At 39.6% G+C, this 111,349-nt stretch overlaps 5 protein-coding genes and 1 long non-coding RNA gene across 10 annotated transcripts; 3 read left to right on the forward strand and 3 right to left on the reverse strand.

Moving 5' to 3' along the window:
- The first annotated feature begins 1,743 nt into the window (after positions 1-1,743).
- WDR26 (WD repeat domain 26) lies at positions 1,744-34,415 on the forward strand. 2 transcript variants are annotated; one of them, XM_085219154.1, is made up of 15 exons: positions 1,744-2,386; positions 3,609-3,708; positions 3,844-3,900; positions 10,431-10,567; positions 11,179-11,276; positions 12,045-12,201; positions 13,791-13,847; positions 17,345-17,483; positions 21,327-21,467; positions 22,854-22,973; positions 23,802-23,947; positions 24,475-24,553; positions 25,159-25,288; positions 27,724-27,909; positions 29,419-34,415. In XM_085219154.1, exons 1-15 carry the CDS (start codon positions 2,037-2,039, stop codon positions 29,442-29,444), a joined length of 1,923 nt encoding a protein of 640 aa, XP_085075280.1. In that variant the 5' UTR covers positions 1,744-2,036; the 3' UTR covers positions 29,445-34,415. The 2 variants fall into 2 exon arrangements, with proteins under 2 accessions (XP_085075280.1, XP_085075281.1); XM_085219155.1 differs by lacking the exon at positions 13,791-13,847 and having other exon boundaries at positions 1,889-2,386.
- Positions 34,416-38,359: 3,944 nt separating this feature from the next.
- CNIH4 (cornichon family member 4) lies at positions 38,360-45,121 on the reverse strand. Its single transcript, XM_085219157.1, has 5 exons — positions 44,987-45,121; positions 43,478-43,546; positions 42,294-42,406; positions 39,103-39,243; positions 38,360-38,561 (listed from the first exon to the last, which is right to left on the reverse strand). The coding sequence occupies exons 1-5, from the start codon at positions 45,053-45,055 to the stop codon at positions 38,534-38,536; spliced, it is 420 nt and encodes a 139-aa protein (XP_085075283.1). The 5' UTR covers positions 45,056-45,121; the 3' UTR covers positions 38,360-38,533.
- NVL (nuclear VCP like) lies at positions 45,096-75,107 on the forward strand. Of its 3 annotated transcripts, XM_085219153.1 has the most exons (23): positions 45,096-45,226; positions 45,818-45,891; positions 46,420-46,472; positions 46,559-46,658; positions 47,467-47,521; positions 48,010-48,276; positions 49,402-49,528; positions 49,823-49,899; positions 50,210-50,344; positions 50,874-50,975; positions 52,411-52,528; positions 52,978-53,122; positions 54,704-54,968; positions 57,104-57,322; positions 58,065-58,169; positions 58,484-58,546; positions 59,704-59,823; positions 61,528-61,627; positions 64,024-64,130; positions 68,657-68,733; positions 70,276-70,364; positions 73,423-73,493; positions 74,815-75,107. In XM_085219153.1, exons 1-23 carry the CDS (start codon positions 45,170-45,172, stop codon positions 74,857-74,859), a joined length of 2,571 nt encoding a protein of 856 aa, XP_085075279.1. In that variant the 5' UTR covers positions 45,096-45,169; the 3' UTR covers positions 74,860-75,107. The 3 variants fall into 3 exon arrangements, with proteins under 3 accessions (XP_085075279.1, XP_085075277.1, XP_085075278.1); XM_085219151.1 differs by lacking the exon at positions 58,484-58,546; XM_085219152.1 differs by lacking the exons at positions 68,657-68,733; positions 70,276-70,364; positions 73,423-73,493; positions 74,815-75,107 and adding an exon at positions 65,525-68,580.
- A 4,727-nt stretch (positions 75,108-79,834) lies between these two features.
- On the reverse strand, positions 79,835-84,308 carry DEGS1 (delta 4-desaturase, sphingolipid 1). The gene is made up of 3 exons (XM_010706668.4): positions 84,142-84,308; positions 82,736-83,478; positions 79,835-81,074 (listed from the first exon to the last, which is right to left on the reverse strand). The coding sequence occupies exons 1-3, from the start codon at positions 84,221-84,223 to the stop codon at positions 80,928-80,930; spliced, it is 972 nt and encodes a 323-aa protein (XP_010704970.1). The 5' UTR covers positions 84,224-84,308; the 3' UTR covers positions 79,835-80,927.
- On the forward strand, positions 84,255-88,813 carry LOC146544884 (uncharacterized). The gene is made up of 2 exons (XR_014881899.1): positions 84,255-84,619; positions 87,310-88,813. It is a non-coding gene; the product is annotated as an uncharacterized LOC146544884 (long non-coding RNA).
- A 1,562-nt stretch (positions 88,814-90,375) lies between these two features.
- FBXO28 (F-box protein 28) lies at positions 90,376-101,995 on the reverse strand. Of its 2 annotated transcripts, XM_019612639.3 has the most exons (6): positions 101,731-101,995; positions 96,631-96,740; positions 95,494-95,632; positions 92,952-93,147; positions 91,650-91,757; positions 90,376-91,153 (listed from the first exon to the last, which is right to left on the reverse strand). In XM_019612639.3, the coding sequence occupies exons 1-6, from the start codon at positions 101,941-101,943 to the stop codon at positions 90,759-90,761; spliced, it is 1,161 nt and encodes a 386-aa protein (XP_019468184.1). In that variant the 5' UTR covers positions 101,944-101,995; the 3' UTR covers positions 90,376-90,758. The 2 variants fall into 2 exon arrangements, with proteins under 2 accessions (XP_019468184.1, XP_010704973.1); XM_010706671.4 differs by lacking the exon at positions 91,650-91,757 and having other exon boundaries at positions 101,731-101,994.
- Positions 101,996-111,349: the final 9,354 nt, after the last annotated feature.

Raw genomic sequence — 111,349 nt, forward strand, 5'->3', positions numbered from 1 at the left:
TTCTTCAAATTTGCACGCTAAAGAAAGCACTGTTGTCTCAACAACTCTTAACATTTGTTGGAAATATTCAGTGTTCTTAAAACCATGGCTTCTGAAAGATGATGATTAGATGTTCACTTCAGCTTTTATTCATGAAAAAGAGTTATTTTGCTTTGGGCTTTGGAGAAAAGTTTGAAAATATGGAAGTTGAAAACTCCAGACTTTAAAACCAAATAACATACAACATATTATTTCAAGAGACTATTTTCAAACATCAATCTTTTATTTGTCTCATATTTTTTTACCAGAGGCTTGACTACAGATTCTAATTTCCATTGCACAGGAGGGGGACGGAAGGAGACAACGCCAAAGCACCCATTCTCCTCTGACAGGCTATCCTCATGGATGGGCCTATGCCTCAACATTTCTGCACCACTTACAGGTAAGTAGAAATGCCATTTTCTTCCTCTTTGGAGATGACACTTATTATGACTAGACTTGAACCCTACCAGTGACCAGGCTGGTCAACAACAGGATGCTACTTCACTGAGTATTTCTCCTTTTTAAAAAACAGAACAAATAACCAAAATAATAATCACAGAATCATAGAACTGCTTGTGTTGGGAGGGACCTCAAAGATCATCTACTTCCAACCCCTCAGCTGTGGGCAGGACTGCCCCACACCAGCTCAGGCTGCTTAGAGTCCTATCCAACCTGGTCCTGAGCACCTCTGGGGATGGAGCATCCATAACTCAGCTAGGCAGCTATGCCAGTGCCTCACCACACTTTCTATGAAAACTTCTCCCTGAGATCTAATCTAAATCTTCTCTTCTTTAGTTTTAAACCATTCCCCCTTGTCCTATCACATCTACTCACGTAAAAAGCTGATTTCCTTCCTGTTTATAACCTCTGTTTAAATACTGGAAGGCTGTAATGAGGTCTCCCTGCAGCCTTCTCTTCTCCAGACTGCCCAAGCCCAGCTCCCTCAGCCTGTCTGCAGGAGAGGTGCTCCAGCCCTCCGATCACCTTTGTGGCCTCCTCTGGGCCCTCTCCAACGTCTTTCCTGAGTTGGGGAGTCCCAGACCTGGATGCAGTCCTCCAGATGGGACCTAATAATTCTAAGAAAAACCCTCGCTTCAGGAAATTCCAGCAGCCCTCCTTCATCCCTCTGGAGGACGAGGATGGCCACCGTGACAGGATCAAGGCCTCACACCAAACACCCACACCTTCACACCTCTCAGCTCGACACACACCGCAGGGCACAGCCCATACCGCATACACTCAGTCCATACCGAACACACGCAGCCCATACCGCACGGGCACAGCCCCCGACGTGGCCCCGGACGCCTACAGCCCTCACAGAGGAGCCGAGAGACCCCGACCCACACCCCCTCAGCGGCCGCCCGAGAGGCCAGAGAGCGGCGGCGAGGTCTGCCCCGGCGGCACCCCGTCCCCCATAGGGCCCGTCCCCCACTCCCAGCCCCGGGCGGCGGAAGTGTGTGTAGGGGGCAGTATAGGAATTTCCTGTGACGTCCCGGCCCGGACTCCATTAGGCTGCAGCTGGGCTGAGAGAAGACAAACCCAGCGGGCAGCGAGAGGAGCAGGCCGGGCGCCCGGGGCTGCCGGGCGGGGGCTCGAGGCAGCGGCGGCCGCCATCGCCAGAGGGAGCCCCGAGCGGGCGGCGGCGCTGCCTCCGGGACCCCCGGGGGCGCAGGGCCCCGCTCCGCCTCCCCTCACCCCCGCCGCCCCCCGCCTTCCCCCCCTCCCCCCCCACCTCCTCGCCCCCCCGGCTTCCCACCACGGCCGCTCTCGGCGAGGAAACTCTGGCCTCCGCTTCCTCCTCCTCCGACTCGGACACCGGCGGAGCCTCCCCGCCCCCGCGGAAGAAAGCCCGGGCCTCCCCGGCGGCGGCGGCGGAGGGAGCAGGAGAGCCCGGGGCTTCCGCGGGCAGAACAGGCCTCACCTCGTCCCAGTCCCCCTCGCTCCCCGCCGGGCTCGCCCCCGCCGCCGCCCCGCTCCGAGGCAGCGGCAGCAGCACGAGCAGCGGCGGCAGCGCCATGCAGGCCAACGGGGCAGGAGGGGGCCAGCAACAGCAGCAGCAGCAGCCGCCGCAGGGCCCGGAGCTGGGCTGTCTGGGCGCCCAGAACGGCGAGGCCTCGGCGGGCACGGCCGCCGGCGAGCAGCTGGCCCACGCCAACGGGCTGCTGCCCTCGGCCAACAGCGGCGGCGGCAGCCCCGGCGGCCTCAGCGTCAACAACGGGGTGCCCGCCGCCGGGGGACCCGGCACGGCCGCCGCGGAGTTGGGGGGCGGCGGCGGCAGCGCCCTGAAGAAGAAGAAGCGGCTCTCGCAGTCCGACGAGGACGTGATCCGGCTGATCGGGCAGCACCTCCACGGCCTGGGCCTCAAGTAAGTGCCGGCGGGGGAAGGAGGGGAAGGCGGCCGGGCATGGGCCCTCTGCGGACCGGGGCGGTGCGGGGAGGGAGGCGAGTGCCAGGGCAGCGCCGAGGGCTGGCGAAAATGGAGCCCGAACGCGTCGTGCTCCCCGTGTCGTGCCGCTCCGCTCGGCGGGCCAGGGCGGTTCGGGAAGGGACGGCAATATGGAAGCCGGGCCGCTCGCTGATAAGGCGGATCGATAGCAACGTGTTAGCGGGGGAGAAGTTATCGGGTACGCGTAATGGAGCCCGCGGCTGGGCGTGGGGGAAGGCTTCTCGCAGATGAGCTCCAAGATTTCACTTGTCTGCTGGCAGCAACCGAACTCAGCCGAAACGGGCTGTTGTGTTCCGCGGCCGAGCCTTCGTCCCCGCCGATGGCAAAGGTGTCAGCCCCGTGTTTTGATGTAGGCTAGGAGCAAGCGCGTTGACTCTCTCTTAAAATCAGAATGGGGAAATAATTTTACACGGAAGGAAGGCGAATCCGAGAATGCAATCGCGACGTTTGCTTTGTGAGCAAGGCTCAAACCACCGCATCGTGATTCTGGAATAGGAGCCCTGCGAAGCCTTCACGTAGCTACTGCAAAACAAGTCTTCAAAACACAGTGGGCCGGGTCAATTATAAAGAACTTAGCACGCTAAATGAACTGCCCCTGACACAAGAGGCAAGTTTACAGCAAGAGACAACTCGTGACTGTTCATAGACGGCACCACAGTAAATAAGCTATTTTTAGTGTAAAGGGGGGAGGGCTGCAGGTCTGCGAGTTTGTTTATTATATTTTAAGGAGCCAGTCTTTTAATACAGGCCTGTTGTAGATGTGGATAGCTCTGTGCTCATTTATGGGAGGCAGGGAGGGGGGGGCAGGGGTTGACAGCCAGTGGCTAACAGCTGTAGTCTGTCTCTTCCTTCATGAAGGCTATCTCCTATGCAGGGCTGGCTGTTTGGTGGCTGGTAAGTCACATCCTTCATGGTACTTCAGTGAAGCTCTCAAGCTAATTGACTACTTGTTTTAGACATAGGCAGCTGTTTACACGTCTCAGACAACTGAGATAACCTTTTGGACAAGCCTCTGAATCTGGTGGTAGTCTTCTTACTTTAATAAAGTTACTTTTAAATGTGGTTAACTGTTATCGTAGCAGGCGGTATATTTGTGAGGGTGAAACTGGTCGGGTTTTTTTACACTGTATCTCTCCTGCAGCCAGACTGTTGATCTTCTCATGCAAGAGTCAGGATGTCGTTTAGAACATCCTTCTGCTACCAAATTCCGCAATCATGTCATGGAAGGAGAATGGGATAAGGTAACGTAGGGCTTCTAGGACTGTATTAACCACTGTTTAAATTTATAGTATCTATAAGAGAATTCAAAATCCACCCTCCTTATATACTTCTTTTTTGTTTTTGTTTTTTTTTTTTTCTTATGCCGATTTCTGCAGGCAGAGAACGACCTGAATGAACTTAAGGCCTTAGTGCATTCTCCGCATGCAATTGTGGTAAGAGGCACACTTGAACTCTTTCAGAGCTGTATAGTTGGGCTAGTTGAACAGCGTGATCTTTCACTATGGAGTTAGTTCTTATTTTCTTTGTCATTTAAGCAGCTTGCATGCTATCTCAAAATGTACTAACCTTTTCACTCTTTTCTAGAATGTGAGATAGGAAACACCAAAGTATTAAGCCTAGTATTTGTTTTAGTGAATATTTAAAGGTTGTTAAGTATACTTAACTGATGAAATATAGGTCCTCTAACAGACCTAAAATAGGTCTGTTTCCATGGAAATTGCCTGTGTTGAATACTGATTTCAAACTTGGAATCCTTCTCACAATTGTTGTATTTATTGGAGTTAGGTTTCTCTTAAGGAAAGAAAAATTTGGAAGTAAAGATGCAGTAATGCAAATGTAGAGTTGGCATTGTCATAGCACATCCCGGGAATATAGAGGCTGCTGTAGAACGTGAACAATACTGTTGCTTTTCCAGATGGCTTCTAAAGAGCAAATGTATTTGTATTGCTGTTTGGGATTTTATTTGGAGCTTTTTCTCTTTGGCTGGCTTTTTTCAAAGATGAACCTAGAAATAGACGTTTGCAGATCCTGTGACTTGACAATTACAATGTCTGTTGTTATGATTTCAGTTACTTTGAGGAAAGTGTTTCTTGGCTCTCTTTTTCTATTTTGGGATCAAAAATGACTACTTAGCTCTGCAGACTGCCTGTTCTGTTGCGCTTAAATGTTTATTCTAATGAAATGAAGTTAGGACAACTAGAGTCACTTAGGGAGAAAAAAGTGGCAGTGCTTTTTGAAGTGCCTGTGACTGTAAACAGTAAAGAATCAGCTGATGGCTGCTCAGCTCTACTTCTAGCTGATTCATTTGTTGTCAAGACAATTTCCTGTCCAGTGGGGGAGGGAAAGAAAGAGAACAGGAAGTGAAGTAGGAAAAACAGATGTTTAGCAAAACATAGGAGAATTTTTAAGAGAAGTTTACATTCTGCTCTATTGATCTGGCCAAAACGTGACAGTTCTTAATTAGACCAGTTGTTCAGTTTCTCTTTTTTCAGACTTGAGAAAATGAAGCTCTATTCTTCAAATACTTGAGAGCATTGCATGCAGTTCTTGATTGTCTGTAAGCGCTGGAAGTTTGAAACTATTACATGAAAATATGGATGTGATCATTTGAAGCAAATTTTCTCATGTTTCTCCCTACAGAAGTTATAAAGTTTCTTCATACTATTAAAGTGTTTCTCATCTCTAGGAGTTAACAGGTTTTAAGTGTCTGTCATTACTGTACTTTTCAGAAGAAAATAATCTGAGAGAGGAAAAGGAGAAGCTTGTCTTCTGCTCTTTTGATCATCTTTGAAAGCATGCCTCTGTTCTTTAATGTTGATGCTTAACTGCTTTAATAAAACTGGTTACAATACAGATAACTGATGTAGACTGTTACCCAAAAAAAAAAAAAGGAAATAATTTAAGTTGTTCTCCTGTGTCTAAATTTCATGTAATATAAAACAGATAACTTCTAAATATTAGATGTCTTTATTCATAGACAATGATAGTTTGCAAGGATAAGTACAATTCTCTCCATCTTCATGCCCTTCTTCCCCCATTTTTTATTTTTATGTGGGTGAGGGGTAGGAGTTAGTGCAGTCAGCAGCTGGAAACCTAGTAAAAGGCCGTTACAGGTAAGGAGAGATGCTCTGTGCTCCGTAGCTGTTCCAGACTGCAGCAAAGTGAGGGCTAATAAAGATGATAGATGTCCTGATTAAGGAGAGTGCAAACAAGATGATGCTGCAGGTAACTATTCAAAAACAGAAAATGAGATTATTTTTTTTTAGGCTTGAATTCTGATTTGTTACTCATACAATGTGACTCAATGCATGCATACAAGAATGAGGACCTAAAGTTTAGATGACACAGTATATAAAAAATTAGGATGCATATTTTGTGTGTGTGCGTTTTTGTTTTTTCCTTCTTTCTTTTCTTGTCTCTCAATATGACCTTGTTAAAATGATGGGGATATGTAACTGCTTTTGAAATGCCTGTTCAGTAAAGGGGTTATGTATGCACTTTGAAAACTCTACTCCTGTTTTAATTGCTGATTTCTTAACTGTAGATTCTACAGTTGAAAACACTGAAGATGAAATGGCTACTCTCTCCATTTATAAACTTCAGATGTGTTTTTAAAAGCTACTTGTGGATGTTGGATGGGGAGGATGTGGATGGGGAGAAGACAGTCTGCTATTTATTTCTGTTTGCATCAACATAACTGAGTGCTGTATATTAACAGTATAGCATGCGATTAGCCATGTTTACTTTTCTAGCATGTAAGATACAGCTGTCTTGAGACAAACTTCAGACTTGAGAAGAGCATAGTAATTAATTCTTTTCCTTGGGTAGCACTTAAAAAATATCAGTTCCTAGTTAGCCCAACATTTTGCTTAGTTTTGAGCTATGCAGGCATATTTTAACATCTAGCTTGGGGAACTGAATGTGGAAGAGAATCTAGATATCCTATGTCTATAGTTTTAATCTAAAATATACTTCACAGTTGTGCACTTTACTTTTTTTCCATTTACTTGAGTTTTCCCCCAAGTTCTGAAAGTATACAGCCTAGAAATACAGCATAGAAAGTTATTGACTTGTGTCAGTGACATGCTCCACCTGCCTGTGTGGCAGCTCTCTTGCACTGAGAGGTGAGCTCCATTTAAGTGACATGATTTGATACACTGGATGCCTTGTTCAATTCTGTAGGGCAGAAAATATTCAGATCTTTACATTATTAGGTCTTACGTTCAAGTTTTGGATGTTGTTAACTGTTTTTATTTATTAGTGTTGTGGTTTTACAAGACTGTCCAAGTGCTAAAGATAAAAGTCATGGAAACCAGGGGCTTAGTGCTGCAGGCCTGTAAGTAGATAGCTACTGTGTTGAGAATATGTGTTGAAACATCAGGTGATCACTTCAACATGTCTTCTGGTTACCTTTTTTCATTTCAAAGAAGAGTTGTTTCAGTATTTTGAACCATAGGCTCTTAGTACAGTAGACTTGTCGAGATATGAAGGTCAAAAATAATAGCAAAATCTAACCCAGAAATTATGTTCTTATGCATCCTGGTCTTAGACTACTGAAGATTTACTACTGTAACCTGTGATCAGAAAAATCTTATTTTCTCAACTATAGTAGGATACTTGTCCTGTCATTTTCAGTTGTTTTAACCTTTAGTTTGTGCTGGTGAATCATGCTGCATGTCAGGTTTCCTAGAACTTTAGATTCTGCAAGGGGCTTTACTGCTAAACATGAATGTTAGTAAATAAAGGCTGTAGTTTGAGTGTACGTAGTCTGGTTTTGCTTTCTTCAAACAAAACAAACAAAACCAGCAACTCTAGTTCTATTGAATGTCTGTGTTTTGCCTCAGGATGACCAGAGGCCCAGCCTGTAATTAAATAATAACCTCTAGAAAAAGAAGTAATGTACTTTATCTTCATCCTGACTGTAGAGTTGAAAGACAGGGTGAGAGGGTGCTAACTGAATGAGAACACTCAGGCTGCTATGATGAAACTGTTGTATTGAGAGTCTTTGATGTTTTTTGTAGACTGAAGAAATTTTTCTATCATTTGCTATAATCTTAAGTGGTGGTAGTGTCTGGATTGAGATTCTTCAACAGTAAAAAAAAAAAAAGTAATGATGTTGAATTTCCATTACAAACACTGAAATGATAACAACAAATTCCAGGCGCTTCTATTATATTCTATGTGGTGTAACTCAAATTATAGTAATTTTCATTTCTGTTTTTCATAAGGCAGCTAAAGAATATGGAAAATGAGTAAGTTGTACTTGTGAGTGCACTGCATCTGGTCAGTTTTAGATTCATTGAGTTAAATGGTGGGATTTCTGCTTTTGAGCTGCAGTTGTCAATGTTCCAAACAGTTCTCTTTTCTTCACAGAAGCGATTGTTTAGGCTCTAGAAAAGTTGTTGTGCTCAAAGTGGTCTTATCTACCCTGAGAAGATTGTATTGGAAGTAATTAGCTGTTGTAGGGCATATGAAAGTAGCTGAGAGAAAGGGAAGACAAAACTCAGTTATTCAGTGAAATGTTTGTCAGGCAAGAGACGAGTTGCACAAAAATAAATAGTGGGAAGGAATGTTTTGATATATATATACACACACAGGAGAAAAAAAAAAAAAGATACTTGGAAGGATGATGTCACTGGAATCCTTCTGCCTTGAGGAGAATGTATTCATGGTATTGTTTGAGTATGCAGTAGGGTAAGTTTTGGAGCGTTTAATAGCGTAGATATAATAGTTTTCCTATTAACACTTCAGTCTCTGCCTTTATGCTGTCAATATTTTACAATGTGAAGCCGTTTATCTTTTATTCTGATTTTCCATTATTTTAGCAATAGCAGAAGTCTATGGTATACATTGTTCTGAATGTTTTGTATTCCCAATACGCAAAATGTGCACCTGGCACTGATGACCCTTCTTGGGAATTGTATTTTCTAAACCAAAACTGAAATTACACTTCTGTGGATGACTTGACAACAGTATTCTGGATGGTAATGTTCCTGTAATGGTTTCATGGTGCTGTTGAAATTGGCACTGCAAAAACTGGTTTTTAGGGATTTTGTGTGTCTGTATAAAATGTGTTGTTTTTCCTCTGAAGAAATGAAATTAACATGTTACTCTCTAAAAGTAGAGAAGAAAAGAGTAATTAAATACTCTTATTACACTTAATAAGAGTATTTTATTACATTTAAGAGAGTGATAACAAGAAATGAATAAATATTACATGCAGTGACCTAGAGAGGAAGAGTTGAAGGAATTATAGTTTTTGTTATAAACTGGAAACATCAGACTTTTTACTTGTCAGTGATCATCAGTGTGAGGTGACAAAGACGAGTGGAAAAAAAAAAAATGGTATGTGACTAGTAGCCAAGCTCCTGTGTGCCTCCTTCTGAGCATGTGTGCAGCTGGGAGAGGAAACTCCTAACCCTCCTGCTGCTGCTGAGTAAGCAAACAGCATGAGGCCTGCTGGCCTAGTGTATGGGAGCAACCACTGGGGTTGGGTTTTGGCTTTTGTTCTTGTTGGTTGGTTCTCTACATATCACCCTAACACAAAAAGAAACTGTTGTACCTGGAGGAAAAAGACAACTGTACAGTGATGCTCTATTTTCATATTTTGTTCTAATGATTCCAAATCCAAACAAACTGAAGAGCTCTATAGAAGATGTAATACAGGCATGCCCTTCGCATACAGGACAGTAGATAGTTGAGGCTTCACGAAGCTTTATGATAATGATATAGCACTGTATATGGAAATGTTATTCTTTTGCAGAACTGAAAGTCTCTGGAAGTTAAAACTGCTTTGTTTTCTAGATAAGATTTTACAGATTTGAAACCTTAAACTTCAGCATAAGCTTTAATAGGATAGAGATATTTTAAACTTCCCAATTATCCCTTTCCTTAAGGAGGCCAGCAGTCCGTCTGAAACTAACAAGTAAACATTGACCAAATATGTGCATGAAAATAGTGAGGTGGTGCTCGAGATCTGACAAAGCAAAGGAAACTGGTGGTTGAATTTGTGGTGTATTCCTTAGAAAAGCAAATATGATTTGCTACACGTGATTTTTATTTTGTTTTTCACTGATATGTGTAGGAATGTAAGTTTTCCTCTTTAACCTGATGACTGGAGACCTCTTATCCCTCTGATAAGTGCTGGCAGTAACAAAGATGTGCAAACACTGAATAGTTTTGTCCAGAATTGGTCAAACTGTCTAAGAATTTGGTATAACTGTAAGTTTCTAAAGAAATGCCTGCTGTTTTTTAACTCCACATGCTTTACTTGTTAGAGTAGTAGGGTTAATTGTTTACTTAAAAACAAAACAGCAAAAAAACACCTGGAGAAGGTGAAAGGAAAATGATGAAAGAACAAGAAGTAAAAAGTGACTCCTTAATTTATTTATTTTTATCTTGTGCTCTTGAAAATTGATCAAACACCCAAGGAAAACAACTGAATGTGGTGGTGCTACAAAACAAGACCTCAGGCAGTGTCAGTTTTTTTTATAGCCATATGTTACACAGCTATGCAAACAATCCATGTCAGCTCCTTTGTAAGCAGGATGAGAACTTGTCAAGTTGGCTTCTTGTGTTCTGTGCTGTCATGTGGTCTGTAGTATGTGATTAGCTGCTTTTGGGCTTTTTTCTTGAGCTTTTCTTTTTTCTTGGGCTTTTAAGATTGGGAAGCCTCTCTAATTCAGGGTTGGAAGAACAGTGACTGAAAAGAATGTGAATATGAAATGGAGGCAAGTTGAAGGGGGGATCTGAGAAAGGAGGTAGGAGGATGCCTACATCAATAACTTAATTGCGGCAGTGTTGTTGAAAATCCAGCAAAAAGAAATTGAGTGATGAAACATTAGATGTAGCTGTGTTTCTGAAGGGCATAGTAGAATGGTTTCTACTGTTCTGTTTAGGCTCAAACGTTTTCTGAAACTTCAGTCAACCTTTTTCCCCTGACTGCTGCTTTCTGTCATGTCAGAGGATGAAGTTTTTGCTGCTGCAGCAGAAGTACCTGGAGTACCTGGAGGATGGCAAGGTCCTGGAGGCACTTCAAGTTCTACGCTGTGAACTGACGCCTCTGAAATATAATACAGAGCGCATCCATGTCCTCAGTGGGTAAGTGCTTGGACTTTGAGAGGGCTTTTTGAAGAAATACTGTAGCTTTTATGGTAGCTTGTACTGACTTTGTAAGCTGAAACTGCATTAAAGCTATTATTCTTTTGATAAATAATCTGTAGTGAGATGCACTGTCTAAAGCGGTGAGTAAAGGAAAAGCATTCAGTAGATAATGTTATATTTTTAGATGCATGCGAGTAACTTGATATGATTTTTGTACTGGAACCCAAGCAAATACATATGCATGTATGCTCATTTGATCTTGAGAATTATTGCTCTGTTATCTTACAACTAAAAAAAATATGCTTAAGTTGGTGAATTTAGTCTAGATTGTTCTTAGATGAAAATAAGGTATTTTTACCTTTCTGAAAACACCCCTCTTGGGGTTCTCTTTATTTTCATATCTATTGACAATCTGTAGGTGTCTGTTCTGAAATATGTCTGTATTCTTTGCCTTTGTTCCTATCAGTCTAAGCTTAAGTAACTTGCTTCCAGATCATATATTCTGAAATTAACAATGTTATATATCATGCTTAAAAGTGGAAAGAATGATGCCAGAAAGAGGTCTGTTGGCGTGTGTGTTTTGTTTTTTTGTTTGTTTTTTTAAACAGGTATCTGATGTGTAGCCATGCAGAAGACCTGCGTGCAAAAGCAGAGTGGGAAGGGAAAGGAACAGCTTCCAGATCTAAGCTTTTGGACAAACTCCAGAGTAAGATGTTTGAATGTTTAGAGTTTATTTCCACTTCTGTAGATCAAATGCATATTACATAGTCATATATCCCAGGAAATTCATTCTAACTGCATTTACCAGTTGTTGGTTTTCTTGTAGTTCTTAATGTGCATCTGGGTTTTGCTCTTTTATAGCTAATCTTTAGCTCTCATTACTTAGTTCTGTTGCATGCATTAATAATGTAATTTAGTGATTAATTCCTCCATTGGGTCAGGGGAAGGTTTGATTTGTAAGTGCCAGCTATAGTGAGAGGTTGAAACTGTCCTAGAACCACTGTGAATACCAGCAGTAGTTAATAGTGATCTCAAACTGTGCTGTGGATTTCAGTTTCTCCTCTGGTTTCTTGTGGCTTGTGTAACACCGTGGATTTTTGCAGCTCTGATACGTTCTATTCTTCATTTTGGTAGTCTTAGTTGAGAATTTCTCAGATGAGCCCAAGTGATGCTGCTTTATAATCTGACAGATTTTGTTAAGTACTGGGTTGTGAGTGAGCTTGTGTAAATGATGTTTGCTTGCCAAGATGGCATATACTATAGCTGTAAATATCTTGCATACAGCTCTGTTTTCCAGAGACTCATGCTTGCCATGTCTACAGGTATACATCTGGAATTACAAGCTGTGTGCACTCTTTTTTGGCAGCTTTATGCTTTATTCACTGAAGTCTCTTCCAAAAACACTCAAATCAACAAATGCTTTTACTTCTAACTTGGTTCTGATATATGTATTTTTCAACAATTTTTTTAATAGCGTACCTACCCCCATCAGTGATGCTTCCTCCAAGGCGTTTACAGAACCTGCTACGTCAGGCTGTGGAACTACAACGGGACCGGTGCCTATATCATAATACCAAACTAGACAGTAATCTAGATTCCGTCTCGCTGCTTATAGATCACGTTTGTAGTAGGTAAGAAGCCCTTTCTACTTGTAAGATGGATGGCAGTATCTTGTCTGTGTTTCTTAAAATAATTTAATTGTGCCTACTGTTTTCAGGATTGTGAAAATGATTCTAATGTGTTTAACAGTTCTGGGGAAAGACGGGTCTTATAAATTGAATGGTAAGAGGTGGAACTTAGTACATATATACATTGTGTGTATGAAAGGCTTTGGTAGCTGGATATGAGGCAATGGAGCCATACTGAAACTTTAAAATTGTAATTGGGTGGATGTGAGTAGGATATGTTATTATGCCAAGCCTTAGCTACTTGTTGCTCCATAACTTTGGGCAGCCATTCTGTTTATTAGTCAATACGTGACTGCCACGTTTTAACTAGGCTATCACTAGTCCGTTAATTAGACTCTGCCTTCAAGCTTACTGGGATGCAAAAAGCCTGCTGAAGCACACTAAATAAAGTCAACTTCTAGCTTTTAATGGTAAACGATAAGGTGCTTCTAAAACTTATGGGTTAGGGAGCTGAAACATGCAGTATACATTTGTTTAATATCTAATATGAATAAAAAAAGTTTGGGAAAATAGTTCTTAATAAGGTAGTAAAAACTGAGAATCTCTTCTATGTGCATATTGGTGCTGCTTCTGAATCTTTAAAATGCCATACTCCAGACAGAAGCAGGAGGATCTTGGTGTGGTGTATTTTAATTTATTTTAACAAATGCCTAATTTGAATGGCTTTCTTTATACACTGAAAACTTGACCAAGGATCTAAAAATTTAGTGTAGTTTTTTTTTAGAAAACTGCTGTGATACAGTAATATAGGAATGAGGGCTAGAACACCTACAAAATGCAGCCTATGGACAGTATCTTTCTATGTTTTTCCTTTTCCATTTCTTTTCTTTCATGTAGTGGGCTAAAACTTGGGCTCACATGAGACTTTCTTTGTGTCAAGGTTAGTTCATCTGAAAAGTTAAGTACTATCTGATGAACTTGCTTTTAGAGATTTTTATGAACTCAGCTGCTTTGAATGCTTAGAATCTGTTTTGAAAGATACAGACTTTCATAGTACTTGCTTGTAACCATCTTAAGGTTTTAAAATTAATATAACTGGTACTTTATTCAAGTAAGTGTTTTTAAACTGTTGTTACACTTTCAGTCTGCTGCATCACCTTGTTCTAGTAGTTTCTCACATGCATGGACTTTTGAATGTTGCTCATTTTAAGAGCTATTGGAAATTATCAGAGAAAGGAATTGTGGCTTTCCCTACTTCAGAAGTGAGTCTTAAACTAGCAGAGTGGTTTAGTCTTTCCACAAGCCCATAAATAACAGTAGATCTTCTGTAGAAGAGTTCAGTGTGTTTAATCAAACCTTAAAGAGCTTAAAGTCAACTGTAAAGAGCATGAAAGTGGACTAGATAGAACTAGATACCACGTAATAAATGTGGACTCCAATTCCACTGATCTGAATCTACTTGCTGACATGAAAGTTTGGCCAAAATAATATTAAAAAAAAAAGAAAGAAAAAAAGAAAAAAGCAACAGAAGCTCTTCAAAATAAAGGCTTCCTTCTGTCCTCAACTCAACCTGTTGTAACTACCTATTGCAGGGGTCTGAGATCAGTATGTGATACGCTGTACATGCTGCAATGCTTGGGCATAATGAGGTGAGTTAAAGACAGTGGAAGCCAAAATTTGATTAAACTGACAGACGCAACAGTAGTCTGTTTAGACCACTTAAGTACTGTAACAGCTAAATAATGAAACACTGACAACTTTACTTTTTTAGTTGGAACTAATGTTTTGGACTTCTGGCAATACTTTAAGTAAGCATGCTTAAAAGTGCACTAATGGGTAGAATGTTCGACTAAATAACTTCATAAGAGCAGGTGGTAAGAGAGAGGAAACTGCTGAGAGTGAAGGTGATACATGGAGTCTTACTGTGCATTCTGTTTTGATAATAGATGCTCTTGGAGGGGGGTGATCACTTCCGTGCGTGGGTCACTCTGGAAGTAATGCCTTCTGTTTATTTACAACAGACACAAAGAGCACAGTAACGCTATTTGATAGAGCGAATTCTCAGCTACAAAATGCTATTTGTCAACGCAGTCACCTCCATGAGCTATGCATTTTTGCCAGTGTTAAACAAGAGCCTGCATGCTGCACTCGTTGAAGTCTGGCTGCCTAAAACATGGCTTGTCTTTCACATTGCTATTACTACTGCTGAAATGCACTGTGCACCACCTCACCATGCTGTTATTCACTGTTTGGTCTCCATAAATGCTCAGCAAGCATTGATGAATGTCAGTGGGCTTGGTTTTTTCTGCATGGAGGAAATCAGTCATACTCCTTTGCTCCATACGCACTTCCGTGTCAGATGCCATTGTGTCAGAGTGTCCCTCTGCTGCCATCTGTTGCACAGCAACAAAATGTAATGGAATATGGGTGGGAAGGTTCCACTTCTACTGCCATACCACCATCACCTGCCTCTGATGTCATGAGCCAACATAATAAAATAGGAGGCATTACTTTTGGAGCAGCTCTTGTGTTTACGTGTCTGAATTTTTACTTATTTACTTATTTTTACCTGGAAAGCCTTTAGATGGCTTTTGTTTTCCCCTAGAATTTTCTAGGTTTCATGTAAATACATTTAAGTCTGAATTCACAGTGAAACCCAAGAGAAATGAATGCTGTTGCATTTCTGCATGCTTCTACTAGGCTAATGCAGTATTTTTAAAAAAGAACTCCTGTAGAAACTGAAGAATAAATCTTTCATTCTACATACAGTGAAAAGTAGCTGTTAGTAGTAGTTAGATTTAGGATTCTGTACATGCAACAGTAGATAACTTTATTAGATACTTTATTTCAATATGTGAACAACATGACTCAAGTATGTTGCGCTGAACAGAGCAACTTGTAAGGAAACAAAAAGCAAAACAGTTTGAGTTAAAATAGCATCTCATTGTGTGGACAAGAAACTGTTGAATAACTGCAGCATTATTTAATGTATCGCTTGTCTGTGAAGTAAGTCTTGCTGGGTTCTGTTTCATTTGGTGGACTTTTGAGAGAGCTCTGATCTAACTGAATTGTGGATAGCATACTTCAACGTTGGATGTGTCTGCAGCAGTGATCTCAGCTGTGCTTGTTAACTTTTTTTTTTTTTAGTAACCTCAAGACTTCATTTCTGTGGAAATGGTGTACTCCAGCACTATGCTGCTGCTTCTTCATGTCTTTAAGAAAAGCACCCAGGGTTTTAATTTTGTAAAAACAGCGCTTGTATTTTTAGTAGAGTGTTTCTTCTAGTGGCATATGCTGAAATAGATGCCTTGGGATGCAGTATGCCCTTTTTACTTTGTATGAATTACGGATGAAGAATCTTTAACTTTCAAGAAGGAACTGCTGCTCTGAGGAGAAATATTAATTTACTACAACACGGCTAAATAATAATGAAGCCTAGCTCTTGCTGTAGGTGCAGGTATCTGTGTAAGGACTTGTCTACCTCCCTTTAGGCTTCAATAAAGCAAAGTCATCTTTCATGGGTGGAGCTTTTAACCTTGGACTCAGGGCTGTTCCAGTGGCAATTAGACAACTCCTGGTCAGTTTAAGGCAGAATAATGCAGAATAGACTTGTATGTCTAGTCACTTCTAATAGGCTAACACCAAGGGAAGGTGGGTGCAGGTATGTGTATATACAATGTGGTTATCCTCCCCTATCATAAAACAGGAAATGAGGGGACGGGTGGTGGTTAAGTGTTGCTCAATGGTCTTTAAACACAGACCAGGATGCATCTTCTAATAGAAGGAAATGAACTGAGAGTATGCAGTCATTCTATTAAACAGAAAATTGTGGTTAAAAAGGAGTTTTTCAGGGTGTCTGCCAGCCTGGCTACCACCAACTGTATATTAAAATACAGATGTAAGGAAGTAACCCTTCTTAGGCCAGCTTTTTCTTCTAATGAGTGCAGCTGTGCATTCACATAGGATATTGTTTTTAGAGTAGTAACTTCATATGCCTTTAGAGCTGTGTTGCCCTGTTGTGCTGGGCACCATAAAAACTCACTAAAAGATTAACACTCTCCAGGATATCTGTAGTTCAGGAATAAGTGTTAATGGTTAGGTGTTAACTTTTAGTGCATCCAAACACTGAACTTCATAACTGCTGTATTACTTACATAAGCAGTCATCTACTCTAAAAGTCTGTGTTTACTTTAGACTAGCTCCCAGTTTCTCATGTAATGGGCAAGCAGTGGATGAAACAGAATGTGACTCCTGATCTTAATATTTTGACTGTTAGGATGTAACTAGAAGATTAAATATTAGCTTTAGGGAAATGCTTGATTCTTTTAGTAGTTTATCATGTAATATTTAGTTTGATAAGCATTTAATGCATTACGAAATAGTGTGGCTTTGATCAGGGGAAGCCCGTTTGGGTTGAACACTTAAAGCGTTATTAACATGGTGAGGATGGTGAGGCCCTGGTACAGGCTGCCTAGAGAAGCTGTAGGTATTCAAAGCCAGGTTAGATGGGACTTTGGACAGCTTGGTCTGCAACCCTACCCATGGCAGGGGATTGGAACTGGATGAACTTCAGAGTTCTTCTCAAAACAAGCCATTCTATGATTCTGTTGTGTTATGCTTAAAGTTGTATGTGGTACTCTACAAGGAAAATGTAAAATAAAAAAAAATGAAAAACGTACTACGCAATGAAGAAAACCCACAACTTGCTGCAAGCTCATGTTCAAGAAAGACTATTCTTTTATTCAACTTCTAAGAATTATTTTTAAGTATCTTGCATGGTTTGGCTATTAAATACATTAAAAGATTTTGCATGTTAATAAAATTCTTCGTGCATGATTCAATGAGACTGACTCTAGTATTTTCTATGTATCACAGAAGTGTACAGTAAAAAAGCTGTTCCTGTCCTAATGAGGTTAGGTTTATTCCAGGTTATATGAAGCATAATGAATTATGTGAGGGTAATAAGACTATCTCTACAGTTAGTTAAGATTACTTGATACTCTGAGTTTTTTTCAGACTTGTCTGGCACTTAAATACATTCTTAATTTTTATTAGACTGGTTGGGTCTTGTTTTTGTATATCTTACTGCTTTCTTTTTTGTTGTTTGTTGTTTTTGCTTAATGCATCCCTTTCTTTTTTTCCCTAGGAAACAGTTCCCTTGCTATACACAGCAGATACTAACGGAGCACTGTAATGAAGTGTGGTTCTGTAAATTTTCCAATGATGGCACTAAACTAGCAACAGGATCCAAGGATACAACTGTTATTATATGGCAGGTTGATCCAGTAAGTGTGCAACATATGTTAAAATGTGTGAGATTTTTTTCCCTTATATATCCACTTTTTTGCTGGAATGGTTTCATTTTATTTTATTTTTTTCCTAAGACAGGTGTGTACTGTAGCCCACAGAGTAGGGTATTTGTCTAGGATGTAAAAAACTGAAGATCACAGTCAGTTTGAGTTAGTGAAGACACCTGAATACCCAATGCCTGTAGGGCCTGAAATGTTGGCTGCTAGAATGGGAACTCCCTGTGCCCCCTAACCAGCACTGCTGAGTAGAGCCTGCTAGTGCCCTCCAGGGGTCCTTCTTAGCTTGAAAGCTTTGAGAAACATTGGATGAAAGCAGAAGGAGCATGGTGGTGTTAAGAGATAATCACTTTCCTCTAAGTGACTTGCTAATATATGTGATTAAATCTCTTAAATTAACCTGTGGCTACGCTTGAGTTTAAAGAAGTCTGTCCATCTCACATTACTTCTGAGTAATAAAATGGTGTATGCTTAAAGTTGCATCATTATATCACTTCTCATTAGTTTCTATTTTGTCTTGGTTTGAGCTGACAATTTAAACGCTTGGCAGAATCCACTCATGTGGGAGACTGTACCCAGCCATTACCGTACAGGCCACGTTTTTAGTTTGTACCAAATGTGAGCCACCCTTCCTCTTATATCAAATATACAACAGATACAAGATTTGTATTTCCTACCTGTATCTATTCTTACCTAAATAAAAAGTTCAAGTGAATCTATGACTACTGTCTTCTAGAAATAGGATGAAAGTATGACCCTATCTTTCATAACTGAAGGCTGTCAATAAACTTTAATATATGCAACAAGTAGCTGGAGTTGTTAATGCTTGTAAAACACTATCAGAAATAAGATTCCTACAGGTCTTAACAACACGTTTGCAGAGTGTTAAGCTAAGCAGATGATCAAAGGTTTTTATGGTCCTATACAAACTTCAGTAGGATTTGAGAGCTGAATTTGATCCTTTTCTACAATCTCACATTTAGTTAAGAAACTGTATAGTTTTAGTCCTTTTTGATGTTCAGATAATGGGAGAACTTACAACCTTTTGATTGTGTATAATTATATACATCTTATATTAGCAATTAGCAAACTTTCAGGTGTAGAACTGTTGTTTGGCTTTAGTCGTGTTACTGGATCCAATGTGCTCTGAGCTGAGAGATCTATAGTAACATAATCTGACTTCTGTGCTTAATGTGATTTTTGAATTAAAAAAAAAAATCAACAGCAATTCCAATTAAATTGAGGATCAAATGGCTTTGCTGTTGATTTGTTACTTGACTTTGTGGTTGACAACTTTTAATTCACAACATTCTGATGGTACATTTCATAGTGAATTGCTACCTAACCAAATAAACACATTGTGTTTTAGGTTATCTTAACACTTTGGTTTGTGGGTTGTTATGGGAACAAAATCTCCAGTAAAGAGTAGAAAAGCTGTGTAGAGTTCTGTTTTCTGTATTTGAGTGCAGGCGGGGGGGAGGGAAACCTCTTAAAACACTTCAAGAAGGTAGACTTCTAAATTACATGAAGCTACGTAACTCTGATTTCAAATTTGCCAGAGCATACTTTTCACATTTCCTGCAGCAGCTGACAATGTCTTTTGAGTAATAAATTTAATCAGATTCTCAAGCCTTTAGGTAAATAAATTTATTCTAATCTGCCTGTATAAGCTGTAAAGAAACAACCATCCAATTCTGGGCCAATGATGGGGGCACACTGTTCTAAACGTGTTTCTTTTCCATACTAATGTATTACTTCCTTTTAAGACCCATCTATTTGTCATCTAATCTGTTTTAACTTCTGTTTTCATTTTCATTTGCTCATTTTGCTGTTCTTTCAGCAATATTAAATAATACCTTGAGTAAACTAGATTTGAGTGTGGAATGCAATTATTTGACTGCTACAAAGTGTGGCAGAATCCCTAAAGCACAAGCATTAGGCATCATCTTGTCTGAAATGCATCTTCTTTAGTAGAGCTTGCCATTAACTTGTTTCTTACTGAAAACTACTACTTTTACTACTACTTAAAAACTATTGACAGATGTTTGACTTCTCAGCCAAGGAGCTTAATCATTACAGACTTAATAGCTGAATAGTCTTTTCTTCTTCGTAACAAAAATTTGGGAAGTTATATGTAAGGGGTAGAATTGCTAAGATTTGTTTCGGTGACAGATGCCAAGCAAACTGACTAAATTTGGGAATGTTTACCTGAGATACCTGCTGTTATAGTGAGAGCAAGACAAATTATAGCAGTCCTATTGTATTTGTAGAGAAGGATGAGAACAGTATGAGAGTGACAGCCACAATTCCTGTCATTATAAGGGAAAAATGATACGCATCCTGTTCCTCTTGCCTCTCAAATGAGGTGCTGTAGAAGTGGCAGGCTACACTTCCACTGGGATTAGTTTAAAAAAAAAAAAAAAAAAAAAAAAAAAGGCAGCAGTTGCAGACAAGCTCCAGGATGAGAGGTGTCAGATGTGACTCAGTTCCTTTACAGATCGGTTCAGATAGAGACCCGGCAGTGTCTAATGCAGGCCAGGAATAATGAACAGAATGAAATAGGAGAGGCCTTGAGAAAGTCTGTGCGTTTGCTCCTGTTATTTCTGTTCTTTGAAGATTGTTCTTAGCCCATTTTCTTTTGAGGCATTTTTCAGCCAGCAGAATGAGGAAAGCTTCAGGCTGATGGAGTTGTTGAATCCCTCACAGCTGATCCCAGAAAACAGACTCTGTCAGGCTCTTTCTTTGTTGATAATGTTCTTTCTCTGGAATCCCAAGTGAAGAGATGTTCTGCTGCCTAATGCTAAAATAAACAAAAATGGGACAGTTTGGGAAATCGCACACTTTCAAACGAGTCAGATTAATTTTGAAGAGAAGTATGAGGCAAAAACAGCCCCCTCCCCAGTGAAACAAAACCAGAAAACAAAGAAACCTTCACAAAAATTGTTGTAAGCAATTCAGCAAAATCTGTTCTATGCAGCATGTCACTGTAATTCAGAAGTTAATGTATGATTTTTTCACAGTATCTAATTGTACTACTTATCCTCATAAGAAGATGCTCGAAAGTCAAGTTCCTTTGACAAGTCAGCATTAGAGCAGTTGTAAGATAAAGCTCATATAAGATATTTCTGCGTGTGCAAAGTATGCTTCATTCACAGAGTCTGGTGGAAAGGATGCAGAGCTTGTTGTAGGCAGCGCTTCTGAGAAAAAGAATACCTCACGTGTGAGCTTTTAAAGATATATATTTCTGTGAAATCTATTTTTGAGCAATGCACAAATATACTCAGGTTATTTAAAAAAAAAAAAAAGCACTTAATGATGCGGGTTTTGGTTATTAATTCTGCTTAAATATAACAGTTTTCCAACATGTTCGTGCTTTACTTTTAAGGAAGTAACTTAATTCCATAAAATATGGATAACCGTACTTCTGTATTCCAGTAGAGGTAGGGACTTGTTTTAGCATGTAAGGTTTCTGTAGTATTGAGTGTCATGTAACATAAAACTGTACACAACGACATTTTGTGAGTTCCACGTTCAGAAGAGTCATGGAACATTAGAACCAAATACCTACACGTTCTTGTTTGTTTTTCATTTTTGGCTTTTGTTTCTATTTTTGCACGAGCTTTTGTCTGATGGTCATACTCTATAAACTAGCAACTGCTTTTCCAGTAAGAACTTATTCGCGTGACTTGTAAAGTGGACTTATAAAATGCCTGTGCCAAGTTGCATAAAGTAAAGTGTCCGTGCTGTACTTGAACATGTTGTACATACGAAATGTGGTAGGAGTTCATTTGTATTGCCTCAACAGAATCTCTCTTGTTTCAGGATACTCACCAGCTAAAACTACTTAAGACATTAGAAGGTCATGCATATGGAGTCTCTTATATTGCTTGGAGTCCAGATGACAACTATCTTGTTGCCTGTGGCCCAGATGATTGTTCTGAGCTTTGGCTCTGGAATGTACAAGTAAGTGGTGACTCAGAGTATAAAAAATAAAACTGTGGTCAGCTTGCAGCTTTTTTTTAAAAGAAGATATATGTTAATGTAGATATATATAAATCTATTAAAAGGAAGGATATCAGTTCTTCAAACTTTCTGTACTAAAGTGTGAGCATGTAGAAAACAGACTGAACTTTTTTTCCCTAATTTGGGAAACAGCCAAGTTCTGTACTCATTTTGTACGGAACTGAAAATAGAGTTCGAGTCTGAATGCCTGAGACTGCGTAGCAATTCTGATGTATCTGATGACTGACTCTTCATTTCTAAGAAGGAATTGCACAATTCCACAAGACCAGAGAGCTGCTGAAGAGAAGAACAGCAGAAATAAAAAGAAACAGGACAGAAATACAATCTAAGGAGAGAAATAATTAGCAGAAGATTTTAGAAATAGTGTGCATCTTTTAATTTATTTCTTGTTGTTTTGTGTCACCCTCCCAGTAGTTCCCCACAGAGACTCAATCTTCCGTCTTTCAGTCAGAAAATAGGGAATTTGGCTATTTTCTCCATGACTTTGAAAACCCTTTTCTGCTGTTGATTTTTATGGGCAGCTGAGTTGATACAAAAGCTCCCCTAGCTTCAGCTGTAGGCTGTATAGTCTTTATTGTACTGTTTAGACTCTGAACTAATTTAGTTCCCTAGAAACAAAAAAAAAAAAAAAAAAAAAGGTTTTTTTTTCCACCCTTGGAATACTTTTGTTCTGTTTCAATTTATTTAATTGGCTTAGTGAAGTAAGTTGGCTCAGTGAAGAGCATTAGAGCTGGCACGAGGGAATAGAGAGAAACCCTTACTGTTTTGGCAATGGTAAGCCATTTGTTGGCTCTCTGTCCTGTGAAACAGCAGTGTTATGAGCTAGGCATGAAAGCTGAAGTTTGACATGAAGAGCTTCAGCTTAGTGAGGAAAATGTTCTGCATATATATGTATATTTTTACTAAACATGGTCTTGTCATCTGTTTTCTTTTGTTCTGCTGTAGCCTTCTCACTCCCCATGTTTTGTTTTGTTTCATTTTGTATTTGTATATCTTGGTCTTACACTTTCTTCTGAGTTGAATTCCCTTCTTTAAACTGCAATCTCACAGTTGTCTGATGTACCCACTACTTCACCCCTCTTGATTTGAGGGGCGAAATGATAAATTTCCCCAAGTCTGAGGAAATGCTGGAGATGCTGTGGTAACTCTCTCTTTTTATTGCATTATTCATAGGGTTTTTTTGTTTGTTTGCTTGCATGTTTTGTTTCTTAAATTAGTGTTGAAATGTGTGTACTTCCAGCTACTGCAAATTAGATAAAGTTATCAGTATCATTTTGGGAGAGGATTCTCCTGGCTGGTATCAGGCATTACTGTCTTATTTTCCAGACTGGGGAACTGAGGACAAAGATGAGCCAATCTCATGAAGACAGTTTAACAAGTGTGGCCTGGAATCCTGATGGGAAGCGTTTTGTAACAGGAGGTCAGCGTGGACAGTTCTATCAGTGTGTAAGTTCTCTGTATCTGTCACACTGAAAACAAAGATAGAAAGAAACATTTTGTCGCAGTCCAATGTGAGTTTTGATGCTTTTTTTAATTTTATTTTGTGTATGTATTTAAAAATGAATCTTCACAGATAAGCTTTAAAAAAAACCTTCAAGTACTCTGAAATTTGTATGTACGATACGCAGATGATATTATTTCAGCTGTGTTTCTGTTGTAGTAGTTAGTAGGGCTCAAACACATTCACAGAGCAATTACCTTGCATAAGGGAGGATTTGTGGGCTGGAAATTTTTGTCATAGCTTCTTTTGAAAACAGACCATTAAAAAGCAGTGCCTTTGCCCATATATTTTGTTTATTCCTCAGAATTTTGTATGCCTTCTTTTAGTTTTTGCATGCTGTCATTGCCTAGTGTAAACAGAAATTTGAAGCCCTCATTTCATAATTAGTGTTAATTTTTAGATAGTGTTCTGCAGTCTCACCCATACTCTTACTTGTCATCTGACTTGGTGTCCGGAATGATGCTGCTGTATGCAAACCTCACTTACTGCATTAGTGAGCTTGCAGATTGCACCCTGACATGAAGTACTTGCTTCTTTTCTGGTTTGGTATGTGCAAAGAAGGGGATTCACACCTCTCCAGGACAGATAGTTACAAAAGTTCTTCAGTTAATCCAATCCAAGTCCTAAATCATTAAGTCCTCTTCATTAAATGGTAAGATTGCTTTTTGTAGCTGCTGTGTGAACAGAAGGTGGAAAAGATGTTTGTCGCATAACTCCTCCAGAAACCTGAACCTAAAAGCTTGTTTATCTATCTATTTATTCATTCTGATCAGGACTTAGATGGTAATCTCCTTGACTCCTGGGAGGGGGTCAGAGTACAATGCCTTTGGTGCTTGAGTGATGGAAAAACTGTTTTAGCGTCGGACACACACCAGCGAATTCGGGGTTATAACTTTGAGGATCTTACAGACAGGAACATGTAAGTACCAGGTTTTGAATTCCCAGCTATGTGAGAAGAACATTGAGAAAGTATGTGGGGCAGGATGAGAAACAACTTCTTGGAATGCTCTCTGTATTAAATGGAGAATAACATAGGATAAAAATTTGTGCTTTCCAACTGCAGCTAGATGTGTAAGGTCAAGTATTAGGAATAATTTCATAAGCACAGCAGTTTTCTTGTCAGTGTTTTGGCATTTCTGTTGTTGTGTTGTGCTTGCCTCACATATATAGTATATCCATATATTAATATATCCTGCTTTGAAGTTAGGAGCTGTATTTGAGGCTTCAGGGCCATTTAGTCCTGGAATTTATCATAAGTATAAGAAAACTAACAAACTGTTGCAGGCCTGGCTAGTATTGACATAGAGACATACTAAATATCAAATAGAAATTCAAATTCAGCACTGTCTTTCTCTGTTGATAGAAGCGCAGAGATGGGACGTACTCTTTATCATGGTGTTGCATTATAATCTGGTTAAGCTTAACAGTGATGTCTTTCAATTTCAGAGTACAAGAGGATCACCCTATAATGTCGTTTACTATTTCAAAAAATGGCCGCTTAGCTTTGTTAAATGTAGCAACTCAGGTGAGTTTGTGACAACAAATGGAATTGGAAATAAATCTGTTTGCAACTACTAACTGCTTTTAATTTTAATCTTTGCTTTTATCTTGATGGAAATTGGAATATTTGATATTAACCAGTTGTATTTAGTTTAATATGAAGACAATGTCATACTACGTTTGTGAATATCCTTTGACAAGAAGGTAATCTTATCCTTGAGACTGACTTTTTGAATTGATTTATAATCAAGGCTTTAATACTATGAAAAATGTATTGTTAAATGTAATTATCTGGCAATAACACGGAGAAACCAGAAAATGCAAGAATTGTGGGAGGTTGAAACACCTGGGGGTGAATAGAGGAGGTGTTGGGATTAAATTAAAATATATGTATTTCTGGTTTGGAGACCTTGATTAAGTATAGTTTTCAAAATGGACGGTGGTACGCCAGGAAGTTGAAGCTAGCAACTTAGAATATCTTTACTCTCTTGATCTAGTAACACTATCAAAGTTGCCTGAAGTAGAGCACTTTCATCGTATTTAAACTTTTTATAAAAAGTTTTCATAAGAATGGAGTGGATAATGTCCAGTGGTTTAAAACAAAAAATCTTCTGTACTTCTGATTCACAGGGAGTTCACTTATGGGACTTACAAGACAGAGTTTTAGTGAGGAAGTATCAAGGAGTTACACAAGGATTTTACACAATTCACTCATGTTTTGGGGGTCATAATGAAGACTTCATTGCGAGTGGCAGCGAAGGTAACATCATCCCTTTTGTACAGAAAACTGGAACGCTGTATCCTTCCTATACCTTACTTTTATAATGTTAGCATCTGTATTCTCTAAAAGCAAACAAATGCTTCATTAAATAAATCTGAGGAGCACCAAGATTATCGCATACTTCAAGAAATAACTGTGTGCTAGCAGAACGAATCTTTTGAGAGAATGGTGCTAGGAGAAAGCACTAATGAATTTATTGTGTTGTCCTCTAAAGCATCTGAACAGTTTTAATTAAAAGTGGGTGGGGTGTTCTTGAGGGTTTTTTCTTTCTGTGGTAGGAGGCATTTATGGTTTGAATCAGAAATACTACCACAGAGTAACAGCCTAATTTGCCTGTTGAAGGTACAGGTGCGGTGAGGTGATCTGAATTTCAGTCAGAGTTGCCAGCTTCATTACAAAGGAGTAGTCTCAAATTAAGCAGTTGCTGACACATTCTAGAAGGGCTCCTTAGTAATCAAAGGCTTTGTGTGATGTGTTTTTATTCAACTTTTCTGTGGTAAGGAAAGAAATTATTAATGGTTTGTATCTTGAATTGATTCAGTTCTGTCGCTGATGTAGTGCCATCACCTCCCACACAGGTTACATGCGGGGCTAAGGATTACACTTGAAATATAATTGCTGTGTAACTCTCCTATGTTAGGAAATAGGACCAGGACATTACTAATATCCTCTTTTAGAAAACAGCAAATACATCTAAAATCTTGTTCTTTGACAAGGCCCGCTGGTAGATGATACTGACTGAAGGTCAGCATCTCCAATCCAGTGTGAACCTCTATGGATCAACAAGTTCCCTGTTTTCATCGTCTGTAAACTACTCAGCACTGGTAGAAGCTTATGGCACCTTATTTAGATTTGGACTACCTGAGGCTATTGCCTCTGCACAATTTGTAATTGTTGCAAATGTGGCTACTGACAAAAACTCTCTGTTTAAACAAACAAAGCAAAACAATGAAACAAAAATGTAATGGATTACATTGTCATAACCTCTTATGCTTAGGTGGTTGCCCTGTCAGCTAGGTAGACCTTTTTTTCCTAACACTTTAATCAGTAGGAAGAAAACAAAGGTCTCTTTCTGAGAGGGAAATTGACTGCTGCCTTACTCTAGCTAATGTGTTTTTTCTAAAATAAAATGCAGGCATTCTGACAGGCACCAAAATACTGGTTTGTGTTTAGGCTTTGATTCTCCCAGACAGCAGAGGCTTGCGTGTCCAGTATTTAAGCAGAGAGTGAATTGTGTTATTTGATGAATAGTGTGGATGTGTAGTCTCCTGAAAACAACCAGAACATTTGCATTAATACAAGTGTGTGTAAAGGTGTTGTACTCAAATGAGCTGGTTCAGCAGAAGACATTTGAGTTATCACGTGATTCCGTGATGCTGTTCTAGCAGGTAGGTCAGAAAGCAAGTTTGTTTTGTAGGGGATTGGGAAGAGGAGTAGAGAAGGATTGTTTTGTTTGCTAACTCTTCAGAGTGATTTATGCATTAAAACCTTCCAAACAGATTAAAATACCTCAAGTCAATGTGTTAGGACTTAATGTTTTTGTAATGCCAATAATGCTTGTTCAGTTCAAATAGCTCTATTTGGAATATTCCAAAGGCTTACCTACCAAGATCAACCCACACGTTTGTTAAAGGCTGCTAATCTACTGTTGGGAGGAAAAAAAAAATGCTTAGTCCTAAGTGTGGTTGGTTATAAAACAAAACATTAAAAAATTGCAGTGGAGTGTTTGACCATTTCACTTTTTCTTGTTCTATGTTGCAACAAAGAATTAAAAGCTTCCTTTCACAAAATAAGATCTGCAGGATTGTTTATTGCATCTATTTGTACTTGAATGCAACTCAAGAATGAATTGTTGTCAAAAGCAGAAATAGCTTGTAATTTGAGACAGTAAGTGGAATATTGCTAAGTCTCTAGTAGCAAAATTTATTCCATTAACTGCAGAGCTGTGATCTTATCTAGTGTATAGTAACGTGGTGGTTGTAAATATTCTAGTATTTGTGATTTATAATCATGTACCAATCTGTAAATATGATTGTTTAAAAAAACAACTAGTAATAATGTGAATGTTCCCTTTGAATAAGATTACAACTATATAGTCTTAAGAGAAAGTAGCTCAGCTTGTTTTTTATCTATATAGTGGCTTATTTGCATTATAGTCACTTGTTTTTCCTGTGAGGCTTAAAAGGAAGCAGCATGCCCTCAGTGGAAGATCTTTGCCGATGCTCTTTTGATCGCTTTCAGAAGAAAAAAATTTAGTGCTGTTGCCCATTCAACAGATGCAGGTTTTATAAGAATGCTCATGTCTTTGTAATTGCTGAGAGCTTGCATGGAATTGCTGCTAAATATAACATAACAAACTGATCTGTGTAGAGCAATGTTTCTCACGTTTTTTCTTTAATGCACGTTTTCTTTAGATCACAAAGTATATATTTGGCACAAGCGTAGCGAGCTGCCAATTGCGGAGCTGACAGGGCACACACGTACTGTTAACTGTGTGAGCTGGAACCCGCAGATTCCATCCATGATGGCCAGCGCCTCTGATGATGGCACTGTTAGAATATGGGGACCAGCGCCTTTTGTAGACAACCAGGATATTGAAGGTGAGTGTGTGTGTGTGTGTGTGTGTGTGTGTGTGTGTGTGGTGTGTGTGTGTGTGCGCCTGTTTTCTAATTGCTATGAACTGCCTCAGTGGGTTTTCTGTGCTGTGAAGAAGCGTTTCCAAGATGATGCTCACATTTCTCACATGGCACACAGAAGACTGTGGTGTCACTGAGACCTCACTATTACATTAACTAACTTGTATAGATTTCTTAAACATTGCCCGTAGTGCTTGAAGTGCATGTGATGTCATTAACATTTAAATAATGCATTCTGAGCAAATATCATGCTATTACAATGCTTACGAAAGTATTCTCCTGAACCTGGAGAGTGTGAAATTTTTGCACCCTACAAGCTGTACACGGTTGATTCATTCCTGATCATCAGACATTATCTGTGTCTTGGGGAGAGCCACATGTTAAATAAGTGTAACTTTTTTCACTGTCAAAATGCATGTCCTCCCAACCCATCTTACCTACTCCTCAGAATTATTAGCAAGATGAAAAGTAGAGGATTGTTGTGCAGCTTGTAGACTTCTGTCTTTTAAGTTGTCTTGTATTGGTGTGCTGAGTGTGGATGTTACTTCAAGGGGAACCAAACAAAGTAATCAAAGAGAAATCCATTAAGTGTGAGCAGATAAGTAAACACGTGTAGATCATAATGTTCCTCAGGTGAAAGTGGCTGGAAGTTGGAAGGATGTTAAGACTAAGGATCATCTCCTTTCCCCCTTCCTATGCTTTCTAACTATTTCTAGTACTGGACTAGGCGGACCACCCTTGCCAGTCTCATTTTTAACATCTTGAACGTAACACACAGGGACTTGGAGCCTATGCTCCAGCTTGCTTCACTTGTATTTGGATTTTTGTTTTCTCCCAATTACCTGCCTACTTACTTTCTCAGTTTCTCCAGTAAATGATTTATTAAAGTCTATTAAAAATAGAAATGATAAAAACTGGATTTCTCATAGCAGTAATCTACAAGAAGTGTAGGTGCACAGAACATGTCTCCAGCAACTTGGGAACTTTAAATGGATGACAGACAGCTTTGTAATTAGCACAGTCCCCTGGAACTTGAAAGTAAATATATGTACTTCATTGAACAGGCTGCCCAGGGAGGTCGTGGAGTCACCATCCCTGGAGGTGTTCCAGAAAGGTTTAGATGTTGTACTGAGGGACATGGGCTAGTGGGAAATATTGATGATAGCTGGATGGTTGGTCTGGATGATCTTAAAGGTCTTTTCCAACGTTGGTGATTCTGTTCTATGGTCTCTTTTGCAAGAGGCAATTTTCATGTACCAACAGCTAACGTGCTAAGTTTAGATATTGAGTGATGATACCTAAAACTGCTAATTTTTACTATGGGATTTAGTTGCATTATAAGTTCTAGTATTACTATGCATGCTTAGTAAAACTTAACACAGTGTATTTATGTAATGTAATTATAGAAATGCTAACTGTTGATAAGATCTTCAAGGTTTGATTTTTTTCTCTTGTGTTTTTGTTTTTGCTCAGAGGAATGCAGTAGCATGGATAGTTGATGGCGAATTTGGAGCAGACGACTTCAGTTTAACTTAATTAGTCGTATTTTAAATGGCTTGGGATTTGGTGCAAACAAACATGATTGATAGCTGGACAGACATGCTCGTCATGAAAAAGAACCATTTCTGAAGCCCGGTTGGGGCCAAACATTTACCACCTTGCTTCATAGTAACCAGTCAAGATGAAGCACGTCGTTAGAACGTTGTTGGACACCGTGTTGAAATTACCCCCCATCGGTTGTGAAGAACTGTGCTACATTCAGGCTAACCATTGAACTCAGTATATATTTTTCCCTCCTGCCTTTTTGTCTGGCAGGCTACTGTTCTTGTTGCTCTTCTGTGTAATGAAGTTTAAATGCTTGTTTGGAACACTTTATTTAAGAGTTTAGAAGGCTTGATAGAAAGAGTGCTTTAGTCTGAAGAGTATACATTGGATAGGAAAGTATTTCCTTCTCTTGTTTCTCAAATCTCTCCGCCTTACTTAGCTTGAGATCTTTGCAGCTTGGTTCATGGATTCTAGCCTTGCCCGTTGCGCAGTATATATAAATTGAGATAAACCAATGAACTATGTCAAAAGCACTCTCAATATCACATTTGACAAAAAGTTTTGTACTTTTCACATAGCTCGTTGCCCTGCAAAGGGGTTAACAGCACAATTTTTTAAAAATAAATTATTTATAGGATTAAAATGACTTCATTTGTATACATTTGGAATTAAACCAGTGCAAGAAGAAATGTGGAATGTGGTATCACTGATGCTCTTCCAGAGTGTCTTGACACCCAATCAAAAGCAGTGGCTGCAAGGAGCTTTACGTAGGCAGCGAAGCTTGTTTCAGAAGGAGAAACTCACTGTCCATATGAAAAGATAAATTGTATTATTTAGGGAAACAAAGAAGTGTTCAGAGTACACCAGGAGATTAAGAGCTTAAACAAGACAAGGTCTTTTTTTTTTTTAGTTATATAAATATATGCAACAATACTGATAAAAGGTAAACCTCAACAGAAGAATGTGCTGAATCCTTTATTTGCAAAGTCAACATTTTGTAGAAGTAATTAACATTCAAATCATAGATAACTTGTTTTGCAATGGAAAACTTTCTTTATTATTTGGTAAACAAAGATCTTTAGACTTTGAGAATATACTTCTAAGTTTGCAGGCTTAAAAGTCTCTCCTGGACCTTGTTGCAAGCTGGTGCTGTGAACACGTTAACGCTTTTTGGAACAGTTCCACTAATATGCCATGTTTAGCAAAAAGAGACATTTATAATTTTTTTTTTTTTTTAAATAAACAGATGGCCTGGCATCTCTATGCTTCTGCACTACACACAAATTCCTTGTGGGATGGCACTGGATTTCCTTTCCCACCTTGGGTAGAATGGTAGTGTTGTTAGTGCTCTGAAGTAATGAGGGAGCATGAGAGGGCATGCCACCATGGACAATGTGAATGGAAGTGTGAACTTACAAGATCCACAATAATCTAGTGACATTAGTCATGTATGGAAGAAGGGTGAGGGAAGGTTTGCCTGAGTTCCTGGGAAGAGCATGTAGCCACTTTGATGAATGGGAATGTGGTGCTTAACATAAATAGTCCTTTTTTTTTTTTTTTCCTTCCCAAGAAAAATGAAGTGCAGTTCAGCAGGTCAGATTTTTCTTTTTAAGATTCCAGTAATTGGGTGGGTTGGCTTGTTGGTTGTTTTTTTCCTTGCTCTGTGTGTAATCTCCAAGATGACTTAAGATTCTGATAATCTCATTGAAACCAGCTCTGAATCTGATATACTCACGTTCAATACCTCCAAAATGAAGTAGGAACTTAACATTCTTATCTTCAGTTTAGTTCATTTGTCTTAAGGTGAATTGCTGGGATAGTAATTACCATTCCCATAAGTTCTGGGAAGTATGTATGTAAACTGAAGACTACAAATCAGTTCCTCTCCCATTCTCTCATTTTAGAGGAGCTGTTTCTGTTGCTAGTTGGACAGCATAAGATTAATCAGTCTTTCTGCTGTGGCACTGATATTGCAGGGAAACAGAAGGTTTTCCTAAGATCAGTTTTTAGTAAACCTAACTTCTGGTTTAAAACAAAAAACAAACCCACACTAAAAACAGCGTTTTACATCTTCAAAACATGGTGTAATTCATAAGCAATGGTAGCACATGAATCTTTAGAGGTTACCCCTGTTTTGTCATACTCTGAAGCTCTGATTTTTAAATGAACTGTTACTTAGGGAGAGTAAAGGGGAGAGAGAACAGTTCTGGTTTGCATGCCTCGTACAACAGTCTGGCACTACTTGCTTACCTCATACTCATTGGACTTCAGTGGGAACTTCAGGCAGGTGTTGAAGGATCAAAGTCTCGAGTTTAGACTGAAAGTCTCACATGCATTTCAGAAGGCATTTTTCACGTGGTTAGCAGTACCTAAACCAAAGTGAGACTCCTTACCTGGTACAAGCTATATGTGGGTACGTATAAGCTGATTTCTACTTTCTGCTGCAATGCATTGTAAGTAAAAATTGGAACCTAGTGCTTCTTCCAAAATCTGACATCTTCTGGAATAGGTATGTACCTCTAAAGAACACTTCAGGTATTCAGAAGCAAGTTAGGTAGAAATGTGTTCTGATATCTCTGCTTTAATTTAGTTTTGTGGTACAAATATGCAACATAAAGGAAGGCTCCTTTATCGTATAGATGGCATTCTTTTCAATGTCAATTCCACCATATTGCATAGATGTCTGCTTATGCCATGTAGTGTGCAGAGATGAGAGAAAGGAGAGTGTAATCTTAGTTTTACCACAGTACTTGGTCCCACAGTAAAGTTGTGCTACAGATCCAGTGGTAGTGGGAACCAATCTAACCTGGCAGTTAAAGAGAAACCCAGACTGTTTCTCACATGTCATGTATTCACAATGTGTCAATTGAAAAGTACCAATACTTTTTGTGCACAGATGATAAAATGAGACTATGGTGGGGGGGAAAAAAAACAAGCTTGCTCATTTGCAACACGTTGATTTCCATGTGCTTAAAAATGTTTGTAGGCTGGAGTCAGGCTGGAACAACCACACACCTGCAACAAACACTGTCTTTCTGGTGAACAGTTTTAGAGAGGAAAATACTGTAAGAGTGTACTACTCTTTCCTAACTTTGTTTGGTAAGCTCTTAGCTTAAAATTTTTGCAGGAGCCACAGGTAATTGTCAAGGCAGAACTTTTAAAAAAAGAAAGCTGAAGCATTTTGTTATCTGAATGCTCGTTAGCTGTTCAGGTAAGTAATTTTCAAGGCACAATGGAGCACAAAAGGGAAAACAAGCAGTGATGCTAGATTTGTCCTTGTTTGGGTGGGTGGAGTAGTAGGGGGACATGACACCTTCGTTTCAAATTCTCCGTATTTTCTCAAGTTCTTCAACTTTAAAGCTGACTTCATTTTTATGATTAGAGCAAAGGTGCAAGCTAGAAAGCTCTCCTAGATCTTGCCAATTACTTCTCATCTTAGCTTCAAGCAGGTAATGTTGAATAAAACTCAGCATACTTGGGAGTTTGTGTCTAGTTGTATCTCCTTACACTGATAAGCAGCGCTCCCATCCAGAACCAGTTATGAAGGCTTCCTTAGAAGGAAACAAGGACTCATACAATTAGCTGTAGTTTGAAGGGGAAATGTAGACCCACATGGGGAGGTAAAGAAAGAGGAATGAAGATAAAAAGCTGGATTTACTGACAAACTACTGTAACTCAAGGGGGAGGAGGAGAAATGCACTTTCAATAGTTTGTCCATATTTTTTTAGCTACAAAACACACCTGTATTTGCTAAACGGTTTTCTTTTTGTTGTTGTTTTCTTTGGGACAATTGAGGAACATCCTTCCCATAAATAGCTACCCTTTTTACCTCCTCCTGTCTTTTCCACGTTGGCTGGAGACCATTTTCAGCTGCCATTCTTAATTTCAAAAAAACTGCTACTTTTAAAGATATTTTGAAAGAACTTCTTAACTCTGACACTTTTTTAAACAGGGTGGACTTAATTGAAGTGTGCAGTGTTGAACTGCTGCTGCGGTAGCTGCCTCTAGTTGTTGAAATGAACTGTAGACAAGTTTTTTTTGTTTGTCGATCCAGGTTATCTGGATTCAATAAGAAGTCCGTGAGAGTGTTCCTCCCATCTGGTATGAGTGTGTGTGTGCGTGTGTTCCACAAACAGACATAGAACCAAATGTTCTAGGTACTTGTCATGTTTTATTGCATACTTTGAGTCGTGCGTATGTGAAGTGTCCTCTGACCTGAAGGTTTTGGTTAATATCAGTATATTTTTATAAATTGGAAATTCATCGTGCCCCATCTTTTCCTTAAACATCTTTCATTGTTAGGGTCTATGTGCTAGATTCGAATCTTAACATTTTTAGGCACAGATGGAAAAAGTTATTGGCTCCTTGAAAACATATGGGACAAAATGGATCCTCAAAGCATGTATGTACTTACAAACCAAGCTGTAGAGATCAAGAAAAGAACTTTATTGTTGATCTCAAGATTTCTAAGTTGTCAAGATTTATATGGAGTTGTGGTGGAACTAGTTAACACTTAGAGCTTTTGGTATGTAATGACTATTTGCTATGGACTGATATTAAATGTTTCAAAGGATTGCGTTCTTAAACTCTGGATTTTTGTTACTCTCCTCGGATTATATTAAGTAGTTAAAATTTCTTTGCTATATTACATTAAAAACATAAGAACTTTGGGTCTCGTATTTATTTTCACTCATTTTACTAATTATTTACAGAACACCGTTTTAACTTTTTTATTTTATAAATGTGTAGTATTTTAAACATATCTTTACAAATTGTTCAATTGGAACTACATTAACTTCTGATTTGTTTTTATTAGGATTTTTAAAAAAACAACAATACACTTTTTCCATGTTGGTGCACAGCACTTAACAGAAATGTTTGTATTCCCTTTCTTTCAATTCAATAAACAGAATAAATAACTGGAATGAATAGTTCTTAGTTTCCTAAACTTCACTTACATGACTATCACTGGGATGTTCATTTCTTGATCGTTAATTGTAAAGTTCTTCCACGTTTGTAGCATTTTATTTCTTGATAGGAGAAATCACTTGTGACAGCTCAGTTGAAGATGAATTCTCTTACTGCTGTGTGCAGCTCTCCAATTTTTGATGTTTGGCTCTGATCTCCCCCCACTTTTCGACTGTGCATTGAAGCAGTTCAGCATGCTGCTCACCTGCATCCCATTCTGTGCTTATTTATGTTGTTGAACACCTGCTCTTTGAGGCTGGATGAGAGCCTTCTTTCTTAATGCTGGAGCTCACTCAGGTATCATAAGCAAGTTGCTGACCATAACCCACCTATACCTACACTTCTTTCCCACATTAGGAAGATGCTCTTAAAGTACTTCTGTTTCTTGCTTAGGCTTCTCTTACCAGCTGCACATCAGGGAAATCTTATCTGAAGTTGACTTAAGCAGCTTTTGTGACTCTTGAACTCACTCCTTACCTGTTGCTTTTTTTTCCTTCCACCTAACCCTGCATTCTTGTTTCTCCTCCTACCTTGCAGGATAAAAGAGTTGAGGTGCCATTGTATTTTGTATGTACTGGTACTACAGACAGAGTTGTTCAGCTGTAGCTAGTGTTCTGATAAGTAAAAACTGTACCTAAATTTGCCTTCTACTTCCTGTAAGTTTTCCAACTTTGAACACTTTGGCAAATTGCGTTCAGTTTTTTTAATCCTTTCAGCTTCTATTTTGATTAGAAAAAAGGTCTTTATGCCATCTCATAGTAGTACTTTTTAATTAATATTTATTCCCTTGCTTAGAGGTTAAGCTGTGTATATAATAATCGTGCCTTACATGCAGCTGCAAACAGAATGGGCATGTCTTATCCCTTTCCAGGCACTTGTTTTTGCTGCTTCCCTGGGGTACGAGTGTTTATACAAGAGCTGCTAGATTGCAGACCCAATTCAGCCATAAATTATCCATATGGCAGATGAAGGAAATTTAGCTTCTTTAACTGTTCCCCACCACCACCCACACACGCACTGTTGCACCTGTCATCCTACATCTGCCTCTGGCTGGTGAGAAGAGTAAAAGAGAAACAGGTATGTGATTTCCAAGAACTGAGACATAAGTAAGATGTAAAATGAGTTGTGATTATTTTTTTTATCTTGTTAGATTAGATTATTTAAGAGAAATCATGTAAAGAACTTACTATGAGGTGACCACTACATAATTAGCTCAAATCCAAACTCCAGGGTAGGGTACTTCTGTGCTTCGCACCTTAGCACCTATGTTTCCCATGTTTCTTGATGCAGTCCTCTACTACCTTGCCATGTGTTGCACATGCTTAAGCTCTCTGCTCCTTACAGAAAGGTGGCAGCCTCAGTTCCTGCCTCCTCTTAATAAAAAAACCCTGTATATATAATACATATACATAGAATGTTCCAAAGATTAACCACCAAAGTTAGTACGCATCTACTTGTTCTGTCACCACCTCTAATATCATTACTATAACATCCTCATAGGCAAAAAAAAAAAAAAAAAGTCTTAGTATTTGTACAAAATGGTCTGGAGTTTCTTGTGAAGCAAAGAAGAATTAGAATAAAGCTGTACCAATACTAAACAGGTAATGATATGCTTTTAGCAAGTAATCAGAGTTTCAGGTCAATTGTTAACCCCCATATGGGGGTTATTAGAATGGTTACTAGGGCTTCCACACATCCTATTAATTCCGCTGCTTACTGTACTGTTACCATAATACAGAACTTCTTTAGAATAAAACATTTATTAACAGAACAAACAAAATACTAATAGTCCACAACGTATCAATGAATTAGGGGGAAATGTGTTATCTTATTTTTGAATTAATTCCTCTCTCTTACATGAACTATATTTTCACTAAACAGTTGAGTACTAACATAGTATCAAAGCTAACTAATTATATTATAGACCGTGGGTCTATATCAAAAGAGCTGAACAGCCTTCTTCAAATGCTAGAGTGCTTAAAATTGTGGTCTTTAGACTCTGCTACTGAGGCTTTCACAACTCTTATAAGTCATTATAGAGATGATCAGAAGATTTATTAAAAAAGAAGTTTGTATTCATAAAAAGTGTATCATTTCATATTTGACAACATCCATAAATGTTCTCATTGGTCTGCTGTGGTCAGTAATTCATTTTTGAGGAGGGAGGTGGTAAAGAATGCACTGTTACATTCCTCATGAATTGAGGCACATCCTGCCCAAATTTTCTTTAATAGATATTAATCTTCTTCCCTTACTCTTCCTTTCCTGCTCACACCTCAGAAGAAACACTTCACTAGATACAGGAGAACAGAAGCTTTTCAAAGTGAGTGGTATCCTGTTTACATGATACATTGCAGCTTATATTGACCTTCTAATAGATTAAAACCAATGTAAGTGTAGATCTGTTTTTATTTTTCCACAGGAATGTAAGAGGTTGTAAGTAAATACCTTAAATTGTCTTTGCAGATAAGTAAGATAGCTTAAAGAGTAGGCAATTAAGTTACAAAAAAAATTACTGACTTTCTCCTTTGAAGTGCTTTTTCTCTCTCTCTCTCTCTCTTTTTTTTTTTTTTTACTGACCTACATCCTCTCTCAGGTTCAGCTTTACAAGGCAGTATTTTCTGGAGTTTGGTTTTGGGTGGTGTCGAGCAGAACTGACATGCAGCTGTGGTAGCTATTTCCTAGTTGTTTTCTATGGAGCATGCATAGTTCCTCATATTTGCAACAGCTTAACTTGGGTTCCATCTATCATAAGCTGAGGGCCAAACTTACCCCAGAACAAACACTGAATGTAAGTTAGCTACAGCAATTGAGCTTCAATGTTGTCTTTTTCCTGCCTGACCGAAACCAACCAAACAAAAACAAAACAAAAAAAAAAAAACAACAAATCAAGCTGTCGCACACAGATTAAGGCCAATACACTCTAACTGTAGCTGTACAAGAGAGAATGACAAGTACTTAGCACTCATGAATTCTAGAACTTAATTACACACCCATATTTTTGAAATACTACATTTGACATGTATGTTTCCAGAAAATCTTTTAACGAACATATAAAAAGACCAAAGACAGTTGTTGGATAGTGAGGGTACAGACTCTGTTTTATGTACGTAGCACTGATGTAAGAGCTGCACAAAAAGAATTTAAACTTTGTGTCTTTGTAGCAGAATCACAACAGAACTGTGAGGAGATCTGAGTTATGGCTTACCAGACCACCTCCTCTAGGTAGAATTATTTGTGATTCATCTCCTGGTTATGGCTACAGCAGGTTTACAGAGCAGCTAGGGCCTCTGGATTGCCTTGTGTTCTACTGTTTACTTGATGCAGAAGGCCGTGATGTATTTCAATGACAAAAAAAAAAAAAAAAAAAAAAAAAAAAACAGCTGAAAGTCAAGTGTTACTTGTTTTACAGGTGTTACATTTATCTGTAGCAATACAAGTTCTTCACTCTTACACACAAGTGTCACAAAGCAACCTTAATCCCTCCAAATAAAACACTTGGTACAGTTGGGGGGTGGGAAGAGAGGGAGGGGAAGTGAGAAAAGCACAACTTCCTTTTCCAGCTAAAAGGTAGTGGAACAAAACAAAGTGACACAAAGATGTGCTAGTGCTCCACTTTGAAATATATATTCCAAGGGACGCTTCAACCTAGGCCCTACTCAGTCAGCTTGACAGCCAGAGGCATGTCCTGCCGCCGTTCAGTAAGCAGCAGACATCAGAACTACACTTAAATTTGTTCTAGAACTGGTACTACTGTCCGCCTGAGCTGTTCAACTGTGTTCTCATCTCACCATTTTATTCCTGTAAGTTTTATAAGCAAGGATTTCACCTTACAATAGCAACAGCTACAGCACTTTGAGTTATTAAAGAAAAAGGAACAAAAACTGCTACACAAATCCAATGTCTTTTGAAAATATTTTATGTTAAAAATACAGGAAAATATTTCTTGTTCAAAGAAGAAAAATATACTGCATGATGCCACTGATCTAGGTATGTTCGGTAGGTGGCTGTGGCTCCATAACCAGTCACTGGAGTGATGACCCAATTTGGCAGCTAATGGTTCTTTTTCAACTTCTCAATCATTTATCAAAGCCAGAATCATACTGTGATAAAACAGAAAACATGAGACCAGTGTATTACTGAAGCACAAGCAGGTAGGAACAGTACTTGATTCTGTAATAGAAAGTCAAGGCAGCTACAGTACTTGATTTATTTATGAAGGACTGCAGTAGAAAACAGCAGTTCTCCTCTCTGATTGTAGGTAGCCCCATCACAGAACTCATCAGGTTTTAACTTAACCTGATGAACTTTATTTTCTCAAATAGAACTTGTAAAATAAACTCTAATTAAACTTTTTCTAAATAGGCCACTTACTCTAAGTGCTAAAATCATGCAAATCTTTGTCGTATTTGTCATTATTTTGAGATTAAGAACTAGTCTGACTTTCCAAGCAATGTTTGATCAGAAAGAATAAAGGCATACGATATGCTTGCAGCTGGCAGTCAAAATACATCACTGAAGCTCAGCAGGATGCAAGAAGATAAGACAATTATGAACATCAGCAATTATACGAGCAGAATAGAGGAGGTAAAAATAGTTGGTAGACAATTCCTTTGTTCTCTGAGAGCCATTTTTGCAACAAACCTGTAAAGGTACATGAAGAAACAGAGCAGATGAAAGCCTAGCTTGATCATAGCTTCTTTCATGTGTGATTTCAGTTGTCCTCGGTTATGGATCTCTGTGGGATCAAATACCCCCATGTTTCCACTTGGCACCATAATAAACCTGAAAGAAAAAAAAAACCACCAAGAACAGAAAAGTAGAGTTGTTAAAGCACGGGGCGTATCAGGGAATGAGCGAGGAAGACTTTGCACAGAAGGGACTTTCATCCAAAGAGTTGTTGTGCAGTAAAGCAAATGGGAGCATTTTTTCAATTCTATTTTGGTCTCAGGATATTGCAAATAACTCTGCCATTGCAATCCAGAAAGAATTGGAGGATTAGCCCAGCTTCCTATGTACAAGTGGGAGAGTTTCCAGTTATATCCAATGCCAGTGCATTTTCATTGCTGTTTGTGATTACTCAGTGTTAGGAAGAAAACATCTATCCGTGGTGGACAGATGTATTAAATGAAAGAGACTGGAAAAAAAAAAAAAAAAAAAGAATTAAATGACTTAGTTAAAAAATAATAATAATAATAATAATCAAGATGTATGTAGGTTATCACAAATTCCAATGGTCAAAACAAGATAAGACAAAGGATCTGCATATTATTTCTGTCTTTTGTACAACTGTGCTGCGTTATCTCAGCAAAGACACAGCTTTCCTGTGGCCTACAGGTCGAAAGACTGAGCAGAACTGGAGAGCTTCAGTACTAATGCCTGAATCCACATAAGAACACAAGCTGAGTGAAACAAAGTTGAATGTAATCCAAAGGAAGAATAAAGCAGCAAAATAAAGATTTGTGTCCTGTTGAAATTCAAGAAACAGCATGTTTATTTGTCATAAGCATTTCTCAAGAGAACAAATGCAAGCCAGCTGAGTCCAGTCTAGAACAGTATTGCCATCATTTCACCTACATCTCACAAAGGTTTTATCTTTCTAGGAAAACATTCCTTCTGCACTCCAATTTAACTCCTGGTCTTAGACCTGGAGCAAAAAGCAAGCTCTGTGAACAGCACACTTTTAGATTTTCTTTATATGCGTGGAGAATGACAACAAAAGAACCTCCAAAGAACACTCTCCCACATATTACAACAATCACTTCAATAATAGGAGGTACTTAGATAACTACAAAGCACAGCTTTCTTCACCATCAACACTGTTGTTTGGATTGGTGTTCTCATTCTGGAGTAGAATAATTTAAGTCTCTCTAAATTCATGCAACATTTATTCCAGAAATTACTTCTTGAAATACAGTAACATAAAGAGAAGATTCAAACACACCCACCTGGTGCTGGAAGTTTGTAGCTCATGATAACAGGTTTAGACTTAATCTGTTCCCACTTGATCCTAGCTTAGTCACTGACACCCCCTCTCTTTACTGTGCTCAAACTATTTTACAATCCAAGATTTTTCTGACTACTGTACCATTCATCCTTTAAATAACTGATGCAAACTGAAGTTTTACCCCAAATCATCAGATTCCCTCTCTAACACTAAACACACTTGTTTTTAATCAAGCTGTATCACCTTCACTGTGGATGTGATAGTCCAGGCTGCCAGTGTGGGTGAAAGCCTTTGATCCTCAGAAAGGAGGCAGGATTAACAGTAGAGCCCTAACTAACATTTTGACATCCTCTATCAGGATAGGCAAAGTATCACATTGTCATATTCATTTAATAAGTGTATTGCACATCTAGAATTGAGGAAATAAACCTAGATTTTAGGGTATTGTGAATAACAAATATGAGAGCTGTCAATTAAAAAAGACAGCATTCACTTTCTGTCTGAAGTGTGGAAATGGTGATCTCTGCATCATTAGTTTGCAGAATTCCTTCTGACAGGTCTGGGTGAGAAAACAAGAGGCTACTTTACACATTAGCATAAGCGAAAGGAAGTAGCAAAGGGGAAACTAGTGTAAGAAATCTTCTCAGATTCAAAGCAAACGCATTGACACTCTAGTGTCCCTGTAGAAACAAGCTACTCTAAAAGAAACATAGTAACACTACACTCAGCAGCAGATACCAAAGGCAACATCAGTCATTTGGTGCAACAGCATTGCACAAGCATACAGCTGTACACACAGGTGGCCAAACAAAACTATCCCCACGTGGGTCTTTAGGCAGCAATTAACCACAAAGCACCTCATGTTTCTTCAACGGAGAAACATTTGAGATCTTTGTTAGAAGCCTTTTGCAGAAAAGACACTTATGGAGTTACAGTTCCACAGAACAGTTAGGATAATAGGAAAGAAATCTCCTCTCTCACAAGAGCTACAAAACCCTGTTTTATTTAACCAACGACCCAAACTGTCCCAGCAAACAGTCAATCCTAGCAAGTGTGCAGAAACAAGAATTACAACTAACTTTTTAAGCCTTACACTTTTGGTCTGTTAATTGCCTGTAGTACAGGGAATGATTTGCCAAAAATCCATATTCAGTTTCATCAGGATAAACAGCCCTTAGGACTCAATTCTGTGCACATCAAGTGATATCACACACTTCAAAATGATAAAAATGGCACACATTTGAACCGTCCACCCCAATGTTGCCACATGCAAAGCTCTACTGGGAAGCAAACCATTCCAAGGCAGCAGACAGCTCGGTGTGTGAAGACCTGTACCACAGACAGCTGTCATAAAGAGACTAATATGGAAACCTTTCCAAATGGTGGACCCCAAAATTCTAGTAGATAAAGCAAGTGAGGGGAAGAAACTGAACTATACACAAAGGTGGGTGCTGGGAATAACCAAGTGGATGATTTTATAGCCACCAGCCAGGCTATGTACTTTTGTGCTGCTATCACTCTCAGACACATAGGTAAAGAATGAAAGACAGTAGCAACTGTGCCTGCAGCAGTACTTCATAACCCCAACTAACATGCTGTTACTTCCTTCAAACTTAGGAACTGTTTACTATCAAGATTTGTCAATCTTGATTTAGAATCTGTTCATTAGAAAGAATTGCAAACAAAAGCCAAAAGCTTCATATGCTTTACTCTGCTGTGTTTCTTCTAATATTAACTGCAAAGAGAGGAGAGCCTCATTAGTTAGATCTGTGGAGACTTAAGAGCTCAAGAAACTGAAATGTTTCATTAAGATATATTACATTCATGCTAGTCTTAAAGCTGAACTACTAACAGTGAATGAAAAGCACACAAAATCATTTGCACTTACCGATATATATTCCACGTTGCTATTGGCAAATTAAGGAGGAAGATGAACCAGTGCAATGAAATAAGCATTAATACAGTGACAACAGCATGGCCAATCACCTCAGGGACAACCCACTGTAAAAAAAAAAAAAATAATAAATAAAATAAAAAAAATAAAAGGGAAAATAAAGTTACATAGACAAATGCAAATTCCTTTCTGAAATAAAAATCTGCATCATCCAGTTCTAACCATATCAAACTGAGAAAACTCATGGAGGCATGTGATTTCATCACAATGTGGGGAAATTAATACCTTCAATCAGATTCCACATGAGTAAGCCAAAAATCATGCCCTAAGGTACTAAAACAGAGGTTCTATATTTAACACAGTGATTTCTAGAATGAAACGTAGCAGCCGTTCAATCACAGCTATATTACACAAACATTAAAGAAAATAAGAAAGTATGCAGAGCTCATCTGAAATCACTGCAAAGAATGCTTGATGTAGGAATGTAAGAAGCAGATAACTAAAACCTGCAGACACAGGACATACAAACACCTTCAGGCATGGTATAAATAAGAACATGGACCAATATGAAAACAGACATGGGTGAACTGGGTCAGCCTCTAGCAAGAACACATTTTTGGCTTGAGAGTATCCTGTATTGTTCTTATGTTTAGCAAATACCTTTGAATCAGAGCAAACAGACATATGTGAATGTCGTACTGATTTAGCAAAACAGTTTAAAGTGGATTTGATTAAAATTGTAGTACTTTTTTTTTTTTTTTTTAATCCCAGCAAAACTCTCCGCTGTTCAGGAGGTTTGGAACTACATACAAGTGTCAAAGACAGCTGCTGTAAGAATCCCTGAGTTCAGCCACAAGCAGACATCGCTACTTGGTGGCACACGCACACAGAGGAAAGCTGAAAAGCTCTGTGATGAATAAAGTTCAAGTGCCAGAATGAATTCAGAATAGCAGCCCACCTCCGAGCTCTGACAGCCAGCAGAACAGCCTCTGGGGACTAACTTACTGACAGACAGCGACCTGACAAAGACAGGCAGACTGAAATAAAGGATAAACACTTTGAAGAAGAATCACCAATCCAGGCTCTTCAGATATACATTAGCTTTTTGTTATTTGTGATGCGGAGATGCCAGATTGGTTTTTTTAAAACCCCACTAAATGCAAAGAATAATCATTTACTTTATTGAGTTTTGAACAGCAAGACCTCGCGTTGATGTAGTCGCATTCCAAATCTGATAGCGTAATTATCTGAAGGTAGCGATAAGGAACAACTGTGCCCTAAGTCAGAATACTCAGGCACTCAAGGAGAGGTTCAAGCTGGATATCAGCACAGAGTTCTGCCCAGAGGGCGGTGGGCACAGAACAGGCTGCCCAGGGCGGTGGGCACAGCCCCAGTGTCGGAGTTCAAAGGGCATGTGGGCACTGCTCTCAGACACAGGGTTGGGATTTTGGGTGGAGCCAGCAGCTGGACTCAGCGACCCTTATGAGGCCCTTTCAGCTCGGGATCTTCTACGATTCTACATTTGCATGCAGGAAGCTGTGGAGAGCATTGTGCCCTGGGCGCAGATGGCCGTTCCTCAGCACACCTGCCACAGGCACATTTCCATCAGCCCTGCTCAGCCCTCCCTGCGGCACAGGTTTAGGCTGCGCTTCGCTATCAGCCTCAATGACTTTATGGCACTTCTCCACTGGCAGCTATTGGACAAAGTTCAGCTCGAGGCCGAAAGCAGAGCAGGGAGGCACACTCGACAATTTCACAGAATCATCGAATCACAGAATGGCCAGAGTCGGAAGGGACCTCAAGGATCATGAATCTCCAACCACCCTGCCACATGCAGAGCCACCAACCCTCCACATTTAATACTAGACCAGGCTGCCCAGGGCCCCATCCAATCTGGCCTTGAACACCTCCAGGACGGAGCATCCACAACCTCTCTGGGCAGTCTGTTCCAGCACCTCACCACTCTCTCTGTAAAGAACTTCCCCCTGACATCCAGCCTAAATCTTCCTTCCCTCAACTTAAAACCATTTCCCCTTGTCCAGCAGTTATCATACTTTCAAAGAGTTGATTCCCCTCCTGTTTGTAGGCTCCCTTTAGGTACTGAAAGGCTGCAATGAGGTCATCCCACAGCCTTCTTTTCTCCAGGCTGAACAAGCCCAGCTCCCTCAGCCTGTCCTCACAGGGTAGGTGCTCCAATCCCCTGATCATGTTCATGGCTCTCCTCTGGACCCTCTCCAACAGCTCCCTGTCTTTCTTGTACTGGGGGCTCCAGAGCTGGACGCAGTACTCCGGATGGGGCCTCACAAGATCAGAGTAGAGGGAGACAATCACCTCCCTGTCCCTGCTGGCCACCCCTCTTCTGATGGAGCCCAGGACACCATTTGCTTTCCGAGCCACAAGCATTAAGCATTTCAGCATTAAGAGCCGGGAGCACGAGAGGCAGAACGAGGAGCACACCGCACCCCGCCCCGCCGGGCGCCCTTCCCAACCGCGCACCGCCGCAGCCGCCGAGCCCCGCGCGGTTTCCAGGAGCTCAGCACCCCCCCAGAGCCCCGTCCCGAGGTCCCTCCGCGCCGCGAGGCCGGGCCCGCTCCGCCCGCCCCTCGCAGCCGCCACAGAGCCCGGCCTCCGTCGGGTGCGGTCCCGACCCGGCGCGTTGCGGCCCCGACCCGACCGCAGAAGGATACGAAGTAGACGGAAAGGAAGATGAGAGCGCAGCAGTCGATAAGCGAGAAGATGAAGACCACCGACTCCATCCCGCCGACCTCCCGGCCGCCGTACGCCCCGCCCGGGTCCCGCAGGACCCGCCCCGCCGCCGGGCACGCCGGGAAGAGGAGTCCAGCCGGCCCAGGGGCGGGCGCGCGGCGGCGATGCGGAGCCGGCCGGGCTCCTTCGTGGATTTGCGGCTGAAGCAGCGCGTGAAGCAGGTCCGTGCCTCGCCTCTTCCCTCGGCCCCGGGGAGCGGGACGGGCCGCGGGAGGAGCGCGCGGGGGGAGAGGCCTCGTCTCGTCGTTGTGCTTCCTGCCGCCGCTCCGGCCTTAGGATGGTGCCGAGCGAGCGGAGGGAAGGAGAAAAGGCGCGGTTGCCTCCACGGCCCATCGATGAGGGGCAGACCGCGCCGCTCCCTCCGCCGCAGCCCGCATGGGTTTGTGGAAGCTTCGCTCGCGGGCGGGACGGCTCGGAGCTGTGCCCGGCCTCGTTGTGACTGCCGAGCCTCGAGCAGGCAGCTTCCGTGCGGCTGCTCTGGTGACGTGAGTGACCAGGTCTGATTCGCCTCCAAACGTGTCTAAGTTCTTTACAGAGAGAGTGGTGAGGTGCTGGAACAGGCTGCCCAGAGAGGTTGTGGATGCCTCGTCCCTGAAGGTGTTCAAGGCCAGACTGGATGGGGCCGTGGGCAGCCTGGTCTAGTATTAAATGTGGAGGTTGGTGGCCCTGCCTGTGGCAGAATGGTTGGAGATTCATGATCCTTGAGGTCCCTTCCAACCCTGGCCGTTCTGTGATTCTGTGTCTCATTTCAGTACCTCGCAAGCAGCAAGTGCGGTCATTATGTGGACATTGGGATCCTGGCCTCTGATCTGCAGAAAACCTACAGGTGAGCAAGGATCTGTGTCCTTATATTCCACACTCGGGATATAAAACGTATCATTCTGTATTTGTGTGCTGTCAAAATTCTAATCTTGTGTTACTTTCTTTGTCAGTTGTTGAGGTATTGGAACAGTAAGATTGTTTCTGCTCCCCTGTTTTCCTCTGCTGATATATCAACTAGCTTACATTATATTATTACGTTAGCTTCGTGATTCAACTGTTGTTGAAGAACTACAGGTGCATTACAACATGTTAATCCTTACCCTACAGAGCTGGAAAGATAGAAGAAAATAACACCTGGGTGCAGGCAGATGAGGTGGCTGCTTAATTTTTACTAAACATCCCCTTAGAGATTGAGGTATTCTGATGTTGTTTTCATCCTGGTGAATGATTTATTCTGGCCTTAAGAAAAAAATAATCATGCGATCAGGCTGGTTCTTAGTAAGAATTTGTGCAAAATTCTTACTAAGCCAAAATTGCACTTTGGCTACCAACTTATAATGCATGACGTTTTGTTGGTTTTCTTTTTTTTCAGTACTGAATATGGACGAAGAAAACGAAATGCTTTTAGAATACAAGTTGCAAAAGGTAATTCTGTCAGTATTGTGCCCGCAGTGCCAGAATTTTGGTTATACTTTGGTTGTTTGGCTAACGTGCTTAAACTTTTTCTTCAGTGTTTGGAATAATCAGCAATGAAAAAAAAAAAGAAGATTTAACAGCTTTAGAGGCAGAACATTTGGCAAAAAGAGCAAGGCATGAACACAAGAGAAATGAGTAAGAAGAATTTTTACCATTTGATAACTTTAACACTGCCCTTAATATTTAGCTTTTCTTTAAAGCTTTCTGTCTCTGTATTATTAAGTTTTGGTAGTTCAAAGGTTGTAGGCCTGTCCTTAATTTCCTGTAGGCTTGTCTTCCAAGCATATGTTAAAGAGTAAATCACAGTTTCTCTGCTGTGGTAAAGGTATGGCCCTGAATTACTGGATATCCTTGTGACTTCCTGATAGTTTTCTGTATGTTTAAGTTCCTTTGTTTTGTTTTGTTTTTAATCTTTGATATTGTGTTATAAATATTATCTAAATCTGGAGGAGAAGGCTACAGGAGAAGCTGTTCTGAGTAAATCGTAGCCAGCAGGGAGGTTGGCATTAAGATTCCTGACTCCTAAATCTATGCATAATCTCAGGGAAGATCGTGTTTTCTAACCTGTGATAAATGTCAAGGATCTCAAGAACAATTAAGACACTGTAATCAGAAGGACTACTATAATTCAGCAGTGATTTACAGTAGCTTCCCTTGTGCTAGCCTTGGTGATTATGTGGCTTCGGGGTGAGCTGAATCACATTGGTGCCACATCCCTATCCTGACTGTCTTTCAGCTAGGATACCACATTGATCCAACCCATCGCGTTTTTAGACTCTTTACAGTAGTAAATTTAGAACACAGTTTGTTTTCACTCTTATCCTGCATTTCTTAATTGCAGGGAACAATGTTGTGAAAATTGCATTTGTTCTGTTTTGTGCGTGTATCTCTCTTTCATTTTTTTCTCTGATACATCATGTTTTTGTCTTCTTACCATGTAAAGGACTATAGGAAGTTCCACAGAGGACTCTGACGATGATGATTATCCAGAAGATTTAGTAAGTTATATTAAATTATGATTTCTTGTATTTATGTAACACGTGATTGTTTTTTGTAAAATTGCAGTGGAAGTTTAAAAATAGTGCTAAAAGTTGGCTACCTTCTGGCAGTAAAAGAAGAAGCTGTGGTGAGGAATCACTCTTGAAGAAAGCATGCTGGAGGGCCAGAAGAGTTGGCTATCAAATGATTGAAGTGATTGAAGGAATTGACACATCTGACTATTACTGAAATTATAACTGTTAGCTAATTAATGGGTTGTTTTGGGGTAAAACATAAAGGCTGTTGCCTGTTCAACCAGCAGATGTAGTTTTGTCTGTGGTTGTTTGACCTCAAGTGGAGTGTGATGGAAAATATACAATTACTTTTCCAGTGAGGTTAATACTGACTGATGTTTATGGAATACTTTTCATTGGCTTCTTAATATATGTAACCCAAATTATAACCTTTGTTTTCTGTTTATTTTCTTTTAAAATACATGAATTTGCAGTCTACAAATCATATGAACAGTTCCCTGATGGCCTTATACAAGAAAGGAAATCCTGATTCTGTTCTAGCCACTCCAAAAAATGAACCAATGGAAACCTCCACTCCTGTGCAAACAGCTCCTCAAACAAGCACCCTTTCACCAGCATCTCAGGTTGAAACGCGCATCTCTAAAGGTGGCTGGTTCATCGATAAGACTCCAAGTGGGAAAGACTTTTTCATTGACCTTTCTGAGGATGGAGAAGGAGATGAGAAGAAAGTGGTTTCTGAGGTATTGTATTTTACAAACCCAATGTGATTTAGGTAGCAGGTATGGCTATAAATTCCTATGTAATTTAACAGGCTTCCGAAGATAGATACTGAGACCAAAAGGACTGTCTGTCTTTGTGGATTTTTAAAATTACTTTTATTACAAATATGCATGCTTTATTAAATGCAGAAATCTTAAATAGAAGGGAAGATTGGCTTGAGCCTAGTAGACTACAAATTTTTGGCTCGATTTCTAAGGAAGATGAGGCTTAGGGTGTTGATCTGTCATGTCAGAAGTGATTTTTGAACCTTCTGGCAAATTTCAATCCAATAGTTAAGAAAACTTTCTTGTATAATTTTGGGGAAAGATGTAGTCCTTAGTAGTAGGACTACTACTAAGTAGTCCTACTAAATTAGTGCCCCTAGTGAGGGAAAGGTAAGTGGAACTTAATTATTATTTATTCCATTTGCCAATGACCAGTATTATTAGTCACCAAGCATGTTCTTTGCTGTAGCCATAGCATGTGGTCTCCCTTAGTGGCTAGTTTCAGTGAGCCTGGACAGATTGTTTGGATGGATGAGGATTGGGGGAATTGAAAGGGCTTGGAAATGTATTGCTGTATAATGCAGTTAAAAATAGAAGGTACCTCCTATCCAAACCTACTGCTCACTTTGTGATTTTTCTCCATGTGTTTTGCTGTTTTTTTTTCTTTTTTTCTTTTTTTTTTTTTTCCAAAAAGAAACCCCTTTGTTTAGCTATTGGAAGCTCTATTTCTTTGTAGGAAATAACATTTAATTTTATTGTGTATTTTATTTTAATGAAGGAATAACTGCATTTACAGCTACCTTTTGAATAGACGAAGTGTTTATTGAATAGGTAGATTCGACAAATTATCCCTTGATTAGATCAGATGGTGAGGGTTCTTTAGTTGTTGTAATTTGGTTATGAGTATGTACTCCTAGCAAAAATGTGACTCATATAATTAGCTCCTAAAAATAATAATTTAAAAAAAAAAAAAAAAAACAAGGCAAAATTTAAATCTAAATAATGTTTATGTTAAGCATCATAGACACTATGATGTTTTGTTCTTTGAAGTATTTGCAGGAATTCACTGACTGGCTATATTATTCTGTTTTTATACATTAGAAATCAACAGAATTTTCTGTCTTGGAAAGTGAAAAAAAGAAGGCAAAGGGTAAAAGAGCAAAAAGGAAAAAAGAAGAATTTCCAGATGTAGATAAAGAAATTGAATCCGTCTTACTTAAAGGGAAAGGTGAGAAGTTGTTTTTGGCATGCTGCTCTAAACAGAGAGATGATGGTGGGTGACTGTGGAATCCATTCTAGAGAACTGTTACTTTTCTGAGGTACAAAGAAGTGACCTCAAGTATGTGGTTAATAGGCTTAGCCTTTATGTTGCACTAAAACATATTCCAGGCTTGTATGTGCTACCAAAAACAATACTGCTCCATGTACTTAGCTAACTGTTGAGGCTGAGATCTTTTTTGTTTTATATTAGTAACTGATTACGCTTTGTCTAAATTTGCATGACTTATTTTCTCCTGAACAGGTAAAAGTAAGGGACCAGAGCTGTACCACCCATCAGTGAAGTTTGAGGATGTAGGAGGCAATGATGAAACTTTGAAGGTTAGTTTAAGTGTTGATTAAAACATCGTGTGAAAAATGACAAATGAGAAGTCTATCAGAATTCATCTGTGTGGCACTAAGAATAGTTGCTTATACCAACAGCAGCAGAGTTGCTATTCTTTTTTTTTTTCCTTTGATCGCTTTTTCTGAAAGCAGTCACTAACACTGTATTAATAAACCAAAGTTCTTTTTGTTTTGGTCTGTGTATGATATTAACCATTTATAATATTATTTATTTATTTTTGTCAATTTTAATACTTTTTTTTTTCCTTCTCAATTTAAATGGAGATCTCTCTCTTGTTCTTAATAGGAAATATGCAAGATGCTGATTCATGTTCGTCATCCTGAAGTCTATCTCCACTTAGGTGTGGTTCCACCTCGTGGTTTTCTTCTACATGGACCACCAGGATGTGGAAAGACACTACTTGCACAGGCAATTGCTGGAGTAAGATAGCTCTAAATTTAGCTTTTTCCTTTCTTAATTATGTTTAGAAAGAAGAAATAACCCTCTTTCATCATAGAGTAGGTCTTTTCCTCTTTATCTCTTTTCTCTGCTTCTTCTCTTAGTCCAAACTACATTCATTTTCACTTCCTTAGTTTAAATTCCGTCTGCATTTGTACTTTATGGGACCTCCTATGAAGAAGGGATGTAAGTGAATTAATTGTGCTGATACATTCGCAGGATTGCAGTATAGGCATGAGTAACGGGAAGACTATACATGGAAGGCACTTTTGGTTAAAATTACCATAGCAAACTTGGCTTTTGTATTCAGTTCTAGTCATACAGCAAAATGTCTTAAAACTGTTTTTAAATTGAGGTTATTAATTATCTTTTTAAAAGGCACTTTCAGATTTATTCTTGAATACAAAATCTTCAGGTGTAAAAGATGTTGTATTGGGAAATATTTATCCTTTAGGACAACCAACATTCCTTCCCTCTGGTAATACTGTACAGTGTTCCTCGTTTCTTTCAGGAACTTGAGCTCCCAATGCTGAAAGTGGCAGCAACAGAGATGGTGTCTGGAGTATCAGGAGAATCTGAGCAGAAACTGAGAGAACTGTTTGATCAGGCCGTGGTAAGGCACCCATTGGAAATCACATTGAGTTGTTTGCCCTTTTCTTCGTAGAGATTCACACTTCGTTGCTGGGTTTGAATTTGAGTGAATTATTAGTGACAATCTTTATATTGCTGCACAAAAGCTACAGTGTCTCCATTTCTGTGACCAGAATTCCACTGTACTGTCATGCAGTCATAGACCACAAAGGTTACTATTCTAAAGTCTTGACCGAAGATAGTATCAATGTAATGGGAGCAACGTAAATTATTTACCCACTTGGAGCTACTTGGAATGATTTCTAAAAATCAAAAAATTATACAGGCTGTTTTACTGTGCTTTTTTTGTTACAGGTTTTTATTGTTGTTTTTGTTTGGCTTTGAATTTGAGTTAAGGCTTTGGGTCTTTAGGCATGAAGTAAGAAGTTTGGGACAAATATCAAAGAGCAGAAGTAAAGTTGCATTTAAAGTCTTGCTCTGCCTTAATATGAGTATTAAACACACAAGAGAACTGAGCTGCTATGTATCAAACATTCAGATTTGTAACTCTTGTGATAAAGATGTGACTTTCAGACATTGTGAGAAACAAAGAGAACCAGGATGAAATAATTTTAGTTTGAATGAAAGCAGATTTTCTATTTGTTAATATGGCTAATTAAACAAAATGATGAGGACAGTTTTCTGTTTCTAATCTCTGAGGATATTCTTGTTTTCTAACTACTCCTTTATTCTATCTTTCCCCATAACTGCATGCAAATGTTTAGAGTATGTATAAAACAGTGATAAATAGGGCAAAGTGCTTAATTTTGAAGCTGTTAGGTTATGATGTTTCAGGTTTCTACGACGTTTTGATTTTCAGAAAGCCTTAAGATGTTGTTTAGAACAAAATTAAATAAGTGATCACAGAGTATTTAAAATTCAATACCTTTTTTATATATATTAGTTCATAAAAGGTTGCCTTAAAAGTTATTTTTAATAGATGAAATGCATTGTAGAAAATAGGAAAAGCAACGGATTTTAATTTTTAAACCTACTGTATTCATTTAAGTGGATTTTACACTTGGTTTTTGTACTTCTGTAGGGAAAGGGCCGTTCCACTGCATGTTATGCACTTACTGTGGAATCTTTGTAGCTTGCTTGTTCTCTTTGTCCTTTTTTAAAAGGAAGAAAAGGTGAATGACAGCTAGATGGCGCAGTTGGTGCCTGGTAACAATGAATGCTTGGGGCTTCAAACGCTGCTTTTCTGACCGGGAATTCAGACTTTCTTAGATGATGATTCAAGTATTTTCCATAAGTGTTCCTTTGCACCATAAGTGCTTTTTGATGGTATAATCCTATGTCAATTAAATGCTATTGTTATTGTTTTATGTTAGTGTTGGCTTTTATGAATGCAAAGTGCTTGAAATGTTAGAACACACCTGTGTAACTTTGTAATAATTAATAATTCTTGTACGTAGCTCAATGCTCCATGTGTCCTTTTCATTGATGAGATTGATGCAATCACCCCAAAAAGAGAAGTTGCTTCAAAGGACATGGAGAGGAGAATTGTTGCCCAGCTCCTAACTTGTTTGGATGGTCAGTTTCAAAAACCTCTGTACTGAACTAAGATCTTTCTAATTATCACTTTAATTAGCTTTTCTTCATTAATGACTTGTGGTTACTTTAGTGGAGATGGTGGTAATCGTTTTTCATGTTTTGGCACAGTTTACCTGTGTGTGAGGGGGGTGGGAAACTTTTAATAAATCTGAGGGGATGTTACTGCATTATTTTCACATCCTCTCTGTTATGTAAAAAAACTTAATGGGAGAATCTGTCAAATATTATTTGAAATGCATGTTTCTGCTTACCTGTGCAAAACACCTGTTCTGGACAGTAGAAATAAGGATATACAGCATCTTAGTGTGATTGTTGGTTACTTTGTGCTGTTCTAAGTATTACTGTGTGTGGCAGAAACAGAGTAACACTTATTCTGATATATAGTTGGGAAGGTGGTTATGAGTACTAACTTTCCTTCCTTCCTTTAGATTTGAATAACGTGGCTGCCACTGCCCAGGTCCTTGTTATTGGAGCAACTAACAGACCTGACTCACTGGACCCTGCACTGAGGCGAGCTGGGAGATTCGATCGAGAAATTTGTTTAGGGATACCAGATGAAGCAGCAAGAGAAAAGTATGTGTGATAAAGCTTCTTCGTTATTAAAAAATAATAATAAAAATTGAAGGTTTACAAACAAATTAGGGAAAAGTACTTTTATTGTGCTTAGTTCTTTTTGTGCCTGCATGCACATACATATCAGCACAAACTGGAAAGCACGGAAGAGATTTAAATGTACTTAAGAATGCATCTACTCTGTGGCTTGGTAGCTGTACACTTGGAGTGGTTTCCTTTCTTACATGCAAATCTCATTTTAGCGTTGTATTAATGGGTTACGTATCTCCCTATGTAACTATTGAATTAGGAGCATAAACTAAATATAGCACTTCTTTTAGTCCTCTTGAGCACATTTTAAGAAGGCCCAGATTCTTCTGTTCTAGTTCTTGTGGAAATACAGCAGTCCAGGCATTAAGCCAGGCTGCAATCATCCTGCTGTGTGTGTTACTGGCATTTTTTACTCAAAAAATCTGTGACCCTTAGATTAGATTTTAAAACATATATTTGTCTTCTGTGTTTTTTTGCTACTGATTTCCACAACAGCAGAAAACACATGAAGAGAAGTATAAAAGCAGCTGTGGCTTATTTTGTTATCAGGGGAAGGAAAGTAAAATTAAAGGATAAGTTGCTCTCGCTCAAATAACCTTATTTCTGGGTTGAAAAAGCAAACCATTTTGCATGCAGCATTGATATTGTCATTTGTTATTGCCGGCACTACTGCCGTTCTTCCCTCTTTTCATTCCACCTCACTGCAGATTTATAGCTCTGTAACATCTGTGTTCCTCTCCTTGGTTGTGGGAAAACATGCAAGTGGTTAGAGTTTGAACCTGATTCATGAAAACTCTGATTCTGTGGCATTTCTAATGTTCATGTTAAACATATGATGTCCCTAGAGACAGCACTGTCTCAGAGGGTGTGAGTTGTGAATAGATAAGCCACTGTGTGTAACAGAGATTGTGCACAAGTTGGAGCATAGTTGCATTCTCACATTTCTTTGTTTTGTACAATTGTTTGTATTCATGTCCCTTGGGGTATATACCCTTATAGGAGCTACTTATTTCCTCCTTTTCTGTTTTGTCTTGGGGTGTTTTTTGTTTGGGGATTTTGTTCCCTGTATTAAGGTAAAGGATCATTTAGAAACAAAGAAAAGGTGTAAGGAAGCACAGCACTTAGCTGTCAGTTACATGGAGCTGTTCTGTATTAGTGGTGAAACTGCATAGGCTTGAGTAATTTTAGCTCTTGGCATAAGAATGAGGTAGCAACTTGACAGAAATTCCTTTTAGCTTGTTTTCCCAAATAAATAAGCCTTGTACAGTCAGATTGCTTCTTTTTTCAGTCACTAGCTTTTACCCACTGAATGACATTACCTGATTGATAGTGTTGTTTTTCGCTTATGCTCCAAAAGGAAATATGGGGCATCACTTTGTGGCTTTCAGCTTAGTTACTTTCTAGCTGTTGTAAACTGTACACACCGTACTGCTTCAATTCATGTGGGCTGCAAGAGACCTTAAATTGTTGCTAATTTTTTTCATATGAAAATTTTTAAAAGGCCACTTTCATCTTTATTTTGTTTTTCTTTTCTTTTCCCTTCTTGATCAGAATTCTTCAGACGCTGTGTCGAAAACTTAAGCTCCCTGAGTCCTTTGACTTTCTTCAGTTAGCACATCTGACTCCAGGTTACGTGGGTGCTGACCTGATGGCACTTTGTCGCGAGGCAGCTATGTGCACCGTGAACAGGGTCCTGATAAAATCTGAGAAACAGCAAAGGAAATGTGTGCAGGCTGGAGGAAACACAGCTGAAGAAGGAGTGGGAATAGAAACAGAGATCCCAGTGAAAGAGAACACCAAACAGCTTCCTTCTAAGGTATTTGTTCTCCAAAGTGTCTGCGTCTGTTGTCTTAACGCTGAGCCATTTTACAACTATGAAAGCCTTTGCTCAGAAATCCTTAAACATCTGTGGCCAGTGTAGTGTTAAATTTAGATTTAGGCACATCAGTTTGGAAGCCAGGAGCTTAGCTTATAATAATCTGTATAAGGGGACTGAACTACAGGCTCCCAAAAAACAGATCTTCTATAAATCATGCTAATATTTTACAAATGTGGGGTTTTGTTATTTGTTGTTGTAATTGTAAGAGAATTGTAAAAATATCAAACTTGCACTGAGTTTTTACCAGGCCGTTTGCCTTGTCCTCATTGAAACATGTCATGATGCCTGACCGTCTTCCCTAACCTGGTAGACTTAGAGCTAGCCAAAGTCTGAAAGTATTTATGCCACTTACATTTTCCTTCCAGCTGCGTGATTGTGTGCATTAAATCCCACGCAGTATGTAGTACCTACCTCACGTTTGAGGAAGAGGCATTTAAAAACTCTGTGAAAGAGAAGTTGGATTAGTAAATGCAACTTTAGCTGCAGAGAAAGACACTATTAACCTGTGGTACAGCTGGAACTCTGTTGCAGAAAATAGTGTTTCCAGTGCTGGAAATATTCTATGCCACAAGTGTTGTGGCGTGTGTGACATGCTGGGGACAGTGAACCAGAATATCTTTACAGGCTTTTGGCCCTATTGCTCAAAATTTTGAGCGTATTGCTTACTGTATGCATTACATGCAGGATTCCTAAAGACTCGTCTTGGAGAAGTTGAAGTGTTTGTAAGTCCACACTGCCATCAGATTCTCGTTTTAGAAGGACTGTCAAAGAAAATTGTTAGTGTAATTAATAAAAAGCAGTGTAAAAACCTGCAGAGAGCCTTTGTGTGAAAGTAATAGGGCCATACTGCATACCTCCCAGCGTTTCCTGGGGCCTGATGTAAGTACAAGAAAAGGGGGAGGGACAGGTAGTGGCTGCTTTTATCAACAGCACCATGATCAAAGGAATTATTGAGGATAAGGAAGTCTAATCATAACAGAGACGTATTTTGATAGCTGGCGGGAGGTTGACATGGTCTAATACAGGGTATTGTCATTAAAGCAGTAGTATTATATTTATCATAGAAAAATAAACATATAAAACCCTTTTAAAATAATTCGCACAATTCAATAAACAAATCCGTTGGTCTCAACTATTTCATAGTTTCTCTTAATGCTTCTGTTAGAAAGAAGAGAGAGATCTTAACAGAAAATATTGGGCTCTGTAAAACACACACTGTGGTGAGTTTCAGGGCCATCTTAGTTGCAACTAATACAGAGTGATAATTTTCCCATATTCTGCTGTGGAGAAAAATGTTGAAACTAAAGGGATTTCTGCAACTTCTTATTCCCTTTGTCTTCTAGTGAAAATCCTAGTTTTACTTGAGGTGCAGTATCACGTAGCTTTCATATGGCCTTTCTGTATTACAAGTGTTCTTTAATGAGCTGTCTTCTCAGATAGCTTCCCTAATAAGGAATTGATTTTCACTAACTGTTACATACCTGTCTTCCCCAGCCCTTGGCAGGCTATGCTCTGCAGGGTGGAAAGTGTTAGAAAGCATTTTGCTGTACCTGTTTTCCATTTGCCCAAACTTTATCAGGGCCTGGTTACAAAATCAGGTCTCATCGGCCTGAGGAAATGAATTCACAACTTGAAATCAAATTACATTAAATAAACACTTATCATCTAAGCATGTTATGAGGTCTAAAGATTTATATGTAACGTGATATTCCACAAATTGTCCAGTTTGGTAGAGCTGTGAGAGAAACAGCAGGAAAAAAAATTGAGGACAAAATAGATGTGTTAGTTCTATTTGTGTAGTATTTAAATCAAGATTGTTGTCTGTCAACTGAATGCTTTAACTGAAATAAATTTATGTAGTGCTTTCCTCGAGCATTTTTATTAATGTCAGTCTTTAATGCTATTTTTATGTTCTATGTTACGTTATACTATGTCTATGTTATGCATGATACTTTGTTTTATAATAATGAATATTACAACTGGAGAAAGTATTGCTCTAAAAAAGCCCTTGAAAAAGCTTTTAAACATCTTAACTTGTGCAATGTTTTCTCTGCATTTCTCTGTACCCTAAGGAAGAATTACAGAGACTTTTAGATTTGCTGAAGAGGCCAGACCCCTTGCCTGAGGATCAGCTGCAGAAGCTGTGCATTGAGATGAATGATTTCATTGTCGCACTGCCATCAGTGCAACCCTCTGCCAAGAGAGAAGGCTTTGTCACAATTCCTGATGTGACATGGGCAGATATTGGAGCCCTGGAGGATGTTCGGGAGGAGCTGACCATGGCAATACTGGTATGTGTTAATGTTACTTTTGAAGGGTTTTTTTGCACCTCCATCTATTCATGTATGTTTGTTTGTATTTATTTAAGCTATAATGTGTTGCTCGTGAGTTCTAGCGTGCTACAAACTAGAAATATTGCAACATCTTCATTTAAAATAGACTTGTAACAAATTGGAAAGCAAATCATAAAAGTCTGGTGCGTGTATATATGTATATGCATGTATACTTCATTTTTTGTATTCAAGATTTGATTTTTCAATATGTTCATTATTACTGAGTGCTAAGTATTCTAGAAGTTTTCTACCAGTAACCTTAGTTAGACAGTTGCTATGTGGGGGGAAAAAAAAACAACATTGATCCTGCTTAATAGGCTTGCTGCTTGTCATAGCATAGAATCATTGAGGCTGGAAAAGACTCTAGGATCATCTAGTCCAACTGTCAGCCTATCCCCACCATGGCTGCTAACCCATGTCCCTCTGTGCCACATCTCCATCGCTCGTGAACACCTCCAGGGACTTTACCATCTCCCTGTGCCACTGCCTCACCACTCTTGTCTCTGAATAATGATGCTTTTCCCACTTTGGGGGATACTTACCAATGCAAGGTAATAAAATGCCTGTTGACTGACTGCGTATATTCGTTTAACCTGTAAAGCATTAGAACAAAGTACTTGCTTAGAAATGAATTTTCTTCCAGCTGTAACTGAAATGTTGGCTTTTTTGTCACAGATAACCATGATAACTTATTTCATAGGCACCTGTGAGGAACCCAGAGCAGTTTAAAGCTCTAGGCCTGACTACTCCAGCTGGTGTTCTGCTTGCAGGGCCTCCTGGGTGTGGCAAAACACTATTGGCTAAGGTAATACATTTTTCTGAACATGTTTAAAAATAATGGAGAGTCTTGGTGAAGTGGGTGTTTTTGTGAGAATGACTGAGTTTGGATGATACTGCCAGCAGCATCATCCCCATTAAAGTATCACTGTCCCATTAAAGAGAGAACACCTTGCTAAATCCTCCAACCTCTGACACTCTTAACTGCATACAGTGATACTTCTTGCTGTTTTCAGCAGGTGACCACTATGCTATGTTCCTTCTCCAGGTTTTTGTAGTTTTGTGGACAGAACCAAAGAATACATGAAAAAATGATTTTCTCTGTATACATCTTTTTGATAGGCTGTGGCAAATGAATCTGGGCTGAACTTCATATCTGTGAAAGGTCCTGAACTGCTAAATATGGTATGCGCTGGTCATTGTGCTTTTGTTAGAAGCAACAGAAGCAGTGTTGTTTACTCTCTGCTTAAAATGTTCAGTAGTGATGTCTTTCTTGTGAAAAGAAAGGAGTTACCTGGGTAGCTTAAGTACTTCTTGGTTTAAATTACTCTTTAATGTGTTACTAGGCAGATGGAACCTTCTTGAATGAAAGAGAATTTCTAAATGACCAACTACATGCATTAGTGCTGTTATGTAGATCAGGAAAAAGAGCAAAAATTCATATCAACAGTGAGAACAATTGGTAATTGGTAGCAGCAAGTCAGTAGTCTGCAAAATTTTCAGTTTCCAAGTTTGGAAATGTGTTTGGAGAGTCTTCGTCTTCTTAACAGAGGACTGAAACCTTGAGAAGCCATGGTTTTTAGCTGATCAGAGTAATTTTTATATGTTAACAGATAAAGGCAGTCTGATTATATATTTTTTTTTTTTTTAGAGTTAAGAGTGTTAAACTGAAAGGAGATGGCTGCATTCCATATCTTAGAAGAATGACAGTTATGTACTTATCAGTAATTTGGAAGCTGAAGCCAAAATACTGAATTTGTTTATTCTTTCTCCAAGCTTTTTACTGTGTATTTCAAGTAATGCTATCAGCCAAGAAATATAAGTTAATGAAGAGTCCCATTTCCTCGTGGAAGGAAAAAATGCTTGGCTGTGATTCAGAGACCACGATGAGACATTAATTATATCAAAACATGTATGTTTAGAAGAAATTGTTTCCATTTGCAGCTTGGCAAACCCACTCATAATGACTCAAAGTGAGAATCTGGCTTATATTCCAGTTCCCTGTCTCCCAGTTCTCCTGTCCTTGAGCAATTCTATTGTGAACTTTAAATATTCATTGTGTTTTTACTCCCATTGTTTATAAGCAGATAAAGAACAACAGGATCCTTACTGAAGATTGTACTTGTTATTTCTCATCATCAGAATGACAACACGTTAGATTAATTTGCTAGAAAGTAAGAATTCTCTTAAACTCTTAGTAGAGTACTGGGAACAGTCAAAAGTGAGCTAATGACAGCCAGTTCCCACGTAAATCTAGTCCACTGTTGTGTTTAAAACTAATTCTTCTTCCAAGCAATATTGTCATGGCTTACAGTTTCATTGTGATTTGTCACTCATTTTAGTATGTTGGTGAAAGCGAACGCGCTGTACGTCAAGTGTTCCAGCGTGCCAGGAATTCAGCCCCTTGTGTTATATTTTTTGATGAAGTTGATGCTTTGTGCCCTCGGAGGTCTGACCGTGAAGTGAGTCTGAAAATATTTCCATAAATAAACTCTCCATTGTGCGTTTTGAGGCAATGTGCAAGCAATATAAGCATTTTATTTAAAACTGTATAAAGCTTAATACTTCCGTTAGCATCTATGTATTTAAAAACTAATAGCTAGAGAATGTGACCGTCTACCAAGTTGAGAAAGCCATAGGAAAAAATGAAGGAGTGCAGTTTAATACCATAATTAATTTCTGGCCAAATCCTGATGCTTATATGCAACTGTAATGCTTGCATGAAGTGCGTGCAGGTTTGAACAATGTGAGTAATGAGTATATTTGAGACAGGAGCAGGTCTGGAATGCATTAGACTTCAAAGCTATTCCACTCATCAAATTTTCTGTCTTGATTTTTGTTTTGGAGTTGTTATTACATCTACCTAAAATTAACATGCCCTTTGGGGATGGGGAGGTGTTGTTTCTGCTGCAAACTGTTTGTATGCTGAATGGAAAGGTGTTTGGTTTTTTTTATGCAGAGGAAATGCATCTGGTTTAATGATGATGTACTGGGTCACTGGCTGAAAGAGATATATGCTGGTTTCAATATAAAAGCTGAGTAGAACACTCTTCAGATATTGCCATCAATGACTTTAACAGAAGTTAAAGTTCCAATCTGTAGGACAGAGGGTTTGATCAGCTGTTTGAATTGAGTCATGCCTTATCTTCCAAGTTTGCGTACTTTTTTTCCTCTAAAAGATAGCCAAGCTGAAATGTTCAGATTTGACTCCTTGAAAGTCCCGAGCTAGTGGTTTCCACAGAGCCTTAAAAGAGGATGTTGAGTATTAGCTATCACAGTAGGCAGTGGTGATAGCCAAGGAGTGGAATAAGCATGCTCTGACCTTGCTCTGTTTCCTTTCTGTAGCAGCAACGGGCAAAAACTGGTTGTGTAGACCATTTTGTCCTGCTCTTACAGCCACTTTGAACAAGTAGAGGTGTTGTCTGGACAGGGGACTGCTGTCTTTTGCCAGCTCTAACTGAGGTTCACAATTGTTCGGTGTTTTTACTGACTTCTTGAAGCCTGTATGCCTTTTCAATCATCTATTCTACTTATCTGTAGGCAAATTTACTATTTTAAACATACAAAATATAATACAGTGTTGCTCAAAACCACGAAGCAGTTTTGCTGCATATCTAAAACTGTTGTTCTCCAACTCCAGTGCTTTTTCTTGTCTCTTCATCTCTAGGATGAAATTCAAATTAATCTATTGAATTAAGTCATAGGATCTTAGTACTGTGAAGTTAATATTAAACTATGAGTTGCTCCTTTCCATTGAGGACAGCTGCAGAAACTTTTTTTTTTTCCAAAGCCCTAGTAATGAGAACTTGTGGACTTTTTTGTTCAGGTAGATGGGAGAATACTTAGTACAATTATCCAGGTGTATTTAAGTGAGTCCTTCATTTTTAATGGGAAAGAAAAGCTTTGCAAAGGGTAATCTGTGCAGCAAGCATAGGGATAACTTGTTTGTACCCCAAATTTATGCTGAGGATATGAAGAAATTCAGAATGTATCTGTATTAAAGACGTTAAATAGAAGCTTTCTTAGAGTAGTATTTCTGTGTGGAGAATGAGTACATCTTTTGTTTCTTTTATTTTAAAATATCTACATTCTCACTGTTTTTGTTTTCTGTTTGTTTGTTTCTTTGCTTGGGTTTTGTTTGTTTTGGCATATTTCTCCTAATAAAGTCAGGAGCCAGTGTTCGAGTAGTGAACCAGTTACTCACAGAAATGGATGGTCTGGAGAATCGCCAGCAGGTTTTCATTATGGCTGCCACAAACAGGCCAGGTGAGGACCCAAAAACCATAAGCAAGAGAGAGATAACAAATCAAACATTACTTCTCTTGTCTGGAAATGACATGTTCTTATGTTTGAATTTCTTATGTTTGTAATTAGCCTTGTTCTGTACTTAAAATTACAATGTGTCATCAAATTCAAACCTTTCCTGATCAATATATTTGGTTTCCAAATTTCAATATAGAGAGAACATTATGATTCATCGTGATGGAAAGCTTTGAAATTGCTAAAAGGGAAGCATCATTCCTTTGTTTAAACAAATATGAAGTGCATCTAATTAGTGAATTTGACCAAAGAGTAAATACTAATGGCTGTTCTACATGATTGTAATTTTTCAAGTTCTACGGAGAACTTGAGTCCCAGAGGTTGAGGAAAAGCCCAGTTCTGAACTAACAATGTGGCATGAATTTATTTATAAATTGGGAAGCGCAGATCTGTTTTGAACTGCCATATGGGCTTTGCTTTGTAAAACTCCATTACTGAAGCTTTTGAGTTAGTGGGAGTTATGTCAGTTCTTTGAATGCAGGACATGCATTTGTTTCCATAAAAAATGGATGAACGCATCTTTAGCCTAGATTACTAACTTCCCATTGTTGGACGTGTGGCAAGTGCTGTTATCCCAACATGTAAAATGGAAACAGTATTTTCCATGCCAGTACTGTTAAAGAGCTTTTTAATGGAAAATTTAAGTGCACGATGCTGTAATACAATCCCTATTGAGAGTTTTTGTTTTGATTATTACAATTCATCTGCTGTGTAAACTTTATAATCTCATCTTAATAGGCAGCAAAACTTCCTTCTGCAGAGAGACACAAAAACAGGAAAGTGCATTTGTGCCAACAGCAAGAGAAAGTATGATCTAATACAGAGCACAGAAGTACAGGAAAGATATTCTTGTTTGGGCCTGCCATGGCAATGGTGTGTTTAAACCATCTTTCATCTGACTGGATTAAATTTGTACATCGTATTAAAAGTTGTTTTATTTTTTCCTGCCATTCTTGTCATATTCACAATAGCTGGTTTTACCAGAGCATCTATGACCAGAGGCATCTATCTTGGGGGAGGGGGGGGGGGTGGAAAGGTTTGTGCTCAAGAAGAAAGGAGCGGAGTGGAGCAATTTTTAATGTATGCATTCATTCCAGTTTTTGCCCTCTAAGCACAGGTGGCAGTATAGCTTGAGCAAAACTGTGTACATCTTTCAAAAGGGGAGAAAGATCACACTGTGATAGGGCCAGGTAGCTGGAATCTCAGTGGAGTCAAGCAAATGTTTTTATTTTCTCTTGCAAAATAGGTTGGTTTGTTTGTTTGTTTTGCTATAGCTGCCCAAGACATCTTAGAGCTTAAAGACTTAGTTTGTTATATTAAAAATACAATTTTCTGTATCTTCGGTGGGTGCTTCTGGGACTTTGGTCTTCACGCTACTGTAGTAGGATATGGATTTTTAGAATCATATGGAAGTAGAGCAAGTAATACCTTCATCATTTTTGTAGATGGGGAAATGGGGCATCAAGAAGCTAAGTCATTAAGAAGCATTTTCCAAGTATTTGTGCTGAAACATGGACAGGAATGACAGGAATTTAGGTCTTTCCCAGATTATACGTCCTGTTTGTGACTCTTGTTATACCAGTATAACAATGCTTAGTATTTATATCCTGATCTGCTGTTTGTAGAGGTTCTGTAGTGAAACCTGTGGTGCTGAAAGCTTGCTAGAGATTTCTATTACATTTAAGTTTTAAGTGTTTTTCTAAAAACTTTTGTGATAATTTTTGATTTCTTCTTCAGACAAGATAAAATCTGTAGTACTTCCTGGGAAACAAATTCTGTACTTTGAAGGTCTATTTTGTGTTTTTGTGGAAATCTTATATTACTATCCATAAAATTACTGAAATTAATGTGTAGTAGAAAAACAAAACACTCAGAACTTAATTTTATGATTGGCCCCATGTACTTGTGAATTAATTTATCATGGTGGCTTTTATGCAGATTCGCAAGGTTAATATAGGTAGAGTTTTTTTTCTAGCAGAACAAAATGAAAAGCAGACTTTTTCCTTTTTATACATTGTTATGAAATTCCTCACTTGACTCTGCTAGGTCTGGCAGAAAAAATGTTCTACTGTATATTCAAGGAGAGTTGTCCTTGTTTGTGACCAGATGAAACTAGTGTTTACGAGCCATATTTGGGCAGATGTAGCTTAGCTGCACTGGGTAATAATGTCTCCTCCTGGGCCCAGATGAAACTATTTCAGTCAACTGTCTTAATGTTTAGAGCTTCACATCTTGGCATGAACACTTTTTTGAAACTGTTCAATTCCCTCCATATATTACTTTTCATTTCCTAAGGCTATATCTCATTTCTGGATAATTTTGTCTTTTCCCCCCCACCTAAGATATAATTGACCCAGCTATCCTGCGTCCTGGTAGACTGGATAAAACACTTTATGTGGGATTGCCACCTCCTGAAGATCGACTTGCTATTTTAAAGACAATCACCAAGGTGAGTATTTGGAAATGAATTCTTACCTTGAACCTTAGTGGAATGATTTAAAACAAATTAAACCTTACAAAAGAATTGCAGAATCTTGTCTCATAATATTGTAATATTGTAACAATATTTTTAAATATTACACAAAGCCATGAAAATACACAGCCACATCTGCTGCTAAATTTGCTCTAAGGGATGATAAATCTTGAGCAATGCTAACCTGTTAAACATAGAAGCTGCTGCCTTTATAGTCACAATTTAAAGAGATTTAATTAAAAGATTCCTATCTATGTGAGTAAAGGCCTGTAAGTGTTTTGTAAGCATTTTGAGGGAGGAAGGAGGTTTCCTCACATTCAGTGATATGATTCAATAGCTCCAGCTGTATTTACTCAATACTTAATTGTGACACTTAATTCTCTTTAGGAGTAATTGGAAGCATGTGATGAGGAAGCTGTAGGTCCAAGTAAATGTTAAAATTTTAAAAATTGTTAAATTGTTAATTGTATAAAGATTTTAAATATTTAAAGATGTAAAAATGTTAAAATAAAAAGAAGACTGGTCTTCATAGGTCTTCCGTACTGTACTGGCACATTCCACCACTTGGGAGATTTGGATTTCTCTCAGTACAGCAGTAATCAAAGCCTTAGAAGAAGCCTTAGAATCAAAGCCTAGAATGCTTAGAAGAAGCATTATGAATTATTCAGATATCTCCTACTTTTTCTAGTAGATCAGCATTGATTTTTACGAGCAAGTGTCCTATCAGATTTTTTTGAGCAGCAAAGGAGACCACATATTACTTATAGAGGAGATAAAGTGCTGATGTTATGAAAAATATGGAAAAATATTATAAAAAGATAACTCTCAGACTTACATAAGCATAAAGTGATGGCATAGGCAGTAGTTAATGCTGTAGGAGAATTCAGGAAGTTAGGCCAAATTCAAGCGTATCTTTTCATGCCAAAATAGTTGTTCAAAAATCAAACTGTTGATATGAATTCAAAGTCTTACTTCCCTACGTTTGTTCCATTACTTCATTAAGAAAAAAAAAGTATATATTTGCCATTAGCATTTTATTGTTTCTGAGTCTATAAAAATGTCTCAGTAGAAACTTCTACATAATGTGATTCTCGCCTTTTAAAAAACAGAGCAATAACATGAGCGTTTAACCCACAAGTCAAGTCAATTTTCAAACATACTGTAAGGAATTACTTTTTATTTTGCAATTTATTTCAAAAGCTTTGAAACTTATTTAAAAATTGGGCTTATAAGATTGTTCTAACTTAAACTGCCTCCTTCTGGAAGAAGTGGGTGGTAATGGTCAGTCATTAGACTTTCTAAACAGAATGGAAGGATTCTCTGATTAGGATAGTATATAATTGCTCTCTTTTTATTTTTTTAACATATAGGTATTCTCACTATTTTTTGCTGGAGAATCTTTGGATGTTTGTAACCATCACCATCAGTTAAAAATCAAGTTAGTGCACCACTAATTAGTGATCTTAGTAAAATGATGCAGCAGATCTTGATTCAAGACTATGTAGGAGGAGAAGGCGGAATTAAACAAGACTTATTTCTGTCACTCTCAAACTTATCACTTGCTCACACTCTCACAGCCACATGTAGTCACCAAGATGCACGCATCCAAGTGGAAAGGCCAGAATCACAACATCAAAAGATAAGGACTTCTGAGTGTTTTGACCTCACTTCATCTCTTGGCTTCCCCTTGACTAGCAATGGCAAACTTGCTGTTAGAGAAAACTGTTTTCTATATTCTCAGACTCTTCGTTCATAAATCTTGGTGAGGTTGCTGCAAATTGTCCTTGTTCTCTTCTTCTGAATAACTTTATGGACACAGTCTGCACAACACAAGAGGAGTGGTATATCTGATGTGGTAACCTTGTCATTATCCTGTTATCAGAGCACAGATTTTCTATTGACAAACAATCTCTGCTGTGACCTTATCTGATTACGGTCTTCCTTATTATCATAAGCAGCACATTGCACAGTGTTTACCAGCTTGATTCCTGTCTTTAGTTATCAATGCGTGTTATTTTTGGAATGCCAGACATTTCCATGCATACTTAATTCATATTAGTTGATGTTTTGGCTACGAATATTTATAGTGATGAAGATGTTAAGTCACTAATTGATTCTTTTTCTCAGTTTTTAGTTAAATGACCATGAGAATAATTAGAGAGCTATAGAACTTTTCCTATGGATTGTTCTGCCTGGAGGACGCTTTGAGGAGACCTTATAAATTGCCTTTCAGTACTTTTTGAGGGCCTACAGCAATGGTGGGGAGGGACTCCTTATAGGGAGTGTAGTGATGGACTACTGCTTAAAGGTTTTAAGGACGATTTAGGTTAGGTATTAGAGAGAGACATTCTTTGCTCAGTGGTGAGGCACTGGTACAGAATATCCAAAGCAGCTGTGGTGCTTGTGGATTTCAAGGCCAGGTTGGAAGGGGCCCTGGACAGCCTGAGCTGGTTGGGCCCAGCCCTGCCCATGGCTGGGGGTTGGGACTGGATGATCTTCCAACTCAAGACACTTCATGATTCTGTGATTTTTAAGATGCCAGCAGAAATGAGATTCATTCTGTGAGTGAATCTTTTTGCTTGCTTCCGTGCTCTTTCCATGATGAGAATGGTGCTGTTCTCACTTACTACTACTGCATTTGTAGAGTTCTTACAAAGTTAGGCAAAGATCAGTATTTCTAATGTTAAGAACAGGAAATATGTTATTCTCTTGAAAAATATATAGGAGATATTTTTCTGTCCCCAGGTTCCTGTAGATATTTTAAATTAATTGAAATGCCTTATTCTCTGTCAGACTTCATCCCTGCACTCTGAGTATGAAAACTTGAAAAATCTTTGTGCAGGAGCACATATTTAAGTGGGCACTCAGATAAAACAAAAAATGTTATCCAGGTATGTGGGGATTCTGGGTGATGGTAGTCATTCCCCAAAATCCTAGAGGAATACTCGCACAGTAATGTTGAAGGAAAATCTGCTTACAAAGGCAGTGGGGAGGAGTAGGAAGGGGAGTTGTGAGAGCAATAGGGTATAAGGAAACAGCATAGATGGAGTTTGAGGCTTTATTTCAGATAACTTGTACAAATCAGTCATTTTCAAATTGCATATTAATTATGCAAGAGAAGCATGTCTTCACATGCCTAAGTTCCTAGTGTACTGACATTCCTATAAGCTCCATCAGCTTCTCTGGTGCACACAGTGCTGAGCTCATCCCACTCACAAAATGCTCAATGTATTCTACTCACAGTAATTGGTAAAATGTTTCTTGATAGTAGCGGGGTCTCACTGCCTTGCAGTCTTGTACAACAATTACTGAAGTATCCCATATGCAATTGTTTAGAGCTTCCTTGTGCCCATGTTAGGGTCTCTTCTCCTTTCAAGATGTTTCAACATGAGGCTGTTCCCCCTGCCTTTTTCTTCCTTTCCAAGTTGGCATTCTACCCAAGGTTCATTAGAAATTGCTCCCTTAGTCTACCTAGGCCCCTCTCCTTGATTATTTGGCTGTCGGCTTCCTGTTCAAGGCTTTTAATTTGCCAATTGCTATACACTTTATTTCTTAAGGCGTTTTAGGTATGTGGTACTTAAGTTCACCTGAACAAGTCAGAAAAGGATTATTTGTGTATTCCTGTCAAATGAGTTAAATTTCATGGCAGAACTAAATCAGTCCTATCAAAAAATGTCCTTTCACATCTAAATTCAGGTATTAGTTCATACTATAGACATCTAGAATCTCTATACTGCCTTGATATTGCTTTGCTATCTATCTAAGAGTGATAAGATCTACGGGCTTACAGCATTTGAAATGATTTTGTTGACTGGTTTCAAATACAACATATAATGCCGACTATTTTTTGTTGTCGGAGATGCAAAAATAAAAATAAGCCACTTCTGTGGTCTTTGTGGAGAAAGCAGCACTAATATGCGAGCGTGGTGTCAACAAGTCTACTTTCTGTATGAACTCAAAGAATCCAGAATGAAAAACTTCCAGGTCTGAAAGGGTATGTTTGTCTAAAACATAAAAGGTATACAATAGTTCAGTTTTAAAGGTGATGAGGCAAGACTAAATCTCCATGCCTATTGCTGAGCTATATGATTTCAACATCTAATAGAAGTGGAGGAAGCTCAGATAAACAGTGCTGTTGATGTAAGCAGCTACATAAGCACGTCTGTGTATGCAGTGGTGTCAGTGTAACTACACTGTGACAAGCTGGCCGTCATTTTGACAATAGAAGATCTAACCTGCTGGTGGGAAGTTACAATTAACATCATAAATTATTTCATAATGAAATGCTTTTAAGGCTGCTGATCCTTCCTGTCAGTTTGACATAAAAACAATGCTAGTATTTGTGAATATCTCAGAGAGCTTCTCAGACACCTATTTGGTAAAACTAATCACTTAGGAGATGGCATGTGTAAAAATAAAATAAAAATATACATACACAAATGTATAATAATAATCAAAACAAAAACTTACATTTTTATCTTTCGTTATCACAACTCATTTAGGATGGCACCCGGCCTCCACTAGATACAGATGTAAACCTTGAAGAAATTGCTTACAGTCAACAATGTGATTGTTATACGTGAGTATTTCCTAATTTTTACTTTTAGTATGCAGTGATGCGCAGTAATTCGTGCTGTTTTTCTTACATTCATTTGTGCATTTTTCCAAGGACTGAGTGAGAGTCTATGGATGTTGTCTGCAATAGCCTTCTTCATCTTGTAAATACAGATCAAGAGAGACTACTTTTTCATCTTAACATTGCTTGGCCTTATATTTCTTGCATCATCTGAGGATAAAAGAGCCCTGTTCAAGTTGTTGATCCATATACAGTGATGATGAAAACAAATAGGTTAAACAACCAGAACTAACTTGTTCTCTCGCATAACTGACAGCACTGTGTTTGACACAGTACTAGTAAGGGCCTATTCCAACCTGTGCTTTGTGAAAACTGACGTATGTTTTTTTTAGGAAATCTTGATAGTCATCTCTGTCAGAGTAATTTGCAAAGTCAGTGTTTTACAGAACTCCAGAAAGTTTTAATCTGTTAGAATATTTTAATATTTGTGTTAATAGTTGATGATTTTCTGGAGTTCACAAAAGATAAATGTCACAATATTGCTTTTGAGTCTAGAAGTTGAGGCTACCACCAGTAATCACTTATAGTTTGTCTGTATTTTAGATCTAGGAAAGAGGAGCTTGTGTTCTCTCCCCAGCCTGGGGCAGAAGGGTGGGGAGTGTTTAAATACAGGAATAGTCCTACCATCACCAAAGGAAACACGAGGCATTGATTGCAAGCATTTTATTTCAGCAGCTTGCACTAGTCTGAAGGCTTGTGAAAAGTGTAACAGCTGGGAACTAAGAACAAAGATTTCAAAAGTCTGTTCTGACCACATTTTGTGGATGATGTTATTTTAAGAGCGTGTTAATTTATCTGGAGATCCAGCTTTGGGCAACTGACTCTGTTCAAACTGTGTTGTAATAATGACTGATTTCATTTGAATCTTTCATAAGATTCAATTTAAAAAAAAAAAAAATCATGTTCCCACTGAGTGCACAACATTAAACAATTCCTGGATATTTTTGATGATGCTGGATGGATTTTGCCTCTTCCCTTGATTATCATTCTTTTGATCTAAATCTGAGGCTGAAAGCTGGAGGATTTCATTCTACAATGCAGCTTGCAGCACTGGATAGTCCTTGAACATCTTCTCAGTGTTCATACAGTGACCCTTCTCTGTCATACTTTGCTTTCTTTCTTCTGAAGGTACCCCATAGCTTTTCTGTGCTCTTTCTGTGGGGTAGAGGGAAGAATGCAACCATGTACAAGAGAGAAAAGGGGAACGTAGCTCACTGACAGCATTCTAACTGTTGATGCATTTAGCTCTGCAACTAAATGGTTTTCAATTTCTAAGTCTGCAAGGTATTGTAGGTCTTAAAGTGAAACTACAGTGTGTATTTTTTCTTTTTTTTTTTAATGTAATAATCTATGTGGTAGGTATTTAAGAAGCTTTTGCAAATTCCCTTGCCTTCTGCCACTCTCCTCTAAATATCTGTAGTGTCTTTTGTAGCTGTAGATTTGATAAACTCATTCTAAAATAACTCATTCTGCTTTTGTACGTAGAGGTGCAGATCTTTCTGCTTTAGTGCGCGAGGCTTCAGTTTGTGCGCTGAGACAGGAAATGGCCCTGCCGAATACTGAAAGCAAGAAAGGTAAGAAAGCTTTCAAAAAATCCTAACTGAATAGTGAGAAGATAAATGGAACGTGAAGTGTTTCATACAAGCACAGATACGTGTTTGCTTTCATAAATGGTTGATAACTACTGATCCAAACAAAAATCCAATCAGATTTGTTTTCAGAAAATGTATGAAGCAGTTATAGTGGAGAGGAACAGGGAAAAAAACACTTATCCTGGAGCCCACTTGTTCTTCTAAACTTAATCAAAAGTCAGCGTTAAATGGCAAGCATAAGCAGATGATTTACATGCCTGACTGAATACATCTTTGCCCAATTTTCACATAATTATCAAAGACTAATTACATTATCTATTTGCAGATTTGAGTGCAGCAGTAGTTCCAAGCCTGCCTTTGGCTTGCAATTGTATTGTGTAATTAAGTGCAAGCATTCAATAGTAATGGTGGTAGGAGAAGCCGAGTGTTTCTGATTTTAGGTGTTGAGCTTATCCTTGGCTTGTGCCAGGACTTCAACAGGGAGTTAAAATTGATTCATGTGCAATTTCTGCCTTTTCCATATCTCTCTCCAATTCTGTTTCATTTTTCTTTCCTTTCTTCAGTGCATTCAGATAAGAAAATGTAATTGAAAACTGTTCTTTGTGTGCATCTATTTTTTTTCTTCCAGTAACTTGTTATTTTACTTAAGTCAAAATGACATTGCTAAGATGGAAAGCTAAGGTGTCAGATGGCCTTGAAAAATATATTGAGCTTTCATTATGATTTGTAAGAATCACACTGGCATTTTAATGGTTTCAAATCATTATTTTTGATCCCATCTCATTGCTGTAAGGGGAAGTGAGCAATTCAATTTGGAGGGAGAAAAAGAAGAGCCTACAAAAACTCACACTGTTGTATGAAGGGATTACTCGCTTGCTCTTGGTGGTGGTTCAAGAACTTATCCTGTTTGGTTTTATAACTATTTGATTCAAAGATGTTATTCACTTCAGTTCAATCTTTAATCTTGAGGTTGCAGCCTGACCACTGACTGTGTTGATCGGTGGCAGCCAGGAAGTCCATCAAGCAGGCACAGACTGATCCACATGTATAGCAGCTGGATTTGGATTTCCAGGATGTCACCCTTAGCTAGTAATGGAAGGCTGTAAGGTAGACTTTGATTTGAAGCCCTGTTCATTTACATCTTCAGAAGGGCAGTGTGCATATACAATCTGGGAGTTTCTTCCTTCAGTCTTACTACAGGCACACATTAGGCTTGGAATCATCCATAAAGCTGGTCTTGTTAAGAAAGAGTATATGGAATTTTTCTAAGAATTCTTGTTCTTAGCTGCTAAAAACAAGTGTGATTTACTGAGATAAGACTTTGCACTTCTGCTGTTGAATCTGAAAAACAGAGCTGGTCCTTGCTTGGTATTTTTGAATTAGAAGTATTATAAGAAGCAGTTATCCTTTACTCATCCAGATAAAGAAGAAAAATCTTGTTTAAATATGTAACTCAAGTTTCAAATATACTGCTTAGAAAAATGTTGATATATTTTGTGATTTGAATACAAGATGGAAAAAAAATTGTGTGGTTGCTTGTCTTTAGCATACTTAATTTTCCAGAGTAAATGGTTTTGCAGTCAAAAAAGCAAGGCAGGCTATATGAATGCAAGTAGCAAAGGTACAGGTTACTGACACTAACTTGACATTAACAAGCATTGTGCCTGCTCTTACCACACACGAAATGCAAAGCCCCCTAACCTACTCTTGCTGAGAGGTAAACTTTTACCTAGCAGTAGATAAGAGTATGCTTGTCACAGGAAATATACTTAGATGTGTATCACAAACTATTTCACCATAACTTTTTCTGATAGTGATGTCCTTATTATCTTACTCATTGACTAATGCTGTTTTTTTATTCTCCCTTTAGCTGAGACTATATTTTGTTTAATAATTCAAGTAAACAGACTTAAAAACAGAAGTGAAAGCAAACAATTCTCACTGCTGTATTTTTTACGTTTAATGGAGTTTTGATTACTTGCTATTGAAGCCATGTGACTTCTGTGAAGTTCAGCTTTTTCCTCACTTGGTGTTGTATTGGGGAAATAGGATACTTACATTCAGATGTTAAGTTTACATCTTTTATTTTTTTTACTAGTATAACTTCATACGGTAGTGGGAGACTTGAATAAAAGTTCAGAGAACCAAGATGAGAAGCAGCAAAGTTGTATGTTTAGTTTGCTGAACTTTATCTGCATCTTGAACAACTTCTCAAATTTAGACATCTCCCCCTGCTATGCAGAACATTTTTCTGAACTCTGACATCAAGTATATTGAAAAGTTTAAAGTTTTGTAACATCTGCACATCCTATTCGCATGACAAACGTGTCTGCAAAGGCACTGGCAGTACATATCCCTGGAAGCAAAAGGTTTCTTAATTTGGTGCATTTTTCATGCATTTCATTAACTCTAAGCATACTTCTGTTTACCTCTACCTTGGATAACTATGCATGTTAGCACTGTACTGAATCTGTGGTAGTGGCATCTAAACTAAAGGGTTGCTTTCTGAGAACAGAGAAAGCCATGATTTATTTGAGGTATGCTTACCTGGTAGCAGACCAAAAAAACCAAACCACAATCCTGTTCCTGAAGTATGGTTAGGAAAAAATTACTCCAGGCAGCTGCTTTAGGGTCAGAAAGGGGAATTATATACACAAAAAAAAAAAAACCAACCAGCAACTGAAAAAGTAAAGACAGCTTTCAGTTCTGGTTGAGGTCAAACAAAATGATATGAAGTGAATTATTTAGGAATTGAGCATCTCCTGGTAGAATCTGGATAACAATCTAGGTATTTAAATAAACATAATTAAATATTAACATATACTTACATAAATTTCTATGTGTTTATTAAGTAGTATTCCATAGGGAAGCTTGATGTTGAACATGTCTAGATAGTTAAGCCCAGAAATAAAAGCAGCAGGATTAGTGCGTGGAATTAGGTTTCATGAATGCTGCATTATAGTACATGCAAAGAAGAAAATCACTTGATTGTCACTTACCTGCAGTCTCCTTGTATAATATATTCACTTTGTTTTTTAAGGAGAAATCAAGATTTCCCATAAACACTTTGAAGAAGCTTTTAGAAAAGTGAAATCTTCAGTATCAAAAAAGGTAAGAGCAGCTTCAGGTGTGTGAGGCTGACCACCCCTCTGAAAAGGATTCTCTTTATTTGCTAGAAACTGGTAGAAGTGCTTAAAGTTGCAAAATATTTGCATGTATTTCACTAACTGCTGACACTACCTGTTTCTGCATTAAATAAACAAGATTTTCATTTCTGAACTTCTGAAAAATGTCTCCCTCTTCATCTGCAGACAGATGGTTTGTGGTAAATGGATTACCACATTGCCAAGCTTAACATTAGTGTAGTACTTTGAACTTATGATGTTTCCACTCTAGTTATTCACCTGACCCTCACCTCTTAAATGAATATTCCACAGGCACAAAAGTCAAGGCATTACACTTTGCCCCCATTCTCCCCCCAGTGGATATGCACCTAAAGGTGCTCAGCCATCTACTAACATGCAAGATGCATCATTTTGAGATAAAGAAAACTACGTCCTATCATCTTTGTTTTTAATCATTTGCATTTGTCAAGGAAGTCATAAGATAACCTTTAAAATGAACTAGTTATTTTGAAATGAAAGTTGCTCAATTATCTTAATTACTATAATTAAGATAATATAGAAATTGCTTGTTAATAGCTCTCCCTGTACAGCCAAGTGTTTATCAAAAATATTTTGAACCATCTTTTGAAGTACAGAATACTTATTCCCCCATTTCCATATGCATTTCTTCCCTGCTAGATAAATTGAATCAAGCAAATATCTACATGTTCTCCTGTCAATAGTGGGAAACAGCTGAGTCTGACCGATACATTTCTGAGTCTTTTCCCTTCTACATACATCTCTCAGTTGACTTACTGCGTATTTGATTGACCTGAGGCTAACCATAAGTTATTTTTGAAGCCAGATATCTACTGAATGCTGTTAATTTTAGTAGAAGTTAACATTTTTAAAGTATTCACTTCCTGGAAAGTAAAGGAACAGTTACTGTTAACCAAGATCAGCCAAAGATATTATCTGCTTATTTTTGGAAGAAGTGGGTGGGAGAGTGACAATCTGAGAGCTCCCGTGGCAAAAAGAGCACTAGTGTTCCTGTGATTGTCTGAGCCTAGCATGGCAATGTGAATTACATGAACTGTCAAAAATTTCTGTTAACTACATACCACTAACTACTGCTGAAAGCCTCATTCACAAGGACAGTAGGATCTCATTTGCCCTTAGCTTTCTTTCTAGTAAATATTTTAAAAAGTAGAGCTAGTGTCTCACATAGCTGGGTTTTTTTTTTAAAGACTGAAGACTAGCTCTTAAGACAATGGGAAAAACATATGCAGCACTTAAGTCTTTTTTTTTTCTTGTCTTTGCACTTTTAGGATCAAATAATGTATGAAGAACTGCGTCAGTCACTGTGCAGGTGATATATTCTCTCCCTGAAGAGACTTACTCTGCAAAGAATTTTATAACACCCGTGCCAGATTTCAAGATACAGGTTGGAAAGTACCGCATCTCCCTGAACTTGTTATTGTGCACCTGAAAAAAAAGGTCATTGTAATCTACTGTTGTAAACAATCCTTAAACTATTTGTAGAATAGAAGATGCAATATACATTTTCTACTCATCACATATAGTTTATTATAGTTTAATAATAAATGCTTTTAGTGCTAAAGATCAGAGATCATTCTGCATTAATATTTGGTGTCCTTAATCAGAAATCCCTCAGAAGCAGACAGGCTTCTTCTGCATTTCTACTACTCAAAGAGGTATGTTCAAATATTAAAACACCCATGTTTTCAAGAACAAGGATTCTGGAAGAATTACATGGAGAAAAGAGTTGTGAAAAGAGACTGGGAATATAGTGCAGTGTGCAACTCTATTAATTGTGCTGTTTGGAAACAGTGGTACACTGATTGTGCCAGCACAACTACTCAGAGTTTGACACTTTTTTCTCTCCACCTTACGAAAATGAGCTATTCAGAGATAGCTTAAAAGTTACCCTGGACATCTTGGAAATCTCAAGTCTCAGAAATGCTGTAATGTTATGATTAAACTACTTAAGAAGTACTTCAAATTAAGCGTTAACAACTGTTAGAATTGTTGAAGTGTTAAAAACTGTGAAAATTCTTACCAACTTGAATTACTTAATTCAGCATTCTGATATCCTCTAGAAAATATTACTGTTGTAAGAAACAGGCCAAGGAAGAGCCTCAAACTACATTTTTTTAAGTGATTATTAATTCACAACTGAGAAACTGATTTGACGCCTACTTGCCTTCAGATTTTTACTGCTGTCATCATTCTACAAAGTTCCTTAAGGAGGCAACAAAATCCCTGTAGCTACCTATAATCAGTCTTACTCTTCCTAAAAGCAGTCCAACTATCAGTCAAGCATCAGAAGAGGAAGTGTTTCTACTAGCAAACTTCACAGAAAGCTTACAATGAAATCTGTGTTTAAAGAGCATGTGCTGAATCAAACAGCAATTTTGAAACTGCAAGCAGTTCTGCTTTTAGGAATGATAATTCCAGCCAGAGTTTTTTTTAAACTCACTGGTAACATGCATCAATTTCAAACAAGAAATAAACTACATATAAAATTTAGAAGAAAAGTCTGTGGTGCAACTTCAGTGATACAATTCAGAAACACCTGGCATCCTTTCCTGGAAAAAGGTGTGGCAAGCAAGCCACTCTTTCACAATTGAGAAGAGCCACATGGATGTTTTCCTTCATATATCCATAAAAGAAAACCCCACTATCAGATTTAAGTATAGCTATAGTTAACAAGCTCACAAATGAGTCAAATCTTCAAGCCCTGGCATACACATTAAGAATTATGAATTATGAATATTAAGAATCCTCTCCTCCTTTTCTCTTACCATGATATTATTCTTATGTATACACATGAAACAAGAAAGCAGGTTAGAAGCAAGATCAAGAAAATACTATGTAAGTAGTAGTAATAGCTTGTCTTGCTGAAGTATGTCTCACGTTCAAGGTATCTGATGATCATTCCTCTTAAAGTGTGACATTCAAAAAGTAAAAAGTGTAGGAAGATTTGAAATTACCAAAAATTTGAAGTTGAACTTGCCTACCATGTCTGGGCTACCTGTGTCAAAGAACAGGAAAGCATTCAGCTGTACTCTGTTTGACTGCTCATACAAGAAAGTAGTATATCCACACTGCTTTTTCTTGTGAGGAGTTCTACTTAGGCTAGAACATTCATCATTGAAAAACTGTTCATAAGAAGAAAGAAAAAATGCAAGATTGTTTGTGCCCATACATAAAAAAATAGACATCACTTCAAAGAACAAGCCTGTTCTTATTGCACAGAGACCACTTTGTTCTGCATACGCAGCTGCTTGCTTAATAACAGATGTATCTAGAGGAAGTTTTCCCTCTAGTCATCTTATTTCTGTTGGGACAAGATCAAGAAAAAGTTTATCACGCCATTCTTCCCTCCCTTTTCCTGAGGCTAGCTACATATCAAAATCACAAAGACTCTCTACCAGGGCATTTTATGTGGTGGCTTAAGCATGCATAGGAAGTGGAGATGGTTCAGAGAAGTCTCAACACGAAGTCTGCTGGTGTAGGATCAATTGGAAAATTTTGAACATTTTTGTCCTAAAGAAGTCTTGTCTATGATTGCAGGCTTGACTGAAATACAGGATTTGACGGAGAATTGCACATGTTCTGTTACAGATTGCTCTAAAGGCATATCTACGTGGTAGAAATACCTTGCTTTGTGCCACATACAACAAAATTTGTTTTGCCCTAAGTCTTGAACCTCAAGTTACAAGAGAGTGCACTTTCCTAAAGCTGTGTCTTGAACAACACATAGCAGGCAAGGGCACTATCTGAAACCAACTTTACTCGTCATCCACTAGGATGGGTATGGCAGCCTGCAGATTCATCCATAGCACTGGCTCTTTAAGCCAAGGAGAAGTGCCAGTGACAAACAAGTAAATAGCATCAGGCCACCTTACTGATTGTGGAGCTTGGTTATATACTGGAAAATAGATGAAAGTTCCACTGCAGCACTGCACTTCATCTGGTGTGAGAACAAAGGACAAGGAGGCGGAGACACTGCTGAGCTCATTACATAACACTGCCTGCTAACCTAGGAAAGATCATTTCTCAGCATTTATAGATTTTAATTTAAAGCTCATGTTATGTACTTACAAGCTATATTTAAAGCCTTAACAGAAAAGTTTTAATATAGATACAGAACCAGAAACCATAACTACTTTTTGACTGACGTATGGCACTAAGTAAAGAGTCTTGCTTGGATCTGAAAGTGTGGAGTCACGCAGACAGAAGGGTGCAGCCACTTAATCTGGGATAATTTGGCTACTGTCCTGGAACAGACAGGTTCCACAGCAAAACTGGAATGCCAAAGGCAAAAGGCATTTTGAAAGAGGAATAAATCCACGCCTGTCCTGTGGGAAAACTGCCTTGGATCAGACTCCAGGATGCATTACTTACTCCACTTAAGCAACTTCAAATAATCGGGGGCAGGGGAAGGAAGTGTGGAGAACCAATTTACTCTGAAAACTGCGAGTTGCTCAGAAAGCCCTGAGGGGCATTCAGAGCTCTGCACTATTTAACTGCAGCTACAATACTTGGATGACATTTAACAGTTGACCCTCGGTCAGCTGTGTTTTGACAGTTAAACTCCAGGCTGATTTCACATAAAGGAAAGATTTAACTGACAACCTAGTAAGATGCTTTAGTTACACAGGACAGAATAAACTCGAACAGCTCATTAATTCCATCTGACTAGAATTAAAAATAACTGTCAAGGTCCTTTGTGCTCTTTAGGTTAAGTTTCATCTTCACTGGCTAGTCGATGCTGCTTCCAACTTTCAGGTTGTCTTCCAAGAATAATACCAAGCTGTTTCTGCCAGATATATTTTGATAGCATTAATGAAGACTATTTAATTCCTTAATAACTACACTGTCCTTATGAATAAGAAGTTTGTTAATGTTTCTTATTTGTGTTGCACCTTCAGACTGAAAAAAATCAGAATAGTTAAGAATGTATCTAATACAAATGCAGTACTCCCAAATAATCTTAATTTCTTCTCAGTGGTTAAGAAGGGTTCTTAACTTTCTTTTTAAGAATGAAGCTATGCTGCAATATAAGTCAGCTCTGAGATGATCTGCTTCTAGCACAACACCTGCCTAGTGAAGTTAGATGCAGATAACTCTTATGCAATGCAGAGATTAGACACCTTAGAAGAGTAGTTACCCATGCTGGCAGAAATCTAATGAAGTCAGATCCAAACGTTAAGTCTTACTGGCTCAGATTAACCTAGTTCAAGCATTCCTCAAATCATAGCTAGAGGTTTCAGAAAGATGATGGCAAGCATAGATAACTTCCTCAGATCTCTCCACCATCCTGCACCTGAAGTGTTTATAATTAGAGTTGAAAGTAGGCTACTAAGCCTAACAAAAGAAGTTCACCTCCGATCTCAGTTTTCCTAGATAATCAATTTATCCAGTCTTGTAGCTATAAAACCTTATAGAGGGATTTCCCATCCTTCATTTTGCTATGGTGAGCCATTAACACTGAAGATACTTCATACCACCATTCAATTCCTCACTTGAGCAGACATACAAAAGGGGCTTAAAAATAAACTGTTTTGCAATTTAACTCCATTCAAATCTTCCAAACCGAGTTTTCTTTGGAGTAGAAAGAATAGGCAGTAATTCTTAACACCACTCAGTAGGACAGCTCTTCTTGCAGCAACCATTTGAATACTAGCTTGATCTAGAACTTCAGTGTTAGAGGATCAGTTAAAAATTCACCCAATATTACTTTAATCTTTGCTTTTTAATCACATGTAAAAATACTGAATAAGGTATACTTGGACATTACACTGTACCCTGAGCAATATGCTGGCTAACTATTACATCATTAGCATCACAATGAAGTCATGTTTTATATGGTTGGTTGGCATACCTTCATACCACTTCTATTACTTAATCACAGATAAGGGCCCAGGCTTCTATAAAAAAAAGCAAAAGCTCTGTTAGAAATACAACTGCACTCAAGTGAGGGTTCAGACGTAAGGATGTATGCTTCTCAGGTACTCCATCTAAAAAAAAAAAGCAGGCATTAAAGGCATCAAAAAATGAAATTATAGCAGACCAAGTGGACAGCAGCCTGAGCCTTCTACCTTTATCAGATTCCACCTTTTAAATAAGAACGCATCACAGAATCACCATTGATATTTGGGAGCAATTTGTATCCATCTTCCACAGCTTAAGACCATCACCAACACATTAAATGATACAAAAGAAATACACTGTGTTGAGGTATACAAAGGTTCTTCAGTGCTCAGTAAATCCATTCTTTGTTCCCACTTTAAATGCTTCAAGTAATTCAATAGCATCACCTGTGCTCTCACCACATTTTATTATGTAAGTAAGATCAGTGTTAATGTAGGGTAGATTTAAAAAAAAAAATAGGAAGAACATTTAGCAACAGCTTTCTGCACACATAAAGAACTAATACACTGAAAAGGTCAAGTTGCCAGTTGCTGTAGCTAGCATTGTTTGACAGAACAGTATCTGGTTCAACTGATTTGGTTGTCCATACCAGCCAAATTTCCAAGCAAGTGTAAATATTAGAGACTGTATTTAAATCCATGGTAACAGCAGAACCAACCAGGTTCTACCTTCTCATTTTCCTTAGTAGATAAGAACTCCAAACCATAGCAAGATTTTTGCAGTACAAGGAACCTCAATTATGCTAAAGTTCCCTCACAGCAGGTACAACTTCAGGCACTGGCTGTTCAAGCTATATACTAGCACGAGTCACTTAAGGAGTAGGTGAGGACACTCAACAACAGTGATACCATCAAATTCCCCACCTTTTAACAAGGCCACCACATAAGCCATCTAGAACATGGCTATTTCATTCTAAGTGACACATTGCTCCTTTAGAGTATTTTCTGTAGAGCAGGAAGTTTACTTTTGAGTAACACTTAAATAACATTACCTACTTCAAGAGAACAACGAGAGCAGATATTTAGTTTTTCCCCCTGTGAATCAGGAAATAAGTTCAACAGAAGATTTAAGTTGACCGAATCATATTAGTTTAGAATTAACAGATAAGTACAGCATCTTAATTCTACCATCATCTAAACTGCACGGTAGGGGCAGTGTACTACATTAAGAACTTTTAAAATATGAGCGCCAAACATGTTTCATGCAGATTTAACACCTGCCAAAGTAAATCCTGTAACAAAGAGATTTCGCATTACGTATATAACACTGATCCTTAGGCAAACAAACATATTTAACCAGTGAATCTGAGTACTGCTAGGAATGTTGTAGATGGTAGTAGCCTCCTACAAAATAACCTTTAGAATGCATTGCTGTGTTGCTGTGGATCTTAACTCAGGACACTAGTTAACATCTTTAGCAAGAGACCTTGTACCAGTCACTTCAAAGCAAGCAGACAAAGTTTTTTTTGGTTGCCAGAAGTTTAATCTTGCTTCACTTCACCCTTTAATTGCCTTTTCATGCGTGAGTAAGGGCTGATTGTATCATCCATCACGAAGTCATAAAGTACTTTTATCCAAGAGTTATACTGTGGCAGGTTGTCATAGTATTCAGCTGCTATTTTCTTCACCTAAAGAGAGATACAAGATTCATTTACTATTTACATTACTATTTCCACTAGCACCAATTTAGATGTTAGACTCTAGAACAGCTATTAGTGTCATAAATTAGTGTCATAATGTGGCAATTTCTTGAAACAACTCAGTAGTTTGAAAAGCTCCTACATTGGAGAGGAGAGCCAGAACAAGCTGAGCCTACCCCTGAGGTCTGTTTACTGTGCTGCCTACAGAACCATGCAGCTCACCAGCCCTAAGAAAGCACAAAAGCTGTTGGCTTGCTGGCTGAAGTGACTCAGTTCAGAGCTGGCTCGTGTATATACAAGTCTCACTAAAAAAAAAAAAAAAGAAAAAAAAAGGATGTTGCAAAATTGAAAGAGTTAACAGCCATTTTAATATGGAGTTTCAAACCTCACTCTGAACACTATTTCTCAGTAACATCTCATTTCTAAGAATGAATATAAGCAGCTTTTGAATATTTTACTCTTAGATGGAGAGGCTGAACAGACTGCTTTTCTAAGCTAGAGGTCTAAAAATGGTGGAGTTTCAATCAGATATCCTTAATGTTTACTTCTAGTTAACCATCCTGAAGCCTTAAGAGCCTGAACACAACAAAACTGAGCTTTCACTGAATTCCACAGAATTTACTATCAAGAGGATTGTTAATTTCTATAAGCAACAAACAGAACCAAGTTATTTACATGCTAGGTTCAGAGCTGAGGATACTTCTGATTTATCATCACACCTATGAAATAGGTCATCTAAAGCAGGTGCAGCTCAGCACTACCTCACTACTTCAGCTATCTTCAGCTCACCAAATAGCAGACACCAGTCCAACAAAATTAACTACACTTCTTTTAAAAACAGCCCTCATTTTCTTACTAAAGCCATAGACTACCAGTTCTGTAGCAACAAAAACTAATTCCCTATTTAGAACTTAAATATATATACATTAAGTAAAATCTGGTTCACCAGCATAAATGTAGGTATGAACAGCAAGTCCCAGCATCTTGAGCTGGAAGAGGGAGGGAACCAATGTGAAAGTCCCATTTGCCACTTGTGCAGATGCCACAGGCCTAAGTCTTAGCTTTGAAGCCTTAACTGTCAGTGTACAGCTGACCCTTATCAAGGGGTTCAAAGGTTCTCACTAGACAAAACTGAAACTGCTCCAGAACAGAAAGCTATTGAATGTTTGTAGAATTACAACACACATTAGCAGTATCTCTGGTCTTATCTTTTCCTTACCAGAGAAGGTCATTGGTAAAGGAGACTGAAGGATAAGTATACATTATTTTACTTAAGATACCAGAAACAGAGCTGACAAAGTTTTGGAGATGCCTCTAACTTCTTAATTAGATTTCTGCATGCTTCCAAACTGAAAAAGAACACTGGATGCCTGCTGTAATTACAGAAACCTAGGAGTCAGATAAAACACAGAGCTAAGATAGCATGAGGACAGGCCTTTCCCCTCCATTAAGGAACAGTGTAATAGCAAGTTAGAATCTGTTCGGCATTTCTCCCCCATTCAACTCTTGAGCTTAATAGACTCTCCATACTCTATTAACTTCTGCAGTTTTTCTAGCTTCCATACTTCTAACAGCTGGTGTTCTTCCCAATTTTCACATCAAAGTAGGGCTCAGCTTATGAAAAAGAACTGCCTCAGAACTAAACTTACCAGTGGAAGGCTCTTGCCAGGAATATTGGGGAAGTCATGGTGCTCATTGTGATAGCCAACATTAAAAGTGAGCAAATTAAGTGGCCCATAATAGGAGTAAGTCTCGTGCCCCTTTAAGAACATGTAATGTTCAGCTATGAAGTGTCCTGAAATCGGGTGCAACCCAAGGCCAAGTACTGAGCCAGCAAGCATGTAAAAAAGGGATTTGGCTCCCCACAAATAATAGATCACGATATCAAAGGAAAGCTGAGCCAGCAAGTTGATGATTTCAAGTCGAGTAATTGGTTTGGGATTAATGCAGAGGGGTCTAATGGCATAGAAAAATGGCTGAAGAACAATCCAGATGAACTTCCTGAAGCGAGTGCAGAAAAACCAGCCTTCGAAGTTGGTGGGAATGTCCACATCAATTCCATCACCTCCCAGGTATCGATGGTGATCCATGTGGTATCTCTTGAAGGATATTGAATAGGGCAGCCCAAGGGGGAGATTGGCAAATATTCCAAACCATCGATTCCACATCGCTCTGCTGTTGCCAAAGGCACTGTTGTGAGAGATCTCATGAATGGCCAGAGTCATGGAGTGGCTGATGCAGCTCCCAAACACGTACGCCCAGAAGACCACCCACTTCCAGTCCAGGTCTCTAACCAGATAGAAGGCAGTCAGCTGCGCCACAACCATCAGCACCACCACCCAGATCAGGTTGTAGTCCGGCTTCATCAGCGCTTTGATCTCCGGGTGTTTGGCTACAGGGGAGAGAATTACACAAAATACAGATACCACAGAACCACCGAGGTCAGAAGAGACCTCCAAGATCATCGTGTCCAACCATCAGGGCACCACCACAAACCTCACAGAACTCTAGCCCAATAAAGCCACAGAAACACACAGACATCCTTTCTTCTCCACTCAGCTAGGACTCATCTACCACGGGAACAAAAACACGCTATTAATGATACCTATAAGAGGTCTTTCAGAATTCAGCCACTTCTGCATTTTACTGTTGCTCAGCAGCTTGCCAGTAACGTGACAAGCGCTAATGTCACCTCAACCTATCTGGGAAGGAAATGGCGTGGAGCCGACAACCCACACACAACGCACAAGCCCTGCTACGAGCTTTCCGGCCACTATCCAACACCATCGCTGTCCGCCCTCCCTCTCTCCTTCCTTCCCGCTCCTTCTCCACCCCCACTCCCCCCCCTCCCGCCCCGCTCAAGGCGGCGGCCGCCACCCCCACGTCCTCAGGCCCGGCCCAAAGCCCCATCCCCGCGCCCATTCAGCCCCAGCGGCTCGTCCCGGACGCTCCGCCGCCTCCAAGGCTCCTTGACGGCGGGGCCGGCAGCCATTTTGCGGGGAGCCCCCTCGCCACGCAGCCCGCGCCAAGGAGCGCCTCCGCCGCCTCCCCTCACCCAGGATCTCCTTGCGGCGGTCGGCGTGAGGCTGGTCCGTGTACACCCACTCAAAGTCCTCCCTGGCGACGGTGTTACCCATGGCGAAGAACCGGCTCCACCACTCCTCAGCCGCCTGACTACCGGCGCCCACCGGCACGGCCCTTTTTATATGGCTGAGAGAGTCCCCGCCCCCCCCGTATCGTTCTCTCTTCTGATTGGACATCTCGAGCTGTCAGGCTGTCAGGCCCCGCCTCCTACTCTACCCTCAGGGGCGGCCTGGCTGCCGGCGCCTCGGCGGAGCAGGGTGGGGCGGGCCGGTGCCCTCGGGGTAGTGGTGTCGCCGTCGCGCCGTGAGGAGAGAGCTGTCCCTTCGCTACCCGGCGGAGCAGGAGCCCGGTAGCCCTCCCTAGGCCTCGTCTGAGCTCAGCCCCGCTATCGTGAGAGCTCTGTAACGCCACGGAGCCGGAGCACGGAGCAAGACGCGTGGAAGGAACTGGTAATAGCGTTGTCTGCATTATTAGTTTATAATAATGCTGTATGCATAATTAATTAGGAGTTAAGGACACTCCTTGGCTTGTAATTCTCGCTTTACCTCTGGAAGCCCTCTGGCACCGCAGCGTCTCTGAAACCAAAAGTCCCTCTGTCCCCATCCCACAATTCAAAATGGCAGAAAGCACCGCCCGTCCTGTGGGGAAGTGAGTTTCGCCGTGACCCGCGCACCCGGCTGCCACCACAGCCACCTCCCCTGCCTTCCCTGCGGGCACGAGGCAGTCCAGGGGTAACAGCTGAGCCATGCACTGTGGGACAGCTCTCATGCTGGGGTCCCGGCCTGCCTGCCCTTCAGAGACACTGGCTTCAGACAGCGAGGTTGGACTAAGGGCAGGGGGTATGAGATGGAACACAGGAGGTTCCATACAGACACAAGGAAAAACTTCTTTACTTTGAGGGTGACGGAGCACTGGAACAGGCTCCCAGAGAGGTTGTGGACTATCCTTCTTGGAGATGAAATTCAAGATCTGCTTTCCTGTGCAACCAACTGCAGGGAATGGCTGTAGCAGGGGGTTAGACGTGATGATCTCCAGAGGTCCCTTCCAAGCCCTATGATTCAGTGAGTGTGATTCTGGGTGATTCTGTGCCCCTTTCGGCTGTTTGGACATGTCCAAAAGCTGTCAGAGGTACGTGGGCAGACAGTGCACTCCCCTGTGACTCATTTTCTTAGGCAGCAAGAGTGGAAATAACAGTGTGTTACAGCAGCTGTTGGTTGCTGTACTCAGGATATAAATAAAGCAGTAACATATTTTTGGATCATTAAAATATCATTAAAATAAATAGGATGATAAAATAATACAACGTGAATTAAATACATAATAAGAAAGTATAGCAGTTCTTTAAACAAAACGTGTTCTGTTCCAAAGGTAAGGGATGTGTGGCTCTAAGGACTTGCCATCATCTGGCCAAAATACACATTTCTAAAGGCGCCTAAAGATATCTAACTGCAATTCAAAATGCCTCCACCAGGATCTCTGATTTCTTCATGTTTTCTATTATTGTAGGAACAATTTTGGCAAACTCCTCTCTAAGAGCCAAACTCAGTTTAATCTGCTCCTGCATCTCTGTTTTGTACAATACTGTGATCGGTTTACTTACTAGGATGACTTCAAGTAAAACAACTGTTTGCTTGGAATTTTTGTTGTCCACAAACCCACTGAAATTAAAATAATCAAAATCCATAGCAGTTATAAAAACACCAGGAAACGTTATCACAAAGAAAGCTAGACCTTATCTATTAATGTCACATGAGTATCTCAGGGCTCATGATGACTCATTTAAAATGTATTAATAATAATGAATCAAGGTTAGTACACACAAGCTGCTAAAAGTCTGAGCCGCAGCTGTACCAAACAGAGGGGAAATACAAACTCCATTTCAAAATGGTGTAAAGTAATGGACAAAGCACAAGCTCTGTAAAATAGAACAGCAAATGTCTTTGGTTACATGCATTTTTAATCTCTATGTTAAAATGTGCAGTGAAAAACAAGGGAGCAGAGATGGCAGATAAGTGAATTCACAGCTTTTCTCTGCTCGGTCATGCAATCTGAATTCTGTACTTTGTCAGGATTGGTGCAACGTGGATAGTAAAACAGAGGTCTGAATTTCACTGAGGCGTTTTGTCCTTGTAGGGAATGTTCAGTTTTATTCTTTGCTCAGTGCCTGCTTAACAGTAAACCAGGAAACTGTGCTCTCAGTGCTGAGGCAGGCTGCAGAATTGCCAAGATCCCAAGTGTGCTGCTCACCTGCACTCTAAGCCCTGTACATAATGTTTCTGAAAATTATCCCTTAGGGTTGCAGTTCAAATATTAGCACTGCTATCCATCATGGCACTAAAGGCCTTCTCATCTGTTGGGATGATCCTGCCAAAGAATGAATGGTTCTGATGATAAGAAAGGTTTCTGATGGTTTCTGTGAGCACTCAAGGAGTACTAGAGCTCAGTACACAGACGCAGAGTTATTGCGCTGAAGGTTTGTGAAACCACAAGTTTCAATGGGAAAATTAATACAGCATTCCATAAAGATTCATAAACTAAACAGCTCATGTCAGCCAAACAAAGCTGAGTTGGCTCAGCTCAGTAGCTGAGAAAGATATTAAATAAGAAAGTGTTGTTATTATATATATTTTTTTTTCTGTTTAATCACTGAGTCTTTCTGGTTTAAGCAGTCCATAGAACGAATCCAGATTTATTAGGTTTTCAGCAAGCTAGCAGGTTTCCTACCAGACATTTTCTTCTTAGAAGACAGAGACGCAGCATGTAGCGTGTCATCAGATGGCACAAGGGTAGGACAAAAATCCTGCAGTGTTTGGTTACACATAAACCAAAGCTGGCAGCACATCCCTGCCCAACCAGGAAGGTGCGATGCAGCGAGCACGACTCCACCACAGCAGAGAACACGCGGGCTGCTCCAAATACGGTGCAAAGTGCCATAGGCATGGAACTGGATTGCTTTAGAATAGTTGACAATTAGTAGACATGTTACTATAAAATACTCCAAAGTGAAATTACTGATTAACATAAGAATGGTCTGACACTGCAGTTTTCCAGTTACGTTCTCAAAACCAGGAGGAACACGAGATTGGATAGTCCTATCTGAAGACTGATTTAACTACATGCTATGCCATCCTATTTACAGGAGGCTCTTGATGCTGAAAATTCCCTCGGAAATCTTAGCACTTCCCATAGTTAACTGTTAGAAGATCTCAACAAGAGCAACTGGATTTCTGTTTCAAAACAGTCTTAACTTTTATGTGAAGAAACTATGTGAAGACATTCTCATAACATCAGTCGCTTCTGTGATTACTGCATTATGAAAAGGGTATTAGGAATTTAAGAATTTACTAGCTCTTGAATCTGAGTGATCTATTTTGTTAAGCAGGCAGTCTTCCTTCCTTCAGGACTTTCACCAATTACATTCATTAGGCCTTGTTCAGAAGATGTTGTGTTCTGTACTTCCATACTCAAGGAAAATGCTGTGTTGCTCCATCTGGGGAGCAGGATGTGACTGCTAACAGCCCCTTCCTCAGAAAGTGTCACTGTACAGCTTCTAGAGTCCTCTGAGACCACATTGTTCATTACATATACAAACGTAGAAAAAAATAACCCACCAAACAACTGTGAAACAAAAAGGAAGCTGCTGGTTTTATAAAATAAGCTCAAGAAGAAGGAAAGCCAGCCTTGGTGTTAAGCAATTTTCAGAAACGAACCACGGAAAACCAGTGCTATCGCTTTCCTTCCACTCTGAGTTGCTCAGTCCCAGCCCTTGCTACAGTCATAAAGCTACAATCTGATAACTGGCTGCAAACAAAACGCTTTTCATGTTACTTCATAAACAACACCTTAGTCTGACTGGTTTGAGGTCCTCCCTTGCACAGATTATACAGTTACTGATTGCAGTGATCACTGCACTTCTCCACGGTGTCACACTAAGCCTTGTAAACTTGCACAGAAATTATGAAGTCAAAATTAATTTAGTTTTACTTCAATCTAGGTATCAACTTGTTCGTGTATTGCAAAATGCATCCTTTTTTATTTAATAAGGTGTAACACAGAGTCAGAAGTTAACGTCCAGCTGTTTTCTCTAAGCTATTAATTCACTCTGTTTTCTACATTCTGTACCACTGATGTGTATTCCAGTCCTTCTGGGACCATCAGTGCTGAACTCTCCCTTCCCAGGAAGTGCAAAGGAAAATAGGCTATGCACTTTTCTTGAGTCCATTGCGGCGTTTCTCAGAGCTTGCTTGTACTGCTCTCCTCTACCCATGCAGCTGAGTGGGCTTGGTTCAATTGCAGTGTGCTCGGCAGGCTGCTGAGGGTCAGGATGCACCTGCTGACTTGCAGCATGTGACGCTTCCTTGAGCTGAAGATTCCGACTTGGCACCGCTCTCGGAGAATGTTTCATGTAACAATACACTGTTGTTCTTTGAATCTCAGTTTACACATAGCTCTACAGGTTCGCCAGCATATTAAAAAATGGCACTGCTGATTAACTCAAATGTTCCTGCGTGTTGTGAAGAGTGTCATTTGCATCTCGTAGAAGCAAACAAAGAAACTAAAGTGAAAGGTATTAAGAGATGTACCAACAAGCCTTCTCAATAAATGCAATAAAATCAAGTTTATGTTTGTTCAGAAGTATTTAACCACAAGTATCTGTAATTGGATTGTTACGTTACTTTGTCTACCCGAAAGACCATCAAATGAATTTGTATTGAAAGATCCAGCTAGCACGCTGGCATGTAGAATGATTCAAAATACCGACCTTCATGAGTAACAAATATATGAGCAGTGGAAGACCGGTAATAGCGAATTGGCCTTTACTGGTTTAATGTCTCCCCTAGATAACCTTGCACCACTTGTTCAGTGCTCTTCTTAAGAAACATGCCTTCTGAAAAGCTTAAAACCGTTAAACAGGTATATTTGAAAATCATCTACCAAAAATTTGGCATTTGCAGTGTCGCTCCTGATATGAGCCCGTATATCCCAGAAGCAAAATCCTTAAGTTTCAAGAAAAATATCTGTTCTCCTACAATTTTGGAACATTTGGCCAGATGATTTCTGGTTCTGTTGGTGGTTCACCTACAACCCCCATGGTAAGCTGTCAGACTACAAGAAAGCCACACTTTAACCTCTGGTAAGAGTGTCAGGGTTGTGAACAGCTACAAAGCAGCATTTACACTTTCAGTACCATGCCAAGTTGAATTGGGCACCACCTAAGCTGAAAGCAAAAAAAAAAAAAAAGCAAAGAAAAAAAAAGTCAATGATAAAGCTACGTAGTTTAGTACGTTAAAACAAAACCAAGAACGATAGTATTTGTATAAGGTTCCAAAAATACACAGATAGAAAAGAAAATCACTATATACAACTCAGGTTGTTAAAGTGAGCAGGGAGATTGAACAGTGTGAGACATGCTTTCCCAGTTACAAGCTCAAAACAGAAGTGCAAAAGAAATTAAAGCTATGTTTGAAGTGATTTACCTGTCAGGACAAAGGAGGCTGGAATATCGGCCTCAGTATTAGAGAAATCTCCACCCCACTCCCAACACATACACGCAAAATAGCTTAAATTTTTCCGTAACACAGCATTTCATTCAAATGGTGTCCCCCTGAGTTTAGTTACCATAGGGACAGTTTGTCTGATTCTTATGTTTGCCTACATATCAAGTGATGCATAGGCAGCTTCTCAGTTCTCCTGCTTTGGCCAACAATACCTGCAAGCTGCAGGCAGTGAAAGCAGCAGGTAGCCTGCAGGTAGCTGGCTCCCAATGCTCCTGCTGCTAGCTCTGCAAGACCTTGCTGTAAGAAAGCAGTTGTGCTGAATGCAGGTGTGGAGCTATGGCTGAGGAACGAAGGAATTGTTCTATAGGTCTCTGTACTCAGAGCGAAGGACAACTTCAGACAAGTGCTTTTAGCAGGCTAAGCTCTACATGCATCTATCCGTGCAAATGTAGAATATGGCTGCCAAGACCTAGAATTAGGGCGTGTGCACGTGAAGACTGGATAGAAGGCCTTTCCTTGTAAGTTTACAAAAATATATAGGCAATAGCGTAATTTAAGAAGTCTGTTTTACTTGTTACAGAGATCCCAAAAAAGTATTCGCTGCTTTTCAGACATTCCAGACAAGGTCACTTATAACAAAAAAAGTCAAGTTCTCTAAAACATGATTTTAAAAGCATTTCTTTTCTTCAAGTGAACAGGACATCTGCTTTTAAGCTCAACTTTTTAGTCAGTTAAGACTGAATTTATTTAAGATTTTATGTGAACATACGCATAAACACAAATAAGTTTACTTTCAACACATTTGCACGGGAAAAAAAAAAAAAAAGGTTAACTGTTCAAAATGTAACAGAGCAGGTCTGGTTAGTATGTATCTATTGCAAATCTTAAAGATCCTGTGCATTAGGCCCACCCATCCAGAAAGCAGGGGAAAAGTCTCAATGAAAGAAAATTCACGTTCAAGTCTAAGTGGTGTGTTGAAGAGCCAGCAGCCTACGTGACACCATGAAGCTAATCACAGTATCCAAACGAGCAGACCTGCTTGGGCTACTAAAGCAGTGTATCCTCCTGAAGGCGTCAGTGACTCCCCAAGTTATTTTCTGTTTCGAAGGCGTTTAGATTTCCTAGGACAGTCTGTGGAATCAACCGCCTTCCTCCGTTTTCTAGGAGATTGTTCATTTGAACCAGAACCTGAAGAACTTCCTACTGCGCTCTCCATCACCTCTCGCAGCTTGCGTTCGAGCTCAGCCAATCGGGCGTTCTGTTCACCTATGATTTGGGTTTGCTCTAGCAGTTTCTGATCTTGATCTTGGAGTTGTTTCTGTTGCTCTTGCACCTTGGTGCGAAGCTCTGAGATTTCCCGCTTTAGCACTGTCACACCCGCACCGTTTGCTTTTACTTGCTGCTGGAGTTTGGTGACTTCCTGTCTCGAAGGATTCTGCTTGGAGAACAGCTGCATTGTTGTTAGTGCTGCAGAAGGCCCTGGAACTTCAGAGAAAACTCTGGTTAGTACTCCACATCGTTTAGACAAAAGCAGAAATCGTGTCCCACTTCTACTTTGCTTACCCCTACATCACCCCCTAGCACAAATCTGAGTACTGGCTGGGTGAACATGGAAACAGACTTACTGTTATTTTAAGTATCTAACAAGAGCACATGGCATTTCAGGTCACAGCTAGTTCAATTTTAGATACTTGGATTTCCAGTAGCATGGAAAACAGCTCATTCTTCATTTTCCATACATAAGGCCGTCCCCCCCCTTCAGCCAGATCAACAATTACAGAGAGAACATGTGGTCAGCTAGAGTTAGTGATACATGTTAAGTCAAAAACCTGCAGTGCAGCTATAAATTAGACGTATTATACAATAGCTATATAAAATGTATTTCAGTAGGGCACTCTTATTCTGCTGTCATAGTTGTAGATAGATACAATTCTAATTGTTTTTTATTCAGGGCGTAACAAGATATCTCAGTTTAACTTACTTTTTAGAAGAAGGGGATTTATTTTCCATGATGATGTATACTCATTCTTCCTAAGTCCTAAAATCATACTGGAGTTTGAGCTTGGGAATGTTGTTTTTATTAAAATTCCTGCAAATCAAGGAGACTAACAGCTACTGTATAATTTCTTTCACTTTTTCTAACATAAAAAGGTATCCATCACTTTTTCTACTGTTTTCTAACAATGCAGTGCAAGTAAAATGCAACTTGTAAGCACTATGAAGACAGAACAATCTGGAACAGCCTTGAACAGTCATCCTCTTCTTTTTTTTCTTTAAGATCCACTTATTTGACACTAAAGGGTTGCCATCAGATATACTATTCCCTCAACACAGGATAGGTACTTTCACATCACATTAAGCCTTGGGTTTGGTGAGCAGACTGACATCAACTATGGTTTTGGGCAATGCTTCCTTAGCTGACAGACTCATTGGAATTGAGGTATAATTATCTAGATATAATTAAGAGGTGGAATACAGTCTTATGGCCAAAGGGATGGATGAGACATGCAACAAACTACAAGCAGTTCCTACAGTTCAGCCTATCATTTTTGGTTAAGCTGTAATTTTTCTTTTTTGAGTTATCCTTTCAAAGAGCATATTGCAATCCAATTCTCCGATGGTGTGTGGAAAGAAGTTCAGTATGGGGAAAACACTACAGTTCTACTAACTTTTTGTTTCTGGCCATTCTATGAGGCAACTACCTTAACACTTCAGTTCACATCAATTACGGAAAGCCTGAGAGGTTATACAAAGGACCAGTTTGATTATTTACAGACCATTATTTTAGCTGCCTTTTCAGTGTTACGCACAAGCATTCTGATTGTTAACATGTACCTTGTTGCTTTGGGAATGCAAAGAAAGCACATACTTGTGTGTTCTAGCTCTCTATGTACTACAGCAGCTTAGGCCAATTCATTTGCTGATCCTTACTAAATATAAAAGGCGTCTTGAGTTGTCATCTCATGTGCCAAATTTCAACCAAGTGCAACGATAAAGTCTCATTCATTGGTGGCACAAAAGCGTTTGTTTAATGAATACACACTATGCATAATTGTTACATACATTCAAGTGACCGTTCTTTTGCCAATACAAAGCCTCCTTAAATTACAAAGCGAATGAATTTCATGGCTGGCATTCTTAAGACACAAGTATCGTTAATTCTTATGTGATAAAGCTCACTTATTCAAAGGAGGGAGCTTTAAAAAGATAGTGCTCTGAGTTTTAATAAATAAAATAATAAAAAAACAACAAAACCCACTTAACTATACATTGCATTTAATACCTGGGGCAGCTCCTATCAGACGTCCTGATACATCTGACCCAGGAAGCTTCCTTTTCAGTATTGGAACAATCTTCTCATCAAAATATTCCATAGCCATGGAAGAAATGTCCCTTAGTTCTTGAAGAACTTCATGAGCTCTCTGAGGAGCTCTTGTAGAGTTTACATACCTTAGCACACGGTAAATTTCATCTATTACCTAAAACATTTAAGAAGAATTAGGATTTTTCCGATAAAGACAAGATTATCTCAGATCATTCTAAAAGCGTTGGCACATCAGAGACTTTCACTATAGAACTATTACTCCTGCACATCACTGTGTGTTAGTTCTTTATTGGTGTTTGGAAATGAAGTATTGTTTGCGATATACCAGACAAACCATTCACTTGATGGATCACAGTTCTATTGAAACTCGTGAAATAACATCTGTGTGAAATTGTTTTACTGCATCCACACTGGAATTCTACATGCTCAGTAAAGCATCATCGTTTCTTTTTGGAGAACCAAGATGGAAGCCATTCAGCTAAGCAGTCATTCCCACAGCCAGTCATGAGACATGCACAACATAGGAATGGAATAGCAAGAATTACTGTTATGTCAGTCTGAAGAGCTGTAAATATTTACATGAATTCGCTTGCTCCTACTCAAAATATTGCAAATTTGGATTACACCCAAAATGTATTACGAAATACCAATCCAGGACTGGCAGAGAGCATAAGCACCCTCTTAACAGGCTTGAAAAGCAGCTTTTTGTTTAGCAGAACTATAGAGATGAAAGGTGCCTCACTAATCTATGAATTACAGTCTGAGCAGGCCAAGATAGGAGTGCTGGTTTCTTACTACAGAAACTACCAAGCCAGGAATTTTGCACATGATTAAGAATAGCTTAAGACTCTACTGAAGGATGTGGGCTTTAAGAGCCTAGAATCAACAGAGCTGCATCTTGTGTTTTCATAAAGGAAGCTTAGCTAAAAAGCTCCAAAAGACATCATCAAAGCATCCCATCTCACAGCAAGCTCCCAAAGGCTTCTTTCTCTAATTTTACCCACATTACATCCCGTCAGTAACCACATCTACAAAGCATTCTTTTGCTATCTTCAACATAAAATCTTGCAGTGGCACTTCACTATGAAGTGTAAAGAACCCTTAACACAATACGCTGAACCTCAAACCAGGATTCACGTATTCTAACACATTAATTTTCTGAAAGTTCTGCAGCAGCTTCATTCAGGGCAGGTGGGGGAAAATCACAAGCTGAGCCTTGAATAGGCTTAACCAAAACCTGACTTTCTGGTGAACTGATAACTGTGGTGAAAGAGCAGCAGCAGTATCAAGTTCATATACCAAGTAAACAGTTAAAAAGGTCTCTTTTAGCTGTTACACAGGAATACAAATAATGTCTTTATGACCCAGTGCCCAGAAGGAAAATGGCTGCCAAACTTGTTTGCACAACTCCTACACACCCCAGGTCTAGCTTCAGCATTGCCTTTCCACCTACCCTGAGGAAAAGTAAGGCAACATTTCTTTTAGGTATTCTATTCAGTACATGAATATCATGGCCTTACATTTATTTGACTTTGTTATATTACATTGTATTTTAAATTAGATTATAGATATAAAAATAATATAAACTTAATAAACCTAAATATATTAAACTACAGTAATTTAGATTAACTTAGTATCAAGGCAATAAAAGTGTATGGAAATCAAGTTACCTCTTCAAGATAAAAACTATTCATGCTGATAGCCTATCCTGCTGACTGAATGCAGAAATGCCTGCCATGCTTCATCTCAATCCAACAGCTAACTTCTGCATTCATCCCAGAGCAACCCAGTTATCTGCCCACGAATAGCAGAACCTTAGGCTAATGGTCACAGATTTTGTTTCAATCTAAGGTTTTTTTGAGTTTCTTCCTCAGACGATGATCTTGTCAATTCCCCTCTATCCCTCTGTTTTCACAGCTTATAAAACAATCCTATCGCTTGGTTAATTTATACTTTATGCTGGGGTAGTAGTCTGAAATACCAGAACTGTTTAGTAGTAATAATATTGAACAGAGTTTACATACATTTAAAGTTTACCCACCTAATTTACAGAAACACCTCATCCACAGCAACACTGAAAGGTGTTTCCACATACTATACATCTCATATATACATCTCACTTCAATTAACTTGAAGTATTCAAACCATATGAAAAGATCTTAAAGTCTTCTGCTGTATCTTCTGATGACCTGGACTCCAGCTATTTTGTACAGTTACAATTCAGAGTTAAAACCTACATATCCTGTGTTGTAAAAATCCTTGTAAAAATCCTGAGGGAAAGTAGATATTAAATTTTAAATAGTATTTAGATACAGTCTGGTTCATTCATTTCACACTCCTGTTACAGAGGAGCATTAACTTGTGTGTTCTAAGTATGTCAATCAGTTTCAGTATGCACATATATTACATAATCTGGGGCAGCTGGGACAAATGTACTTGAAGTTACACAATCATGTTTTTTAAAAACATACACATTCACATAAATTAGACTACATTTTACCTTTCCAGGTATGAAGCAACAGAGATTGGAATCCACATACTTCATGAAAGTCATATTTAACAAAGAGAGTCTTGTTTCTACAGCAGCAAGGATGTCTGCATGACGAGCTAATGAATGGTTTCTTCTTTCTGACTCTCGTCTAGAAGACAGACCATTAAGTGATTTACATGCAGTAATTTAACAATGAGTTCACAAAATAAAACTGTAACTATCACTCAAGTTAATTTAATCCTTAAAACCATTTAGAGGTTTGAAAACACAACCGCTACATTTGTTCTGTCTACGGACAAAACATGGCAGAGATTAGATATCAGCTCATAATAGCACAGTGCACTTTCTGAAGACAAGTTTTTTTTTTCTCTAAATAATTACATCTTTTGCTACCCATAAACTCTGTATGTCATTTGGGACTCTAAAAGCAGGCTTTCAGTACTAACTAGCAGCAGACAATGAGTCAGGGTGGTTATTTTTATTCTCCCATATTCCTGCACTTAGTATTTCAATGCAACACACAAATTTAATATAGCATTACTGCTTGCTACAAAGTTCAAGCTTTTGGCAAATAATCTCAGCAGTAAGTAGCATTTAGTTTCTTCGCTTTGACTGGGAAATCTGATAGGATACAGCAGCAGCAACTGCACTTTATACACTGGAAAGAGGAGAAAACATATTGCTTTTGAGAGAACCATAAGCTCCCAGTAATGAGAGCTCACAGCCTCCTCCCTTTCCTAATTTATTCCTTGGCACTGAAGAACCTTGCTTTTTTAAGCAGAGCCATAGACAAATCATCGGTTTGTCTTGAAGAGGAATGGCATTTATTCGTTCCTAAGAGTCCCTTCTGGATTTGCCAGAAAGGCTGAAGAACACAAGACTCTTCTTTACTCTGTTTAGAACACCAGAGACAATTTCCAATATTCCAGCTCCTTGAATAGTATAATACAAGGTACATTCATCCACACCATTATCTTGTAATTAGATCTTAGGTTATAATGCTTTTGGGGGGAAAAACAGAAAACAAAAGAGATACAAATTTTCAAGATATGTAACTAAATTAGCCAGCAAGAATCTCCCTTTTAGCGTAATGCTGAAAAGAATCTAGCACACTGAAGTTCAACTACAATTTTAGCTGGTACATACCTTGGAAGCTGAGCTTTAACTTGCTTTTGACACAAGTTGTGGTATCTTTCCACTTTTAGAAATCCCTGATTTAACATTCGTTGACAAACCAAGTCCATTCGTTTACAAACCTGTATTTAAGTAAAAACAAATCTCTTAAGTATCAAATAATGTCACAAGACACTTTTACTATTTATTACCTTACACATACTTACTGAGTAGCACAAGATTCCCTTAGCATTTTTTCTTGAATTTCAAGACACAGAAACTGCAGTACAATTTAAGGCATTGCCATCTCTAATACTGATCATGAGGGAGTGCTACATTCCACACAGTTCACAAGCAAGTCTCCTGATTCTTCATAACAAGAGACAGTAGGCTGAATTCCACTCATGCATAAGCAGACATAATTTCCTTCTAATGACAATGGAAGTTGAAAAGCCCTCTTGTCATCAAGAATCACTCTGGTAGATGGCCTTGGAGGTCTTTTCCAACCTTGGTGTTCTATGATTCTATGAAGTCAGTGTTATCTGATCTCAGAAAGATGCCTCAGAAACAAGAAATGATGTTTTTCCTTCAATGCTTATAGTTCATCTTTTGGAAGACAGACAAAATTAAAGAATTATGCACTACAGCCCACAAGAAGCAAGATTCCTTTTCGTATAGAAGTCTTCTCTGTTTAACAGATTCCTTTGTTGGCTACGTTGGATACCAACAGCTGTTTTCTTTCACAGCGGTAGGTAGTAATGACGTTAATACCTGCTCTAATGCTACCAAACCCCTGAAACAGAAAGTCACACTTGCACAAGGGCTGTGTTAACAATACAGTTATGCAGCGGGGGAAAAACAAGCAAGCAAAAAACTCCAAAATCCTAGATACGTTGTTAGGGACAAACAGTGGAAAAGCACAAAGAGAAATTTTCATCATGTTTATACTGACATCTGGTGGCAGAAAATACCTCCCATATCCAAAAGGCGGCAGGCTGTAACAGCTAACAACTGCACTGGATTTTTAAACATAAGATTTTCTAATTTTACTCATTTGCTCCGGTTTCTGGACGTTGTCCATGTTTGTGACAATAAGCAGTCTAGAACCCAAACACTAAACTGATACCATTAGAAACCAATAATGTCTGTCTGCAGCTTATTTAATCAGTCAGCTCTTAGATCTCAGCTGATTCCTGATGACACCATTTAAAAATATGACACTTGAAGTTACAAGAATAATATGCCTCTCTGAGACTGCTTTGTCAGCAGTCGTACCTAAAGTAGCATTATCACCATTTTCACTGCTCATATTGGTCCAAGACAGTTTCTGATACTTCCTATCTGTAGGACTGTAAGAAAGCCAGAAGTTCAAATTTGCTCTTATTTGCCAAGTTTTGTGGATATTTCCTTACTCTATCCATAAAGCTACATCAGCCCACATTCCCTCAAATGCCAGTCCAACTAGAACACTGTGTTCAAATTTCAGTGTTAGAAAGTTGTTCCGAGACCACATGAAATGCAAAAGGTGGCTGCTGCTTAGCATGGTGAAATGTATACAGTAACATCTGACAGAAGAGCTCATTTTCCACTTTGTTATAAACAAAGCGACTCAATCTGCTAGAAGACCACCAGCTTCCCTTCCTTCAAGCATGTGTTATTTCTTCCCAACTTCCAGTATCAAAACTGGAGGTAAAAACATATTCCAAGTGTCTAGATTCATTCCATGTTCTTTTTTAAGATCAATAGAGGCTACACAGATGCCTTTCTAGGTTAAAGAATAAGTGACAAAATGCTGATGACTTCAGCAAGCCTTAAAATAGAAATGCCTGTAAATACAGATTTATTGAAACTGTGGGAAGATTAAAGCTGAGCTGTCCTTATTTGCGCTCTGCAGAACACTAGTGCAAAGTTGCTGCAGAATCTAAGACACTTCTGATGTGTGCCTCAATCCAAGGCAACCTTATCTTCAATGTTCATGGAAGGCATTTATTAACTGTTTGCTTTTCATTGTGGGACTGTTTGTTTGCAGTCACGTTTACTGTAGCAACAGCCCAAATGGAAATGTATTTCCAAGCTGAGACTAAGGACATCATTATCACCCCATTCAGAAGTGTCCAGCTCTCATCCTCTTGGCCGACTGCATCTGGAAAGGGAACTTAGAGCAGCACAATCCCATCCTACTGTTTTAGGACAACTGACCAAAGTTTGTAACTGTGACACCGCTATTGTAAATTGTTATGTTGCAGCCATGCTCAAAACTAACCACCCTTCATTAGGAGGAGCACTACTCAGCATTCCAAATGCCACATCACTGCGTCTCAAAAAGAAGACTTGTTTCTTCCAGACGAGAATGTTACCACGTTTAATAGACATTACACATATTCATTTACCAGTTGAATTCAAAGTGATTTCAGAAGGAAGTACTGACTCAATTTTACTCCATTTTATTCAGGAAAGTGCAGGCTCCACTTAAGTGAATATGGCATCATACAAATAAGGCATAATTAAGTGAAATGACTTGTTCCAGAAAAATGGCTCTAGGTTTTCATTCCTGCTTTGCCATTTTCCTACTCACAATTTAAGGCTATTTAGAGAGAAAAAGTGTTCCCTCGCCCTGCACCAGCATTCAAAGCTATCAGTTTAGGGACTCCACACTTTTTGTCAGTGTATGTACGGTGTATGTAAGCTTTGTTTAGGCCAATTGATGTCCTGCCTTCCCCAAGGTGCTTTAATCCTAAGAATGTGGTATTCCATAGGATAATGAGGCTGTTTAGGAGCATACTTTTAATGAGCATGAGACCTAAGGAATTTAATCCCTGCCGTTCAATTAATTTGGTCCCATAACATATCCTTAGCAGAATGCTACTCATTATGAAATGCATTATGAGAAGCAGCTCAAGTAAGTTCTTAAAGAAAAGTTTGCTGTTTGCGCAATGCACAAACACACAAGTGTATCCTAAAGTTATCTGCCCTTAAAAACCTGACAACGATGAATTTCCATTATGAATTCATGCCTAAACAATGTTATTTTGAAATCCTACCATAATTCTCCATCAATATTGTCTGGAGTTATGTCCAGTCTCCTCACCTGTTTAGCCTCCAGTGAACTGCCAAAATAACACCTTTAGTTTTGCATAGCAATTGAAAAGATCGAGCTGATTAAGTATATGTGGTTTTGACTAGGCCAGAACAGGACAGTGATTCTTGACGTTAGTGCTGGTTAAACAAGACAAGTGTGCTTTTCGTGTACTTTCTCACCTTGTGTGCTTAAGGGTACCATGAGGAATTCGATGAAAATTAAGGTTTTTGGCTGTCACCTACTCAAAAATTAAAAATAGGGAAAGATCAATTTCCCCAGTGCCCGTATGCCATGCTGTCCCACTGGCATCATCCAAGGGGATCCTTGGGGCAACAAAGCCAGTGAAGGGTGTGGAGCACCAGGGGAGGTTCAGGTTGAATATTAGGAAAAACTTCTCTGAAAGTTAAGCATTGGCACAGGCTGCCCAAGGAGGTGGTGGAGTCACTGTCCCTGGAGGTGTTCAAGAAACACGTAGATGTGGCATTTGCAGACAGGGTGGTGATGGGTCAATGAGATGATCTGAAGTGTCTTTTCCTGCCTTCATGATTCTATGAGTAGTTTCCCTCATTTACATCTAGTGTATGTGCATCTCTACTGATATTTATCCACTTTGTTTTTGTTGTTCTTGAAATGGCTCAAAGCAAGTCTTCTTGAAAAAACGGACTCATGTCACATAAGAGAGGTGTGGAGAGTTAAGCAGTTATTTAAGTCCTTACACCATCTTTCCCATTCTGAACTTCACTGCTGACAAAGCATTATTTACAAACACTAACAGCTTTAGAGGAAGAAAAAAAAAACCCTCTACTGCCTAGTGACAGTTCCCACAGCTACCATTTATAAAATGCAAAACTGAAGCAAAGAGCAGTGCCTAGTGCGGCATACATAGAGTATATGATAGTAAGCACACCCAAACACAGTATATGTACTTCCCTTTATCCAAACTGTAGAGGCTGCAATCCAAAACAGTCATACTAATTTTTTTTCCCACACATCCACTATCTACTCTCACAGAAGAGGCAAGTCTTTGGAGATTATAGGACTGACAGCATGCTAGAAATATTAAGTACTATATCATACAACGGTCTGGGTTGGAAGGGACTCTGAAGCCCACCAAGCCCGAACCCCCAGCTATGGGCAGGGCTGCCCCCCCCAGCTCAGCTGCCCAGGGCCGCATCCTACCTGGCCTGGAGCACCTCTAGGGATGGGGCACCGCAGCTCTATGGGCAGCTGTGCCAGGGCCTCACTGCCTTCTGACTGTACAGTGTATTTGGTGCAGTATGAATAAAAACAGAGCTTCTGCTTAAAGAGCTTTCAGTTTAGAATCAGGTTGCTGATCTGGGACAAATGAGGTCCAATTCTCTGCAGAAATACACATGTAATACTATCTGGTTTAAGCTAATGAGCTCTTAAACTAGAAACAGCACAGGCAAGTTGACTGAGGGTTACATAAGCTGTGTATTAATTCCCTCACTATTATTCCATACATGATCTCATACAAAATTGAGCAAGATCGCAGCCAGTCATATTATGGCACAGTTTACACGAGGCTCCTGAGGTAGGCAGTTGAAGACTAATACTGATCTCCTCGCTGACCTCCAAGCTTTTTTGAGCACAATGAAGTTTGCAGGTGGAGCTCGTATCTTTTATTAGATCCGTGAGCACGGCTGGGAGCAGCGGGCAGACTCTCGGGCAGACACGGCTTTAACTCTTCCTTTCTTGCCCCACATTTCTTTCTAGACACCGGGTAGGGTCCTCGGAGCAGCGATCTCGCCATCTCCTACACCCGGGGATTTACGTCTCCGGCACCCCTCGCTGCTTTACAGGGCTCGAATGGGATCAAAGGCGTTAAGAGGCGGCAGGGTCCCGCTAGGAACGCGTGCACGGCGCACACCTGCACGCCCGTATGGGAGGCGCGGGGCGGGCAGAAGGGGGAAGCCCCAGCCCTGCCCAACCGCCTGCCCGCCTCCTCCCCGGCTCTGCTCCCGCTCCGGCGGCTCCCGGGTCGGCCGCGGCACGGCCCCTCGCCCGCCTTCCCTCCCCTCCCCAGCCCCTACCAGGCGGAGCTGGCTCGTCTCGTCGTAGGACAGGAAGCTGAGGATGCTCTCGATGGCCACGATGGGCAGCCCCATCAGCGTGTTGCTCTGAGGCGGCTGCTCCAAGGGCGCCGGGGCTTCGGGAGACTGCGAGAGCGGGGGCGGGGAGAGCCGCGCCGAACCTGGGGCGCCGCCTTCCCCCTCCGACAGGAGCCGCTCCTCCGTCGCCGCCATCTTACAGCCCGTCCTTCCTCTGCTGAGGGCGGGCGGCCGGCCTTCCTCTGACGGCACTTCCGCTCTCGCTTGAGGAGGGCGGGGACTGCAGTGGGTCCCCGGGGCCCTGTGGGTTCAGGGGGAGCGGAGAAGGGGGAGCAAGGCTCTCTGCCTGCGGGAGAGCCCGCTGCGAGGGGTGGCTGAGGGCACAGGTGACCCTGTCAGCGAGTATAGAGCGGGATAAAAGCATAAGTGAGTTTTTGAAGGACAGTTGGTTTGACAGTTGTTTGGAAACACGGTGAAGTTCCACAGCGCATTCTAGATCTGGTGTGTTCTTTACACCAAGTACTTGAAGTAACCACTGTAGTTGCAGATGAGCTCAATAAACCAGCAATTTGCCTCACGCTGCTGGTTTTATACCGTGTTCACAGAACTGTAGGGGGTAGAAGGGACCTCTGGGGATCATCTGGTCCAACCCCCTGCTGCAGCAGCTCCCCACAGCAGGTCACAGAGGTAGGCGTCTTGGGTATCTTCAGAGGAGAGTCTGTAGCCTCTCTGGGCAGCCTGTTCCAGCACTCCACCATTCTCACACTAAAAACGTTCTTCCTTCTTGTGTTTGGAGTCTTGACAACTCCATACAGAACTGTAACATTGTGCATTTTTGCTCTCTTTCTGATTGGTTGAGAGATAACTAGCAGAACAGAACTGTAGCAGTCTTGTGAAGGCCCCAGAACAAAACCTGTACTAAAACACTCTTGTGAAAGGTACCAACAACTGCTGTACCCAAGCACAAGTCAGGAATTAGTGGTCTTGCTTAAGGTGGTCTTAGGTCCCTCATACAACCACAACCCTCCATGACCACCATGGAAGAAGCACAGCTGGTGCAGCATGCACGCAGTGCTTGATACTGGACATTGTATGTCTGGCAACAACTCCTGGCTCAAATAGAAGGAGCCACTGTACAGCATATAAGGCATATGCTTTTATCAGCCAGTGGCGCTTGCTCCATTACATCCTCAACCACCCCAGAAGCAGAAGGACAGATCCTCAGAATATAGGATCACAGAATTAAGGCCATATTGTTCAACTCCACTGCAATTAACAGAGACACCACAGCTAGACCAGGTTGCCCAGGGCCTATCCAGCCTCACCTTGAAAATCTCCAGGGACAGGGCATCAACCATATCCCTAGGCAACCTGTTCCATTGCCTCACCACTCTCTCTGTAAAAGATTTTTTCCTTATATCTAACCTAAATCTACCCTCCCTGAGCTTGAACATAAGATTCACAGCAGTGACTTACTTTTCTTTCCCTTTCTCTCCCTCCTTTTCCTCTCTTATTCTCCTATCTCTTAATAAATAAAGGCACTCTTCTGCTCGATTAACACCTTGACTCTTTCCTGAGTCTTAATTTGGAGGGACTGAGATCAATACAACAAACTGCAAGCCATTTTGGCTTGCAACACATGGAACTTCCCATGATCCAGTTTGTGTTCACTGCCCCTTGTTCTTTCGCTGTACAACACTGAAAGGATCCTGGCCTCATCCATCTGACTTTTGCCCATTAGATACTTATTAGCATTGATAAGATCTCCTCTCAGTTCCTCCAGGCTGAACGGCTCCAGATCTCTTAGCCTTTCCTTGTCCAAAAGATGCTCCAGGCCCTCATCATCTGGATCCTCTCTAGGAGATTCATGTTGTTTTTTTTATTTTTAACCAGGGATCCCAGAATTGGACATAGTACTCACCAGGGCAGTTAGAGGGGGAGGATCACCTCCCTCAACCTGTTGGCCACAGCAATTGATGTGACTAATGATGCACTGTATTAGTCTCGTGCTGTTCACTGTAAAGCGACAGGGTTTTCGTTTCACTCTGTGAAAGAGAAGAAAGAGTAAGGTGGTCGCACTGGGAACTGTATGAGCTTGACTTCCAGAGGAGTAATGGCTGCAAAGAGACCTGGTTGCTGTGCCACAATGCTGCAGTAATCTCCCAACACAGCCAGGCATAACTGGGGAAACAAAATGCACAATTAATCAAATTCTGTTCTTTTATTTGCCTATACATTAGTGACATTTCTTGGTTACAGTAGCTGTATCTGGTTTGGGAGTGCAGAGCAATGGGACCAAAGGCTGTTTCTAGAACTTTCCTGATGCTTCTGAGTGTAGCCACTGGTACTTGCACTGTAGCTTCACAGCCATTTTACTCTGATAGGAGTGGGCACAGTTTTTGAAAGCTAGTAGTGTGAGTTTGCATATATTATTAGGGAATGTCGCTGCTTAAAACTGTCTTGTTGAAGGAAATCACTGTCAGTGTGGGAAGTACAGCAACAAAGCCTATGGGAAAAAGTCACAAAATATTTGGGGAGAATGGGACTGCTCATTATAGTACCTGTGCCAAGGTAGTACAGCTTTAATTAATGTAGGACTAAAGCAGTAGCTGCCTGGAGCATCCTGGTACAATTTTTTTTTTCGGCTAAACTTATTGTTTGAAGGTTTATCATGACCTTTTTAATGTGCAGCTTCTCCCTTGGAAACCCATCTGGAACCTCTATTGTAAAAGAAAAAAAATTGGAAAATATTATCTTGGGAGCAGGGAAAATGTAAGGGTGAGACTTTATGTATGTCATCCTAATGGCATTCCAAAAATGTGCACTGAAATTAATATTTCCTTTTTAGGAGCAGAACACATTGTGTATTTCCCCTCCTTCCCTTCCCATGTCATCAATGCTGCTGTAAAATGATCTGGCTATCTTAGAGAACAAGGGGTTATTTATGGGAATGGTTTTATGGTTTCTCCTTTCAGATGCACTCTCAGTGGTTTAAAACACACTTGGGAGAACTCTTTATAAACTTGTGACTTGGCATGGGAAGTCTGTGCTGGTAGTCCACTAATATTGTAAAAGCAAGTGTTTTTTTTCCCCTCTTAATATATATAATTTAAAACAGTTTCAAGAATGCTTTCTGTTTTGTCATGTAATTTGAGCAGCTTGAGGTTTTGAGGTATTCCTTTACATTTTAAGACAAACCTTTATGCCCAATAATATATAAGCTGCATTTTCTATACGTTTATTATATTAGTAAGTATAGTGTAACTGTGCTTACATAGAAACTGACAAGTGTAGGAACTGAAAAGTGGACATCTGGAAAGGCAGGAGCAAAGGAAAGAAATCCAGCAGCTGAAGCTGAAGGAAGGTATGTAACTAGGCCAAGAACTGTGAGGTTAACAGGGAATATAGCAGCAAAGAAGAGTAACGTGCTCAGAAATTCAGGATAAGAGCAGAAGCTGGGTGGGAGGAGAACAGATTTGTTTTATTAAGTTAGTATAATCAAGAGAAAAATAGAAAACGCCTTCCCACAAGGCAGGTTTTCTTTTCTAGGGTGGTGGCAGTTTGCTCACTTTGTGTATCTTTTATATATATATATATATATGTATATATGTATATGTAAAAGGTGCTAAATTTGAAATCAGACAGTTATATTTGAGTAGCTGTATTTTCATACAGGCTGCTGGATACTGAGGCAAAGTCTAAGGCTTAAAATTAATGCAAAATCTTGGTGCAAGTCCACGTCCACACAAAGCTTAGGGCATGGCTTATAAAGGAGAGTAGTTACATCTAGACAGACTGTTGCTTTTGAGCCTGGAATTAAAAGAAACCAATCAAGCAAACAAAAATAAACAAATATCACCACCACCGCTGCCATTTCCTTTCTACATGTTTCTAACAAGAGTAGGCAGGAGTGTAAATGTGCACGTATTCATGTTTTGCAACTAAAAATGCTATGAAATAATAGGTAACTTGATACTTACTTTCATTTGCATTCATAGCTTCAGAAAGGAATGTAATCCTAGTTTTGTTAAATCAATGTATTTAAGTGGATGCTTTGTAGTTTTGCAAATTTGGGGCCCAGTAGTGCTACATGTATAAAAACTTGATTGAGAAATCACCTCTACAACCTCCATCCACCTTTTAATTTATTTGTAGTACCCTATGTAAGGTATCTGATAGTAATCGTAAACTGAAGCTCAGAGGCAGAGCAGTGAGGATGAAAGAAAAGATTCTCTGCAGATTTTCTCAGCTAAAAGCACAGGGACCAAACTAACCTTGAGTAGTTTTGGTAGGCTAGGTATGTTGCACAGTCAGGCTCTCATTAAATAGGATTTTTGGTTTTAGATTTCCAAAAAAAGGTTTAAGTATTTTCAAATCCACAAGCGATTGAGGGTTTGTGGACAAGCAATATGTTTACTTGGTAAGCTGTGGAATTGTGTATTGGCTGGCATGTTGACTTGGCCACACTATGTGTCCTCACACAGCTGTACTCAGGCATAAGCTCAGTGGAAAAACCTACATTAACAGAAAGGCAGTCTTAATCACATGAGTTTTGCTATTGTTCTTTATTACATTTCTTCTTCCCTAGGGCAGAGATTCAGTTTTCACCATTAGATAGTACTCAGTTTTTCTGTAAGTTTCAAGGAACTTGCTTGATTTTTTGCATATTACCATATACTTAAACTATGATAAGGAGAATTTGGTGGAGACATCGGTAATGTCCCTCAGTGTCTCATCGTTTCAGCTCAGTGAAACATCGCTGAAACATGACAAACCAATAGTGCTGATGTGTAAGAAAATGAGAGCTTCTAAAGTGTCAGTTGTCCTTTGTAGACCATACACCTCTGTCTGGTGTTATCTAAGGCATGGTTGGAATTGCTGATGCAAAGCTCTGTGAGAGAATGTGAAAAGAGAATGTGTACACTAACCAGGAGAGGTAACAATGATGCAGTCTCCTCAGTTCTGTGGTTCCCTTACAAAAAACAAAGTGTCGGGCCTGATCTTGAAATCATTTTGTGTTTTCTGAAACCCTTCAGATTTCATTCTCTCTTGACCCCAGAGGAATTGCTAGCATGAGCTAAGGCTGATTTCTTGGCAGCTGAAAAACAAGGACAAGGGAGCAATAAAATGGAAGCATTCATTTAACTCTCCACATGCTCTAACCTCCTGTTGGGATGTAGCTCCAGCACCACTGTATGGCCAAGCAGTGTCCCAAGGCTGCTGGTAAGGAATGGGCTTTTGATCATAAAATTTCTGTTTGCAAAAGCTGAACGTGTACGTTCTTAATTAGCGTATTTTTTAATTCCTTCCCCGTTCTTCCTTATTGACCAGCTCCCTTATGGGACAGCTTGAGGCAGATACAACTTTCTTGCATTGCAATAATTGCCTTAAGCAGACATTCTGCTACAGAGGGTCTTCAGTCAGGATTCATGCTGAGATAAATTGACAGAAATCCAGAGTGAGTCCAATGAATATAACTTAATTATTGAGAATAGCAACATGTACATGATGCATACAAAACACTGATTTCTGCCAGCCTACCTTTGTTTCAGAGATGCTGAGGACTAATGGAAGAGGAGGCATTTCTCCTGTCTCTGGGGGACTTTCCAGACTTGCTTTAGATGGCTGGTTGCCCTTCTGTTGAGTTACCTCAACAGAAGGTAATATTTATATTATTTATATATTATTTATATTACATGGAAAATAATTTAGTATGGAAATTAGAGTTTTCTTCTAGCAAATAATTTGAAGAAGCTTTAGTTTACCAAAGTTAAATAATTCCTAGCTGATATGGAGAGAATTGAAGACTTTTATTTACTGTGAGTGATGCTTACATAGGGAGATTTTAATGCTACTTTCTACTTTTGTAGATTCATCATTTGAAATTGTTGTTGAGTCATCAGCTTATGAGCTGAATAGATTGCAGCAAAATCAATGCTGATTTCAGAAGCAGTTTCTGAGTGCTGCTGGTGTCTGGGTGCTGCTGACTTCTTAGAATTATTTATTAGCTTACTGGGTGATGTGATCAAATGGGTGCACTGCACAGTGGGGTGCATGCGTGACTCTCACAATTTAGATAAAGTGATTAGCTTACAGAGAAGGGGCTCACAGCTGAAGAAAGAAATTTTAGTTATCAGACTCAGATGTTTTGGAAAGAAGTACCTTTTCCCCAGAAGGAAGGTATGCCTTTTATATCACTTCTCAATGGCAAAAAAAGCCCCAACTCTTTATACCTAACACATTGGACATGACAAGTTGTGGCAAGTTGCAATGTCTTAATTAAAAATTTACATCTGCCAAATGCTTCTTCATGTTTTGTTTTGAATACAACTTGGGTTTTTCTTCTGCAGGAGCCACCAGGGTGATATAGGCTGTCCTGGCTTGTGTGGTTAACAGATTCCTTTAGGGATTTAATCAGTCTCAGCTGCAGATTTCAGTATTGGTGAATCTTTTTTTCCATCTGGGAGCAAGACTCAGTCACTGCTGTACATTTTCTGCAAAACTCTTTCCACTGCAAAGTCTGTGATCTAACATTTAAAAATGAAGTAAATACTGAAAATGGTGTGCATAACTTTGTGAATGCAAAGGGCTTGGACAGCCTGGCCCACAGCAAGCAGAGGGGTCTGCCTTGAGGGCAGCCAGACACCATGTATTATCCATTCCCTACTCAGCAGCAGAGCTTGGACACAAAGGTATCCTGAGGCTAACTTTCTGGTATGGAACCAGTGGCTGAGCTTGCCGAGCCCTTTCCATGGCATCGTTCCCAGTGCTGATGAAGTACTGGAGATTGGATACTCTTATACTCAGTGGCTTGCCCAACTCCTGCCCAAAGTTAGCATTACAGGTAAGAGAAAGAGTTTTGGGTTAGAGTTAGGGTTTGGTTAGGAATTATGGCTAAGGTTAGAGAGTATTAGGATTATGTTTTGGTTAAGGCTAGTCAGTGTTCAGGGTTAGGGCTATGAGTTAATGTTAGTTTTAGGGTTAGGGCTTAGTGTTAGAGTGGTTATGTTTAGAGTTAGGATTAGGGTTATGTGTTTATGCTAGGGATATGTTTAAGGTTAGGTGTTAGGGCTGGAGGTTAGTGTTACAACTGACCTTGCTAGTGTCAGGTTTTAGGGGATAGGAGTTCTGGTTCTAGCTAGCATTAGGGTTTAGGTTTAGTGATAGCGTTAGGGCTATATTTAGGGTTAGGATTAGGGTTTGGTTTAGGGTTAATGTTAGACATCTTCAGCTCCAACCCACTGAGTTTAGGTGAACAATTCTCTTGGCTCGTTGCGTTCTTCTTCCTGCTTTTCTTATTTTAGAAGCTTTCCATTCTGTGCTCTTAAGCTTTAAACTTCAGTAAGATCATAAAATTGATATGGTGCTATTTCAACAGTAGGCGGCAGTAGGTAGCAAACCTGAGGCTGTTGCATTGATGTTTCTGCGTTGATTTGTGACAAACTTTCTCATTTGACTGCTTTAGAAACAGTCTAAGAACCAGGATCACACCTTTTTGATGAAGAATTAAAGGGGTTCTTGCAATAGTCACGCTGTTATCTGTAATATCTTTCTGCTTTTGCAAGTTTCTGCAGTTTAGATCAAGTAGATCTCTCTTGCAGGGAGAGAAGAGGAATTACTCTGGTACATTTTTGTCTTTTTTTTTCCCCCTCCTTCCCTCAGACGCTTTTCAAGCAGTGCCATGAATATTAACTTCAGCTGGCCCCTTGCTGTGACTGCTTTTCAGGCACTGCATATGGTCTCGGTCCCCCACAGTCCCCCAGGAAGCGGAGGAGGTGCAGGGCTTCAGCTGTTGGTGATGTTGGCTCCCACTCCTGTGATCTCATCTTTTCTGTGATAGCTCTGCATGCACAGGAGCAGGAACCGTTGCCTCTGCCAGTTCTTATGTGGGTTACATTGTTATCACCAACTGTTGGCATCCTGGAGACTGAACCTGAGCAGAAACGCTTATGATTCTTCTCACTGGGGGGAACCAGAGCTTTAATGAACCCTGTTCATCATAATAACACTCTCCTATGATTAATAAACTGTCGTGGGAAATTCCTGCCATCATGGGGAGGTAAGAAATGGTGTTAAGGGTTGCACAGGTGCAGGCAGTGGTGGCCCTGCTTTACCCACAGAACAGGTTGAGAGAGGCTGCTCCAAACCTGCTGCCAGCTGGCGCGGGGAGCACAGAGCCTGGCACTGACATGGGGATAATGCGGGCACCCCCTGAAGCTTCATTTCCTTAGCAGGGATGGGGTGGCAGCTTTGTGTGGGAAATGGAACAATGAGTAGCTGCACCAACAGAGACTTCTGCAGATTGACCTGGAAGGAGCATGTGCTAGTAAAATGTCATTACTGCACAGATCAGAAAGCTACTTCTGCTCGATCTTTCTCTAACCATTTCTGTATTTCTTTTACAACTCATAAATGGTTTGTACCAGTCAGTATTTGGGAAGTGCCTTAAAAGATTTCAGTCCTTATTTTATCCTGAATCAGTTGGATGCACCAGAAAACTCAGCAGGAATCTGCAGAAGGCCCTTGCTGCTGTACCTACAGCCATGGGTACCAGGATGATGACCCTGACACATGGCCAACAAGCATGGGGTAGTCTTTATTTTGATTTTGCAGACCAGAGGTGGTAGCCTCAAGTAACGCCAGAGGAGCTGCAGGTTGGATATTGGGAAACCTCTCTTCTCAGAAAGAGCGGTGATGCAGTGGCACAGGCTGCCTGGGGAGATGGTGGCATCACTGTACCTGGAGGGGTTCAAGAAACATGGGGACGTGGCACTGAGGGATGTGGTCAGTAGGCATGGTGAGGATGGATCGGTGGTTGGATGTGATGATTTTAGTGGTCTTTTCCAACTTTAATGACACTGTGACTCAGGTGCTTGGGCATCCTTCACACAGCTGCACCCCCAGCCATGGGGCGGTCACATGTACACAGCTGGCTGCAGAACTCTCTCTTTTTACAGTTCTGTTGGGTTACTCCATTTCATCTTGTCTGGGCCAAGCCCATCGTGTGGCCAGAGGGTTCTGGGTTTGGGAACTGAGAGCTGCTGCCACATCTCCATCTCATTTCCGTATTGATGGGCGTGGTCATTAATATGTTAACAGCCCATAATGAACCTAAAGCTCCCTTACAGGGCACTCTGCCCTTCGTTAACACCACTGCATCACGCCATTTGCCATGTTTGTACCAAACTCCTCTCCCCCTTAGGACTGAGGGGCCGTGCATCCTCGCACCTGGAATGGGACAAGAGCCGGCAGCACGCCCCAGGCACACAGCGGCTGCGGAGAGTACAGCGCGGGGCTGCCAGGCGGGCCCCGCTGTGGGACTTGCAGCCGTGACGTCAGCCGGGGCGGGGCTGTGACGTCACGGGAGGCAACGCGCGGTTTTCGCCCGGCGTCCAATGCGCGTCGGGGCCGGTGATGTCATGCCGGCGGGCAGAGAAACGTGCCTTTTGTTTTGCTGGGTCGCCGGCAGCGGCAAAAGCGGCTTTGGGACCTCTTCTTAGCTTCTTAAAAATTCTATTTTTTTTCTTTTATTTGCCCCAGCTGCCGTAGTATCACCCCCTACTCGATGATCTCACAAGAAAGTTATCTAGCTTTTCATCCG

Source organism: Meleagris gallopavo, chromosome 2 (genome assembly GCF_905368555.1).
Source record: "Meleagris gallopavo chromosome 2, MGAL_WU_HG_1.1, whole genome shotgun sequence".
NCBI classification, from domain to species: domain Eukaryota; kingdom Metazoa; phylum Chordata; class Aves; order Galliformes; family Phasianidae; genus Meleagris; species Meleagris gallopavo.

What these genes read in the sequence shown, in the direction of transcription:
- NVL (XM_085219153.1), top strand. Translation starts at nt 45,170, where the DNA reads ATGCGGAGCCGGCCGGGCTCCTTCGTGGATTTGCGGCTGAAGCAGCGC. An exon ending in ATGATTATCCAGAAGATTTA is followed by an intron (nt 47,522 to 48,009) that starts GTAAGTTATATT and finishes ATGAATTTGCAG; the next exon opens with TCTACAAATCATATGAACAG. An exon ending in CAACAATGTGATTGTTATAC is followed by an intron (nt 68,734 to 70,275) that starts GTGAGTATTTCC and finishes TTTTGTACGTAG; the next exon opens with AGGTGCAGATCTTTCTGCTT.
- DEGS1 (XM_010706668.4), bottom strand. Translation starts at nt 84,223, where the DNA reads ATGGGTAACACCGTCGCCAGGGAGGACTTTGAGTGGGTGTACACGGAC. An exon ending in CCGCCGCAAGGAGATCCTGG is followed by an intron (nt 83,479 to 84,141) that starts GTGAGGGGAGGC and finishes TCTCCCCTGTAG; the next exon opens with CCAAACACCCGGAGATCAAA. An exon ending in CTGGCAAGAGCCTTCCACTG is followed by an intron (nt 81,075 to 82,735) that starts GTAAGTTTAGTT and finishes ATCTCTCTTTAG; the next exon opens with GTGAAGAAAATAGCAGCTGA.
- CNIH4 (XM_085219157.1), bottom strand. Translation starts at nt 45,055, where the DNA reads ATGGAGTCGGTGGTCTTCATCTTCTCGCTTATCGACTGCTGCGCTCTC. An exon ending in TCTTCCTTTCCGTCTACTTC is followed by an intron (nt 43,547 to 44,986) that starts GTATCCTTCTGC and finishes CGCTACCTTCAG; the next exon opens with ATAATTACGCTATCAGATTT. An exon ending in GCAACGTGGAATATATATCG is followed by an intron (nt 39,244 to 42,293) that starts GTAAGTGCAAAT and finishes TTTTTCTTTCAG; the next exon opens with GTTTATTATGGTGCCAAGTG.
- WDR26 (XM_085219154.1), top strand. Translation starts at nt 2,037, where the DNA reads ATGCAGGCCAACGGGGCAGGAGGGGGCCAGCAACAGCAGCAGCAGCAG. An exon ending in GCTTTTGGACAAACTCCAGA is followed by an intron (nt 11,277 to 12,044) that starts GTAAGATGTTTG and finishes TTTTTTTAATAG; the next exon opens with CGTACCTACCCCCATCAGTG. An exon ending in AGACAACCAGGATATTGAAG is followed by an intron (nt 27,910 to 29,418) that starts GTGAGTGTGTGT and finishes GTTTTTGCTCAG; the next exon opens with AGGAATGCAGTAGCATGGAT.
- FBXO28 (XM_019612639.3), bottom strand. Translation starts at nt 101,943, where the DNA reads ATGGCGGCGACGGAGGAGCGGCTCCTGTCGGAGGGGGAAGGCGGCGCC. An exon ending in GTTGCTTCATACCTGGAAAG is followed by an intron (nt 93,148 to 95,493) that starts GTAAAATGTAGT and finishes TAAATGTTTTAG; the next exon opens with GTAATAGATGAAATTTACCG. An exon ending in TCTGATAGGAGCTGCCCCAG is followed by an intron (nt 91,758 to 92,951) that starts GTATTAAATGCA and finishes CTTGATTTGCAG; the next exon opens with GAATTTTAATAAAAACAACA.